Raw genomic sequence first — 144,179 nt, 5'->3', positions numbered from 1 at the left:
CACAAAAAGGTTCAAAGCTTTCAAACATGCAAAATCAGAACTTCACCAAAAAACTAAAGATGAAGCTACGAAAGAAGCAAGAAAGCTAGTACCAACCTGGAAAGGGCAGCGAGCTTCAAAGAAACTGAAGATGGAAATCTGGGAACACCTTCTCACAAAGAAACGCGAACAAAGAGCAATGTCGCAGGGAGAAACGTGAAACTCCAGGCGAAAACAGAAGCTCCAGAAACACCAAACCACGCCGCAAGAACAGAAAAAAGGAGAAGCGCGAAACAAAAAAATAGAAGAGCGGAGAGAACGGAGAATAGAAATTATGAAAAGGGCAAAAGAAGAGAAACCATTTCTGGGCTTTCAAAAATCAAAATAAAGAGCCAAAAGGAAACGGGGCAATTAATGCTAAAATTAAGGAAAGCATTAAACCCTCGCACGTTTCCAAAACGCCGATATAAAAGCGCGCGCCTTTAGAGGAAACGTTTTACATTCAAAAGATTCTACAAAAAGAAGAAATCGACAAAATGCTTGAGTTCGGCTTCATCATGAAAGGACCGAAGTCAAAAACTCGACCTCAACAGAAAGACCGAGCTCAAGCAGGGGCACTGTTCATACCCTGGGTCGAGCTGTCCGACCCGGGATGTTCGATAGACAAAGCGACCGACCTCTTCAGGTCAGGACAACCTGACCTCTCCTCAAAGAGCTCGGCCAAGTCACAGGAAAGCCCAAATGAAGGGCCCAAATAGAGGAACGCGCCCCAAATCCAAGGGCAGCCCAAGCCCATAGAGATAAAGGCGGTTCCCTTAAAGATGACCTCACTTAAAGATAAGATAAAGATAAGATAAGATAACTAACTTATCTTATCCGCAGGAGGCCACATCTCACCATTATAAATACACTGGAGCACCCAGGTATAACTCATACTCTGATTCTACTCAATACCTGTTTAATACCCTTGCTAACTTAAGCATCAGAGTCCCTTGCAGGTACCCCCCACCCTTCGGTGACAAAGGATCAACAGCATTCTCAGTTCTACAAGTCGGACACACCAGCTCCGGCTGCTATATACCTGCCGGACACGTCGGCTCTGACCAGCACAGAAGATCTCGACCGAGATCGACCTATAGTTTCAGGTAACCCTCGGAACACCTGCCATTGAAGAAATCACTCACAAGCAAAGAGAGCAGTAGTACCAGAGTTAATTCAGAAAGACAAAGCAACTCCAACTCTCAACTCTATCCTTAAAGTATTAGCACCCTATTATAATAATCTCACAAATATTTATCTATCAAACTTCAAATCAAACAACTCCTTCTGATCTGCCTGACTAAGACCTGTAAGACAACCATAGCTTGCTTCAAGCCACAATCCTCGTGGAATCGACCCTAACTTGCTCAGGTAATACTTGGACGACCCAGTGCACTTACTGGTACTGCTGCTGTACGAAATAGTGTGGGTTTTGCGTACACACGCACCAAGTTAATGAGCCTATGTTTGGAACAGGTTGGTCATTCATACTGTTAGAAAACTTTTAAGATTCATTTATAAGAATTGTGAGTTTGGATTTTCTGGATAATTAACTTATTTCTTTTAAAGAGGTTTTGGATTTTCGGGTGGTTAAACCGTTATTTTTTAAAAGATTCATAAGACAACGATAATCACTGAGCTTGAAAAAGAGTTTTGTTATTAAATTTCTTGTTATGAAAATTCTGAAACTCCATGGTGAGATTGTGTGGTTCTCATCCCCGTATAGCTTTATCTTTTCAAGAGACGGATGAAGAGGCTCATGAAGGGTTTTATTGCGTTTCGCTTATTCGATGTTGTTGTTTTAGTTTTTATTTATTTATCCCTCGCCATCAATATTATATTTTGTAAGAGGGATAGGAATTGTATGTGTTGTATGTATATTATATTCATAAGCTACTTATGTAAGAATTTTTGTATATATGCATATGCTTGTTTGTTTTCAAGATATAGTATTTTTCCGGCTTTTCAAAGAAAACAGCGATACAGTTTTGTTTCAAAGGCTTTTATTTTATTATTAAGTATATGAAGTTGCCGTAATACATCTTGCTATTAGAGTGGCGTAGCTGAAAGCGTGACAATCTAATAGTAATGATGTTACATTATGGTATCAGAGCAGTCTTTTCTGTAGACCCTGAGGAATAAACTGACTATGTTTCATTTGCATACTCTGAGCGTCTATCGAGAGTTAGAGCTTTATACACATGATTGTCTATTGATTAATGTTGTTAGTCGATCATTGCATACTTCCTGGTATTAAGTTTGGCCGGCTTAATACTAGTGACTTATGTATATGGAAACGCTAAAGGGTTATCATAGACGAAATACAAATTGTAGGTAACGTGAATCGTGGGTTTTAGAAACATTACGAGTTAATTTCAAGGTTACTCAGTTACTTATCTTGTTCTTTCACGATTTACTTTTAAAATTCCTGTTTGAGATTTCTTTTTTTGAAAAGTAAACTAATTTTTTTCCTAGCTTGTTCTTTTGTTTATATGCATTCTCGGTTGATTTTAACTGCATGTGTCTATTTAAATTCCTTGGACATTTGCCCTGTGTTATTTAAAGTTCCTCTTCTTGACTTGTCTACTTTTGATGTCACCTTGAACTCCTTTGACGCATCAAAGTAATTGTTGGAATCTTTGAGAATTTGTTGTTGTTTGAATTGTCCTTCCTTACGAGTTTTGTATTCTTTTGGATCATTTAAAAACTTGCTTGATGTGACCAGCTTTATAAATCCTGTCTGAATTCTCTTGATTTGAGTTTCTTTCTCAAAATATGAATTGATTTTCTTCTTAGTATATCTCAATATTCTTGAACATTCTCATGAGGTTGTGACTCCAACATATCCTCTCGGAGCATTGTTTTAAACCTTTTAAAGAAGTTTCAGATTATTCTCGTGCAAGGTTGTCCTTAACTTTGCATTCCTTTGCTTGAACTCATTTTGGCGTGATACATTATTCCTTGTGGCCTCTTTCTGAATGTTCTTGTTTCGGATTCTTCTCAAAGAAAATTTTGATTCAATTTTTCTCTTACTTGATTGTATCCAATTTTAATAAAATCATTTCCAATTCAGCACACGCTTTGAAAGCCCCCTTATGTTGTTCAAAACCTGCCTGTTTGTAATGCATCTCCTGTTCCTCTTTAGGCAAAACTTTATCTCAGGTTTTCTTCTCAAAATGAAACTTAATTGCCTCCCAACCAAATTGTAGTTTTTATGCATGTTTTTGTTTGGTTATGCACCTAAATACCTTAAGATATTCGAGAAAAATGTTTTGCTCTCAGCCAAACTAGTTTTCATTTTCAAATGATGCATAATATATTTCAACTTAACTTGTTCTAAAACAATGCAAGATTTATGTTTTTACAATTATTTTATAAATGTTTGTTGCATACTTTTCTTTCGGAACGTTAAATGATTTTCTTAAAGTTTTCATTCTTCATGAACAATGTATTTGAAGGCGTTTCTAATCATACTTTTAAAAATTTGTGAACATTATCATTGGCTTTAGTTATTCTTCTCCTACGATCTCATACTTCTTGACTCGACTTAATTTTGTTTCAAACTGCTGCATTGTTTTTTGCTTATTGTTCTTGTTGAATTTCTTTGATTCGAGATCCTTTCTTAAACTTGTGATTTGATTTTTGTCCCCACATTCTTCATTGCTTGTATATTCTTGTTTTCTGGGGATCTCAGCAGTTCTTCAAATCCTTGTTAGTGCTGTCATTGTCACTTCTCCTTTTTTTTTCTGAGGTCTTATATCCTTTTGAGTAAACTTAAGATTTGTTTTAATGTCACGTGTGACCTTTAGGTCTAGCAAGCAATATGTTAGTTCGTTAGGACACGTTTCGTGGATGCGGAATGTGAAGCTTGCGAGTGCGCGATGTCACAGGATGTTGTGAAGCATTCTTTCATGCGAAAGGATTTTATTTGATGTTAAGCTTGTGACCGGTGATATATTTGCAAAAGTGTGATGTGGTTGAGAACCCTCGGATGAGCTGTTCGATGAAGTGCGATTGAGAATGGTTGAGATAAGTTATGTCGAAGTTAGGAAGTTGAATTTCTGAAGTTGGTGCGAGATCAGTGTGCGAACGTTAATCACGTTTTAATACCAGTCTGTTTTATGATCTTTTACACCAAGCATGTTTTGTAACTTCTGTTTTGGATGACACTTATATCGTTATATCCTTATGCCATATGAAAATCTTGGTATTTGAAAGTGTATGTATATATGCTGTGATCTTTTTGCTTTTTCCTTAAATGTGTTAAAAAGTGAAGTGAGATGAAGTCTCTTTCATTTTGTATCAATTTTTTAGGACAAAAATTTTTATAAGGTGGGTAGGATGTCAAACTCATAATTTTTAAAAATTCTTATTATGAGTCAATTTTAATTTATTTATTCATTAAAGACTTCAATTTTAGAAATTATTTTATTAAAGCTAATTAAATCAAGTTTTGATAATTAAATGAGAACTTTTTTATCTAATTTTACAATCGTTGGATAATTTTCATATTTAAATTATAAAGTTTAGTAATTGTAAAATACAGGAATTTTATATGATTCGATTTAAATAATTGAGATTATAGAATTTAATACTTTAATTTTTTTATAAATAAATAAAATTAATCATATTATCTCTAATTATTGAATTGGAGTACTTATTTAAAAATAATTTGTAAGTTGATGAATAAACACTATTTTTATATATAATTATTATTTGATTAAAATGATTTTCAATTACTCTATTACCCTAATTTTATTAAAATTACTAAACTACCCAAAATTTCAAATTTCATACACAAAACCCTAATTCCCAAATTAAAAGCCATAACCCCTTCTAACCTAACCCTAACAGCCAATGTTTCCTTTTTCTTACCAAACCCAGTAGCATAAAAAATTTTCATGGAAAGAAAGAGAGGAGAGAATGTGAGACGGAGAAGAAGGAGAGGAAAGAAAGGAAGGAGCCGGCCGATGCTGGGTCCGCTGCCACCGTCACGCACCACTGTCGCTGAGAAGCAGTTGCTGTCAAGCCCAAGTCCAAAAGAGAGGGAGAGGCCGTGTCACGAAGGTTAGAACTGAGACGAGAGAGAGAGAGAGAGCCACGAAGGAGGATGGAATCGCGTGTTGCCGCCGTGCCCAGTCGCCGTCTGTGAAGCCATCACCGTCACTGAAGCTCTGGGTCGTCGTCTACTTCTACCACAATAAATTTGGACTGAGGCAACCCTTTAAAAACGTTGCCTATAATAAGGGAAAGTGTTGCCTTTCTGACAAAAAGCAATGCTTTTTGGGGGGTTGGCTATACGGCCATTACCTTTGGTCTAAGGCAATGCTTCTGTGTATTAAAGGGAACCCTTTTTATGGCAACCTTAAAAAAACGTTGCCTTTTCTGCAAATAAAGCAACTCCGCGAAAGGGTTGCCTTCGAGTACCCAAACATAACGCTTTAGATGAGACGTTATGGCAACACTTTTTACGAGTTGTATTTTCTGATACATAAAGCAACACTTGTCCAGAGTTTTTTAAGTTGCCTTTTCATATACCTAAAGCAACACTTGTGCAAGTTTTTTCTAGTTGTTTTTTCATATATCTAAAGCAACACTTGTCTAGATTTTTTTAAGTTTCCTTTTTTATAGACCTAATGCAACACTTATGTAAGTTTATTTGCAGTTGTCTTTTTTTAATACCTAAAGCAATACCTTATTGAGTTTTTCTTAGGTTCTCCTTTTTAATATCTAAAATAATATATTTTTTACCTTTGTTATATTATATGACATTTGAAGGATATATAACACCCACATTTGATTAAGCTAATAATATATATTGAATATATATAAAAGGGTCTTCTAAGTGCCAATTAACATACTTGCTAAGTTACCAAGTCAAATAAATAATAAATATAAGTAAGCAAAATACATATTTTTCTGATGATGAACTTAAACAAAAAAGAAACTAAGTTTTTCGCTTGAAACCAAAAATAATTTGTGCTTCACCATTGTGCTAAGAATTGCCTTTATGTCTTCAGAAAACTTCATCCAACAATAAGAAAGCTGCAATCAAATTTAAATGAACAAAAAAATCATAGTCGAAACATCAACTATACAATAACATGTATACTCAAGTGTTACAACAATTTAGCACACATATCTAATCATGATTTGGTATATGAGTTGATGGAGGAGAATGCCGAGGAACTAAATTTGGATCTTGTGCACTATTTGCAGACGATTGCTTAGATCGCAAGAGAGAAAGCGCTTCATCAACATTCATACCAGGAAAAGTTTGTTGCAACATAAGTTTCACAATATCTTCCAATCCTTGCCATCGTTGCCTATGGTCATCTAATTTAGTTTTTAAAGATGTTACCTTCTCTTCACTTTGTTTTTTGATTTCATCTATTTCTTTATTTTTCTTAAGAGAAGTTTTTGTAACAGTTCTTCCATAACATCGAACTCTTCCTCGATTCTCTTTACCAAAAACTTTTTGAAATGCATTGGTAGGAGTTTCTCCAGCTTCTTGGAGATCATCAAGTTTATCCTATACACACAAATATATGATATGTCTATTTTTAATGATAAAAATTCAATGAAAGAATCCAACAACCTATTGATAACTACTAGGGGCAGCAATCCAAAATAGCCATAAAACAGCCATAAAATAGCAGTCCATGATATCCATAAAACAGGCATAAAATAGTCATAGAACAGCAATTAAATCAGCCATAAGACAACCATGAAATAGCCATAAAACAGCAACCATGATAGTCATACGAGTTATCGCTATCGCTATCAACATCCATGCCGACTACGCTTTCCCCATGATGAATCCATCTCATATAACCATTAACGAATCCAAAGACAATCAAATGGATATAAATTATTTGTCTTTTGTGCCACAAGAAATTACAACACTTTGCACAAGGGCATAAGATTTTCTCTCCTTACGGGTATCCGATGGAGTAAGCAAAGTCTAAGAAGTCATTGACACCATTACTAAACTCAGCTTTATCTCTTGGTAAACTCATCCAATCTTTTTCTAGGTCTTGAAAAAACCTAATTATTCATATATTATTACTACTATTTAACCAAGCATGTAAATAATAATGTTTATGCACATTGAGTATATAAATTCATAAAAAAGGCACATAAAAATATTATTATTAAAATTAAGAAACAATGAAAAAGACACATAAAAGACATTCAACATGAAAAAAAGAATTGCACAAAGGTCATAATATACATATGAAAACATACAAGTATAAGTAAGATAAAAAACTTTTGGAGTCATGGCTCAACAAATTACAATTTTCAAGTCCTAGAATGTCCACTAATATTCCTCAAACTCCTCTGAAGCAATCTTTCTCTATAACAGAGCAAAGTATCAAATTTACATTATTCTCTATGAATTATTTAACTCAATCAAAGTGACAAACAGAAAAATTAAACAAAAAATAAAAATCGAAAGACTTTTTTCTGTATGGATGACTGGTGCACGAAATTGTGATCATCAATGGCGCCATCAACATGATACGCTCAATTGCAATCTCAACTCTTTATCACAACTTCGCACAACTAACCAGCAAGTGCACTGGGTCGTCCAAGTAATAAACCTTACGCGAGTAAGGGTCGATCCCACGGAGATTGTTGGTATGAAGCAAGCTATGGTCATCTTGTAAATCTCAGTCAGGCAGATTCAAATGGTTAAGGGTGGTTTATGAATAAAGCATAAAACAAGGATAGAGATACTTATGTAATTCATTGGTGAGAACTTCAGATAAGCGTATTGATGAGCGGATAATTTGTATGCTTTTTGGCATTGTTTTTAGTATGTTTTTAGTATGATTTAGTTAGTTTTTAGTATATTTTTATTAGTTTTTAATTAAAATTCACTTTTCTGGACTTTACTATGAGTTTGTGTGTTTTTCTGTGATTTCAGGTATTTTCTGGCTGAAATTGAGGGTCCTGAGCAAAAATCTGATCCAGAGACTGAAAAGGACTGCATATGCTGTTGGACTCTGACCTCCCTGCACTCGAAGTGGATTTTCTGGAGCTACAGAAGCCCAATTGGCGCGCTCTCAACGGCATTGGAAAGTAGACATCCTGGGCTTTCCAGCAATATATAATAGTCCATACTTTGCCCAAGATTTGATGGCCCAAACCGGCGCTCAAAGTCACCTACAGAAATTCCAGCGTTAAACGCCGGAACTGGCATAAAATTTGGAGTTAAACGCCCAAACTGGCATGGAAGCTGGCGTTTAACTCCAGAAAAGGTCTCTACACGAAATTCCTTCATTGCTCAGCCCAAGCACACACCAAGTGGGCCCGGAAATGGATTTTTCTGTCATTTACTCATTTCTGTAAACCTTAGGACACTAGTTTACTACTTATAGGATCTTTTGACATTGTATCCGTACCTTATGACCTCATAACATTTTGTACACGTTTCTTTCCACAGTATGAGCCTCTAAACCCCATGGTTGGGGGTGAGGAGCTCTGCTGTGTCTTGATGGATTAATGCAATTACTACTGTTTCTTATTCAATCATGCTTGCTTCGATTCTAAGATAACACTTGTTCGTAATCCGGATGAATGTGATGATCCGTGACAATCATCATCATTCTCAACCATGAACACGTGCTTGACAACCACCTCTGTTCTATCTTAGATTGAGTAGTTATCTCTTGGGTTCTTTAATCGGAATCTTCGTGGTATAGGCAGGACCTGATGGCAGCATTCAAGAGAATCCGGAAGGTCTAAACCTTGTCTGTGGTATTCTGAGTAGGATTCAATGATTGAATGAATGTGACGTGCTTCAAACCTATAACCTACTGGGCGTTAGTGACAGACGCAAAAGAGGGATTCTATTCCGGTAGGGGAGGGAACCAAACCGGTGATTGGCAGTACTGTGACAGAGTGCGTGCATTAGCTTTCACTGCGAGGATGGGAGGTAGCCATTGACAACGGTGAGACCCTACACGAGCTTTCCATGGAAGGAGACTTGCGTGTTTGATGAAGAAGACAGTAGGAAAGCAGAGATTCGGAAGATGGAGCATCTCCAAACCTCAACCTATTCTCCATTACTGCAAAACAAGTAACCATTTCATGATCTTTTGCTTTTCACAATCAATCCTGATAATTTCTGATCTCCTGACTAAGATTTACAAGATAACCATAGCTTGCTTCAAGCCGACAATCTCCGTGGGATCGACCCTTGCTCACGCAAGGTATTACTTGGACGACCCAGTGCACTTGCTGGTTAGTTGTGCGGGATTGCAAAAGTGTTATTGCAATTTCGTGCACCAAGTTTTTGGCGCCGTTGCCGGGGATTGTTCGAGTTTGGACAACTGACGGCTTATCTTGTTGCTTAGATTAGGACTGTTTTCTTTTTGTTGGTTTAGAGTCTTTTAGTTGAGTCTAGTTTTATATTCTAAGTTTGGTGTCAATTGCATGCTTTTGTTTTTCTTTTAAAATTTTCGTTTTTTTTATAATCTTAGTCCCTTTTTGATTCATAAAAATTCTAAGTTTGGTGTCCTCTTTGTGTTTTTCTCTTAAAATTTTCGAAAATTTAGTGTTTGATTCTCCAAAAATTTTAAGTTTGGTGTCTTTTTGTGTTTTTCTCTTTCCTCTTTTTAAAAATCAAATCTTTTTTTTAAAAATTTTTCAATCATATCTTTTTAATTGCTGTTTTCAAAATCTTTTTTTTTTCTAATTGATTCAGTTCTCAATTTGCTTTGATCTCATTTTCCCTTTTGATTTTCGAATTTTTTTAAATTTCTTTTTATTTTATTTTTTTTCGGTTATTTCAAAAAAAAATAAAGATAAACAAAATTTATCTCTTTGCAATCATTCTCATTTCCCTTTTGTCCATTATGGACTTAAGTGGAATTAATCAGTCCAAGAGGACTCTGGGGTCTTATGCTAACCCCATTACAGCTGCATATGGGAGTAGCATCTGTATACCTCCCATCAAAGCAAGCAGCTTTGAGCTAAATCCTCAACTCATTATCATAGTGCAGCAAAATTGCCAGTATTCCGGTCTTCCACAGGAAGAACCTACTGAGTTTCTGGCACAGTTCTTACAAATTGCTGACACAGTACATGATAAAGAGGTAGATCAGGATGTCTACAGACTATTACTGTTTCCATTTGCTGTAAAAGATCAAGCTAAAAGGTGGTTAAATAACCAACCTACAGCAAGCATAAAGACATGGAAACAGTTATCAGACAAATTCCTGAATCATTTTTACCCTCCAAAAAGGATGACACAGCTAAGGCTGGACATCCAAGGCTTTAAACAAGAGGATAATGAATCCCTTTATAATGCCTGGGAGAGGTATAGAGGTATGCTAAGAAAATGTCCCTCTGAAATGTTTTCAGAGTGGGTACAGTTAGACATTTTCTACTATGGGCTTACAGAAAAAGCTCAGATGTCTTTAGACCACTCAGCTGGTGGATCTATACACATGAGAAAGACAATTGAAGAAGCTCAAGAGCTTATAGACACTGTTGCTAGAAACCAATATCTGTACTCTAGCAATGAGTTCTCTCCAGAAGAGGAAGTCATGACAGTAGTCACTGACTCTAATCCTCAAGAACAGATGATGGAGCTTAATCAACAACTACTCCTGATGACTGAACAGTTAGCAGAATTTAAAGAGATGCTCCATGAAACTAAAGTTGCTAATAAAAGCATAGAACTACAGTTGAATCAAGCAAAACAGCAAATATCTAAACAGATAACTGAGGAGTGCCAAGCAGTTCAATTGAGGAGTGGAAAGACCTTGAATAGCACTGCTCAAAAGAGCAAAAAGTCAAACAAGGAACAATTGACAGAGGACAACCAAACCACTGTTCAAAATCCCTCTGAGGACAGTAAGAGCCCAGAGAGGAATATTGGCGTTCAAACGCCAGAAAGGGAAGGAAAGCTGGCGTTAAACGCCCATTCCTTGCCCAGTTCTGGCGTTCAAACGCCAGAAAAGGGGGAAAAGTTGGCGTTAAACGCCCATTTTCCACCCAATTCTGGCGTCCAAACGCCAAGGGAGGATCAGACACCTGAGAGTGCTGACAGTAATCCCCCTAATAAGGCTTCCTCAACCAATTCTGTACGGAATAAACCTGCAGCATCTAAGGTTGAAGAATATCAAGCCAAGATGCCTTATCCTCAAAAACTCCGCAAAGCGGAACAGGATAAGCAATTTGCCCGCTTTGCAGACTATTTAAGGACTCTTGAAATAAAGATTCCTTTTGCAGAGGCACTTGAGCAAATACCTTCTTATGCTAAGTTCATGAAAGAGATCTTAAGTCATAAGAAGGACTGGAGAGAAACTGAAAAAGTGTTTCTCACTGAAGAATGCAGTGCAGTCATTCTAAAAAGCTTACCAGAAAAGCTTCAAGATCCTGGAAGCTTTCTGATACCATGCACATTGGAAGGCACTTACACCAAGATAGCCTTATGTGATCTTGGAGCAAGTATCAATTTAATACCTGCATCCACTATCAGAAAGCTTGGGTTGATTGGAGAAGTCAAACCAACCAGGATATGCCTCCAACTTGCTGATGGCTCCATTAAACACCCATCAGGCATAATAGAGGACATGATTGTCAAGGTTGGGCCATTTGCCTTTCCAACTGACTTTGTGGTGCTGGAAATGGAGGAGCACAAAAGTGCAACTCTCATTCTAGGAAGACCTTTCCTAGCAACTGGACGAACTCTCATTGATGTACAAAAGGGGGAAGTAACCTTGAGAGTCAATGAGGATGAGTTCAAGTTGAATGCTGTAAAAGCTATGCAGCATCCAGACACACCAGAGGACTGCATGGACACTGATATTATTGACTCTCTGGTAGAAGAGATCAATATGGCTGAAAGCCTAGAATCAGAGCTTGAGGACATCTTCAAAGATGCTCAAACTGATCAGGAAGAGCCAGAGGAGGCAAAGGAATTTTCGAAAATTCCTCAGGAGGAGGATAAGCCTCCCAAGCCTGAACTCAAACCACTACCATCATCCCTGAAATATGCATTTCTGGGAGAGGGTGACACTTTTCCAGTGATTATAAGCTCTGCTTTAAATTCACAGGAAGAGGAAGCACTGATTAAAGTGCTAAGGACACACAAGACAGCTCTTGGGTGGTCCATAAGTGATCTTAAGGGCATTAGCCCAGCTAGATGCATGCACAAGATCCTGTTGGAGGATAATGCCAAACCAGTGGTTCAACCACAGAGGAGGCTAAATCCTGCCATGAAAGAGGTGGTGCAGAAAGAGGTCACTAAATTACTGGAGGCTGGGATTATTTATCCTATTTCTGATAGCCCCTGGGTGAGCCCTGTCCAAGTTGTTCCCAAAAAGGGAGGCATGACAGTGGTTCATAATGAAAAAAATGAACTGGTTCCTACAAGGACAGTCACAGGGTGGCGCATGTGTATTGACTACAGAAGACTCAATACAGCCACCAGAAAGGATCATTTTCCTTTACCATTCATAGACCAAATGCTAGAAAGACTAGCTGGTCATGATTACTACTGCTTTTTGGATGGCTACTCAGGCTACAACCAAATTGCAGTAGATCCTCAAGACCAAGAGAAAACAGCATTCACATGCCCTTCTGGCGTGTTTGCCTACAGGAGGATACCTTTTGGTCTGTGCAATGCACCTGCAACCTTTCAGAGGTGCATGCTCTCTATCTTCTCAGATATGGTAGAGAAATTCCTGGAAGTCTTCATGGACGACTTCTCAGTATATGGAGACTCATTCAGCTCCTGTCTTAACCACCTATCACTTGTCCTGAAAAGATGCCAAGAGACTAACCTAGTTTTAAACTGGGAGAAATGTCACTTTATGGTGACTGAAGGAATTGTCCTTGGGCACAAAATTTCAAGCAGGGGAATAGAGGTGGATAAGGCAAAGGTAGAGGTAATTGAAAAATTACCACCACCTACCAATGTTAAGGCAATCAGAAGCTTTCTGGGGCATGCAGGATTCTACAGAAGGTTTATCAAGGATTTTTCGAAAATTGCTAAACCTCTGAGTAACCTGTTAGCTGCTGACACACCATTTGTGTTTGACACACAGTGTCTGCAGGCATTTGAGACCCTGAAAGCTAAGCTGGTCACAGCACCAGTCATCTCTGCACCAGATTGGACATTACCATTTGAACTAATGTGTGATGCCAGTGATCATGCCATTGGTGCAGTGTTGGGACAGAGGCATAACAAACTTCTGCATGTCATTTATTACGCTAGCCGTGTTCTAAATGATGCACAGAAGAATTACACAACCACAGAAAAAGAATTACTTGCAGTGGTCTATGCCATTGACAAGTTTAGATCCTACTTGGTGGGATCAAAGGTGATTGTGTACACTGACCATGCTGCTCTTAAATACTTACTCACAAAGCAGGATTCAAAACCCAGGCTTATCAGATGGGTATTGCTTCTGCAAGAGTTTGATATAGAAATAAGAGACAGAAAAGGGACAGAGAACCAAGTAGCTGATCATCTGTCCAGAATAGAACCGGTAGCTGGGGCGTCCCTCCCTTCTACTGAGATCTCTGAGACTTTCCCAGATGAGCAACTCTTTGCCATTCAGGAAGCTCCATGGTTTACAGATATTGCAAACTATAAAGCTGTGAGGTTCATACCCAAAGAGTACAGTTATGTGCAGAGAAAGAAACTAATTTCAGATGCCAAGTACTACCTTTGGGATGAACCATATCTCTTTAAGAGATGTGCTGACGGAGTGATCCGCAGGTGTGTACCCAGAGAGGAAGCACGAAGGATCCTATGGCACTGCCATGGATCACATTATGGAGGACATTTTGGAAGTGAGCGAACAGCCACTAAAGTTCTCCAGTGCGGCTTCTACTGGCCTACTCTCTATAAAGATTCCCGAGAGTTTGTGCGTAACTGTGACAGTTGCCAAAGAGCTGGTAACCTGCCTCACGGATACGCCATGCCTCAACAAGGAATATTAGAGATAGAATTATTTGATGTATGGGGAATTGATTTCATGGGACCATTCCCACCATCATACTCAAACACTTATATTCTGGTGGCAGTGGACTATGTATCTAAGTGGGTAGAAGCAATTGCTACACCCACTAATGATACCAAAACCGTGCTGAAATTCCTCCAGAAAAACATTTTCAGCAGATTTGGCGTCCCCAGAGTGCTAATCAGTGATGGGGGCACTCATTTTTGCAATAAACAGCTATACTCTGCTATGGTTAGATATGGAATCAGCCATAAAGTGGCAACTCCGTATCATCCACAGACTAATGGGCAAGCTGAAGTCTCTAACAGAGAGCTAAAAAGAATCCTGGAACGGACTGTAATGGCCCGAAGAAAGGATTGGGCAAAGAGCTTGGATGATGCTCTGTGGGCATACAGAACAGCATTCAAGACTCCTATAGGAACCTCTCCATACCAATTGGTGTATGGGAAGGCCTGTCATTTGCCTGTGGAACTGGAACATAAAGCCTACTGGGCAACCAGATTCCTAAACATGGATGCACAGTTAGCTGGTGAGAAAATACTGCTCCAGCTAAATGAGCTAGAGGAGTTCAGACTCAATGCCTTTGAAAATACAAAAATTTATAAGGAAAAGGCAAAGAAGTGGCATGACAAGAGATTGTCAACCAGAGTCTTTGAGCCAGGACAGAAAGTTCTGCTCTTCAACTCCAGGCTCAAATTATTTCCAGGAAAACTCAAATCCCGGTGGAGGGGTCCGTATGTGATTACAGGAGTATCACCATATGGATATGTTGAGTTTCAGGATATTGATTCTGACAAGAAGTTCATTGTTAATGGACAGAGAATCAAGCACTATCTTGAAGGAAATTTTGAGCAAGAATGCTCAAAACTGAGACTTGAGTGATTCTCAGTGAAAGTCCAGCTAAAGACAGTAAAGAAGCGCTTGCTGGGAGGCAACCCAGTCATTAGAAGGTTGTATGAATTGTTTTTACAAAGGCAAGTATCAAAAATGAAGGAATTCACAGAGTTACAGAAGGATTCAGCTCAAAAAGCAGAGAAAATGAGCTTACTGGCGAAAAAACACCAATAAGGGGCATTTTGGGCGTTAAACGCCAGAATGGGCACCATTCTGGGCGTTTAACGCCAGTAATGGTACCATTTTGGGCGTTAAACGCCAGAATGGGCACCATTCTGGGCGTTTAACGCCAGGTGTGCAGCATCCTGGGCGTTTTAGAAAAACGCCCAGTGAGGAAGAATTTCTGGCGTTTAACGCCAGCCAGGGTACCTGGCTGGGCGTTAAACGCCCAATTGGGGCAACAAATGGGCGTTAAACGCCAGAATGGGTGCCATTCTGGGCGTTTAACGCCAGCTTGGTGGGGGGACCACAATTCTGTTTTCAAATCAGATTTTTTCAAACTTTCCTTTTCTCACCCATACTTTTCTACAAAATCACACTTCAATCATTCATCATTCACTTTCAAATCTTCAAAAATCAAAACCTTTTTTTTTAAATTTATTTCAAATCAATTACAAACATTGTTCAAAAATCTCATTTTTTTTTCAATTTCTTCTCATATCTTCTCAAATCTCCTTTCAAATTCCTCTTTTTTTTTCGAAAACTCCCCTCCCCACCTTATAAATACACGTTTGTTCCCCTCTTCCAACCACACCATTCGAATTTTCTCTTCCTCCCCTTCTCTTCTCTCTTCTCTTTTGCTTGAGGACAAGCAAACCTCTAAGTTTGGTGTGCTTTTCCGTGATCACTAAGCCAAGATTCATCAATATCATGGCTCCTAAGGGAAAACAAACCAATTTAAGAGGCAAGAAAGAGAATAATCCAAAGAATCTTTGGAATGAAGAGAAGTTCTTAACCAAAGAACATGAAGACCATTATCATAAAATAATGGGTCTGAGGTCAGTGATCCCGGAAGTTAAATTTGATCTGAAAGAAGATGAATATCCGGGGATCCAAGAGCAAATTCGAAACAGAGGATGGGAAGTTCTAGCCAATCCTGAGACAAAGGTTGGAAGGAACATGGTTCAGGAATTCTACTCAAATCTGTGGCTAACAGATAAGCAGAGAATGACTGGAACTGCTTACCATACCTATAGAACCATGGTCAGAGGGAAAGTTATATACTTCCATCTGGACAAAATAAGAGAAATCTTCAAGTTGCCTCAACTGCAAGATGATCCTGATTCCTTTAATAGGAGGATGGTGAGAGTAGATAAGGGGTTGGATCAAGTTCTAGAGGACATATGCCTCCTTGGAACTAAGTGGATAACCAATTCTAAGGGTGTCCCAAACCAACTCAAGAGGGGAGACCTCAAACCAATTGCAAGAGGTTGGCTAGACTTTATTGGGCGTTCCATATTGCCCACTAGCAACCGTTCTGAGGTCACCATCAAGAGGGCAGTGATGATTCATTGCATTATGCTTGGAAAAGAAGTGGAGGTTCATCACCTGATTGCCTGTGAGATCTACACAATTGCAAATAGGAATTCCACTGTAACCAAATTGGCTTACCCAAGCTTGATCTCCTTGCTCTGTAAAGAGGCTGGGGTGAAGATAGAAGAAGATGAACTCATACCCATAGAACATCCAATCACCAAGAAGACAATGGAAGGAACAAGAGAAGCAAGGGCGTGAAATTCAAGAGATGAAACGCCAAAAGTTCTCCTCTCAAGCTGAGGGAGCATCCACTTCTCAAAATCAAGGTTGTTGAGTCCTAACTCTGTGAAAACCTCTATCATTAGGAGCCTAATTTTTTTCGTTTTTCTTGTTGTGTTTTCTATTTTTAATTTTATCTTATATCTATATTTGAGTCTTGTTCTTAGTTCATAATTAATAAAATTCAAGTTTATGCCTTAAAGCTATGAATGTCCTATGAATCCATCACCTCTCTTAAAAGAAAAATGCTTTAATCACAAAAGAACAAGAAATACAGGGTTTCGAAATCTATCTCTGAAACTAGTTGAATTAGTTTGATGTGGTGACAATACTTTTTGTTTTCTGAATGAATGCTTGAACAGTGCATATGTCTTTTGAATTTGTTGCTTTGAGAATGTTAAAATTGTTGGCTCTTGAAAGAATGAGGAGAAAGAGAACTGTTATTGAGGATCTGAAAAATCATCAAATTGATTCTTGAAGCAAGAAAAAGCAGTGAAAAAAAAATTTTAGAAAAAAAAAAGAGAAAGAAAGAAGAAGAAAAAGAAAGAAATAAAGTTGTGAACCAAAGCAAAAAAGAGTGTGCTTAAGAACCCTGGACACCTCTAATTGGGGACTTTAGCAAAGCTGAGTCACAATCTAAAAAGGTTCACCCAATTATGTGTCTGTGGCATGTATGTATCCGGTGGTAATACTGGAAGACAGAGTGCTTTGGGCCACAGCCAAGACTCATACACTGGCTATGTTCAAGAATCAACATACTTAACTAGGAGAATCAATAACACTATCTGAGTTCTGAGTTCTTATAGATGCTAATCATTCTGAACTTCAAAGGATAGAGTGAGATGCCAAAACTGTTCGGAGGCAAAAAGCTACCAGTCCCGCTCATCTAATTGGAGTTATGTTTCTTTGATATTTTGGAATCTATAGTATGTTCTCTTCTTTTTATCCTATTTTGATTTTCAGTTGCTTGGGGACAAGCAACAATTTAAGTTTGGTGTTGTGATGAGCGGATAATTTGTATGCTTTTTGGCATTGTTTTTAGTATGTTTTTAGTATGATTTAGTTAGTTTTTAGTATATTTTTATTAGTTTTTAATTAAAATTCACTTTTCTGGACTTTACTATGAGTTTGTGTGTTTTTCTGTGATTTCAGGTATTTTCTGGCTGAAATTGAGGGTCCTGAGCAAAAATCTGATCCAGAGACTGAAAAGGACTGCAGATGCTGTTGGACTCTGACCTCCCTGCACTCGAAGTGGATTTTCTGGAGCTACAGAAGCCCAATTGGCGCGCTCTCAACGGCATTGGAAAGTAGACATCCTGGGCTTTCCAGCAATATATAATAGTCCATACTTTGCCCAAGATTTGATGGCCCAAACCGGCGCTCAAAGTCACCTATAGAAATTCCAGCGTTAAACGCCGGAACTGGCATAAAATTTGGAGTTAACGCCCAAACTGGCATGGAAGCTGGCGTTTAACTCCAGAAAAGGTCTCTACACGAAATTCCTTCATTGCTCAGCCCAAGCACACACCAAGTGGGCCCGGAAATGGATTTTTCTGTCATTTACTCATTTCTGTAAACCTTAGGACACTAGTTTACTACTTATAGGATCTTTTGACATTGTATCCGTACCTTATGACCTCATAACATTTTGTACACGTTTCTTTCCACAGTATGAGCCTCTAAACCCCATGGTTGGGGGTGAGGAGCTCTGCTGTGTCTTGATGGATTAATGCAATTACTACTGTTTCTTATTCAATCATGCTTGCTTCGATTCTAAGATAACACTTGTTCTTAATCCGGATGAATGTGATGATCCGTGACAATCATCATCATTCTCAACCATGAACACGTGCTTGACAACCACCTCTGTTCTATCTTAGATTGAGTAGTTATCTCTTGGGTTCTTTAATCGGAATCTTCGTGGTATAGGCAGGACCTGATGGCAGCATTCAAGAGAATCCGGAAGGTCTAAACCTTGTCTGTGGTATTCTGAGTAGGATTCAATGATTGAATGAATGTGACGTGCTTCAAACCTGTAACCTACTGGGCGTTAGTGACAGACGCAAAAGAGGGATTCTATTCCGGTAGGGGAGGGAACCAAACCGGTGATTGGCAGTACTGTGACAGAGTGCGTGCATTAGCTTTCACCGCGAGGATGGGAGGTAGCCATTGACAACGGTGAGACCCTACACGAGCTTGCCATGGAAGGAGACTTGCGTGTTTGATGAAGAAGACAGTAGGAAAGCAGAGATTCGGAAGATGGAGCATCTCCAAACCTCAACCTATTCTCCATTACTGCAAAACAAGTAACCATTTCATGATCTTTTGCTTTTCACAATCAATCCTGATAATTTCTGATCTCCTGACTAAGATTTACAAGATAACCATAGCTTGCTTCAAGCTGACAATCTCCGTGGGATCGACCCTTGCTCACGCAAGGTATTACTTGGACGACCCAGTGCACTTGCTGGTTAGTTGTGCGGGATTGCAAAAGTGTTATTGCAATTTCGTGCACCACGTATGGAGATGCTTTGTCCCTTCCGTCTCTCTGCTTTCCTACTGTCTTCATCCAATCCTTCTTACTCCTTTCCATGGCAAGCTGTATGTTGGGCATCACCGTTGTCAGTGGCTACAGTCCCGTCCTCTCAGTGAAAATGTTCAACGCACCCTGTCACGGCACGGCTAATCATCTGTCGGTTCTCAATCAGGTTGGAATAGAATCCATTGATTCTTTTGCGTCTGTCACTAACGCCCAGCCTTCAGGAGTTTGAAGCTCGTCACAGTCATTCAATCATTGAATCCTACTCAGAATACCACAGACAAGGTTTAGACCTTCTGGATTCTCTTGAATGCCGCCATCAATTCTAGCTTATACCACGAAGATTCTGATTAAGGAATCCAAAAGATAAACATTCAAGCCTTGTTTGCTTGTAGAACGGGAGTGGTTGCCAGGCACGTGTTCATAAGTGAGAATGATGATGAGCGTCACATAATCATCACATTCATCATGTTCTTGGGTACGAATGAATATCTTAGAATAAGAACAAGCTGAATTGAATAGAAGAACAATAGTAATTGCATTAATACTCGAGGTACAGCAGAGCTCCACACCTTAATCTATGGTGTGTAGAAACTCCACCGTTGAAAATACATAAGAACAAAAGTGATCATTGGCTTCGGCCCCAGAGAGGGAACCAGAAAAACCAAGATGAGAATACAATAGTAAAAGGTCCTATATGTAGAGAACTAGTAGCCTAGGGTTTACAGAGATGAGTAAATGACATAAAAATCCACTTCTGGGCCCACTTGGTGTGTGCTTGGGCTGAGCATTGAAGCTTCTATGTGTAGAGACTTTTCTTGGAGTTAAACGCCAGCTTTTGTGCCAGTTTGGGCGTTTAACCCCCATTCTTGTGCCAGTTCCGGCGTTTAACGCCGGGCATTCTTGAGCTGATTTGGAACGCCGGTTTGGGCCATCAAATCTCGAGTAAAGTATGGAATATTATACATTGCTGGAAAGCCCAGGATGTCTACTTTCTAACGCCGTTGAGAGCTCGCCAATTGGGCTTCTGTAGCTCCAGAAAATTCACTTCGAGTGCAGAGAGGTCAGAATCCAACAGCATCTGCAGTCCTTTTCAGTCTCTGAATCAGATTTTTGCTCAGGTCCCTCAATTTCAACCAGAAAATACCTGAAATCACAGAAAAACACACAAACTCATAGTAAAGTCTAGAAAAGTGAATTTTAACTAAAAACTAATAAAAATATACTAAAAACTAACTAAAACATACTAAAAACATACTAAAAACAATGCCAAAAAGCGTATAAATTATCCGCTCATCACAACACCAAACTTAAATTGTTGCTTGTCCCCAAGCAACTGAAAATCAAATAAGATAAAAAGAAGAGAATATGCAATGAATTCCAAAAACATCTATGAAGATCAGTATTAATTAGATGAGCGGGACTTTTAGCTTTTTGCCTCTGAATAGTTTTGGCATCTCACTCTATCCTTTGAAATTCAGAATGATTGGCTTCTATAGGAACTCAGAATCCAGATAGTGTTATTGATTCTCCTAGTTAAGTATGATGATTCTTGAACACAGCTACTTTATGAGTCTTGGCCGTGGCCCAAAGCACTCTGTCTTCCAGTATTACCACCGGATACATACATGCCACAGACACATAATTGGGTGAACCTTTTCAGATTGTGACTCAGCTTTGCTAGAGTCCCTAATTAGAGGTGTCCAGGGTTCTTAAGCACACTCTTTTTGCCTTGGATCACAACTATATTTTTTTTTCTTTTTCTCTTTCTTTTCCTTTTTTTCGTTTTTCTCTCTCTTTTTTTTTTTTTTTGAATATTCACTGCTTTTTCTTGCTTCAAGAATCATTTTTATGATTTTTCAGATCCTCAGTAACATGTCTCCTTTTTCATCATTCTTTCAAGAGCCAACCATTCATGAACAACAAATTCAAAAGACATATGCACTGTTTAAGCATACATTCAGAAAACAAAAGTATTGCCACCACATCAAAATAATTAATCTGTTATAAAATTCAAAATTCATGCAATTCTTCTCTTTTTCAATTAAGAACATTTTTCATTCAAGAAAGGTGATGGATTCATAGGACATTCATAGCTTTAAGGCATAGACACTAAGACACTAATGATCACAAGACACAAACATAGATAAACATAAGCATAAAATTTTAAAAAATAGGAAAATAAAGAACAAGGAAATTAAAGAACGGGTCCACCTTAGTGATGGTGGCTTGTTCTTCCTCTTGAAGATCTTATGGAGTGCTTGAGCTCCTCAATGTCTCTTCCTTGCCTTTGTTGCTCCTCTCTCATGATTCTTTGATCTTCTCTAATTTCATGGAGGAGGATGGAATGTTATTGGTGCTCCACCCTTAGTTGTCCCATGTTGGAACTCAATTCTCCTAGGGAGGTGTTGATTTGCTCCCAATAGTTTTGTGGAGGAAAGTGCATCCCTTGAGGTATCTCAAGGATTTCATGATGAGTGGGATCTCTTGTTTGCTCCATCCTTTTCTTAGTGATGGGCTTGTCCTCATCAATGAGGATGTCTCCCTCTATGTCAATTCCAACTGAATAACAGAGGTGACAAATGAGATGAGGAAAGGCTAACCTTGCCAAGGTAGAGGACTTGTCCGCCACCTTATAAAGTTCTTGGGCTATAACCTCATAAACTTCTACTTCCTCTCCAATCATGATGCTATGAATCATGATGGCCCGGTCTTTAGTAACTTCAGACCGGTTGCTAGTGGGAATGATTGAGCGTTGGATAAACTCCAACCATCCCCTAGCCACGGGCTTGAGGTCATGCCTTCTCAGTTGAACCGGCTTCCCTCTTGAATCTCTCTTCCATTGAGCGCCCTCTTCACAAATGTCTACGAGGACTTGGTCCAACCTTTGATCAAAGTTGACCCTTCTAGTGTAAGGGTGTTCATCTCCTTGCATCATGGGCAAGTTGAATGACAACCTTACATTTTCCGGACTAAAATATAAGCATTTCCCCCGAACCATTGTAAGCCAATTCTTTGGGTTCGGGTTCACACTTTGATCATGGCTCTTGGTGATCTATGCATTGGCATAGAACTCTTGAACCATTAAGATTCCGATTTGTTGAATGGGGTTGGTAAGAACTTCCCAACCTTTTCTTCGGATCTCATGTCGGATCTCCGGATATTCACTCTTTTTGAGTTTGAAAGAGACCTCGGGGATCACCTTCTTCAAGGCCACAACTTCATAGAAGTGGTCTTGATGCACCCTTGTGATGAATCTCTCCATCTCCCATGACTTGGAAGTGGAAGCTTTTGCCTTCCCTTTCCTCTTTCTAGAGGTTTCTCCGGCCTTGGATGCCATAAATGGTTATGGAAAAACAAAAAACAATGCTTTTACCATACCAAACTTAAAAGGTTTGCTTGTCCTTGAGCAAAAGAAGAAAGAAGAGAGTAGAAGAAGAAGAAATAGAGGAGATGGAGATGGCTTTGTGGTTCGGCCAAAGGGGAAGAAGTAGTGTTTAGGTTGTGTGAAAATGAAGGGGTGAAGATGGGTTTATATAGGGGTTGAGAGAGGGGTAGGTTTCGGCTATGGGAGGGTGTGTTTGGGAGGGAAAGTGGTGAAGAGAAAGATGGTATTTGATAGGTGAGGGGTTTTTGGGGAAGAGTGGTTGAGGTGATTGGTGAATGGGTGAAGAAGAAGAGAGAGGGTGGTGGGGTAGGTGGGGATCCTGTGGGGTCCACAGATCCTGAGGTGTCAAGGAAAATTCATCCCTGCACCATGTGGCGAGCAAAAAATGCTCTCTATGCCAATTCTGGCGTTAAACGCCGGGCTGGTGCCCCTTTCTGGCGTTTAACGCCAACTTCTTGCCCTTTCCTGGTGTTTAACGCCAGTCTGGTGCCCCTTTCTGGCGTTAAATGCCCAGAATGGTGCCAGACTGGGCGTTAAACGCCCATTTGCTGCCTTACTGGCGTTTAAACGCCAGCAGGTTCTTCCTCCAGGGTGTGCTGTTTTTCTTTCTATTTTTCATTCTATTTTTGCTTTTTCAATTGATTTTGTGACTTCTCATGAGCATCAACCTACAGAAAACATAAAACAACAAAGGAAAATAGATATTATAACATTGGGTTGCCTCCCAACAAGCACTTCTTTAATGTCAGTAGCTTGACAGTGGGCTCTCATGGAGCCTCACAGATACTCAGAGCAATGTTGGAACCTCCCAACAACAAACTTAGAGTTTGAATGTGGGTGTTCAACACCAAACTTAGAATTTGGTTGTGGCCTCCCAACACCAAACTTAGAGTTTGACTGTGGGGGCGCTGTTTGACTCTGTTTTGAGAGAAGCTCTTCATGCTTCCTCTCCATGGTGACAGAGGGATATCCTTGAGCCTTAAACACAAAGGATTCTTCATTCACTTGAATGATCAATTCTCCTCTGTCCACATCAATCACAGCCTTTGCTGTGGCTAGAAAGGGTCTGCCAAGGATGATGGATTCATCCATGCACTTTCCAGTCTCTAGGACTATGAAATCAGCAGGGATGTAATGGTCTTCAACCTTTACCAAAACATCCTCTACAAGTCCATAAGCTTGTTTTCTTGAATTGTTTTCCATCTCTAGTGAGATTCTTGCAGCTTGCACCTCAAAGATCCCTAGCTTCTCCATTACAGAGAGAGGCATGAGGTTTATACTTGACCCTAAGTCACACAGAGCCTTCTTGAAGGTCATGGTGCCTATGGTACAAGGTATTGAAAACTTTCCAGGGTCCTGTCTCTTTTGAGGTAATTTCTGCCTAGACAAGTCATCTAGTTCTTTGGTGTGCAAAGGAGGTTCATTCTCCCAAGTCTCATTACCAAATAACCTGTCATTTAGCTTCATGATTGCTCCAAGGTATTTAGCAACTTGCTCTTCAGTGACATATTCATCCCCTTCAGAGGAAGAATACTCATCAGAGCTCATGAATGGCAGAAGTAAATCTAATGGAATCTCTATGGTCTCAGTGTGAGCCTCAGATTCCCATGGTTCCTCATTGGGGAACTCATTAGAGGCCAGTGAGCGTCCATTGAGGTCTTCCTCAGTGGCATTCATTGCCTCTTCCTCCTCTCCAAATTCGGCCATGTTGATGGCCTTGCACTCTCTTTTTGGATTTTCTTCTGTATTGCTTGGAAGAGTACTAGGAGGGAGTTCAGTAACTTTCTTACTCAGCTGACCCACTTGTGCCTCCAAGTTCCTAATGGAGGACCTTGTTTCAGCCATGAAACTTTGAGTGGTTTTGATTAGATCAGAGACCATGGTTGCTAAGTCAGAGTGGTTCTGCTTAGAATTCTCTGTCTGTTGCTGAGAAGATGATGGAAAAGGCTTGCCATTGCTAAACCTATTTCTTCCACCATTATTGTTGTTGAAACCTTGTTGAGGTCTCTGTTGATCCTTCCATGAGAGATTTGGATGATTTCTCCATGAAGAATTATAGGTGTTTCCATAGGGTTCTCCCATGTAATTCACCTCTTCCATTGAAGGGTTCTCAGGATCATAAGCTTCTTCTTCAGATGAAGCATCCTTAGTACTGCCTGGTGCAGCTTGCATTCCAGACAGACTTTGAGAAATCATATTGACTTGCTGAGTCAATATTTTGTTCTGAGCCAATATGGCATTCAGAGTATCAATCTCAAGAATTCCTTTCTTCTGATTCGTCCCATTGTTCACAGGATTCCTTTCAGAAGTGTACATGAATTGGTTATTTGCAACCATTTCAATGAGTTCTTGAGCTTCTGTAGGCGTCTTCTTCAGATGAAGAGATTCTCCAGCAAAGCTATCCAATGACATCTTGGACAGTTTAGACAGACCATCATAGAAAATACCTATGATGCTCCATTCAGAAAGCATGTCAGAGGGACACTTTCTGATCAATTGTTTGTATCTTTCCCAAGCTTCATAGAGGGATTCTCCTTCCTTCTGTCTGAAGGTTTAGACTTCCACTCTAAGCTTACTCAATTTTTGAGGTGGAAAGAACTTTGCCAAGAAGGCATTGACTAGCTTTTCCCAAGAGTTTAGGCTTTCTTTAGGTTGTGAGTCCAACCATATTCTAGCTCTGTCTCTTACAGCAAAAGGGAATAGCATAAGTCTGTAGACCTCAGGGTCAACCCCATTAGTCTTGACAGTGTCACAGATTTGCAAGAGTTCAGCTAAAAACTGATGAGGATCTTCCAATGGAAGTCCATGGAACTTGCAATTCTGTTGCATTAGAGAAACTAATTGAGGCTTAAGCTCAAAGTTGTTTGCTCCAATGGCAGGGATAGAGATGCTTCTCCCATAGAAGTCGGGAGTAGGTGCAGTAAAGTCACCCAGCACCTTCCTTGCATTGTTGGCATTGTTGTTGTTTTCGGCTGCCATGGGTTCTTCTTCTTTGAAGATTTCTGTTAGGTCCTCTACAGAGAGTTGTGCCTTAGCTTCTCTTAGCTTTCGCTTCAAGGTCCTTTCAGGTTCAGGGTCAGCCTCAACAAGAATGCTTTTGTCTTTGCTCCTGCTCATATGAAAGAGTAGAGAACAAGAAAATATGGAATCCTCTATGTCACAGTATAGAGATTCCTTAAGGTGTCAGAGGAAAAGAAAAATAGAAGGAAGAAATAGAAGAATTCGAACTTATCAAGAGAGATGGAGTTCGAATTGTTCATTGAGGAATAGTGTTAGTCCATAAATAAAAGGATGTGAGAAGAGGGGAAGAAATTTTCGAAAATTAAGTAAAAGATTTTAAAAACATTTTGAAAAATACTAATTGATTTTCGAAAACTAAGAGTGGAAAAGAAATCAAGTGATTTTTGAAAAAGATTTTGAAATTAGAAATCAAAAAGATATGATTGAAAACTATTTTGAAAAAGATATGATTAAGAAGATATGATTGAAAAGTTATGGTTTTAAAAAGATGTGATTGAGAAGATATGATTTGAAAAACAATTTAAAAAGATTTGATTTTAAAAATTAATGACTTGGCTAACAAGAAAATATATGATTCAAACATCAAACCTTTCTCAACAGAAAAGGCAACATACTTGAAATGTTGAATCAAATCATTAATTGATAGCAAGTATTTTTGAAAATAGAAAGAAATTGATTTTGAAAAAGATTTGATTTTGAAAAATTTTGAAAACTTGAAAAAAAATTTGAATTAAAAACAGAATCTTCCCTCTTGTGCCATCCTGGCGTTAAACGCCCAGAATGGTATCCATTCTGGCGTTTAACGCCCAAAACACTACCCTTTTGGGCATTAAATGCTCAGCGTTTAAACGCCAGTTTTCCTTCCTCACTGGGCGTTTTGAACGCCCAGCTTTTTCTGTATAATCCCTCTGCTGCATGTTCTGAATCTTCAATTCTCTGTATTATTGACTTGAAAAGACACAAATTAAAAATATTTTTGGATTTTTAATAATGAGGAATAATCAAAATGCAACTAAAATCAAATAATAATGCATGCAAGACACCAAACTTAGCAGTTTGTATACTACTGACACTAACAAAATGAGAATGCATATGACAAACAACAAAAATACTCAAGACAAGAGAATTTAAAGATCAGAGCAAAGAAATCATCAAGAACATCTTGAAGATCACTTAAGACACATGAATGAATGCAAGAAGAACATAAACATGCAATTGACACCAAACTTAACATGAGACACTAGACTCAACAAGAAACATACAATATTTTTGGTTTTTATGATTTTGTAATTTTTTTTTGGATTTTTCGAAAATAAAGATATCAAAATTCTTAATGAGAATTCCAGGAATCATGCAATGTTAGTCTAAAGGAATTAGACATGGCTAGCCAAGCTTCAGCAGGACATTACATTCAAGAGCTAAATTGATGAGAATTAATCAGCTTTGGTGATGATAAGAACATCACCTTGAAACACTAGAATTCATTCTTAAGAACTCTGAAGAAAGATACCTAATCTAAGCAACAAGATGAACCGTCAGTTGTCCAAACTCGAAACAATCCCCGGCAACGGCGCCAAAAACTTGGTGCACGAAATTGTGATCATCAATGGCGCCATCAACATGATACGCTCAATTGCAATCTCAACTCTTTATCACAACTTCGCACAACTAACCAGCAAGTGCACTGGGTCATCCAAGTAATAAACCTTACGCGAGTAAGGGTCGATCCCACGAAGATTGTTGGTATGAAGCAAGCTATGGTCATCTTGTAAATCTCAGTCAGGCAGATTCAAATGGTTATGGGTGGTTTATGAATAAAACATAAAGCAAGGATAGAGATACTTATGTAATTCATTGGTGAGAACTTCAGATAAGCGTATGGAGATACTTTGTCCCTTCCGTCTCTCTGCTTTCCTACTGTCTTCATCCAATCCTTCTTACTCCTTTCCATGGCAAGCTGTATGTTGGGCATCACCGTTGCCAGTGGCTACAGTCCCGTCCTCTCAGTGAAAATGTTCAACGCACCCTGTCACGACACGGCTAATCATCTGTCAGTTCTCAATCAGGTTGGAATAGAATCCATTGATTCTTTTGCGTCTGTCACTAACGCCCAGCCTTCAGGAGTTTGAAGCTCGTCACAGTCATTCAATCATTAAATCCTACTCAGAATACCACAGACAAGGTTTAGACCTTCCGGATTCTCTTGAATGCCGCCATCAATTCTAGCTTATACCACAAAGATTCTGATTAAGGAATCCAAGAGATAAACATTCAAGCCTTGTTTGCTTGTAGAACGGGAGTGGTTGTCAGGCACGCGTTCATAAGTGAGAATGATGATGAGCATCACATAATCATCACATTCATCATGTTCTTGGGTACGAATGAATATCTTAGAATAAGAACAAGCTGAATTGAATAGAAGAACAATAGTAATTGCATTAATACTCGAGGTACAGCAGAGCTCCACACCTTAATCTATGGTGTGTAGAAACTCCACCATTGAAAATACATAAGAACAAAAGTGATCATTGGCTTCGGCCCCAGAGAGGGAACCAGAAAAACCAAGATGAGAATACAATAGTAAAAGGTCCTATATGTAGAGAACTAGTAGCCTAGGGTTTACAGAGATGAGTAAATGACATAAAAATCCACTTCCGGGCCCACTTGGTGTGTGCTTGGGCTGAGCATTGAAGCTTCTATGTGTAGAGACTTTTCTTGGAGTTAAACGCCAGCTTTTGTGCCAGTTTGGGCGTTTAACTCCCATTCTTGTGCCAGTTCCGGCGTTTAACGCCGGGCATTCTTGAGCTGATTTGGAATGCCAGTTTGAGCCATTAAATCTCGGGCAAAGTATGGACTATTATACATTGCTGGAAAGCCCAGGATGTCTACTTTCCAACGCCGTTGAGAGCGCGCCAATTGGGCTTCTGTAGCTCCATAAAATCCACTTCGAGTGCAGGAAGGTCAGAATCCAACACCATCTGCAGTCCTTTTCAGTCTCTGAATCAGATTTTTGCTCAGGTCCCTCAATTTCAGCCAGAAAATACATAAAATCACAGAAAAATACATAAACTCATAGTAAAGTCCAGAAAAGTGAATTTTAACTAAAAACTAGTAAAAATATACTAAAAACTAAGTAAAACATACTAAAAACATACTAAAAACAATGCCAAAAAGCGTATAAATTATCCGCTCATCAATGATCCAAAGAGAAGAAAATTTTTTCTGTTATTAATAATCAAACTAAGCATAATATAAAATTTGATCTCTTTTTGGGCTTAGGATATATAATAGGTGAATTTGATTGCTACATGGAAGATAAACATTTCATCAAGTTTATAACGTTAAGAGTTCTCACGCGGATCAGCATTTCATTTTTTCTTTAAAAACCTACCACACCACATTGGTAGCTTAGTTAGGTTTGAGTAACAATTAACCCCACAATTAGTAGTATGTATCACCAATCAGTGCTAGTATGTATCACCAATCAGCACCACACAATTAACCAATTTTTCATACCAAAATTTTAAACTCTATATAATATAAATTTTGCTCATGCACTAGTATTTGTTGGAGGATTCTAAGGCAGGTTATACGGTAAATCCAAACTAATCATAAAAAAAGAAAAGGTCCATTCATCATAAATTAGTTTTGCAATATTTACTACTAATTTATTAATTCTCTCATATACTTTCACCATCACATATTACAAGGTCATATCAATTTCAATATATCTTTTCTAAATTTTCACAATATTTATTTACATAACCAAATTTAATGCTACTAACCTAGCAGCAAGCTATTAACCTAATAAAGCAAAAAATTCATAAATTATTAGTTTCAAATCTCTTTAAGCTCAAACTGGGAAGCTAAAAATTCAGATATTCAATCCCCAAACCCCAAGGTAAAGGCAAACAAATAATCATATCATGGAAAAAATTCATATGGAAGACCTCAAAACAATCTCTTAAGATCAAGACTTAAAACACACTAAATACACTAGACTACTATATTTAACATGATAAAGGAATTAACGTTGCAAAACTAATGTATACATCCAATTTATTAACAATATAAAAGGCAAAAAAATGTGGAAAAATTCAAAGTGCAGAAAAATATGTCCCACATATAATCATAATCAAAATGCAGAAAAATTCAGAAAATCCTAAGAAGCAACAATCAGAACCATGAAAACTTCAGAAAAATTGAAACAAAACCCCTAAAATCAGAATTATTAAGAAGCCCCAAAAATTAAGATTCAATGCATTCAGAAATTTTATTTTCATACTAAAATTCAGAACATTCCCAATCTTGATTCACAATCAATGCATTCAGAAATTTTATTCCAGAGTAAAATTTAGAAGCTTTGTTACCAATAAGCAGAGGAGGAGGAGGGGGTTACAGCTGCGTGTAATGTTGTGAGAGCTTGAGAAGAGGAGAAGGCGAGATAGGGGAAGAAGAGGAAGCAGGAGACCGAGAGGGGTTTCTCGAAGAAGACCGTGTACGTGGATCCAAGACATGAAGAGGAGGAGCCGTAGAGCAGCGTGTGTGGAGAAGATGACCGTGCCGACGCCCGTGGAGGAGAGCAATGCGCATAAGCCCATGGAGGAGAACAACGTGCCGACTACCGTGAAAGGGAGCACCGCGCCATTGTTGTTTGGGGTGGATAGCACTGTGATTGAGAGCTGCGGACATTGTAGAGGAAAGCCGCGATCGGTGGAGGGTGTGTGGCCTTCTGTGGTTCATTTCAAATATTAGGGTTATGGTATAGTGATGAAGTGATGAAGCAAGTGATGAACTGATGAAGCAATTATGTCTTTTCTTTCTTTTTTCTCTAAGTTATTTGATTGGAAAATAATTGGTGAGAATATGATTAAAAGTTTTCCTCTAAAATTTGTAACTGTGAATAATTTTAGGCAACTTTTTATAAATGTTATTTATTCAATATTTTTATAACCTTTATAAAATGTTGTATTTTTAATTAAAAATGTTGTCTTAAATGTTTTATATTGTAATATTTTTTTAGTGTTGTTTTACATATCAAAGAGAACAATTTTTGTGGGTGGCCAAAAATTTTGTTATCTTAGCCTTATTCAAAGCAACTCGTCAAAAATGTTGTCTTTGCTTATCTAAGGCAACTTTTGTTAGATGTTGCTTCGAATAAGGGTTACCTTAGGCAAAAAATGTTGTAGTGTTCGCATAGAGCTTCCATGGGTGTTGCTGTTGAGCTCGCGGGTGAGAGAAAGGGAGTCCATGGGTGAGAGAGGAAGGTGTTCCGCCGCCGTTCGTCACTGCTCAGCCACTGCCGTGCCTTGTCGTCATTGTTAGAGCTGCCACCGCCGTCTATTGAGGGCATTCGTGTCGCCGAAAAAGCTCTTGCCGTCGATGTTCTGGTGAGCTTTACCCCCATTTTTTATTTCTCTTTGTTTGCTTAAGTTGTTCTGTTGCTGTTGTGAGGGTCATCGTTAAAGTGTTTATATTGAATAAAGGTGTTACTTTGAGTTACTTAGTTGCCGCCTTCACTGAAGGTAGCTGCTGCAGCTGCCGTTGGTTCTGTTTGAAGGAATAAAGCTGCTGTGTTGCAGATTGCAATTCAACCAGTCGTCACACCACAACCTCCCCTTTAGTTCAGTTTTCCTTAATTTTGATTATTTGAGGTAGGGGCACTTTTCTTGAATTTATTTTATTTTCAAGAGTTGTTACAAGTCGATAATCATAAGAAAAGTATATTTTTGTGATTTCATACGTCTTATGGACTGAATTGAGTTGCTCTGGATGTTTGTAATTGTTTGTCTGGTGAAATTATTGACTGTTTAGAAAAGTTTTATATTTTAAGTTATTGGTTTTGTTAAATTGGCGTTTACCAAATTAGTTTTGTTGAGATTTGGAAATATTTTATTATGAAAATGAATTAATTTTAGAAAAGATTTAATATTGGAATTGGTTTGGTTTGGAAGAAATTTAACATTGAAATTTAGCTTGATATTTAACCTGATTTGATATCATAATTTGGTTTAAAACAAATTTGAAAAGGATTTGCTATTTGGAAAAAATTGAGAAAGGTTTGAGGAATGTTTGATGGGACTCGAGAAGGGTGGCAGAGACCGAGTTTTAGAGGAGATGTTGCCGAAATTTTTTTCTAAGATTGGAAGTTTCATTTGAAGTGGTTATTTAGAAAGATTTGAATTTTTAAAGATCTTATGATTGAATTTTGAGTTATTAAGAAAATGACTTCGTTTGAGTTTGATTTATTTAGAAAAGAATGAATTATTGATGAACAGAATGGGAAGTGTGATAACGAGGAATGACAAATTAAAATGCCATTTGGCTTGTACAATTGAGACCTTATTGATCCTCTGTACGTAAGATGTGACCGGACACTTTAACTCCTCTGATTCCGCCAAGGGCATGTATATATATATGAATTTGAGCTTCGGATTTTCCCATGGAACATTATTGAGCTTGGAGTTTGACTCCACGGAATATTATTGAGCTTGGAGTTTGTCTCCATGGAATTTACATTTGAGCTTGGAGTTTGACTCCATGGATATTATTATTAAGCTTGGGGATGCGCGTACAGAGGGACTGTCCAATGGTTAGCTACCAGAACATGTTGGTTTGGCTGTATAACCGACAGATGAGCTCACTAGTCATAGGGCAGATATGCATCATATGCATTTGCATGATTTGTTTGAGTTTGAATTTTTGGTTTGCCTAATTACTTAACTGATATTAATTACTATCTGAGCTATTTGCTATAACTGTTATCTATACCTGTGTTTTTCCTGTGTTTGGTTCAGCATAGAGTTTATGAACCTATGTTTGGAACAAGTTGGTCATTCATACTGTTAGGAAATTTTTAAGATTCTTTTATAAGAAAAGTGAGTTTGGATTTTCTGGATAATTAACTGATTTCTTTTAAAGAGGTTTTGGATTTTCAGGTGGTTAAACTGTCAGTTTTTAAAAGATTCATAAGATAACGATAATGACTGAGTTTGAAAAACAGTTTTCTTATTAAATATCCTCTTATGACAATTCTGAAACCCCGTGGTGAGATCGTGTAGTTAGGTTCTCACCCCCTACAGCTTTATCTTTTTACGAGACGGATGAAGAGGCTCACGAAGAGTTTTATTGCGTTTCGCTTATTCGATGTTGTTGTTTTTGTTTTTATTTATTTATCCCTCGCCATCAATATTATATTTTGTAAGAGGGATAGAAATTATATGTGTTGTATGTATACTATATTCATAAGCTACTTATGTAAGAACTTTTGTATATGTTTATGCTTGTATGTTTTCAAGATATAGTATTTTTCCGACTTTTCAAAGAAAACAGCGATACGGTTTCGAGTCAAAGGCTCCTATTTTATTATTAAGTATATGAAGTTGGTGCATGAAATTGCAATCACACTTTTGCAATCCCGCACAACTAACCAGCAAGTGCACTGGGTCGTCCAAGTAATACCTTACGTGAGTAAGGGTCGATCCCACGGAGATTGTCAGCTTGAAGCAAGCTATGGTTATCTTGTAACTCTTAGTCAGGATATCAATAATTATCAGGGTTGATTGTAAAAAGCAAAAAAACATGAAATAAGTACTTATTTTGCAGTAATGGGGAATAGGTTGAGGTTTTGGAGATGCTCTATCTTTTGAACCTCTGCTTTCCTACTGGCTTCTTCTTCAAGCATGCTAGGCTCCTTCCATGGCAAGCTGTATATGGGGTTTCACCGTTGTCAATGGCTACCTCCCATCCTCTCAGTGAAAATGTTCAACGCGCTCTGTCACAGCACGGCTAATCATCTATCGGTTCTCAATCGGGTTGGAATAGAATCCAGTGATTCTTTTGCGTCTGTCACTAACGCCCAGCCCTCAGGAGTTTGAAGCTCGTCACAGTCATTCAATCCTTGAATCCTACTCAGAATACCACAGACAAGGTTTAGACCTTCCAGATTCTCTTGAATGCCGCCATCAATTCTAGCTTATACCACGAAGATTCTGATTAAGGAATCCAAGAGATATCTACTCAATCTAAGGTCGAACGGAGGTGGTTGTCAGGCACACGTTCATAGTTGAGAACGATGATGAGTGTCACGGATCATCACATTCATCAGGTTTAGGAACAAGTGATATCTTAGAATGGAAGCAAGCATGATTGAATGAAAAACAGTAGTAATTGCATTAATCCATCAAGACACAGCAGAGCTCCTCACCCCCAACCATGGGGTTTAGAGACTCATGCCGTAGAAGATACAATGAGAAACGTGTAAAGTGTCATGAGGTCAAGATACAATGTCAGAAGGTCCTATTAATAGTGAACTAGTAACTTAGGGTATACAGAAATGAGTAAATGACGTATAAATCCACTTCCGGGGTCCACTTGGTGTGTGCTTGGGCTGAGAATTGAAGCTTTCATGTGTAGAGACTTTTTCTGGAGTTAAACGCCAGCTTTTATGCCAGTTTGGGCGTTTAACTCCAATTTTTGTGCCAGTTCCGGCGTTAAACGCTGGGAATTCTGAAGCTGATTTGCAACGCCGGTTTGGGCCATCAAATCTCAGGCAAAGTATGGACTATTATACATTGCTGGAAAGCCCAGAATGTCTACTTTCCAACACAATTGAGAGCGCGCCAACGAGGCTTCTGTAGCTCCAGAAAATCCACTTCGAGTGCAGGGAGGTCAGAATCCAACAGCATCTGCAGTCCTTTTCAGCCTCTAAATCAGATTTTTGCTCAGGTCCCTCAATTTCAACCAGAAAATACCTGAAATCACAGAAAAACACACAAACTCATAGTAAAGCCCAGAAAAGTGAATTTTAACTAAAAACTAATGAAAATGTAATAAAAACTAACTAAAATATACTAAAAAGATACTAAAAACAATGCCAAAAAGCGTATAAATTATCCGCTCATCACAACACCAAACTTAAATTGTTGCTTGTCCCCAAGCAACTGAAAATCAAAATAGAATAAAAAGAAGAGAATATACTATAGACTCCAAAATATCAAAGAAACTTAGCTCCAATTAGATGAGCGGGACTAGTAGCTTTTTGCTTCTGAACAGTTTTGGCATCTCACTTTATCCTTTGAAGTTTAGAATGATTGGCATCTATAGGAACTCAGAACTCAGATAGTGTTATTGATTCTCCTAGTTAAGTATGATGATTCTTGAACATAGCTACTTTATGAGTCTTGGCTGTGGCCCAAAGCACTCTGTCTTCCAGTATTACCACTGGATACATACATGCCACAGACACATACTTGGGTGAACCTTTTCAGATTGTGACTCAGCTTTGCTAGAGTCCCCAATTAGAGGTGTCCAGGGTTCTTAACCACACTCTTTTTGCCTTGGATCACAACTTTATTATTATTATTATTATTATTATTATTATTATTATTATTATTATTATTATTATTATTATTATTATTATTATTATTATTATTATTGTATTCACTGCTTTTTCTTGCTTCAAGAATCAATTTGATGATTTTTCAGATCCTCAATAACATTTCTCCTTTTCCATCATTCTTTCAAGAGCCAACAATTTTAACATTCTTAAACAACAAATTCAAAAGACATATGCACTATTCAAGCATTCATTCAGAAAACAAAAAGTATTGTCACCACATCAAACTAATTCAACTTGTTTCAAAGATGAATTCAAAATCCTGTACTTCTTGTTCTTTTGTGATTAAAGCATTTTTCATTTAAGAGAGGTGATGGATTCATAGGACATTCATAGCTTTAAGACATGAACCTTAAATTTTATTAATCATGAATTAAGAACATGACTCAAAATAGATATAAGATAAGACTAATAGTAATAGAAAACAAAATTTAAATAGACTCCTAATGATAGAGGTTATCGCAGAGTTAGGACTCAACAACCTTGATTTTGAGAAGTGGATGCTCCCTCAACTTGTGGGGTATTTGACCCTTCAAGGGAGAGCTTTTGGCGCTTCAACTCCTGTAGCTCACGCCCCTGCTTCTCTTGTTCCTTCAGCAATTTGCAGAGCATGCAGTTTTGATTCTGTTGTTCTTCCTTAATTTGTTCTATAGCTTCTTACAGCTTGGCAACAGATGCTTCTAGATGAGTCCAGTAGTCAATTTCAGGAAGTTCAGGGAGGAACTCCTGTGCCCTCCTTTTGATAGAGTTATCTTGCATTTGTCCTTCCATTGACCTCTTGGTGATTGGGTGCTCAATTGGGATGAATTCATCTACTCCCATCCTCACCCCAGCATCTTTACATAGCAAAGAAATTAAGCTTGGGTAAGCCAGTTTGGCTTCAGTGGAGTTCTTGTTTGCAATTGTATAAATCTCACAAGCAATCAGATGATGAATCTCCACTTCTTTTCCCAGCATAATACAATGAATCATCACTGCTCTCTTGATAGTAACCTCAGAACGGTTACTAGTGGGCAAGATAGAACGCCCTATGAAGTCCAACCAGCCTCTTGCAACTGGTTTGAGATCTCCCCTCTTGAGTTGGTTTGGGACACCTTTTGAATTGGTCATCCACTTGGTTCCAGGGAGGCATATGTCCTCTAGAACTTGATCCAACCCCTTATCTACTCTCACCATTCTCCTATTAAAGGATTCAGGATCATCTTGTAGTTGAGGTAATTTGAAGACCTCTCTTATTTTGTCCAGATGGAAGTAAATAATTCTCCCTCTGACCATGGTTCTGTAGGTATGAAAAGCGGTTCCAGTCATTCTCTGCTTATCTGTCAACCACAGATTTGAGTAGAATTCCTGAACCATATTTCTCCCAACCTTTGTCTTAGGGTTGGTTAGAACTTCCCAACCTCTGTTTCGAATTTGCTCTTGGATCTCCGGATATTCATCTTCTTTCAGATCAAATTTAACTTCCGGGATCACTGACCTTAGACCCATTATTTTGTGGTAATGGTCTGCATGTTCTTTGGTTAAGAACTTCTCTTGACTCCAAAGGTCTTTTGGAGCATTCTCTTTTTTGCCTCTTGAATTGGTTTGTTTTCCTTTGGGGGCCATGATCTTGATGAGCTTTAACTTAGTGATCACGGAAAAACACACCAAACTTAGAGGTTTGCTTGTCCTCAAGCAAAAGAAAGGAAAGAGGAGAGAGAGGAGGAGAGCAAATTCGAATGGTGGGGAAGGGGGTGTGGCCGAACATATATTTATAAGGAAGGGAGAGAGAGTTCGAAAATTTTGAAGGAGATTTGAGAAGATATGGAAAGAAATTGAGAGATATTTGAGTTTTTTGAAGAAGATTTGGAAAGGATTTGAAAGAGATTTGAAGAATGATTTTAATTTTGAAAATTTGAAGGTGAATGATGAAAGTTTGAAATGTATTTATGTAGAAAATTATGGATTAAAACAGGAAAGTTTGAAAAAATTTGAAGTGGAAAGCAAAATCTCTGTCTCCCACCTTTCTGGCGTTAAACGCCCATAATGGTATCCATTCTGGCGTTTAACGCCCAAATGTTGGCCAATTTGGGCGTTTAACGCCCAGCCAGGCACCCTGGCTGGCGTTAAACGCCAGAAACCCCTTCATCACTGGGCATTTTGCTAAACGCCCAGGATGCTGCACACCTGGCGTTAAACGTCCAGAATGGTGCCCATTCTGGCGTTTAACGCCCAAAATGGCACCTTTACTGGCGTTAAACGCCCAGAATGGTGCCCATTCAATGCCCAAAGTACCCCTTACTGGCGTTTTTTTGCCAGCAATCTCCTTTTCTCTGCTTTTTGCACTGAATCCTTCTGTAACTCTGTGAATTCCTTCAATTTTGATGATTGCCCTTTGAGAATATGTATCAAACTTTGATTAAACAAAATAGATAACCTGCTAATGGCTGGGTTACCTCCCAGCAAGCGCTTCTTTAATGTCTTTAGCTGGACCTTCATTGAGAATCATTCAAGCCTCAGTTTTCTGCATTCTTGCTCAAAGTTGCTTTCAAGATAATGCTTGATCCTCTGTCCATTAACAATGAACTTTTTGTCAGAATCAATATCCTGAAGCTCAACATATCCATATGGTGACACTCCTGTAATCACATATGGACCCCTCCACCGGGATTTAAGTTTTCCTGGGAACAATCTGAGCCTAGAGTTGAAGAGCAGAACTTTTTGTCCTGGCTCAAAGACTCTGGATGACAACTTCTTGTCATGCCACTTCTTTGCCTTTTCCTTATAAATTTTTGCATTTTCAAAGGCATTGAGTCTAAATTCATCTAGCTCATTTAGCTGGAGTAATCTTTTTTCACCAGCTAACTTAGCATCCAGGTTTAGGAATCTGGTTGCCCAGTAGGCTTTATGTTCCAGTTCCACGTGCAGATGACAGGCCTTGCCATACACAAGTTGGTATGGAGAGGTTCCTATTGGAGTCTTGAATGCTGTTCTGTATGCCCACAGAGCATCATCCAAGCTCTTTGCCCAATCCTTTCTACGGGCAATTACAGTCCGTTCTAGGATTCTTTTTAGCTCTCTGTTAGAGACTTCAGCTTGCCCATTTGTCTGTGGATGATATGGGGTTGCCACTTTGTGGCTAATTCCATATCGGACCATAGCAGAGTACAACTGTTTGTTGCAGAAATGAGTGCCCCCATCACTGATTAGTACTCTGGGAACACCAAATCTGCTGAAGATGTGTTTCTGGAGGAATTTCAGCACGGTCTTAGTATCATTAGTGGGTGTAGCAATTGCTTCTACCCATTTAGATACGTAGTCCACTGCCACCAGAATGTAAGTGTTTGAGTATGATGGTGGGAATGGACCCATAAAGTCAATACCCCATACATCAAACAGTTCAATCTCTAGGATCCCTTGTTGAGGCATGGCGTATCCATGAGGCAAGTTACCAGCTCTTTGGCAACTGTCACAGTTATGCACAAACTCTCGGGCATCTCTATAGAGAGTGGGCCAGTAGAAGCCACATTTGAGGACCTTAGTGGCTGTTCGCTCACTTCCGAAATGTCCCCCATACTGTGATCCATGGCAATGCCACAGGATCCTTTGTGCTTCCTCTCTGGGTACACATCTGCGGATCATTCCGTCTGCACATCTCTTAAAGAGATATGGCTCATCCCATAGGTAGTACTTGGCATCTGAAATTAATTTCTTTCTTTGCACCCTGTTGTACTCCTGGGGTATGAACCTCACAGCTTTGTAATTTGCAATATCTGCAAACCATGGAGCTTCCTGAATGACAAAAAGTTGCTCATCTAGGAAAGTCTCAGAGATCTCAGTAGAACGGAGGGACGCCCCAGCTACTGGTTCTATTCGGGACAGATGATCAGCTACTTGGTTCTCTGTCCCTTTTCTGTCTCTTATTTCTATATCAAACTCTTGCAGAAGCAACACCCATCTTATGAGCCTGGGTTTTGAATCCTGCTTTGTGAGTAAGTACTTAAGAGCAGCATGGTCAATGTATACAATCACCTTTGATCCCACTAGATAGGATCTAAACTTGTCAATGGCATAGACCACTGCAAGTAACTCTTTTTCTGTGGTTGTGTAATTCTTCTGTGCGTCATTTAGAACACGGCTGGCATAATAAATGACGTGCAGAAGCTTGTTATGCCTCTGTCCCAACACTGCACCAATGGCATGGTCACTGGCATCACACATTAATTCAAATGGTAATGTCCAGTCTGGTGCAGAGATGACTGGTGCTGCGACCAGCTTGGCTTTCAGGGTCTCAAATGCCTGCAGACACTGTGTGTCAAACACAAATGGTGTGTCAGCAGCTAGCAGGTTACTCAGAGGTTTTGCAATTTTTGAAAAATCCTTTATAAACCTTCTGTAGAATCCTGCTTGCCCCAAAAAGCTTCTGATTGCCTTAACATTGGCAGGTGGTGGTAGTTTTTCAATTACCTCTACCTTTGCCTTATCCACCTCTATTCCCTTGCTTGAAATTTTGTGCCCAAGGACAATTCCTTCAGTCACCATAAAGTGACATTTCTCCCAGTTTAAAACCAGGTTAGTCTCTTGGCACCTTTTCAGGACAAGTGCTAGGTGGTTAAGACAGGAGCTGAATGAGTCTCCATATACTGAGATGTCATCCATGAAGACTTAGAGGAATTTCTCCATCATATCAGAGAAGATGGATAGCATGCATCTCTGAAAAGTTGCAGGAGCATTACACATACCAAAAGGCATTCTCCTGTAGGCAAACACGCCAGAAGGGCAAGTGAATGCTGTTTTCTCTTGGTCCTGAGGATCTACTGCAATTTGGTTGTAACCTGAATAGCCATCCAAAAAGCAGTAATAATCATGACCAGCTAGTCTTTCTAGCATTTGGTCTATGAATGGTAAAGGAAAATGATCCTTTCTGGTGGCTGTATTGAGCCTTCTGTAGTCAATACACATACGCCACCCTGTGACTGTTCTTGTAGGAACCAGTTTATTTTTTTCATTATGAAAATGAATTAATTTTAGAAAAGATTTAATATTGGAATTGGTTTGGTTTGGAAGAAATTTAACATTGAAATTTAGCTTGATATTTAACCTGATTTGATATCATAATTTGGTTTAAAACAAATTTGAAAAGGATTTGCTATTTGGAAAAAATTGAGAAAGGTTTGAGGAATGTTTGATGGGACTCGAGAAGGGTGGCAGAGACCGAGTTTTAGAGGAGATGTTGCCGAAATTTTTTTCTAAGATTGGAAGTTTCATTTGAAGTGGTTATTTAGAAAGATTTGAATTTTTAAAGATCTTATGATTGAATTTTGAGTTATTAAGAAAATGACTTCGTTTGAGTTTGATTTATTTAGAAAAGAATGAATTATTGATGAACAGAATGGGAAGTGTGATAACGAGGAATGACAAATTAAAATGCCATTTGGCTTGTACAATTGAGACCTTATTGATCCTCTGTACGTAAGATGTGACCGGACACTTTAACTCCTCTGATTCCGCCAAGGGCATGTATATATATGAATTTGAGCTTCGGATTTTCCCATGGAACATTATTGAGCTTGGAGTTTGACTCCACGGAATATTATTGAGCTTGGAGTTTGTCTCCATGGAATTTACATTTGAGCTTGGAGTTTGACTCCATGGATATTATTATTAAGCTTGGGGATGCGCGTACAGAGGGACTGTCCAATGGTTAGCTACCAGAACATGTTGGTTTGGCTGTATAACCGACAGATGAGCTCACTAGTCATAGGGCAGATATGCATCATATGCATTTGCATGATTTGTTTGAGTTTGAATTTTTGGTTTGCCTAATTACTTAACTGATATTAATTACTATCTGAGCTATTTGCTATAACTGTTATCTATACCTGTGTTTTTCCTGTGTTTGGTTCAGCATAGAGTTTATGAACCTATGTTTGGAACAAGTTGGTCATTCATACTGTTAGGAAATTTTTAAGATTCTTTTATAAGAAAAGTGAGTTTGGATTTTCTGGATAATTAACTGATTTCTTTTAAAGAGGTTTTGGATTTTCAGGTGGTTAAACTGTCAGTTTTTAAAAGATTCATAAGATAACGATAATGACTGAGTTTGAAAAACAGTTTTCTTATTAAATATCCTCTTATGACAATTCTGAAACCCCGTGGTGAGATCGTGTAGTTAGGTTCTCACCCCCTACAGCTTTATCTTTTTACGAGACGGATGAAGAGGCTCACGAAGAGTTTTATTGCGTTTCGCTTATTCGATGTTGTTGTTTTTGTTTTTATTTATTTATCCCTCGCCATCAATATTATATTTTGTAAGAGGGATAGAAATTATATGTGTTGTATGTATACTATATTCATAAGCTACTTATGTAAGAACTTTTGTATATATGTTTATGCTTGTATGTTTTCAAGATATAGTATTTTTCCGACTTTTCAAAGAAAACAGCGATACGGTTTCGAGTCAAAGGCTCCTATTTTATTATTAAGTATATGAAGTTGGTGCATGAAATTGCAATCACACTTTTGCAATCCCGCACAACTAACCAGCAAGTGCACTGGGTCGTCCAAGTAATACCTTACGTGAGTAAGGGTCGATCCCACGGAGATTGTCAGCTTGAAGCAAGCTATGGTTATCTTGTAACTCTTAGTCAGGATATCAATAATTATCAGGGTTGATTGTAAAAAGCAAAAAAACATGAAATAAGTACTTATTTTGCAGTAATGGGGAATAGGTTGAGGTTTTGGAGATGCTCTATCTTTTGAACCTCTGCTTTCCTACTGGCTTCTTCTTCAAGCATGCTAGGCTCCTTCCATGGCAAGCTGTATATGGGGTTTCACCGTTGTCAATGGCTACCTCCCATCCTCTCAGTGAAAATGTTCAACGCGCTCTGTCACAGCACGGCTAATCATCTATCGGTTCTCAATCGGGTTGGAATAGAATCCAGTGATTCTTTTGCGTCTGTCACTAACGCCCAGCCCTCAGGAGTTTGAAGCTCGTCACAGTCATTCAATCCTTGAATCCTACTCAGAATACCACAGACAAGGTTTAGACCTTCCGGATTCTCTTGAATGCCGCCATCAATTCTAGCTTATACCACGAAGATTCTGATTAAGGAATCCAAGAGATATCTACTCAATCTAAGGTCGAACGGAGGTGGTTGTCAGGCACACGTTCATAGTTGAGAACGATGATGAGTGTCACGGATCATCACATTCATCAGGTTTAGGAACAAGTGATATCTTAGAATGGAAGCAAGCATGATTGAATGAAAAACAGTAGTAATTGCATTAATCCATCAAGACACAGCAGAGCTCCTCACCCCCAACCATGGGGTTTAGAGACTCATGCCGTAGAAGATACAATGAGAAACGTGTAAAGTGTCATGAGGTCAAGATACAATGTCAGAAGGTCCTATTAATAGTGAACTAGTAACTTAGGGTATACAGAAATGAGTAAATGACGTATAAATCCACTTCCGGGGTCCACTTGGTGTGTGCTTGGGCTGAGAATTGAAGCTTTCATGTGTAGAGACTTTTTCTGGAGTTAAACGCCAGCTTTTATGCCAGTTTGGGCGTTTAACTCCAATTTTTGTGCCAGTTCCGGCGTTAAACGCTGGGAATTCTGAAGCTGATTTGCAACGCCGGTTTGGGCCATCAAATCTCAGGCAAAGTATGGACTATTATACATTGCTGGAAAGCCCAGAATGTCTACTTTCCAACACAATTGAGAGCGCGCCAACGAGGCTTCTGTAGCTCCAGAAAATCCACTTCGAGTGCAGGGAGGTCAGAATCCAACAGCATCTGCAGTCCTTTTCAGCCTCTAAATCAGATTTTTGCTCAGGTCCCTCAATTTCAACCAGAAAATACCTGAAATCACAGAAAAACACACAAACTCATAGTAAAGCCCAGAAAAGTGAATTTTAACTAAAAACTAATGAAAATGTAATAAAAACTAACTAAAATATACTAAAAAGATACTAAAAACAATGCCAAAAAGCGTATAAATTATCCGCTCATCACAACACCAAACTTAAATTGTTGCTTGTCCCCAAGCAACTGAAAATCAAAATAGAATAAAAAGAAGAGAATATACTATAGACTCCAAAATATCAAAGAAACTTAGCTCCAATTAGATGAGCGGGACTAGTAGCTTTTTGCTTCTGAACAGTTTTGGCATCTCACTTATCCTTTGAAGTTTAGAATGATTGGCATCTATAGGAACTCAGAACTCAGATAGTGTTATTGATTCTCCTAGTTAAGTATGATGATTCTTGAACATAGCTACTTTATGAGTCTTGGCTGTGGCCCAAAGCACTCTGTCTTCCAGTATTACCACTGGATACATACATGCCACAGACACATACTTGGGTGAACCTTTTCAGATTGTGACTCAGCTTTGCTAGAGTCCCCAATTAGAGGTGTCCAGGGTTCTTAACCACACTCTTTTTGCCTTGGATCACAACTTTATTATTATTATTATTATTATTATTATTATTATTATTATTATTATTATTATTATTATTATTATTATTATTATTATTATTATTATTATTATTATTATTATTATTATTATTATTATTGTATTCACTGCTTTTTCTTGCTTCAAGAATCAATTTGATGATTTTTCAGATCCTCAATAACATTTCTCCTTTTCCATCATTCTTTCAAGAGCCAACAATTTTAACATTCTTAAACAACAAATTCAAAAGACATATGCACTATTCAAGCATTCATTCAGAAAACAAAAAGTATTGTCACCACATCAAACTAATTCAACTTGTTTCAAAGATGAATTCAAAATCCTGTACTTCTTGTTCTTTTGTGATTAAAGCATTTTTCATTTAAGAGAGGTGATGGATTCATAGGACATTCATAGCTTTAAGACATGAACCTTAAATTTTATTAATCATGAATTAAGAACATGACTCAAAAATAGATATAAGATAAGACTAATAGTAATAGAAAACAAAAATTTAAATAGACTCCTAATGATAGAGGTTATCGCAGAGTTAGGACTCAACAACCTTGATTTTGAGAAGTGGATGCTCCCTCAACTTGTGGGGTATTTGACCCTTCAAGGGAGAGCTTTTGGCGCTTCAACTCCTGTAGCTCACGCCCCTGCTTCTCTTGTTCCTTCAGCAATTTGCAGAGCATGCAGTTTTGATTCTGTTGTTCTTCCTTAATTTGTTCTATAGCTTCTTACAGCTTGGCAACAGATGCTTCTAGATGAGTCCAGTAGTCAATTTCAGGAAGTTCAGGGAGGAACTCCTGTGCCCTCCTTTTGATAGAGTTATCTTGCATTTGTCCTTCCATTGACCTCTTGGTGATTGGGTGCTCAATTGGGATGAATTCATCTACTCCCATCCTCACCCCAGCATCTTTACATAGCAAAGAAATTAAGCTTGGGTAAGCCAGTTTGGCTTCAGTGGAGTTCTTGTTTGCAATTGTATAAATCTCACAAGCAATCAGATGATGAATCTCCACTTCTTTTCCCAGCATAATACAATGAATCATCACTGCTCTCTTGATAGTAACCTCAGAACGGTTACTAGTGGGCAAGATAGAACGCCCTATGAAGTCCAACCAGCCTCTTGCAACTGGTTTGAGATCTCCCCTCTTGAGTTGGTTTGGGACACCTTTTGAATTGGTCATCCACTTGGTTCCAGGGAGGCATATGTCCTCTAGAACTTGATCCAACCCCTTATCTACTCTCACCATTCTCCTATTAAAGGATTCAGGATCATCTTGTAGTTGAGGTAATTTGAAGACCTCTCTTATTTTGTCCAGATGGAAGTAAATAATTCTCCCTCTGACCATGGTTCTGTAGGTATGAAAAGCGGTTCCAGTCATTCTCTGCTTATCTGTCAACCACAGATTTGAGTAGAATTCCTGAACCATATTTCTCCCAACCTTTGTCTTAGGGTTGGTTAGAACTTCCCAACCTCTGTTTCGAATTTGCTCTTGGATCTCCGGATATTCATCTTCTTTCAGATCAAATTTAACTTCCGGGATCACTGACCTTAGACCCATTATTTTGTGGTAATGGTCTGCATGTTCTTTGGTTAAGAACTTCTCTTGACTCCAAAGGTCTTTTGGAGCATTCTCTTTCTTGCCTCTTGAATTGGTTTGTTTTCCTTTGGGGGCCATGATCTTGATGAGCCTTAACTTAGTGATCACGGAAAAACACACCAAACTTAGAGGTTTGCTTGTCCTCAAGCAAAAGAAAGGAAAGAGAGAGAGGAGGAGAGCAAATTCGAATGGTGGGGAAGGGGGTGTGGCCGAACATATATTTATAAGGAAGGGAGAGAGAGTTCGAAAATTTTGAAGGAGATTTGAGAAGATATGGAAAGAAATTGAGAGATATTTGAGTTTTTTGAAGAAGATTTGGAAAGGATTTGAAAGAGATTTGAAGAATGATTTTAATTTTGAAAATTTGAAGGTGAATGATGAAAGTTTGAAATGTATTTATGTAGAAAATTATGGATTAAAACAGGAAAGTTTGAAAAAATTTGAAGTGGAAAGCAAAATCTCTGTCTCCCACCTTTCTGGCGTTAAACGCCCATAATGGTATCCATTCTGGCGTTTAACGCCCAAATGTTGGCCAATTTGGGCGTTTAACGCCCAGCCAGGCACCCTGGCTGGCGTTAAACGCCAGAAACCCCTTCATCACTGGGCATTTTGCTAAACGCCCAGGATGCTGCACACCTGGCGTTAAACGTCCAGAATGGTGCCCATTCTGGCGTTTAACGCCCAAAATGGCACCTTTACTGGCGTTAAACGCCCAGAATGGTGCCCATTCAATGCCCAAAGTACCCCTTACTGGCGTTTTTTTTGCCAGCAATCTCCTTTTCTCTGCTTTTTGCACTGAATCCTTCTGTAACTCTGTGAATTCCTTCAATTTTGATGATTGCCCTTTGAGAATATGTATCAAACTTTGATTAAACAAAATAGATAACCTGCTAATGGCTGGGTTACCTCCCAGCAAGCGCTTCTTTAATGTCTTTAGCTGGACCTTCATTGAGAATCATTCAAGCCTCAGTTTTCTGCATTCTTGCTCAAAGTTGCTTTCAAGATAATGCTTGATCCTCTGTCCATTAACAATGAACTTTTTGTCAGAATCAATATCCTGAAGCTCAACATATCCATATGGTGACACTCCTGTAATCACATATGGACCCCTCCACCGGGATTTAAGTTTTCCTGGGAACAATCTGAGCCTAGAGTTGAAGAGCAGAACTTTTTGTCCTGGCTCAAAGACTCTGGATGACAACTTCTTGTCATGCCACTTCTTTGCCTTTTCCTTATAAATTTTTGCATTTTCAAAGGCATTGAGTCTAAATTCATCTAGCTCATTTAGCTGGAGTAATCTTTTTTCACCAGCTAACTTAGCATCCAGGTTTAGGAATCTGGTTGCCCAGTAGGCTTTATGTTCCAGTTCCACGTGCAGATGACAGGCCTTGCCATACACAAGTTGGTATGGAGAGGTTCCTATTGGAGTCTTGAATGCTGTTCTGTATGCCCACAGAGCATCATCCAAGCTCTTTGCCCAATCCTTTCTACGGGCAATTACAGTCCGTTCTAGGATTCTTTTTAGCTCTCTGTTAGAGACTTCAGCTTGCCCATTTGTCTGTGGATGATATGGGGTTGCCACTTTGTGGCTAATTCCATATCGGACCATAGCAGAGTACAACTGTTTGTTGCAGAAATGAGTGCCCCCATCACTGATTAGTACTCTGGGAACACCAAATCTGCTGAAGATGTGTTTCTGGAGGAATTTCAGCACGGTCTTAGTATCATTAGTGGGTGTAGCAATTGCTTCTACCCATTTAGATACGTAGTCCACTGCCACCAGAATGTAAGTGTTTGAGTATGATGGTGGGAATGGACCCATAAAGTCAATACCCCATACATCAAACAGTTCAATCTCTAGGATCCCTTGTTGAGGCATGGCGTATCCATGAGGCAAGTTACCAGCTCTTTGGCAACTGTCACAGTTATGCACAAACTCTCGGGCATCTCTATAGAGAGTGGGCCAGTAGAAGCCACATTTGAGGACCTTAGTGGCTGTTCGCTCACTTCCGAAATGTCCCCCATACTGTGATCCATGGCAATGCCACAGGATCCTTTGTGCTTCCTCTCTGGGTACACATCTGCGGATCATTCCGTCTGCACATCTCTTAAAGAGATATGGCTCATCCCATAGGTAGTACTTGGCATCTGAAATTAATTTCTTTCTTTGCACCCTGTTGTACTCCTGGGGTATGAACCTCACAGCTTTGTAATTTGCAATATCTGCAAACCATGGAGCTTCCTGAATGACAAAAAGTTGCTCATCTAGGAAAGTCTCAGAGATCTCAGTAGAACGGAGGGACGCCCCAGCTACTGGTTCTATTCGGGACAGATGATCAGCTACTTGGTTCTCTGTCCCTTTTCTGTCTCTTATTTCTATATCAAACTCTTGCAGAAGCAACACCCATCTTATGAGCCTGGGTTTTGAATCCTGCTTGTGAGTAAGTACTTAAGAGCAGCATGGTCAATGTATACAATCACCTTTGATCCCACTAGATAGGATCTAAACTTGTCAATGGCATAGACCACTGCAAGTAACTCTTTTTCTGTGGTTGTGTAATTCTTCTGTGCGTCATTTAGAACACGGCTGGCATAATAAATGACGTGCAGAAGCTTGTTATGCCTCTGTCCCAACACTGCACCAATGGCATGGTCACTGGCATCACACATTAATTCAAATGGTAATGTCCAGTCTGGTGCAGAGATGACTGGTGCTGCGACCAGCTTGGCTTTCAGGGTCTCAAATGCCTGCAGACACTGTGTGTCAAACACAAATGGTGTGTCAGCAGCTAGCAGGTTACTCAGAGGTTTTGCAATTTTTGAAAAATCCTTTATAAACCTTCTGTAGAATCCTGCTTGCCCCAAAAAGCTTCTGATTGCCTTAACATTGGCAGGTGGTGGTAGTTTTTCAATTACCTCTACCTTTGCCTTATCCACCTCTATTCCCTTGCTTGAAATTTTGTGCCCAAGGACAATTCCTTCAGTCACCATAAAGTGACATTTCTCCCAGTTTAAAACCAGGTTAGTCTCTTGGCACCTTTTCAGGACAAGTGCTAGGTGGTTAAGACAGGAGCTGAATGAGTCTCCATATACTGAGATGTCATCCATGAAGACTTAGAGGAATTTCTCCATCATATCAGAGAAGATGGATAGCATGCATCTCTGAAAAGTTGCAGGAGCATTACACATACCAAAAGGCATTCTCCTGTAGGCAAACACGCCAGAAGGGCAAGTGAATGCTGTTTTCTCTTGGTCCTGAGGATCTACTGCAATTTGGTTGTAACCTGAATAGCCATCCAAAAAGCAGTAATAATCATGACCAGCTAGTCTTTCTAGCATTTGGTCTATGAATGGTAAAGGAAAATGATCCTTTCTGGTGGCTGTATTGAGCCTTCTGTAGTCAATACACATACGCCACCCTGTGACTGTTCTTGTAGGAACCAGTTTATTTTTTTCATTATGAACTACTGTCATACCTCCCTTTTTGGGGACAACTTGGACAGGGCTCACTCAGGGGCTATCAGAAATAGGATAAATAATCCCAGCCTCTAGTAATTTAGTGACCTCTTTCTGCACCACCTCCTTCATGGCTGGATTTAGCCGCCTTTGTGGTTGAACCACTGGTTTGGCATTATCCTCCAATAGGATCTTGTGCATGCATCTTGCTAGGCTAATGCCCTTAAGATCACTTATGGACCACCCAAGAGCTGTCTTGTGTGTCCTTAGCACTTGAATCAGTGCTTCCTTTTCCTGTGGATTTAAAGCAGAGCTTATGATCACTGGAAAAGTGTCACCCTCTCCCAGAAATACATACTTCAGGGATGGTGGTAGTGGTTTGAGCTCAGGTTTGGGAGGCTTATCCTCTTCCTGAGGAATTTTCAAAAATTCTTTTGTTTCCTCTGGTTCCTCCTGATCAGGATGAACATCTTTGAAGATGTCCTCTAGCTCTGATTCTAGACTTTCAGTCATATTGATCTCTTCCACCAAAGAGTCAATAATGTCAGCGCCCATGCAGTCATTTGGTGTGTCTGGATGCTACATAGCTTTTACAACATTCAACTTGAACTCATCCTCATTGACTCTCAGGGTTATTTCCCCTTTTTGTACGTCAATAAGAGTTTGTCCAGTTGCTAGGAAAGGTCTTCCTAGAATGAGAGTTGCACTCTTGTGCTCCTCCATTTCCAGCACTACAAAGTCAGTTGGAAAGGCGAATGGCCCAACCTTGACAATCATGTCCTCAATTATGCCTGATGGATATTTAATGGAGCCATCAGCAAGTTGGAGACATATCCGGGTTGGTTTGACTTCTTCAGTCAACCCAAGCTTTCTGATAGTGGATGCAGGTATTAGATTGATACTTGCTCCAAGGTCACACAGGGCTGTCTTGGTGCAAGCACCTTCTAATGTGCATGGTATCATAAAGCTTCCTGGATCTTGAAGCTTTTCTGGTAAGCTTTTCAGAATGACTACACTGCATTCTTCAGTGAGAAACACTTTTTCAGTTTCTCTCCAATCCTTCTTATGGCTTAAGATCTCTTTCATGAACTTAGCATAAGAAGGTATTTGCTCAAGTGCCTCTGCAAATGGAATCTTTATTTCAAGAGTCCTTAGATAGTCTGCAAAGCGGGCAAATTACTTATCCTGTTCCGCTTGGCGGAGTTTCTGAGGATAAGGCATCTTGGCTTTATATTCCTCAACCTTAGTTGCTGCAGGTTTATTCCTTACAGAGGTGGTTGGAGAAGCCTTTTTAGAGGGGTTACTGTCAGCACTCTCAGGTGTCTGATTCCCCTTTGGCGTTTAAACGCCAGGATTGGGTGAAGAATGGGCGTTTAACGCCAACTTTTCCCCCTTTTCTAGTGTTTGAATGCCAGAACTGGGCAGGGAATGGGCGTTTAACGCCAGCTTTTCCCCCTTTTCTGGCGTTTGAATGCCAAGAGTATTCCTCTCTGGGCTCTTACTGTCCTCAGAGGGATTTTGGACAGTGGTTTGGTTATCCTCTGTCAATTGTTCCTTTATTGGCTTTTTGCTACTTTGAGCAGTGTTATTCAATGTCTTCCCACTCCTCAGTTGAACTGCTTGGCATTCTTCTGTTATCTGTTTAGATAACTGCTGTTTTGCCTGATTCAACTGTGATTCTATGTTCTTGTTAGCAATTTTAGTTTCTTGGAGCATCTCTTTAAATTCTGCTAACGGTTTTATCATCAGGTGTAATTTCTGATTAAGCTCAACCATCTGTTCTTGAGGATTAGAATCAGTGGCTACTGCCATAACTTCTTCTTTTGTAGAGAATTCATTGCTAGAGTACAAATGTTGATTTCTAGCAACAGTATCTATAAGCTCTTGAACTTCTTCAATCGTCTTCCTCATATGTATAGATCCACCAGCTGAGTGGTCTAGAGACATCTGAGCTTTTTCTGTAAGCCCATAGTAGAAGATGTCTAACTGTACCCACTCTGAAAATATTTCAGAGGGGCATTTTCTTAGCATACCTCTATACCTCTCCCAGGCATTATAAAGGGATTCATTATCCTCTTGTTTAAAGCCTTGGATGTCCAGCCTTAACTGTGTCATCCTTTTTGGAGGGTAAAGTTGATTCAGGAATTTGTCTGATAACTGTCTCCATGTTTTTATGCTTGCTGTGGGTTGGTTATTCAACCACCTCTTAGCTTGATCTTTTACAGCAAATGGAAACAGTAATAATTTGTAGACATCCTGATCTACCTCTTTATCACGTACTGTGTCAGCAATTTATAAGAATTGTGCCAGAAACTCAGTAGGTTCTTCCTGTGAAAGACCGGAATACTGGCAATTTTGCTGCACCATGATAATGAGTTGAGGATTTAGCTCAAAGCTGCTTGCTTTAATGGGAGGTATACAGATGCTACTCCCATATGCAGTTGTAATGGGGTTAGCATATGACCCCAGAGTCCTTCTGGACTGTTCAATTCCACTTAGGTCCATGATGGAGAAAGGGAATATGATATGGATTCACAAGTAAAGTATATATTTTTTTTATTTGACCGAAAATAATAAAATAAGACAAATGGAAAATAAAATCAAATTTCGAAAACTAAAAGAAAATAAGATCAAAGCAAATTGAAAACTAAATCAATTAGTTAATTAAAAAGATTTTGGAATTAGCAATTGAAAATATATGATTGGAAATTATTTTGAAAAAGATTTGATTTTTGAAATGAGGAAAGAGAAAAACAACAAAATGACACCAAACGTAACATTTTTAGAAAATCAGACACAAATTTTCGAAAACTTAAAGGAAAACACAAAGAAGACACCAAACTTAGAATTTTTTTTAAAGAACAAGAAAGGACTAAGAACATGCAATTTCGAAAAATTAAAAGAAAACAAAAGCATGCAATTGACACCAAACTTAAAATATGAAACTAAACTCAAATAAAAGACTCTAAACCAACAAAAATAAAACAGTCCTAATCTAAGCAACAAGATAGACCGTCAGTTGTCCAAACTCGAACAATCCCCGGCAACGGCGCAAAAAACTTGGTGCACGAAATTGCAATCACACTTTTGCAATCCCGCACAACTAACCAGCAAGTACACTGGGTCGTCCAAGTAATACCTTACGTGAGTAAGGGTCGATCTCACGGAGATTGTCAGCTTGAAGCAAGCTATGGTTATCTTGTAATTGTTAGTCAGGATATCAACAATTATCAGGGTTGATTGTAAAAAGCAAAAGAACATGAAATAAGTACTTGTTTTGCAGTAATGGGGAATAGGTTGAGGTTTTGGAGATGCTCTATCTTCTGAACCTCTGCTTTCCTACTATCTTCTTCTTCAAGCACGCTAGGCTCCTTCCATGGCAAGCTGTATGTAGGGTTTCACCGTTGTCAATGGCTACCTCCCATCCTCTCAGTGAAAATGTTCAACGCGCTCTGGCATAGCACGGCTAATCATCTGTCGGTTCTCAATCGGGTTGGAATAGAATCCAGTGATTCTTTTGCGTCTGTCACTAACGCCCAGCCCTCAGGAGTTTGAACCTCGTCACAGTCATTCAATCCTTGAATCCTACTCAGAATACCACAGACAAGGTTTAGACCTTCCAGATTCTCTTGAATGCCGCCATCAATTCTAGCTTATACCACGAAGATTCTGATTAAGGAATCCAAGAGATATCTACTCAATCTAAGGTCGAACGGAGGTGGTTGTCAGGCACACGTTCATAGTTGAGAACGATGATGAGTGTCACGGATCATCACATTCATCAGGTTTAGGAACAAGTGATATCTTAGAATGGAAGCAAGCATGATTGAATGAAAAACAGTAGTAATTGCATTAATCCATCAAGACACAGCAGAGCTCCTCACCCCCAACCATGGGGTTTAGAGACTCATGCCGTAGAAGATACAATGAGAAACGTGTAAAGTGTCATGAGGTCAAGATACAATGTCAGAAGGTCCTATTAATAGTGAACTAGTAACCTAGGGTATACAGAAATGAGTAAATGACGTATAAATCCACTTCCGGGGTCCACTTGGTGTGTGCTTGGGCTGAGAATTGAAGCTTTCATGTGTAGAGACTTTTTCTGGAGTTAAACGCAGCTTTTATGCCAGTTTGGGTGTTTAACTCCAATTTTTGTGCCAGTTCCGGCATTAAACGCCGGGAATTCTGAAGCTGATTTGCAACGCCAGTTTGGGCCATCAAATCTCGAGCAAAGTATGAACTATTATACATTGCTGGAAAGCCCAGGATGTCTACTTTTCAACGCAATTGAGAGCGCGCCTGTAGCTCCATAAAATCCACTTCGAGTGTAGGGAGGTCAGAATCCAACAGCATCTGTTGTCCTTTTCAGCCTCTAAATCAGATTTTTGCCCAGGTCCCTCAATTTCAGCCAGAAAATACCTGAAATCACAGAAAAACACACAAACTCATAGTAAAGCCAAGAAAAGTGAATTTTAACTAAAAACTAATGAAAATGTAATAAAAACTAACTAAAATATACTAAAAATATACTAAAAATAATGCCAAAAAGCGTATAAATTATCCGCTCATCAGAAGTCGTCGTAATACTTCTTGCTATCAGAGTGGCGTAGCCGGAAGCGTGACAATCTGATAGTGAGGGTATTACAACCTTCCCTCTATGTTGCTGAAAAAAATAAATCCTAATTAAAATTATAAATGTGAATTACAATTAATAAAAGAAATCATGAATCCTAAAATATTTTCTATGCTACTACTCAAAAAATAAAAATTTCTCTTTAAAAATTTATCACCAGGATCTCATTGTTGAAAAATATTTACACTCATTAAAGTATCAAAATATTTCTCTTTGGAAATTGGCCCAATAACTGAACCACCCTTCAAAAATTGAAGGTTGGCTGAGCTCACCAATTAGAGGCCCAACCCATGAGGAAGGGGCAATACCTTCCCTAATTTTTATTCCTGAAGGTGAAGATTAGAAAGGGACTCATGAGCGGATAATTTATATGCTTTTTGGCATTGTTTTTAGTATGTTTTTAGTATGATCTAGCTAGTTTTTAGTATATTTTTATTAGTTTTTAGTTAAAATTCACTCTTCTGGACTTTACTATGAGTTTGTGTGTTTTTCTGTGATTTCAGGTATTTTCTGGCTGAAATTGAGGGACCTGAGCAAAAATCTGATTCAGAGACTGAAAAGGACTGCAGATGCTGTTGGATTCTGACCTCCCTGCACTCGAAGTGGATTTTCTGGAGCTACAAAAGCCCAATTGGCGCGCTCTCAACGGCGTTGGAAAGTAGACATCCTGGGCTTTCCAGAAATATATGATAGTCCATACTTTGCCCAAGATTTGATGGCCCAAACTGGCGTTCAAAGTCACCTTCAGAATTCCCAGCGTTAAACGCCGGAACTGGCACCAAAGTGGGAGTTAAACGCCCAAACTGGCACAAAAGCTGGCGTTTAACTCCAAGAGAAGTCTCTACATGAAAATGCTTCAATGCTCAGCCCAAGCACACACCAAGTGGGCCCGGAAGTGGATTTTTATGTCATTTACTCATCTTTATAATTCTTAGGCTACTAGTTTTCTATAAGTAGGACCTTTTACTATTGTATTATCATCTTTGGACATCTAGTTCTTAGATCATTGGGAGGCTGGCCTCACGGCCATGCCTAGATCTTGTTCTTATGTATTTTCAACGGTGGAGTTTCTACACACCATAGACTAAGGTGTGGAGCTCTGCTGTACCTCGAGTATTAATGCAATTACTATTGTTCTTCTATTCAATTCCGCTTGTTCTTTGTCCAAGATATTCATTTGCACCCAAGAACATGATGAATGTGATGATTATGTGACGCTCATCATCATTCTCACTTATGAACAAAGTGACTGACAACCACTCTTGTTCTACAAGCAAACGAGGCTCTAATGTTTATCTCTTGGATTTCTTAACCGGAATCTTCGTGGTATAGGCAAGAACTGATGGCGGCATTCAAGAGAATCCGGAAGGTCTAACCTTGTCTGTGGTATTCTGAGTAGGATTCAATGATTGAATGACTGTGACGTGCTTCAAACTCCTAGCAGGCGGGGCGTTAGTGACAGACGCAAAAGAATCAATGGATTCTATTCCGGCCTGAACGAGAACCGACAGATGGATAGCCGTGCCGTGACAGGGTGCGTTGAACATTGCCACTGAGAGGATGGGAGGTAGCCACTGACAACGGTGAAACCCTTGCATAAGCTTGCCATGGAAAGGAGTAGGAAGGATTGGATGAAGACAGTAGGAAAGCAGAGAGACGGAAGGGAAGGCATCTTCATACGCTTATCTGAAGCTCTCACCAATGATATACATAAGTATCTCTATCTTTATCTTTATGTTTCATTCATTATCTATACCCATTTGAGTCTGCCTGACTAAGATTTACAAGGTGACCATAGCTTGCTTCATACCAACAATCTCCGTGGGATCGACCCTTACTCGCGTAAGGTTTATTACTTGGACGACCCAGTGCACTTGCTGGTTAGTTGTGCGAAGTTGTGTTTATGCCATGGTATTGAACACCAAGTTTTTGGATTCATTACCGAGGATTATTTGAGTTGTGAAAAGTATTGTTCACAATTTCGCGCACCAAGTTTTTGGCGCCGTTGCCGGGGATTGTTTTGTGTATGGACAACTGACGGTTCATCTTGTTGCTTAGATTAGGTATTTTTCTTCAGAGTTCTTAAGAATGAATTCTAGTGTTTCAAGGTGATGTTCTTATCATCACCAAAGCTGATTGATTCTCATCAATTTAGCTCTTGAATGCAATGTCCTGCTGAAGCTTGGCTAGCCATGTCTAATTCCTTTAGACTAAAGCTTTAGACTAACATTGCATGATTCCTGGAATTCTCATTAAGAATTTTGATACCTTTATTTTCTTTTCCATATAATTTTCGAAAAAGCACAAAAAAAATTACAAAATCATAAAAACCAAAAATATTTTATGTTTCTTGTTTGAGTCTAGTGTCTCATTTTAAGTTTGGTGTCAATTGCATGCATTCATTCATGTGACTTAAGGATCTTCAAGATGTTATTGATGATTTCTTACTCTAATCTTTAAATTCTCTTGACTTGAGTGTTTTGTGTGTCTCATATGCATTCTCATTAGTGTCAGTAGTATACAAACTGCTAAGTTTGGTGTCTTGCATGCATTGTTATTTGATTTTAGTTGCATTTTGATTATTAAAAAATCCAAAAATATTTTTAATTTGTGTCTTCTCAAGTCAATAATACAAGGAATTGAAGATTCAGAACATACAGCAGAGGAATTGCACAGAAAAAGCTGGGCGTTCAAAACGCCCAGTGAAGAAGGACAGACTGGCGTTTAAACGCCAGCCAGGGTACCTGGTTGGGCGTTTAACGCCCAAAAGGGTATAGTTTTGGGCGTTAAACGCCAGAATGTGCACCATTCTGGGCGTTTAACGCCAGGATGGCACAAGAGGGAAGATTTTGTTTTCAAATCAATTTTTTTTCAAGTTTTCAAAGTTTTTCAAAATCAAATCTTTTTCAAATCATATCATTTCAATCATATCTTTTTAAAACCATAACTTTTCAATCATATCTTTTTAATCACATCTTTTTCAAAGAAGTTTTCAATCAAATCTTTTTTACTTCTAATTTCAAAATCTTTTTCAAAACTCACTTGATTCTTTTTCCACTTTGAGTTTTCGAAAATTATCAATCAATTTTTCAAAATGATTTTAAAAACTTTTTAATTAATTTTCGAAAATTCTCTTCCCCTCTTCCCACATCCTTCTATTTATGGAGTACCACTCCTTCTCAATGCACAATTCAAACTCTATCTGATTAAGTTCGAATTCTTCTACCTCTTTCTTCTATTTTTCTGTTCTTCTGACACCTCAAGGAATCTCTATACTGTGACATAGAGGATTCCATATTTTCTTGTTCTCTTCTCTTTCATATGAGCAGGAGCAGAGACAAAGGCATTCTTGTTGAAGCTGACCCTGAACCTGAAAGGACCTTGAAGCGAAAGCTAAGAGAAGCTAAGGCACAACTCTCCAAGGACCTAACAGAAACCTTCAGAGAAGAAGAAGACATGGCAGCCGAGAACAACAACAATGCAAGGAAGGTGCTGGGTGACTTTACTGCACCTACTCCCGACTTCTATGGGAGAAGCATCTCTATCCCTGCCATTGGAGCAAACAACTTTGAGCTTAAGCCTCAATTAGTTTCTCTAATGCAACAGAATTGCAAGTTCCATGGACTTTCATTGGAAGATCCTCATCAGTTCTTAGCTGAATTCTTGCAAATCTGTGACACTGTCAAGACCAATGGGGTTGACCCTGAGGTCTACAGACTTATGCTATTCCCTTTTGCTGTAAGAGACAGAGCTAGGACATGGTTGGACTCACAACCTAAAGAAAGCCTGGACTCATGGGAAAAGCTAGTCAATGCCTTCTTGGCAAAGTTCTTTCCACCTCAAAAATTGAGTAAGCTTAGAGTGGAAGTCCAAACCTTCAGACAGAAGGATGGAGAATCCCTCTATGAAGCTTGGGAAAGATACAAACAATTGATCAGAAAATGTCCTTCTGACATGCTTTCTGAATGGAGCATCATAGGTATTTTCTATGATGGTCTCTCTGAACTGTCCAAGATGTCTTTGGATAGCTCTGCTGGAGGATCTCTTCATTTGAAGAAGACGCCTACAGAAGCTCAAGAGCTGATTGAAATGGTTGCAAATAACCAATTCATGTACACTTCTGAAAGGAATCCTGTGAACAATGGGACTAATCAGAAGAAAGGAGTTCTTGAGATTGATACTCTGAATGCCATTCTGGCTCAAAACAAGATATTGACTCAACAAGTCAATTTGATTTCTCAAAGTCTGTCTGGAATGCAAAATGCACCAAGCAGTACTAAGGATGCTTCATCTGAAGAAGAAGCCTATGATCCTGAGAACCCTTCAATGGAAGAGGTGAATTACCTAGGAGAACCCTATGGAAACACCTATAATTCTTCATGGAGAAATCACCCAAATCTCTCATGGAAGAATCAAGAGAGACCTCAACAAGGTTTCAACAACAATAATGGTGGAAGAAACAGGTTTAGCAATGGCAAGCCTTTTCCATCATCTTCTCAGCAACAGACAGAGAATTCTAAGCAGAACCCCTCTGACTTAGCAACTATGGTCTCTGATCTAATCAAAACCACTCAAAGTTTCATGACTGAAACAAGGTCCTCCATTAGGAATTTGGAGGCACAAGTGGGTCAGCTGAGCAAGAAAATTACTGAACTCCCTCCTAGTACTCTCCCAAGCAATACAGAAGAAAATCCAAAAGGAGAGTGCAAGGCCATCAACATGGCCGAATTTTGGGAGGAAGAAGAGAAAGTGAACGCCACTGAGGAAGACCTCAATGGGCGTGCACTGACCTCCACTGAGTTCCCCAATGAGGAACCATGGGAATCTGAGGCTCAAAATGAGACAATAGAGATTCCATTGGACTTACTTCTGCCTTTCATGAGCTCTGATGAGTATTCTTCCTCTGAAGAGGATGAGTATGTCACTGAAGAGCAAGTTGCTAAATACCTTGGAGTAATCATGAAACTAAATAACAAGTTATTTGGAAATGAGACTTGGGAGGATGAACCCCCTTTGCTCACCAAAGAATTGGATGACTTGTCTAGGCAGAAATTACCTCAAAAGAGACAAGATCCTGGGAAGTTCTCAATACCTTGTACCATAGGCACCATGACCTTCAACAAGGCTCTGTGTGACTTAGGGTCAAGTGTAAACCTCATGCCTCTCTCTGTAATGGAGAAGCTAGGGATCTTTGAGGTGCAAGCTGCAAGAATCTCATTAGAGATGGCAGACAACTCAAGAAAACAAGCTCACGGACTTGTATATGATGTTTTGGTGAAGATTGAAGACCATTACATCCCTGCTGATTTCATAGTCCTAGAGACTGGGAAGTGCATGGATGAAACCATCATCCTTGGCAGACCCTTCCTAGCCACAGCAAAGGCTGTGATTGATGTTGATAGAGGAGAGTTGATCATTCAAGTGAATGAAGAATCCTTGGTGTTTAAGCCTCAAGGATATCCCTCTGTCACCATGGAGAGGAAGCATGAAGAGCTTCTCTCAAATCAGAGTCAAACAGAGCCCCCACAGTCAAACTCTAAGTTTGGTGTTGGGAGGCCACAACCAAACTCTAAGTTTGGTGTTGAACCCCCACATTCAAACTCTAAGTTTGGTGTTGGGAGGTTCCAACATTGCTCTGATCATTTGTGAGGCTCCATGAGAGCCATCTGTCAAGCTACTGACATTAAAGAAGCGCTTGTTGGGAGGCAACCCAATGTTATATTTTATCCATTTTCTTTTGTTATTTTATGTTTTTTGTAGGTTGATGATCATGAGAAGTAACAAAATCAATTGAAAAAGCAAAAACAGAATGAAAACAGGAAGAAAACAGCACACCCTGGAGGAAGAACCTACTGGCGTTTAAACGCCAGTGAGGCTAGCAGATGGGCGTTTAACGCCCAGTCTGGCACCATTCTGGGCGTTTAACGCCAGAAAGGGGCACCAGACTGGCGTTAAACGCCAGGAAAGGGCAAGAACCTGGCGTTAAACGCCAGAAATGGGCACCAGCCCGGCGTCTAACGCCAGAATTGGCTCAAAACGTGATTTTGCATGCCATTTGGTGCAGGGATGACTTTTCCTTGACACCTCAGGATCTGTGGACCCCACAGGATCCCCACCAACCCCACCACTCTCTCTCTTCTTCCCCAAAAACCCTTCACCTATCAAATCCCTTCTTTCTTTTCACCACTCACATCCATTCTTCATAAAACCCCACCTACCTCACCATTCAAATTCAAACCACTTTCCCACCCAAACCCACCCTCACTTGACCGAACCTTACCCTTCCCCCTCTCCTATATAAACCCATCTTCACTCTTTCATTTTCACACAATCTAAACACCACTTCTCCCCTCTTTGGCCGAACACAAAAGCCATTCCCTTCTTCCTCATTTCTTCTTCTTCTACTCTTTTCTTTCTTCTTTTGCTCGAGGACGAGCAAACCTTTTAAGTTTGGTGTGGTAAAAACATTGCTTTTTGTTTTTCCATAACCATTTATGGCATCCAAGGCCGGAGAAACCTCTAGAAAGAGGAAAGGGAAGGAAAAGCTTCCACCTCCGAGTCATGGGAGATGGAGAGATTCATCTCAAGGGTGCATCAAGACCACTTCTATGAAGTTGTGGCCATGAAGAAGGTGATCCATGAGGGCCCTTTCAAACTCAAAAAGGGTCAACTTTAATCAAAGGTTGGACCAAGTCCTCACAAACATTTGTGAAGAGGGCGCTCAATGGAAGAGAGATTCAAGAGGAAAGCCGGTTCAACTGAGAAGGCATGACCTCAAGCCCATCACTAAGAAGAGGATGGAGCACACAAGAGACCCTACTCATCATGAGATCCCTGAGATACCTCAAGGGATGCACTTTCCTCCATAAAACTATTGGGAGCAACTAAACACCTCCCTAGGAGAATTGAGTTCCAACATGGGACAACTAAGGGTGGAGCATCAAGAACAGTCCATCCTCCTCCATGAAATTAGAGAAGATCAAAGAATCATGAGAGAGGAGCAACAAAGACAAGGAAGAGATATTGAGGAGCTCAAGCACTCCATAAGACCTTCAAGAGGAAGAACAAGCCGCTATCACTAAGGTGGACCCGTTCTTTAATCTCCTTGTTCTTCATTTTTCTGTTTTTCGAAAATTTATGCTTATGTTTGTCCATGTTTGTGTCTTATGATCATTAGTGTCTTAGTGTCTATGCCTTAAAGTTATGAATGTCCTATGAATCCATCACCTTTCTTAAATGAAAACTGTTTTTAATCACAAAAGAACAAGAAGTACAGGATTTCGAATTCATCTTTAAAACTAGCTTAATTAGTTTGATGTGGTGGCAATACTTTTTGTTTTCTGAATGTATGCTTGAACAGTGCATATGTCTTTTGAATTTGTGGTTCATGAATGTTGGCTCTTGAAAGAATGATGAAAAAGGAGACATGTTACTGAGGATCTGAAAAATGATAAAAATGATTCTTGAAGCAAGAAAAAGCAGTGAATACAAAAAAAAAAGAGAGAAGGAGAAAAACATAAAAGAAAAAAAAAGGGGAGAAAGAAAAAGAAAAGAAAAAGAAAGAAATAAAGTTGTGATCCAAGGCAAAAAGAGTGTGCTTAAGAACCCTGGACACCTCTAATTGGGGACTTTAGCAAAGCTGAGTCACAATCTGAAAAGGTTCACCCAATTATGTGTCTGTGGCATGTATGTATCCGGTGGTAATACTGGAAGACAGAGTGCTTTGGGCCACGGCCAAGACTCAATAAGTAGCTGTGTTCAAGAATCATCAAACTTAACTAAGAGAATCAATAACACTATCTGGATTCTGAGTTCCTAAAAGAAGCCAATCATTCTGAATTTCAAAGGATAAAGTGAGATGCCAAAACTGTTCGGAGGCAAAAAGCTACTAGTCCCGCTCATCTAATTTGGAGCTAAGTTTCATTGATAATTTAGAGTCTATAGTATATTCTCTTCTTTTTATCTTATTTGATTTCCAGTTGCTTGAGGACAAGCAACAATTTAAGTTTGGTGTTGTGATGAGCAGATAATTTATACGCTTTTTGGCATTGTTTTTAGTATGTTTTTAGTATGATCTAGCTAGTTTTTAGTATATTTTTATTAGTTTTTAGTTAAAATTCACTCTTCTGGACTTTACTATGAGTTTGTGTGTTTTTCTGTGATTTCAGGTATTTTCTGGCTGAAATTGAGGGACCTGAGCAAAAATCTGATTCAGAGACTGAAAAGGACTGCAGATGCTGTTGGATTCTGACCTCCCTGCACTCGAACTGAATTTTCTGGAGCTACAGAAGTCCAATTGGCGCGCTCTCAATGGCGTTGGAAATTAGACATCCTGGGCTTTCCAGCAATATATGATAGTCCATACTTTGCCCAAGATTTGATGGCCCAAACCGGCGTTCAAAGTCACCTTCAGAATTCCCAGCGTTAAACACCGGAACTGGCACCAAAGTGGGAGTTAAACGCCCAAACTGGCACAAAAGCTGGCGTTTAACTCCAAGAGAAGTCTCTACACGAAAATGCTTCAATGCTCAGCCCAAGCAAACACCAAGTGGGCCCGAAAGTGGATTTTTATGTCATTTACTCATCTTTGTAATTCTTAGGCTACTAGTTTTCTATAAGTAGGACCTTTTACTATTGTATTATCATCTTTGGACATCTAGTTCTTAGATCATTGGGAGGCTGGCCTCACGGCCATGCCTAGACCTTGTTCTTATGTATTTTTAACGGTGGAGTTTCTACACACCATAGACTAAGGTGTGGAGCTCTGCTGTACCTCGAGTATTAATGCAATTACTATTGTTCTTCTATTCAATTCCGCTTGTTCTTTGTCCAAGATATTCATTTGCACCCAAGAACATGATGAATGTGATGATTATGTGACGCTCATCATCATTCTCACTCATGAACAAAGTGACTGACAACCACTCTTGTTCTACAAGCAAACGAGGCTCTAATGTTTATCTCTTGGATTTCTTAACCGGAATCTTCGTGGTATAGGCAAGAACTGATGGCGGCATTCAAGAGAATCCGGAAGGTCTAACCTTGTCTGTGGTATTCTGAGTAGGATTCAATGATTGAATGACTGTGACGTACTTCAAACTCCTAGCAGGCGGGGCGTTAGTGACAGACGCAAAAGAATCAATGGATTCTATTCCGGCCTGAACGAGAACCGACAGATGGATAGCCGTGCCGTGACAGGGTGCGTTGAACATTTCCACTGAGAGGATGGGAGGTAGCCACTGACAACGGTGAAACCCTTGCATAAGCTTGCCATGGAAAGGAGTAGGAAGGATTGGATGAAGACAGTAGGAAAGCAGAGAGACGGAAGGGAAGGCATCTTCATACGCTTATTTGAAGCTCTCACCAATGATATACATAAGTATCTCTATCTTTATCTTTATGTTTCATTCATCATCTATACCCATTTGAGTCTGCCTGACTAAGATTTACAAGGTGACCATAGCTTGCTTCATACCAACAATCTCCGTGGGATCGACCCTTACTCGCGTAAGGTTTATTACTTGGACGACCCAGTGCACTTGCTGGTTAGTTGTGCGAAGTTGTGTTTATGCCATGGTATTAAACACCAAGTTTTTGGATTCATTACCGAGGATTATTTGAGTTGTGAAAAGTATTGTTCACAATTTTGCGCACCAGGGACCACCCACCGCAGCTCCAACCTGCATGCCATCGCCGTCGCGAGCTCATATGGAGGAATCAGCGATCTGCACCGCTCTCGTTACCCCTTCAGTACACCCGGCACCGTCATCCAACTCTCGTCCCTCCTCCGTCTTCCTTTTCGTTGTTCGCTGTGGCGTTATCTCTACCTCTTGCCAAAGCCGTTGCTCGCCATCGTAAGCCGTTGTGGTGCGCGAAATTGTGAACTATACTTTTTCACAACTCTCATAATCCCTGGTAATGGCTCCAAAAACTTGGTGCGCTCAATACCATGGCATTACACAACTTCGCACAACTAACCAGCAAGTGCACTGGGTCGTCCAAGTAATAAACCTTACGTGAGTAAGGGTCGATCCCACGGAGATTGTTAGTATTGAAGCAAGCTATGGTCATCTTGTAAATCTTAGTCAGGCAAACTCAGATATATATGGTGATGAACGAAAATAACATAAAAGATAAAGATAGTGATACTTATGTAATTCATTGGTAGGAACTTCAGATAAGCGCATGAAGATGCCTTCCCTTCCGTCTCTCTGCTTTCCTACTGTCTTCATCCAACCCTTCTTACTCCTTTCCATGGCAAGCTCGTATAGGGTCTCACTGTGTCAGCAGCTACCTCCCATCCTCGCAGTGAAAGCTAATGCACACACTCTGTCACAGTGCTGCCAATCACCGGTGTGGTTCCCTCCCCTACCGGAATAGAATAACTCTTTTGCGTCTGTCACTAACGCCCAGTAGGTTACAGGTTTGAAGCACGTCACAGTCATTCAATCATTGAATCCTACTCAGAATACCACAGACAAGGTTAGACCTTCCGGATTCTCTTGAATGCTGCCATCAGTTCTTGCCTATACCACGAAGACTCTGATCTCACGGAATGGTTGGCTCGTTTGTCAGGCGAGCACTCGGTTGTCAGGCGATCAACCATGCATCGTGCAATCAGGAATCCAAGAGATATTCACCAAGCCTCAAATGCTTGTAGAACAAGAGTGGTTGTCAGTCACTTTGTTCATGAGTGAGAATGGTGATGGGCGTCAATCATCACCTTCATCATGTTGAAGAACAAGTGATATCTTGGATAAAGAACAAGCGGAATTTGAATGAAAGAACAATAGTAATTGCATTAATACTCGAGGTACAGCAGAGCTCCACACCTTAATCTATGGTGTGTAGAAACTCCACCGTTGAAAATACATAAGCATAAGGTCTAGGCATGGCCGAATGGCCAGCCTCCCAATGATATAAGAACTAAAATGTCCAAAGATGATCTAGAGATCTAAAAGTGATCAAAAGATTTCTATACAATAGTAAAAGGTCCTACTTATAAGAAACTAGTAGCCTAGGGTGTACAGAAATGAGTAAATGACATAAAAATCCTCTTCCGGGCCCACTTGGTGTGTGCTTGGGCTGAGCAATGAAGCAATTTCGTGTAGAGACTCTTCTTGGAGTTAAACGCCAGCTTTGGTGCCAGTTTGGGCGTTTAACTCCCATTTGGGTGCCAGTTCCAGCGTTTAACGCTGGGATTTCTTGAGGTGACTTTGAACGCCGGTTTGGGCCATCAAATCTTGGGCAAAGTATGGACTATTATATATTGCTGGAAAGCCCAGGATGTCTACTTTCCAACGCCGTTGAGAGCGCGCCAATTGGGCTTCTGTAGCTCCAGAAAATCCACTTCGAGTGCAGGGAGGTCAGAATCCAACAGCATCTGCAGTCCTTTTGAGTCTCTGGATCAGATTTTTGCTCAGGTCTCTCAATTTCAGCCAGAAAATACCTGAAATCACAGAAAAACACACAAACTCATAGTAAAGTCCAGAAAAGTGAATTTTAACTAAAAACTAATAAAATATACTAAAAACTAACTAGATCATACTAAAAACATACTAAAAACAATGCCAAAAAGTATACAAATTATCCGCTCATCACAACACCAAACTTAAATTGTTGCTTGTCCCCAAGCAACTGAAGATCAAATAAGATAAAAAGAAGAGAATATGCAATGAACTCCAAAAACATCTATGAAGATCAGTATTAATTAGATGAGCGGGGCTTTTACTTTTTGCCTCTGAATAGTTTTGGCATCTCACTCTATCCCTTGTAATTCAGAATGATTGGCTTCTTTAGGAACTTAGAATCCAGATAGTGTTAATGATTCTCCTAGTAAAGTATGATGATTCTTGAACATAGCTATTTATTGAGTCTTGGCTGTGGCCCAAAGCACTCTGTCTTCCAGTATTACCACCGGATACATACATGCCACAGACACATAATTGGGTGAACCTTTTTGGATTGTGACTCAGCTTTGCTAAAGTCCCCAATTAGAGGTGTCCAGGGTTCTTAAGCACACTCTTATTTGCCTTGGATCACAACTTTATTCTTTCTTTTTCTTTCTTTTTCTCTTTCTTTTTTTTTCGTTTTTTTTTTTTTTGAAATGCTTTTTCTTGCTTCAAGAATCATTTTATTGATTTTTCAGATCCTCAGTAACATGTCTCCTTTTTCATCATTCTTTCAAGAGCCAACATTCATGAACCACAAATTCAAAAGACATATGCACTGTTTAAGCATACATTCAGAGAACAAAAATATTGCCACCACATCAAAATAATTAAACTATTATAAAATTCAGAATTCATGCAATTCTTTCAATTAAGCACGTTTTTATTAAGAGAGGTGATGGATTCATAGGACATTCATAACTTTAAGGCATAGACACTAAGACACTAATGATCACAAGACACAAACATGGATAACCATAAGCATTAAAATTCGAAAAACAGAAGAACAATAACAAGGAAATCAAAGAACGGGTCCACCTTAGTGATGGCGGCTCTTTCTTGCTCTTGAAGATCCTATGGAGTGCTTGAGCTCCTCAATGTCTCTTCCTTGTCTTTGTTGCTCCTCCCTCATGATTCTTTGATCTTCTCTAATTTCATGAAGGATGATGGAGTGTTCTTGATGCTCCACCCTCAGTTGTCCCATGTTGGAACTTAGTTCTCCTAGGGAGGTGTTTAGTTGCTCCCAATAGTTTTGTGGAGGAAAATTCATCCCTTGAGGAATCTCAGGGATCTCATGATGAGTGAGATCTCTTGTGTACTCCATCCTTTTCTTGGTGATGGGCTTGTCCTCATCAATGGGAATGTCTCCCTCTATGTCAACTCCAACTGAATAACAGAGGTGGCAAATGAGATGGGGAAAGGCTAACCTTGCCAAGGTGGAGGTCTTGTCCGCCACCTTATAGAGTTCTTGGGCTATAACCTCATGAACCTCTATTTCTTCTCCAATCATGATACTATGGATCATGATGGCCCGGTCTATAGTAACTTCGGACCGGTTGCTAGTGGGGATGATTGAGCGTTGTATGAACTCTAACCATCCTCTAGCCACGGGCTTGAGGTCATGCCTTCTCAATTGAACCGGCTTTCCTCTTGAATCTTGCCTCCATTGTGCGCCCTCTTCACATATGGTTGTGAGGACTTGGTCCAACCTTTGATCAAAGTTGACCCTTCTAGTGTAAGGATGCTCATCTCCTTGCATCATAGGCAAGTTGAACGCCACCCTCACACTCTCCGGACTAAAATCCAAGTATTTCCCCCGAACCATAGTGAGATAATTCTTTGGATTCGGGTTCACACTTTGGTCATGGTTCTTTGTGATCCATGCATTGGCATAGAACTCTTGAACCATCAAGATTCCGACTTGTTGAATGGGATTGGTAAGAACTTCCCAACCTCTTCTTCGGATCTCATGGCGGATCTCCGGATATTCACCCTTTTTGAGTGAAAAGGGGACCTCGGGGATCACCTTCTTCAAGGCCACAACTTCATAGAAGTGGTCTTGATGCACCCTTGAGAGGAATCTATCCATCTCCCATGACTCGGAGGTGGAAGCTTTTGCCTTCCCTTTCCTCTTTTTAGAGGTTTCTCCGGCCTTGGATGCCATAAATGGTTATGGAAAAACGAAAAAGCAACGCTTTTACCACACCAAACTTAAAATGTTTGCTCGTCCTCGAGCAAAAGAAGAAAGAAGAGAGTAGAAGAAGAAGAAATGAGGAAGAGGGAGATGGTGGTGTATTCGGCCAAGAAGGGTAAGAAAGGGTGTTTAGGTTGTGTGAAAATGAAGAGTTGAAGAAGGGTATTTATAGGAGAGAAGGGGGTAAAGGTTCGGCCATTATGGGTGGGTTTGGGAGGGAAAGTGGTTTGAATTTGAAGGGTGAGGTTGGTGGGGTTTTATGAAGGATGGATGTGAGTGGTGAAGAGAAAGATGGGATTTGATAGGTGAGGGGTTTTTGGGGAAGAGGTGTTGAGGTGATTGGTGAATGGGGGAAGAAGAGAGAGAGTGATGGTAGGGTCCTGTGGGGTCCACAGATCCTGTAGTGTCAAGGAAAAGTCATCCCTGCACCAAATGTTGCTCAAAATCACGTTTTGAGCTATTTCTGGCGTTAAACGCCGGGCTGGTGCCCATTCCTGGCGTTTAACGCAGGTTCTTGCCCTTTACTGGCGTTTAACGCCAGTCTGGTGCCCCTTTCTGGCGTTAAACGCCCAGAATGGTGCCAGACTGGGCGTTAAACGCCCAACAGCTAGCATTACTGGCGTTTGAACGCCAGTTTCTTCTCCTCCAGGGTGTGCTGTTTTTCTTCCTGTTTTTCATTCTGTTTTTGCTTTTTTCATTGTTTTTGTGACTTCTTATGATCATCAACCTACAAAAAAGATAAAATAACAAAAGAAAATAATTAATTATAAAACATTGGGTTGCCTCCCAACAAGCGCTTCTTTAATGTCATTAGCTTGACAGAGGGCTCTCATGGAGCCTCAGAAATGCTCAGAACCTTGTTGAAACCTCCCAACACCAAACTTAGAGTTTGAATGTGGGGTTTCAACACCAAACTTAGAGTTTGGTTGTAGCCTCCCAACACCAAACTTAGAGTTTGACTGTGGGGGCTCTGTTTGGCTCTGTTTTGAGAGGAGCTCTTCATGCTTCCTCTCCATGATGATAGAGGGATGTCCTTGGGCCTTAAACACCAAGGATTCTCCATTCACTTGAATGATCATCTCTCCTCTATCAACATCAATCACAGCCTTTGCTGTGGCTAGGAAGGGTCTGCCAAGGATGATGGATTCATCCATGCACTTCCCAGTCTCTAGGACTATGAAATCAGTAGGAATGTACTGGTCTTCAACTTTAACCAGAACATCCTCTACAAGTCCATGGGCTTGTTTTCTTGAGTTGTCTGCCATCTCTAGTGAGATCTTTGCAGCTTGCATCTCAAGGATCCCTAATTTCTCCATTACAGAGAGGGGCATGAGGTTCACACTTGACCCTAAGTCACACAAGGCCTTCTTGAAGGTCATGGTGCCTATGGTACAAGGTATAGAAAACTTCCCAGGATCCTGCCTCTTTTGAGGCAGTTTCTGCCTAGACAAGTCATCCAGTTCTTTGGTGAGCAAGGGAGATTCATCTTCCCAAGTCTCATTTCCAAATAACTTGTCATTTAGCTTCATGATTGCTCCAAGATATTTAGCAACTTGATCTTTAGTGACATACTCATCCTCTTCAGAGGAAGAATACTCATCAGAGCTCATGAAAGGCAGAAGTAAGTCCAATGGAATCTCTATGGTCTCATTTTGAGCCTCAGATTCCCATGGTTCCTCATTGGGGAACTCAGAGGAGGTTGGTGCACGCCCATTGAGGTCTTCCTCAGTGGCGTCCTCCTCCTCTCTTTCCTCTCCATATTCGGCCATGTTGATGGCCTTGCACTCTCCTTTTGGATTTTCTTCTGTATTACTTGGGAGAGTACTAGGAGGGAGTTCAGTAACCTTCTTGCTCAGCTGACCCACTTGTCCTTCCAAATTTCTGATGGAGGACCTTGTTTCATTCATGAAACTTTGAGTGGTCTTTATTAGATCAGAGACCATTATTGCTAAGTCAGAAGTATTCTGCTTAGAACTCTCTGTCTGTTGCTGAGAAGATGATGGAAAAGGCTTGCCATTGCTAAACCTGTTTCTTCCACCATTATTGTTATTGAAACCTTGTTGAGGTCTCTCTTGATTCTTCCATGAGAGATTTGGGTGATTTCTCCATGAAGAATTGTAGGTATTTCCATAGGGTTCTCCTAGGTAATTCACCTCTTCCATGGAAGGGTTCTCAGGATCATAAGCTTCTTCCTCAGATGAAGCATCCTTAGTACTGTTTGGTGCATTTTGCATTCCAGACAGACTTTGAGAAATCAAATTGACTTGTTGAGTCAATATCTTGTTCTGAGCCAATATGGCGTTCAGAGTGTCAATCTCAAGAACTCCTTTCTTCTGACTAGTCCCATTGTTCACAGGATTTCTTTCAGAAGTGTACATGAATTGGTTATTTGCAACCATTTCAATCAATTCTTGAGCTTCTGCAGGCGTCTTCTTCAGATGAAGAGATCCTCCAGCAGAGCTATCCAAGGACATCTTAGATAGTTCAGAGAGACCATCATAGAAAATACCTATGATGCTCCATTCAGAAAGCATGTCTGAAGGACATCTTCTGATTAATTGTTTGTATCTTTCCCAAGCTTCATAGAGGGATTCTCCATCCTTCTGTCTGAAGGTTTGGACTTCCACTCTAAGCTTACTCCATCTTTGTGGTGGAAAGAACTTTGCCAAGAAGGCATTGACTAGCTTTTCCCAAGAGTCCAGGCTTTCTTTAGGTTGAGAATCCAACCATATTCTAGCTCTGTCTCTTACAGCAAAAGGGAATAGCATCAGTCTATAGACCTCAGGGTTAACCCCATTAGTCTTGACTGTGTCACAGATTTGCAAGAATTCAGCTAAAAACTGATGAGGATCTTCCATTGGAAGTCCATGGAACTTGCAATTCTGTTGCATTAGAGAAACTAATTGAGGCTTAAGCTCAAAGTTGTTTGCTCCAATGGCAGGGATAGAGATGCTTCTCCCATAGAAGTCGGGAGTAGGTGCAGTAAAGTCACCCAGCACCTTCCTTGCATTGTTGGCATTGTTGTTGTTTTCGGCTGCCATGGGTTCTTCTTCTTTGAAGAATTCGGTCAGGTCCTCTAAAGAGAGTTGTGCTTTGGCTTCTCTTAGCTTTCTCTTCAAGGTCCTTTCGGGTTCAGGATCAACTTCAACAAGAATGCCTTTGTCTCTGCTCCTGCTCATATGAAAGAGAAGAGAAAAAGAAAATGTGGGATCCTCTATGTCACAGTATAGAGATTCCTTGAAATGTCAGAGGAAAAGAGAAATAGAAAGAAGAAGGAGAAGAAGAATTCGAACTTTAATTGGATAAGGTTCGAATTGTGCATTTAGAAGGAGTGGTACTCCATAAATAGAAGGATGTGAGAAGGAGGGAAGAGAATTTTCGAAAATTCAATCAAAAAGATGTTGATAATTTTCGAAAATTGAAGTTGGAAAAGAAATCAAGTGATTTTTGAAAAAGATTTTGAAATTAGAAATTAAAAAGATTTGATTGAAAACTGATTTGAAAAAGATATGATAAAAAAATATGATTGAAAGGTTATTGTCTTAAAAAGATGTGATTGAGAAGATATGATTTGAAAACCATTTTAAAAGATATGTTTTGAAAATTATTTTAAAAGATTTGATTTGGAAAATTAGTGACTTGCCTAACAAGAAAAGATATGATTCAAACATAAAACCTTCCTTAACAGAAAAGGCAAAAAATGTTCAATCAAATCATTAATTGTTAGTAAGTATCTTTGAAAAAAGGAAAGAAATTGATTTTGAAAACATTTGATTGAAAAGATATGATTTGAAAAAGATTTGGTTTTGAAAAACTTTGAAAACTTGAAAAAAATTGATTTTGAAAACAAAATCTTCCCCCTAGCACCATCCTGGCGTTAAACGCCCAGAATGGTATACATTCTGGCGTTTAACGCCCAAAATGCTACCTTTTTGGGCGTTAAACGCCCAACCAGGTGCCCTGGCTGGCATTTAAACGCCAGTCTGCCTTCTTCACTGGGCATTTTTGAATGCTCAGCTTTTTCTGTATAATTCCTCTGCAGCGTGTTCTGAATCTTCAATCCCTTGTATCATTGACTTGAAAAGACACAAATTAAAAATATTTTTGGATTTTTAATAATTAAAATGCAACAAGAATCAAATAACAATGCATGCAAGACACCAAACTTAGCAGTTTGTATACTACTGACACTAATGAACTGAAAATGCATATGGGACACACAAAATACTCAAGTCAATAGAATTCAAAGATCAGAGCAAGTGAATCATCAAGAACATCTTGAAGATCACTAAGACATATGAATGCATGCAATTGACACCAAACTTAGGATGAGACACTAGACTCAAACAAGAAATATTTTTGAATTTTATGATTTTTTTAAATTTTTAAATTTTTTTGTGTTTTTCGAAAATTAAGTGGAAAAAGAAGGTATCAAAATTCTTAATGAGAATTCCAGGAATCAGTGCAATGCTAGTCTAAGACTCCGGTCCAGGAATTAGACATGGCTTCACAGCCAGCCAAACTTCCAAAGAAAGCTTCGGTCCAAAACACTAGACATGACCAAAGGTCATCCAAGCCTTAGCAAATCACTGCTCCAAAAGCAAGATTGATACGAAATCAACAAGCTCTTGTGGTGATAAGTTGAAACCTCGGTCCAATCAGATTAGACATGGCCTCTCAGCCAGCCAGATTTCAACAAATCATCATGAAACTCTAGAATTCATCTTCAAGAATTTCGAAAAAAAAAAATACCTAATCTAAGCAACAAGATGAACCGTCAGTTGTCCAGCCTGAACAATCCCGGGCAATAACACCAAAAATTTGATGTTGTTGCCGGATCTTGGCACTGATGTTACCAAAGGCTTGCTCAAAACTAGAACAATCCCCGGCAACGGCGCCAAAAACTTGGTGCGCGAAATTGTGAACTATACTTTTTCACAACTCTCATAATCCCTGGTAATGGCTCCAAAAACTTGGTGCGCTCAATACCATGGCATTACACAACTTCGCACAACTAACCAGCAAGTGCACTGGGTCGTCCAAGTAATAAACCTTACGTGAGTAAGGGTCGATCCCACGGAGATTGTTAGTATTGAAGCAAGCTATGGTCATCTTGTAAATCTTAGTCAGGCAAACTCAGATATATATGGTGATGAACGAAAATAACATAAAAGATAAAGATAGTGATACTTATGTAATTCATTGGTAGGAACTTCAGATAAGCGCATGAAGATGCCTTCCCTTCCGTCTCTCTGCTTTCCTACTGTCTTCATCCAACCCTTCTTACTCCTTTCCATGGCAAGCTCGTATAGGGTCTCACTGTTGTCAGCAGCTACCTCCCATCCTCGCAGTGAAAGCTAATGCACACACTCTGTCACAGTGCTGCCAATCACCGGTGTGGTTCCCTCCCCTACCGGAATAGAATAACTCTTTTGCGTCTGTCACTAACGCCCAGTAGGTTACAGGTTTGAAGCACGTCACAGTCATTCAATCATTGAATCCTACTCAGAATACCACAGACAAGGTTAGACCTTCCGGATTCTCTTGAATGCTGCCATCAGTTCTTGCCTATACCACGAAGACTCTGATCTCACGGAATGGTTGGCTCGTTTGTCAGGCGAGCACTCGGTTGTCAGGCGATCAACCATGCATCGTGCAATCAGGAATCCAAGAGATATTCACCAAGCCTCAAATGCTTGTAGAACAAGAGTGGTTGTCAGTCACTTTGTTCATGAGTGAGAATGGTGATGGGCGTCAATCATCACCTTCATCATGTTGAAGAACAAGTGATATCTTGGATAAAGAACAAGCGGAATTTGAATGAAAGAACAATAGTAATTGCATTAATACTCGAGGTACAGCAGAGCTCCACACCTTAATCTATGGTGTGTAGAAACTCCACCGTTGAAAATACATAAGCATAAGGTCTAGGCATGGCCGAATGGCCAGCCTCCCAATGATCTAAGAACTAAAATGTCCAAAGATGATCTAGAGATCTAAAAGTGATCAAAAGATTTCTATACAATAGTAAAAGGTCCTACTTATAAGAAACTAGTAGCCTAGGGTGTACAGAAATGAGTAAATGACATAAAAATCCTCTTCCGGGCCCACTTGGTGTGTGCTTGGGCTGAGCAATGAAGCAATTTCGTGTAGAGACTCTTCTTGGAGTTAAACGCCAGCTTTGGTGCCAGTTTGGGCGTTTAACTCCCATTTGGGTGCCAGTTCCAGCGTTTAACGCTGGGATTTCTTGAGGTGACTTTGAACGCCGGTTTGGGCCATCAAATCTTGGGCAAAGTATGGACTATTATATATTGCTGGAAAGCCCAGGATGTCTACTTTCCAACGCCGTTGAGAGCGCGCCAATTGGGCTTCTGTAGCTCCAGAAAATCCACTTCGAGTGCAGGGAGGTCAGAATCCAACAGCATCTGCAGTCCTTTTGAGTCTCTGGATCAGATTTTTGCTCAGGTCCCTCAATTTCAGCCAGAAAATACCTGAAATCACAGAAAAACACACAAACTCATAGTAAAGTCCAGAAAAGTGAATTTTAACTAAAAACTAATAAAAATATACTAAAAACTAACTAGATCATACTAAAAACATACTAAAAACAATGCCAAAAAGTATACAAATTATCCGCTCATCACGTTGTCATTTCATCCTCTGCCGCGATCCCATGGAAAGATAGCCGCTGTGAGTGATGGTGGATTAGCCACGATCAGAGAGACTCGGCGAAATCCACAAGCTTAGAGATCTCTGCCTCCTACATTGGTTATACTGGCATGGGTACTCACCACTGTTATTGGAGCACCACACTCTTCTCCCTTCCGCTCCACGAAAGCGCTGACTTCGACGCTGCTCCTGGTAACATCATCATCGTGGAATCGCCGCAGATTGCGACCGTTCTTGTAACACCCTACTATATAGAGCTTTACGCTTAAGTCATAAAGTATAGGTGGTGAGATATTACGACCTCTAAAATAAAATATACACACATATAATAGTTGAAAGGATATAATATTCAAGGGGTCTTGAAGGTTGGTTAAGAAAAAATGTAAAAGATAAAAGTGCAACTCTCAAGATAACGTTTACTTGTGTACGAAGAAGGATACGAATATATATATATATATATATATGTGTGTGTGTGTGTGTGTGTGTGTGTGTGTGTGTGTGTGTGTGTGTGTGTGTGTGTGTGTGTGTGTAAGAGTAGAGTGCTAAGGATACATAATAATCAACCTCCAGGCCCAACTTGCAAAGCCAAGGCCAGCCGGAGAATATTTACATAAGTATATACAATCCCAAGTTCCAAAGTGTTCAAAATAAACCTTCGTTCTCCAAAAGCCTCTAAGAGGAAGAAAAGCGAAACATAATAAGGAGAAGTTTATATATATATATATATCAAAACACCCAAAATACAAAGTCCCAACTCAGCTGCGACAGGAACTCCAGATGCCTAACGAGGCGCTTCTCGACCTACATCTGAAAAATGACAACATATGTATGGAATGAGAACTGGAGGTTCTCAACATGGTCAAGGTGCCCACGTACATAAGATATAAGGTCTAGAGACAATCCTAGAATTTTGACACTCAGATTTAAAACTTAAAAATATAAAACGGGAAACCATAAGCATGGTAGTCATCTAAGGTTCTTACTCTTAACTAAACTCTAACTAAAACCCTCGATTCTTTGCCTTCCTCAATCCTCCAAACCCTAGTGGAACCACACAGACAAACAAAGTAGATAAATACAAACATAAGTAGAGTACAGTTATTGTAGGTAGCAAGTATGGCTCGTAAGCATAGTGATTCACAAAGGATAACCCAATTAATGCACAAGCAAACAAAACAAACATATGCATATGATGTATGCTTGTCCTATGGCTGATGATATCATCTATCAGTTATGTAGCCAAACTCAACATGTCTTGGTAGCTAACCTTGGATAGAAACCCCATTGCGGAGCAAGTGGGCCTGAGCCACAGCCCCTTGTTACTACACACTTAACCCAGAGCAAGTGGAATAAACCACTAGTACTGCTACTACCCAGGCGGGTGTTTAAAAGCTCAACCTAGAGTAAGTGGAATAATCTACTACTGCTGCTACTACCCAGGCGTCACAATCACTGACCTGGAGCAAGTGGGGCGAACCACAATCCTTGCTACTGCCCAGGTATCTCAATCACTGATCTAGAGTAAGCAGAACGAACCACAATCCTTGCTACTGCCCAAGTTTCACATTCAAAAATTCATTATCATTTTTGTTATCATTTCAATTCTTTCATATTCATTCAAAATTCCATCATTAAACTCAGTTTTCATAATTCTTCGTCCTCATCTCATACCCAGAGCAAGTGGACAATGCCACTGCCTACTACCCAGGGTTCACATATCATATTCATTTACAAACCATCATTTCTGCACTTCCTCAATCATAATTCATTACTTCAAACTTTTCTTCTCTGTTAAGTTAACTCCTTCTCTAAACTTACCCCTCTCCCTATGATTAGAACTAAGTTTCAGGGTCTTAGAAAGTAAAAATAGAGGTTTAGAAGTTTGAAATAATGTTTAAATAAAAAAACACAATATTGCTGGAAAAAAAGGATCCCACGTATGCAACCATGTTTCCACGAACACAGAAGTGCATTTTTCTCACTCGCGTACGCGACCCTCTGCTCGTGTACGGGAGCCCCCTTGACTCGAATTGATTGCTCGCATCGCATGCGAGTGTCCGCGTATGCGACCCCTTAAGTTCACGTCCTCGCGTATACATGCATGCTTTCGCATACACGGGACATCAAACCCAAATGGAATGCCTGCATCGCGTATGCGAGTTCTGCAGAATGGCTAAAAATTGTTAAGTGCTGCAGAATCCACCTTTACACACCAAACTTTCGACGTGCATAACTTTTTCATTAGAAATAATTTTTAGTCCGTTCTTCAAATGGTGTAAACATCACGGACTCAATTTTCATAAATTTAAAAAGATTTAGGAGTCCGGAAGTCAAGTTATGGCTCGCCGAAGTTCAGCCAAAAATAAGCTTTTCTCAATAAATCTCAAACTTCTATCTTTATCAATTCCTAACTCAATACTAACACTCCAAACGTCTAAACAGCACCAAAACATACCAAACCATTACCTCAACCTTCTCATTCATTCCATTACACATTAATACACAACTTTATCAATTTCTCTCTAATAATTCACATTTAATACAACTTTATACTCCATCAACGAAGTATCATTATTATTCATTAAAATCATGATCTCATTAACCATCCACCACATTTATATCATTAGCCAACATACCAATTATCCACATCCAATCAACATATTTCATTAACTAAAACCATTAAAACCACTAAATATGCACCCATCATATAATTCAACCTATCCTAGGTCGTCTAGCCTAAGTTCACAAGACATTACATATTACATACGAGAAACCAAAATCATACCTTGGCCGATTTCTCCCTGGTGCACGGAATTGTAAATCACACTTTTCACAACTCCATTACAACTAACCAGCAAGTGCACTGGGTCGTCCAAGTAATACCTTACGTGAGTAAGGGTCGATCCCACGGAAATTGCCGGCTTGAAGCAAGCTATAGTTATCCTGTAACTCTTAGTCAGGAGATTAGTGATAAAAATGATTTCGTTTGTAAAAAGTAGAAGAGCATGAAATGAATGATATTTGTTATTCAGTAATGGATAACAGGTTGAGGTTTTAGAGATGCTCTGTCTTCTGAATTTCTGCTTTCCTATTGTCTTCTTCTTCCAAACACGCATGTTCCCTTCCATGGCAAGCTGTATGTTGGTGGATCACCGTTGTCAATGGCTACCATCCATCCTCTCAGTGAAAATGGTCCAAGTACAGTTTCTGTACGGCTAATCATCCGTCGGTTCTCACTTGTGTCGGAATAGGATCTCTCTATCCTTTTGCACGCTGTCACTGCGCCCAACATTCGTGAGTTTGAAGCTCGTCACAGTCATCCCGTCCCAGATCCTACTCGGAATACCACAAACAAGGTTTAGACTTTTCAGATCTCAGGAATGCTGCCAATTGGTTCTAACCTCTACCACGAAGGTTCTGATCTCACGAGTTTGAATGCTCTGTTGTCAGGAGATGCAAGTCAAACTCGTGGATTAGAAACCCAAGAGATACGCACTCAAGCTGTCGCCCAATGACTATGTTGAGCTCAGATAGAACGGAAGTGGTTGTCAAGCACGCGTTCAAAAATTTGAGAATGATGATGAGTGTCACAGATCATCACATTCTTCATATTGAAGTACGAGTGAGTATCTTAGAACAGAAGCAAGCGTGATTGAATAGAAAATAATAGTAATTGTATTAATCCATTGAAACACAGCAGAGCTCCTCGTCCCTACCTATAGGGTTTAGAGACTCATGCTATAGAAGGTACAATATGAGATGTAAAATATCATAAATTCCAAAATGAATCTCTAAAAGTAGTTTTTATACTAAACTAGTAACCTAGGTTTACAGAAAATGAGTAACTAAGTGCAGATAGTGCAGAAATCCACTTCCGGGGTCCACTTGGTGAGTGTTTGGGCTGAGCTTTGAAGCTTTCATGTGCATAGGCCATTCTTGGAGTTAAACGCCAGCTTCGGTGCTAGTTTGGGCATTTAACTTCAGTTTTGGTGCCAGTTCTGGCATTTTACGCCAGAAAAGGGTCTATGGCTGGCGTTTAACGCCAGTTTGGGCCATCATATCTCGGGCAAAGTATGGATTATTATACATTCCAAGATGTATTCTGGAAAGCCCAAGATGTATACTTTCCAACGCAATTGAGAGCGCGCTAATTGGGCTTCTGTAGCTCCAGAAAATTCACTTCGAGTGCAGGAGGGTCAGAATCCAACAGCATTTGCAGTCCTTTCTCAGCCTCTGAATCAAATTTTTGCTCAGGTCCCTCAATTTCAGCCAGAAAATACCTGAAATTACAGAAAAACACACAAACTCATAGTAAAGTTCAGAAATATAATTTTTGCATAAAAACTAATAAAAATATAATAAAAAGTAACTAAAACATACTAAAAACTACCTAAAAACAATGCCAAAAAGCGTATAAATTATCCGCTCATCACTCCCTATGCCAAAGACACCTCAAATGGGAAAAATTACAAGCCTCCACCACCAAATATTCAGCACCCAAAGATCAATCAAGCTTCCAATCTCCTTAAATGTGTTCCAAATTCACGTATACACTGGATACATATTACCACATTCGTATACACAAACTTAATGCTCAACCACAATTAATCAAGGAATTCACTAGGATTAGAGAATTTTTACCTTATACGTGCCTTAATCAAACAAAAGTTTGCTAATTCCTCAAGCTGATTTGACCCTAAAAGATCAAAATAACTAAATATTTCAATACCCAACACATTGGATTTTCAAAATTGGAAAAGAGAGAATCAAAACTGAAAATGTGACTTCATTACCAAATTGATGACTGGGATTTGTAGAGCTCGATGCAGTGGACATAAGGTCGCAAACGGTGCAGCGATCGGAGTTTCGGATTGAAAGTTATGATGAAATGAAAATTTGGAGCCAAGGGTTTTATTCTTCTTCACTCTCATCATGTCTCCCTCATCTTTCTTGATGTTGCTGATTACGAAGGCTTCACTAAGTGTGGAGTGTGTTTTTAATGGTTGGGCTTGGGCCTATTTGGCCCGGTTTGACAGGTTCGGCTCGTTGGCCCAATTTTGGGCCAAAATTTTTTAAATTAGTGTCAAAATTCGTATTTTAATTATATTTTCCATTCTAAACTATAAAATTTAATCTTCTAATTTCTTTAAATAATAATTAATTTATTGGTTAAGTATTTACTAATTTTCAGGAATTTACAGTTCTCATCCCTCCCTATCATGTGGCATCGTCCTTAGTGTTGATTGCGACTATGTGGTGTTGCCTCGCATCATCATTTGTGATGATTGTCCATGGGTTCGGCACCTCCCATGGTAGAAATTGCCGTTCGTCCTCCCCTCCTACATCACGATCTATCCTCAAATCTCCTCTGCGCGCCATCACAGATTCGAACCCAACTTTTAATCTCCTTCAGTCCACACAGTATCGCTACCACCAGGTCCATTTGTAACTTTCTCATTGTTCTTGGTCGTATTTTGTTGGAATTGTATTATAATCGTTTGTTTCTGGAAGTGTTGGATCTGTGGTGGTTGGAAAATCTGGAATTGAAACTTCAAATCTATGTCCTGCTATTGCTAAATTGTTGGGTGATTGATATCTGAATTTAGAGTTTGCTTCTTCTAAATCAATTTTTTGATCTGAAATGTTGTTTGATGCAATATATGATAATACTGGTTGAAAATTTGGCTATTAACGATGCAAGAATGCTAGCTCGAAGGTCAGCCAATCTGCCATTAGATTGCACTATTGCCAAAGCTGGAACCAGGTCAGATCGCGATCGATCAGTCCCTTGGCGACCTCCTAAAAACGTTGAGCCTCTGAAGTTCCTTTGGCATTCCACAACTTCCAAATATAGAATCCACCAATAGTCATTTGCACCATCAAACTTGGAAGAGCATCATGCCAAGAAAGGTGACTTTAATCTGAACCACCATGGGAAGCGGTGATCGCCGCCCGTATGGTGTTGAATGAAAGTACCATTTGATACGATATTGTATCAAGAGATAGAGAGAATTGGATAGAAAACATAGAGAATAGAATAGAACTCATAGAATTAAGACCAAGAGGGAAATTAGAGTTTTCAATTACATCATGCATATTTATACTATTACATCTTATTCCTATTTATAACATAATTTTCTAAGTGAGCTATAGGTCCAATACTAATCCTAACAATCACCCATATATCACTTCTGTTTTCCTTTCAACCATTTATATTTTTTAATATCATTTAGTTGTAATATTATTGAAAATACATAGTATTATTGTGAATCATAAAATATAAAATTAAAAAATTAAATATTAATTTCAACTATTAAAATATTATATTCAAAATTGCATTTCATCTAATAGTTTCATATTTGTATTATAATATTTAAATATAATCTAAAAAGAATAAACAAAAGTGACTATGTAAAAGAACAAAGATAAAGATAATAATATGAAATCAAATAAATAATTTGAATTGAGTATTTTCATAATTTTACTTAAAGTCCAATTTATATATAAATTTTTTATGTGGTAAATATCAAATATGTATCCAAAAGATTTTAGCGCTGATAAAATGGTACCTGACTTTTGTTATTAATAAAATAGTCTTTGCATGAACTTCAAATTTGACAAATGTGTTCTTAAACTCGTCAGAGCATATCTCTGATGAGAATACTGCTGAGTTGGCTATCATATTTTGCTGAGATGGCAGCCTTGTTCATTAATAGACTAAAACTCCTAATCTCCCTCCTTTTGAACCCTAATCTCCCCCTTCCCAAAACTCCACTCAACATGTTCTTTGAGAATAATCATTGATAGACTAAAACTCATCTTCAATCGAATCCCTAAATTCAGCAACCTTTTCTTTATGCTTTTTGAACTACTCATGGTTTTTTCACTGCTTCTCACTCTTGAACTTCTTCCCACACAATAAAACTCCTTCTCACCACCCTTCTTTCCCCTCTTCTGCCTCCTCAAACCATAAATCATCCTCCCCGTCTTCGCTCTTATCCACCTTCGCCCACTCCAGAATACACCTTGTAGAAGCCTCTACCAGAATCGGAGTAGCCGGAGAAGACGATATTGGAAAATCAAAACACCAACCCCTTCTTTTTGGAATCCTAATCTCCCCCTTTTCCAATACACTCTCTCACTTTAAAATGGAGCTCAACATGGTCTGCTCTTTTACCGTTGTCCCCTCGTTTAAACTTATTATCCGCCATTCCTATACCTTTACTACTTTCTCCTCAGCATCACCTCGTTGGTCTGTGCTTTACGGTGGCTTACTTCTCTCCCTACGATTAAGCGTAAGAATAGACACATACAGCAGTGGCATCCCACTCATCGGCCTCGTCTCTGTGCCTCTTGCCGGTAGCTGTGCCTCGTCTCCTCACCGCCAGTGGCTGCTTGCAACTGCTTGCTTTCTCGTCTCCTCTGTTTGTGTTGAAGCTGTCATCTTGGCTCCGTCGTGGCTCGTCTTCTCTGCTTTTACCTCTGCTTCTACGTGCCATGCCTCTTTTGTTTCTGATTCTCTTCTTCTAGCCTTGTTTGACTCTACCTCTTGCTTATGTGGTATATGTGTTGAGCTTTATTTATGTATTTATTTATTATTGAATATGAATCTGTTTGCTTTCCCTTTTAGGTGAGCTTTATTGTCATTAATCTTTTTAAATTGTAAATCAATCTGCAAATTTGGGACAACTCATATGCGTTTGGGGATCTTTCGTTAGATTAGGGTTCAGGTGATTTTTTTCCAAGTTTGAGACAACTCAGAGAGTGCGTTAGGGAGGGGGATTAGGATTCCAAAAAGGGAGAGTTTTGGTGTTTTAATTTTTTAGGTTGGATTGGGTTGTTTAATTAATCCAACTAGGTATATACATTAATAAGACTGCCATATCAACAAAATACGGTGGTCAACTCAAGAATATGTTTGTCAAATTTTAAGTTCTTTCAAGGACTATTTTATTAATAACAAAAGTTGAGTACCATTTTATCAGCGCCAAAATCTTTCGAAAATCAATTTAGTGTTTACTTTATTTTTTATTTTTTATAATTATTAAATTTTAAATTAATTTATATATTTTATAAAATATATATCTATTTTATTCTCACCCAACACACTCGTTTAAATTTAGTTATAATATAATAGATTTAAAATTTTGTGGTAGCCGAGCTCATTACATACTGTCTTTAAATACGATCCTGTATATGGATTAAAATTTATCGAAACATCACCTATATAAATCAATTTTCTCCTTCAAAAATATAATCTATTTAGCTTTTTTTGGTTAATTTTTCTTCATTATGTAAAATTTTTTTTAGGATAAATTAAATTAAAGATTGCATTTAATTTGTTGTTTTTATTTTTTAGTATTTTTATTTTTAAAATTTTATAAAAAATAAATAAAAAAATAAAATTCTATTGTGTATTTTTATTGTTCTATTTTTTTCTTTACAAAAATCTAAAAAAAACTGAAATATCCCAAGATTAAAATGCAAATAGAAGTAAATTAAATTTAGGGTAAAGTACTAAATTGGTCCTCTACGTTTAGCCGTAATCCTGTTTTGGTCCTTAAGGTTTAAAGTGTCATATTTGAATCCAAAAAAATTTATTTAGTTTCAATGTAGTCTCACCGTGAGGTCAAAATTAAATAATTAACGGAATGTCATACATAAAAGCAGTATAAGAACAAGATCAATAATCTTGTGAATAAGCACAAGATCCAGATACAAAAAAATCAACCGTAAATGTATTAATATATTTATTTATCATTCTTTTTAGTTTTATAAAAAATATTTTATTTAAATTGTAAAAAAAATAATAAATAAATATATTGATATATTCACAGCTAATTTTGTACTTCTAGAATTTGTATTTTGTTCTTATACAATTGTCATATAAGACATTTCATTAATTATTTAACCTTAATCTTACCATAGGACTATATTAAAATTAAATAAATTTTTTTTAAATTTAAATAAAACAATGTAAATCTTAAAAACTAAAATATAATTACACCCAAATTTAAAGAACTAATTTAATATTTTACCTTTAAATTTATTTTCTGGTACTTTGATCAGAAACCAAGTTGAACGTTTACCCTCATCACATATAGTCAAAGGAGGGTGGTAGGAGCCACAATCTTATTATTCTTATAGCATTTAAAAAGAAAAGAAAAGAAAAGGAGAGAACCAAATTCACTACGTCTCATTGATTCATTCATTCACTTAACTTCACTCTCTCTCTCTCTCTCTCTCTCTCTCTCTCGCTCTACTACACGAGCAACATGACTCTCGTTGGGGTCTTAGCTTTACAGGGATCTTTCAACGAACACATAGCAGGCAACTTCTCATTTTCCCTCGCTTTTTATTTTTCCCTCACGTTCACTCGCTCTCCTCACTCAAAATAACCAAATACTTCCTAGTTCGTTAGAATCTTAACATAATTTCATATAAGGGTGATTCCGAATGAAAATAGCAAAAAAAAAAAAAACAGCATTTGCAATATGTGCAATTTTGTGACGTTGTTAATTGTGCTTGTTGTTGGTGTGTGGCAGTTCTTAGGAGGTTAGGGGTGAAAGGTGTGGAGATTAGGAAGCCAGAGCAGCTTCAAAATGTTACTTCCCTCATCATACCTGGTGGAGAAAGCACCACCATGGCCAAGCTTGCTGAGTACCATAACCTGGTATGTATCTTGCATGTTTTGTGTTTGTATTTTTAATGCTTTGCAACGGTTTCTTGTTACCCCATTTGGAATTTATGTGTTTTCTGTGCCATACTGACATAAATTTACATAAACTTTGTGCTTGTTGGCCTTGTATTGATTGTTGGTTTCATTGGATTCTTGCTATTAAATGATTTAACTTTAGTTTGAGGTGTCTTGGGGAGAGAAAATGGTTTCTGATTTGATTAACAAGAGGAAAAGAATGCAACGGAAAGTGATTTTTGTAATGTTTGGTGTTGGCTTTGTCCAGCATCGGGAACTTTATTGAGAAGTAAAAGAATTCTGGCTTAGGTGATATAAACGTGATCTAAGAAGGGCATGTTATGTAGAGGCTCCAATTAGGGGAGTGGATCAAATGAAGGATAGTCTTGTTGCTAGAATTAGAGAGCGACACAAGAGAACCTTGGAAGACATTATTGATTTAACTAGAAATGGGCTAAGCACAGATATGAATTATGACAGGACATATGGCGTTGCTATATTCGGGTATTTCTTGATTTTGAATTCGTGTAACTATTTTGTGCTTCCGCACAGAGGAGTGAGAACCATGTTAGATAATTGACGTTGAACTTGGAATGTTTTTATGTCAGTTTCCTTCACTTCGAGAGTTTGTGAAAATGGGAAGGCCTGTTTGGGGAACCTGTGCAGGGCTCATATTCTTGGCTGATAAAGCTACAGGTTGGTTCTTTCTCTCTTTTACTTCTTTCCCTGCTGTAGAAATTTTGGATAGTTTATTGTTTTTTAGTCTTAACCACATAGAGGGTTGTCCTGTAGCTGGAGGTAGAGGGGGACTTAAGAAAACTTTAGAGGACTTTGTGAAAAGAGATTTAAGTATAACTGGTTTAAATACATATATGATTTATGGTAAGACATTTTGACATTGTTTTATTCATGTAACCGATCACACATAGTGAGACAATGCTTAGTTGTTGTTGTTGTATTGTTTTTTGGTTGTAGTTTGCATTCAACCTAAACCATCTGAAAATGAGTACTAAAACTCTTAAATGTAAACATTATTTCAGGACAGAAGACTGGTGGACAACAACTGGTTGGTGGACTTGATTGTACTGTCCATAGAAATTTCTTTGGCAGCCAGGTAATTTATAAAGCCATTGGCAACTACATAGACTTAAATGAAAGGCAATGTTTACTACATCTTTATCTGGAAACGTTGGACATGAAAAATTGTTCTTAATTTTTTTTTTTCTGCTGAATGGCCTGATATTAATGGGCAAACTTTTCAGTTTCTGTGATGGCAACTTATAAGTAAAATTAATGGCTATAAGGAATATTTATCAACTTATATATTTTGGAGGCTTTCAAAACTATCTCCCTCCCTCTTGTGTTCAGGTATTCTCTGTACTCCATTATTGATTGAGGTTTCTTACTTTCAATTTAGCTATTCAGAGTAGACTTTATGTAAGAAAACCTCTCATGTTCTAGAATTGGGAGTGCATTTCTTTTCAATTATAATTAATAACAAGTAGCTTTCATGGGATCTTTGTGTTAGTATTGACTATTGGCAAATACTATGTGATACAGAATTATTTTTCCTAAAAATTTAGAGCACTGAGCTGGATATACAAACTTTGCACTTCATCTTCTTGGTCACTTTTAACCAAAAGGCATAATGATTCAGATTCAAAGCTTTGAAGCCGAGGTTTTAGCACCAGAGGTTGCATCAAAAGAAGGCGGTCCTGAAACTTTTCGTGGAGTTTTCATTCGTGCTCCAGCAATCCTTGAAGCTGGGCCAGAAGTTCAAGTTCTGGCTGATTATCCTGTCCCTTCTAACATATCAACAAGTCCCTATTCCTCTGGTGAAGAGCAAAAGGTTCGTCAGTTACAGATTCATCCAGGCAAAGCTTTCAAGTTCCTGTGTTAGGAATGTGAAAACCAAGGATGAAATCTTTTGTATTATTGATTCTCCTCCTAATTAGTTCTATTGAAGTTTTAAATTATATCTCTAGATAGTAACCATGTTATGACTTAAACTTCATGTCATTAGTCTCTTAAGTATATTATGCCTTTGTTTTCTTTCTAGGCCTATTTCGTCGGAATTAAAATCTTTCAGGTGTTGATATTCCTAAGAAAAATATTCCGTCTTCTTATTCGTAGTCTAATTCGCCTACCTATTTTGATAACAACACTCCTTGCTTATTACTATTGCATTCAACCAATTTTGCAAAATAATGCCTTGCGTTTAAGATTGTTTCCCATTTTCTTTGTGCTTGTGACAGGAGAATGTTGAACAAAGTAAAGTTATAGTTGCTGTCAGACAAGGGAACATACTAGCCACTGCTTTCCATCCTGAATTGACAGCAGATACTCGCTGGTAGATACATATATGTTCTTTTTTTTAAAAAAGAAAATAATCTGTAGGTCCTTATGGTTTAGCTTAAATATTTAATCATGCCTCTAGAGTATAGAATTTTTTTTAGTCAAGTCCCTATATTGAAATTTTTTATTAATAAAATCCCTAGAACAATATTGTTACAAAAATTTCGGTTAAATTGAATAAACTGCTACGTTCAACCTTACAAAGTTAACTAGGAACACATTGAATTATACAAAAGTTAAAAACATTTTGAAATATTAGGTAGTTTCAAAGACTTGATTAAAAAATTTTATGCAATACAGGGATTTGATTAAAAAGTTTTAAATTATAAGGATGAAATGAGTTACATTGTATTGACTTACAGGATCATTAGGCCTTCCTTTTTGAGCCATTAATTTTCAAACTTTTATAGGTATGACATTCTAATTTTCCAACTTTGCAGGCATAGTTATTTCTTAAAGATGGCAAATGAGATTGCAGAGACTTCAAATAGCCAACTCCAACTCCAAGTTAATATAAATTATAGCCAAAAGCAGCTGAATGAACTTCCAATCTTCCAATAGAACAGGCAATGATCAAGCTTATCATGGCAACTATGGATGAATATTTGTTTATTTAGTGATGTGCAATTTCCTTTGAAAATGACGTTGGATAAGTTTTATAGTCATGGGATGTCTAATGATTTTTTTAGGCTGTGAATAGCTAAATAATTAGTCTTTAGTCATTTTTTTTCTTTTTGTTTTTAGACCTATTTGTCTCTTTCTGTACCTCTAAAGGATTCACGAAAACTCTCTTTTTACCAAGTTTTTTTTTTTTTTTTGAATAAAGTGACAAATAAACTTCTGAAAATATACACTTCGAATAGATTAGTCCCTTAAAAAAAAATACTAATAAAGTTTTTCACGATAACAAATATGGACACACTATCTTTAAATTAGTCTTTATGATTAGGATAGAAAGTCTTAATTTGAACCAACTTGTCCACGTTTGTTATTTTGGAGAATTTTATTGGTATTTTTTTTTAAGGATTAATTTGTCTGAACTGTAAATTTTTAGGGGGATTATTTGTCACTTTACTTTTCTTTTGTTATTTTCTTTTATTGGTGGATGTATTGTTAATTTTTAACTTTTTAATTTATTTTTTTATTTTTTTTCATATTGAGTATTGACCATTCATTTACATATATGCGATCACATTTAGAAATGACAACACTATTCAAATTTGCGAGTACCCACCCTATTCCTACCCACTCGGGCAAGTAATTACTTGTCTCGGTGCCGGACGGGATCTTATACCCAATCCTGTCTTACTTTGGTATATATATAATTTTAATATATAATATATGTAAAATAATTAATAATATTGTATCAATTTTTTAGTTTTTATTTTAATTTATGTTATGTATGTGATGATGATTATATAAATTTTAAAATTTTATTTTATTTTTTTAAATTTTAATAATTATAAGAGGCATGTAGAGACAGGGTGGGTTTCATTTTTACCACTTGCATGTAAGAACAAGATAGGTTCTATGCAGGTTTTTGTAAGGTGAAGCAAAATCGAATATGGTAAAAACCCGTCCCTACCTGTCTATTGTTGCCCTTAATCACATCCTAAGACAATGTTAAACAACTTCCAAGTGAAAATATTATAAAATGTCCCAAAGATATAAAAAAATGTGTCTTAAATTTTATAATATTACATTTAGCAGTATTCGTATAAAAATTAGACAAATTCTAGAGTATTTAAGAATACTCTACATGGTTTTAGAATATTTCTAAAGATCCTAGAAGATCTTAGAAAATTCTAGAAGGTCATAGAATATTTTAGAAAAACGTAAATATATATAAAAACACAGAATGATTTATAAGAATCTAGAAGAGTTAAGATAAATATAAAAAGTAAGACATTTGTAATGAAGGTTTTAGACACTTGATCTAGACCTTTGATTAGATTTAATTCTAATCGTCCATTTAGGAGGAAGATGACTATAAATAAAAGTGAGAGTTTTGGTTTAGACTGTGTAAACTATTTATATAAACACTTGTGTAACAAAGTGTTATTTCTACCAGAGTTTTATTTCTCGTGTTCCCTTATATTCTTATCTTGTTAAATATTATGGGTTGGATTGACTTGGTCTTAACTCAAGAGGTTGAGTGAGTTCAAATACATATAGTAGCGTTGGAGTGTATCGAAGGCCTTGACAATTTGGCATTAGAGTAAAGTTTGAGATGGAGCAAATGGTTTGTGAATATGACTTCTAGTGTAACCATGAAGCATGTTAAAACCCAAAGAGAAAGAGATATTATTTCTTTTCAATGAAAAAGTAAGAAGGTGCGTTTTTCAAGTGAACAAAAAGGTAAATACTAACTTCTCAAAAAAGAGAGTTTTTTTTTGTTGGAGAATGTTTTTATTTATTAGGATGTTCACTTCTAAAAGATAGAACATGATAAGAAGATCTTAGAGGCTCATGTGTTGGAAAAATTAGATACTTTTAAGATTGATTTTCTCTTATAATTGTCGGTCGAGATTTCGCCTCTTCAAACCAAACTTGAGTCTCCTCAAATAGGTTCAAGACATTCTCAAATTTCTCTTCTATTTGGCACATGCTTTCTTTGAAAGTATCTAATTCTCCCACTACATGAGCCTCTAAGGTTTTCTTATTATGTTCTATCTTTTGGAAGCGGACATTCATATTTGATAGAACATTTTCTAACAAGAAAACTCTCTCTTCTAAGAAGTTAGAGTCTTTACCTCTTGGCTCAATTGTAAATGCACATTCTTACTTCTCCATTGAGAATGAATAACATCTTTTTCCTTTTAGGTCTTAGCATACTCCATAGTCACACCAAAAGTCATTTCCACAAATCACTTGTGTTTCCTCTCAAACATTACTCTGATATCAAATTGTCACGATGTTGGACACATTCCAATGCAAATAGGTCAGCACTTGGATTCACTCAACCTCTTAAGTTAAGACCAAGTCAACTTAACTCTCAATATTTAACCAAAAAAGCTAAGAACACAAGATAAAGAAAGCTTTATTGAAAATAACACTTTACTAACACAAGTGTTTTTTACAAATGGTTAACACACCCAAATTCTAACCGTTATCTCCTTTTGTAGTCATCCATCTTTTAAATGGATGATTAAAATTAAATCTAATCAATGGTTTAGATTGAATGTCCAGAATCTTAGTTACAATATCTTACTTATTATATTTATCTAAACTCTTCTAGATTCTTCTAAACTACTTGATATTCTTATATACATATTCACGTTCTTTTAGAATATTCTATTACCTTCTAAAATCTTCTAAAACCTTCAAGAGTCTCCTGGGACTTTCCGAAATGTTTTAGAACATTTTGAAACTAAAACATTCGCAAACATTTGTCCAAGGTCGTGACAACCGACAAACAAAGTCATTCCTAATGAAAATAAAAGGATTTTTTTTCTTTGTTCGAAAATGCAAGAGAACAATCCAAAATGGCACATAATGAACACTTAACATATCTACATATTTAGGGTGCGTTTGGTTTGCATTTTTATTTTTAGTGGTTTTTGTTTTCTTAATTTTGTGAAAAAAAAATAAAAAATAGTGAAAATAATAAAATTTTATTTCCTGTTTTCACTTTTTCTTTCATAAAATCTAAAAAATACAAAATACTAAAAGTAAAAACAGAAAATAAAAATACAACCTTAATAATCGACATGAATACTTCTCGTTAGGCTTGAATCGAGGGACTGGCTTATCTCAACAGTTTCAGCCTTTAATGACCTCGCAACTAACCAAAAATAAAATGTACAAACTCAAAAGATTAACTTATCTGATATCAAAATCATTGGTGATGCATTTGGGGAGTTTATTCAGTGATTTATTTTAATTTTACTTAAATACAACTAGCTTTTAAAAACATCAGCCACTTGCTGGTAAAGCATTTAAGATTGACTTGTAACATAAAATATTAACTTAAACGTTCGGACAAGGAAGTCTTATTTTTCTCGCTCGTCTCCTTTTTCATGACAAATTCAAACGAGAACAAAGTTTCGTCCTTTGCGGGTATCACGTAACATTAGGTTTTGCTGATAGCTTATGTGCTCCTATAATAATAATGAGCAATACAAGATATAATTCTATCAGCACAAAATGATCATTTTAGTAAATAGAATCCAAGATCCCAGTTAAGCTCAATAACCACAAAATCCATGTTTTTCTAAGAATTTTGGTCAAAAAGAGAAAGAAAAACTGATTCTAAGGATGTATTGATGAGTTTGCATTTTAGAAAATTTAGTGAAGGGAAGAAAATCATTCTCCTTTTAAATCAAAACTTAACACAAAACACCATAATCCAATTTGACTCGGACCTTTTCTTAAATCCAAGCACTTCATTAAACAACTAGGGAGACAATATGGTAAATTTAGTCTTAAGTTCGTGGTGAACTCGCTACATACAATTAAGCCAATGGTACTGATCCAAAAGACATTCGTATTACTAAGTCCAGAACAGTTAAGGCTACAATGCACAAAGGTGAACTACAGTACAATAACTAACAACACAGGGAAGCTCAAGTAGCTGGTCCAGCATAAACCAAAAGTAGCCTATCTTATGCACAGTCAACATATTAATTATATAGGCCTCCCCTACCAATGAAATATCACATTTCAAGTCTGCACGCCAATTTCAGTCGTCGTCATCGTCATTCTCATCTTCCCCCTCGTCGTCATCGTCATCCTCATCCTCCTCTTGATGGTCCTCCTGGACAGAGAATAAAATGATTCAAAACCACCTTTCAAATTTTGGAGCTTGTAATCTAGTAAAGGATATACAATCCATGCCAACGGTTAATTTAACAAAGACATGTAGAGGCTATTAATAGAAAGGGAAAACTAAACTAGCTTCTCCTGAGGTTTTTGAAATTCATTGTTGCTCCCTTCCTTCCTTGAGATTCAGGTAAGTTAACCCGTTACCTTTGTAAAACGTGGCACTAACATCCTTATAAATATAATTCTAACCTCCCTTAAAAGATGAGAGGTGTGGACCAATAGAGGGGATTTGTAGTAAATTTTACCGAACCTTAATATAATTTTCCCTAATGAAAAAGAATCAAACATATTTCAAAGGCAAGAAACAAGACCATATGTCATTTATCCCTTGCGAGAATTTTCCTTCTCATTTTACATTTCAGAATTAGCAGTATAAGCCAAAGAAGCGAAAGCAACTCTATCGAGATTATTATTTATATTCCAAACCCTTCTAATAAAATTATCCTGCTCCCAATCCTACTTAACGGTTCAGAGAATACAAGCCAGTTAACATGATTAAAATTAAAAGAAAAGGACAAAGGGCATAAAACTACCTCTGCACTGCCTTCTTCCTCGTCATCATGCACTTCAGATTTGGACTTGTCTGATTCCTCATCTCCATCATCTGCTGAACTTGCCTGGAAACATTATAGAAAGTGAAGCATGAAAATAGGACCATTAAAAGCGCACACAGAACAGTAAAAAAATAACGGCATACTCACCTGCTTTTTATTATAAGCATTCATTTGTTTTTCATAATCAGCCTTCCTTTTTTGAGCCTTGGCTTCATAAGTAGCTTTTTCCTTTTCTCCATTCCGATCATAAGTGTTAGAATATTAAACAAAATAAATCCAATATTCAATACAATGATGTCATTACAATAATACGGGTACTTGATATGGTGGATTCAATAGAAGTCGTATTTCTATAGATGACACACCACTACTCACAGAATTACTATTCAAATTATCTCTGAAAGCATCTATAGACATTGCAAATAGTAAACTATTTAACAAGAGTAAGTATTTGCCATTATGTATTGAAAAAGATTGAATCCCTTACAGCTGGACTCATGGACTTCCATTTTTCTCCTCCAGCTTTACCAACCTTCAATCAAAAGAATGCCAAAAAAACTTAGATGCTAATTCAGAAAAGAAACAGCAGCATACAAAATGATGGATTTTAACAAGTAACTTACAGCTGATACAGCCTTCACATGAGGATTTTCTGCCTTGAACGTCTTTCTGAACTCCTCACTATCACAAAGTAGGAGATAAGTCAGATGGTTCTCTAAAGGAGCTATGAGCTACAACTTGAAGTAACAGAGACTCAAAGATTTGGATACAAACAGGAACACAAAGAAAGCACTTGGCGGCCTTTTGGGTTTGTTGGGATCTTTCTTTGCCTTCTTTGACCGTGCGCTACTCTTGTCAGGCTTGGCAGCGGCTTTTCGCTTTCCTACCTTTCTATAAACAACAGAGATATATGTTCCATCACTACACTATTCCTGTAACAGCTGTTTCCACCATGAATTATGCATAATCAGATATTAATGGAGATTTTAAATATAGAAGCAAGTCCCCAGAAAGACCACCCTAATGCACATACACATATATAGAAAGTTATATGAAACATCAAAATACTCCAACAATCCACATTAAACGCGATGGCCACAAGAACTAACCGGTCATCGACAGCCTTCAACACTTCCTTTGGGATCCTCACGGTCCCCTTGCCCTTCGTCATCTTCTAAGTCCTGTACTAAGATGGTCTACAGTCGAAGAGTAAACACTAAACAGAATCAAGAAATACCCAACGAAAAAATTAGCCAAATCCATGGTACAATATGGCTTACAAAGTTTGGTAAATGCATCCAGGAGATGTGTTTGGTTGGGGGATAAAAATGGAACAAAATTTTCACATATAGCTTCGTAATTTTACACGCCAAACTCATTTATGAAAATTTACATCTCACTTTTACCCTCTAACCCACACATACCCTCTCATGGACATGTGTGGTTAGAAGAATATTTTTACATTCTTGAGAATTTTACACCAAAAATATCATTAAAAATACTATTTGTACACTAAGATTTGGTTTGGTAAAGTTTTTACTTTTTAAAAGTAGCTTATAAAAATTAGCTTTTAAAAGATATAGCATCTATGTTGGGTAAATTAAATTAAAAATGACTTTTAATAAACACAAGCAACAAGAAGTGTGTTTGGTAAAATAACATTTAAAATTTTAAAAATACTATAATAGACATTAATGTAAGAATTAAATTTGGATATTAATTAATGTATGAGGTTATATTTATATTAGACTTTTTAATTTTCATAAGCAAAAGCCAACTTCAAAAAGTTCCTCCTTAGGTGCTTTCAAAAATACTCCTTAACTTTTAAAAGCTGCAATTCCAAGGACGAGTTTTTTAATTTACCAAACACAATGAGGTGCTTGTGCTTTTGAAAAGTACATGCACCTCTTCGAAAAGCTTTACTAAGCCTAAAATTAGCCACCCAAATCAGCAATCATATATTTTCATACAAATACATGTGTTAGTTTAGCTCATTTTCAATGTGTATTTTGTATTTCAATATGTATTCTATACTAATGGCTGATTTTAGTGACTAATTTCAGTATATATGTAGCATAGTTGAAAAATCTTATATTGGAGTAATTTTACGAGGTAAGATTCCAGAAATTTGAAAAAATTTCAGGAACCACGTGCCTTCCAAGGGTCATATATGATATATCCACCCTAGCTACCCACCACACACATCAATTTTACATGTAAAGTGTTTGTAGCCACAGCATAATTCATACAAATACAGAGTCAAACAATTTCAGATAGCTTTCCATTTAAAATTCATACATCAGATATCAGGGTAATCATCATGAAAATTAGGTATGGAAATTAACATCAAAAGCGGATAAACATCATATAATTCTGAATTCATATATATCCTAACTCAAAAATATCTCCTTTTCAAGTCCAAAAATACATAATTGTACCAAAAAAGTTGGGAAAATCATCTGATTTTTCGTTTTCTGAAGTCTGAACTACCAAACAGATATTAAGCAAAGAAAAAACAAGAAGAAAAAGGGGCTTACCTCACAAGGACCAAATAGATGAACTTCAACACGCGAAGCAGAACCGAACACACAAGCCGAGAATCAAAGCGAGAAAGGCTAAGAACAAAGGAAGAAGGTAAACAAGTACAACCGAGTAATGACCGGAACAGCCGGTGACGGGCAGAGAGAGACTTGCAAGTTTTAGTAACTTGACATGAGTCTACTCATTTGTGGAACCTGCAATAGCCGGTTGTGAAAGGAGGAAGATATTTATGATGAATGAATATCATTAATTATTGTTGTGACTGCTTTTCCAATATTAGTTTAATAATTTTGTAAGACACGACCAGAGTTTGCAGGCACTTGGCATCAGTGTGAGTGGGGGAATAGAGAATAGGAATCCAAATACTGTGGATCCAATGATCCGTGTGAAGTTATGGGTAATGGGAATTCAATCCAATGATCAATGTGAAGTCCAAGATCATAATAAGAGGGAGAGAAACGACAAAGCCATGCAGTGTGGCGGGTCCATTTGAGTTACTACGTTTACCCATAATAATAAAGGATACTGAGTAAGGATTTGACATATCAAATCAACGTTTACATCCAATTTAGGTAAATAATTTAATTAAGTTATTTTTTAAAAAAATAATTTAAATAATAAATAATTATATTAAAAATAAATTATAAATAAATTATTTTATAGGAATATAATAAAAATAGTAGTATTATAAAAAAAATTATTTTTTTATTTTTATAAATTTTTAAATATTTCTTAAAAATTATAATTTAATTTTAAAAATTACATCAAACATTAATACTACTACTTTTCATAATAAAAACTCAAAAAAAATATTTTAAAATTTTTTAAACGGACCTTAACATAACAAAAATATTTGGAGCCAACTTAGGCTCATAGGTGGTTATAATTTTTTTTCCTATTTTTATTTGTCTTTATTATTTTTTATTAAAACAAATATATAATATAAGATGTAATATATATATATATATATATATATATATATATAATTATGAATATTATATATATAAAATTATAAATATTAAGTTAAATAAGACAATTTTAAATTGTTGTCTTTCTAAAATTATTCTAACCGAATAAATAAGTAAAAATTAAAATAGGTTCTTTTCTTATTTTGTTATATCAAAATTAAAAAGAACATTATAAAGATTAAAGTACAAAGTAATTATTTTATAAAGAACAAAACTCTATTTAAATCTCTGGTTATAAAATAAAGAATTTTGTAACATAACTTAAGAGAAGTATAACATTATTTTTATCTATTATTCATACTTTAATATTTTTATCGGTTAACAAATCAAATAAATGAATAAAAATGTTAAATAATTTGGTATTATTATTATAGAAATAATTGTTTATATTCTATTTACAAAAATAATGTAACAAACAAGAATTAATGTAAAAACCAATATTAAAAGAAGATATCAATAACAAAAAGTTACAAAGTCCAAAAAATAATTATAAATTGAATGAGATGTAACGAAAATCGAGAGAAAACGATGAATTGGAGGAGAGGTCGATGAGAGAAGGAGATGATCGAGGAACTCAAGAAGTGGTCGGCGACAGTAGGAATGACAACACTATCTAAATTTGTGGGTATCTACCTCGTCCCTTCGACTTGGTACGAGGTGGATTTTTGGCGGGACGCGGTCTTTGGCGGGTGGAGTTAGATTTAGGGAATACGCGCCGCAGTATATATATAATTCTAACATACAATATATAATATTCGTAATATATGTAAAACAATTAGTAAAATGATTAATAATGTTGTATTATTTTTAAGTTTTTTTTTTAACAAATGAGCTCAACACAATAAAGTGAAGCGAAAAGAAGAACAAAACCACAAAAAAATAACACCCAATGTAACATAAAATAAAAAGTATCCCCCAATGTCATCTTCGATATTGCCATCAATAACAAAAGTGATCCACACTACTCCACGCTTTATAACTGGTAACTGATCTATGAAAAACTTTTTTACATAAAACAGATCAATGCAAATGGGGTCCTGGGAATGTAAATGGGGTCTTGGGCATGGTACTTTGGCTGTTAGGCATGGCACTTGGTGTCTAGGAGTGTAACGCAGCCTTTGGGCCCTCTCCCAAGGTGTTACACGCTAGTTCTAGGCGTGGTACTCCATGCCTATTTTCGCTGTTTTCCAAGCTGAAAAGGTGAGCGTCATTCGCGGCCCAAACTAAAAGTCCACTATGGACATATGCATATTGTTTCGAAACTCTAGATGCTAGCTTTCCAATGCCACTAGAACTGCCTCATTTGGACCTACCTAGCTTAAGTTATGATCACTTAAGTATGAAGATGTCAGGATTGATAACATTTATAAATTTGCTCCCAGTGACTTGCCTTCCTTCAAGCATGACACGCTAGCTTCATAAAGTGGCACGCTAACCCCTTGTTTCTTCATGGGCATGGCACGCCTTGCTCTAGGAGTTGCACGCCAGCCTCCAAATGTACCAAGGGCATTTCACACCTACACCATAGCGTGGCATGTCCTGCCTTCTTCTTCCAAGGTTGTTTAGGCGTTACATGCCCCCTACTACGCTTGCCTCACTCTCCAATGCAGGGCATTTCACACCCTATGTATGGTGTTGCACGCCCCTGCTCTTGTGTCCAAGGCGTTTCACACCCTCTTCTGGCATGGCACGCCAGCTCCATTTGACTCCAAGGTGTGGCATGCCCTACCTTCTTCTCTCCAAGGTGTTGCACGCCAGCTTCTTGCATGGTTTGCATGGCTTTGATATTCACGTACTTGTTTTGGCTCTTCTTGCAATGCTTGCCTCTTCATTCATCCTCTCTTTGCTACTTGATTTTTATCTCTTTAATCTTGTATTTCTTTGAAAACACTTTAAAAATACTTAGCAGCAAATGACACCAAAAAGTAACGAGATTAGTGAAAGATTGAGTAATTAAACATATGGAAATAAGAGAAAAACATGATAAAAACTACCAAAGATGCGAATGCATCAGTGGTCCACCTCTAAATTTAGTATCCTCAACTATTACTGCGCAATGATATGAGAAACCTCTAAATCCACCTTTCAGTCTAATCTCCGGAAACTCCTCAATCTATTACATACTCAATATAACTCTATCAATACGATTGTAAGATCGGCCTCTGAACCATGTAAACATCTGATCATTCAATGGCAAGTCTACTAACTGCATATCTTGAATCCAAAACTTAAAATCTTTTGCACCTATCCTGACCTTTCCTCTCTTCCACCTGTACTACCTCATTAAAGTCACCTATATAATATACCGAGACCTGACATAAGTCAGCTATATAACTCAATTCCTCCCATACAGCAAGTTTTTCCACTCTAGTATGAGCACCATATACCAAACAAAAAGCACAATTGAACTTAGTTTTTTGTAAAATTCCTTCAACATATAACCATCTCTCACCTTTGTAGCAATTATTCATTCTAAACAGCATATCATCCTACATTAATAACAGACTCCCGGACGCACCTTCTAATCCTACATACTCCCATTCCATAGCATCACTCCCCCAAATGCGTACTACGTCAAACTTAGTCACAACCTACATCGTAGATCCAATCAATCCTAACATGTTCAATTTATTTTTCTATTTCATGTCTTTCACCATACTCAATTTTTTAGCACCGTGTAACCTCTGACATTCTAAGAGCTAAAAATCATTTTAAAATTTTACAACACATTTTTTATAATTTTTGGGTCTGCATCTTCGTGCTTTCTCTTTCTGCTTTGCCAATTTCATTTTTTTTTTACCAATTTCTACATTTTGTGCTTGGAGAATAGCCATTTTTGTCTTCTTCATTATACTGCACCGCTCTTGACTCAACTGCCAATTTCTATGTTCTCCTATTTTCAAGCATTTGATCCTTTCTCTTCCAATGCCTTCTCATCTCTAGTTCTCTATTTTACATCCTCAATATCCACGCCAACCTCTGAGTCAATCTCAACATTTCCATCATCAAATCCTTCATCATCCGAGACCATACAATCTCCATTGATTGCTTTATTTTTACCATCAACAGATCCGACCCTGCAGACTAAGTTATTTTTTTTAGGCTCTGAACAACTCACTTCCAGATTAGTATCAGACCCATCGTCCCTAGAAAAACTGAACCCCTCCTTCACCAACGAAGCAAGGTGATCAGTTTCAGTCTCGAGCTTCTGATGTTGGCACTCCGTCAGATGTGTTTCCTGTCCAGTGGTAGAGAAGACAACGTCGCCGTCGCCATAAACACTCTTCTTGAACGCCGGCTCGTTGGTCTCTCTCATTACTATTATCTTGCACGCCGCCACTTCCTTCTTGCTTCCCATCATGCTTTCCCTGGAGACAACTGCAGAACCCATTATTTGAAATGGAATCAACCCGATCCAGAATCTCGACGCCCAACCCACATGTTGTACTCACTTCTGCATGGTCTGGGCCTTTGGTTAATGTGATGAGGCCCAATTTATTTTCCCTAGTACCGTTGGCACATCCCATATTATTGGGCCAAGCAATGAGTCTATTTGTGTTTATATTTTTTTTGCCTCAAGACCCCTTTGTTCAACTCATTGTTCCACCTCAATAATTCCAACTAACAGTTTTTTCATATTCCACCTTATTCATATCTTTATAACCCACAAAATCTACACTTTCCTCTAAATCTTTCTGATACGTTACCCTATGATTTTTCTTCTGATTTGAATTTCAATTAATCCATTCATTTAAAATATATTCTAGAACTACCAATCTACCCTTATCCGCATCTTCCTCCCTTGGCCTCACCATCACCAACTCAACCGCCAGATCACTGCCCACTATTGTGGAACTATGGATCTTTTACCACTAACAACCAAATTCTCTGGTGCTCTTGTAAGACTCAATTTCACCTTCCTCTTCCAGCTTGCAATCCAATTTGTAACTCTCATTGCCAACCTCTTTTACTAGAACATCGAATCTACTTTTGCCTATTGTGATGTGGATCTACTCGTTGATTATGTCCATAACACAAGTATTAATTTGCACACGTCCCACACTGAATGATATGCATGATTCTGTGGCATCGTCACACCCAATTACTTCTCCCTACTAGCCTCCTTTCATCTTGAATGTCTCCGTTAACCACGTATGCAAAAGAACACCAACACACTTTAGCCACACCTTCGAGTTTCACTTTGCTTCTCCTCTTCCCATCTCCATACACTATAGAAAAATTGCAAAAGGTTGTTCATTTTGAATGTGAAGGCTTCTTCTGCATTCAATAAACTATTAAAAGTCAAAAGTGCTTTGTACGCTCCTAGTTCTCGTACTTGCACAACTTGAAAAAAATTCTTCCCAATCATGGCCTTTAAAGAATTATAATCAATGGCCTTCATCGTATCGTCTACTAAACTCCTTTGTAACCAGCAGTCTAAGTTCTTTTTTGTAATGGGTACTTCTATCTTCTTTGTCCACCCATTGCCATGCGAATCTTCTTCTTTTTTCTCTTTTCTCAGATCTTTCACATTCATCCCTGAATTTCTTTGAGTCTTTCCTTGTTGAGAATGATGCTTTACAATGTTTGGAACGCCATGAAGCTCATGATACCTCTTTATATTCTTTACTTCATTCGTTCGTCGATACTTAACTTCTCCTACGGAAACAACCTTTTCTCACAATCTCATTCTATCCATTTTCGCAATAGTCTTCATAGCTCCACCCTTCGCAGTATATCGTATGAAAGTAAAAATATAAATATTACCATGTTTTATTTTCGTGATAGATATATATCATTTATACGTTCAGTCTAGTTGAACAAGTGGTACAATTTCTTCTTCGATATATCTTCAGAGAGATAATCTACAAAAACAAAGAATGACTCATTTTCCAGACGACAATACTCATCTCGGTTCCAAACCTTAGGATCCTTATTATGCTACCTAGTTCTACTCCCACCCTATTTTTCTTTTTCTCATCTCTTTGTGTTATATTTCTTCGTTCTTCCCTATTCTTTTTTTTCTCTGTTTTTGTTCTCTTTTTTTATTTTCTATTAATAGATGTTGTGGTTTTTCCATCTTTGTTCTATTTTTTAAATGGATCATGTGATTTTGATGTTGAGATCATTTTAGGCATGATTGAATTTGAATGTGTTTTGGTACTTTTGTGTTTGTATTTATTGATGTAATTCTAGAAATATTAAAATTATTTTGTGTTTACGAAAAATTACAATGAGTGTTATAGAGAGAGGGAGAGAGAAGGAGGAAAATGGAGGAGAGAGAGACAAAGAAGCAAGAGAAAATTATTGTTAGTAAAGAATAGGAAAGAATTTGTCATGTCACACTTTTCGTTTGCCACCTCAACGTTTTTCATTAACAAGAATAGGAGAAATTGATGTCTAGTTACTTTTGTCAAATTTTATAATTTTTTAAGAACTATTTTGTGGTTAACATCTTTTAAGGTCCTTTTTATCAGCACTTGAATACTTAGGGTACCGATTTGGTAGTTACTTCAAAAATATAAATTGCGGCTTTTAGAAAAAAATTCCAGTGCTTTTACTTTTACTCATAGTTATCAAAATTAAATCGATAATTAAACCGGTTAAAACATTGGATTACTGGGTCACTAGTTTAATTGTTGGATTACTAGTTGAATAGGTTGATCTAATATAATTAACTAATTGCATAAAATTTTATTATTTTCTTCTAATTATATAACATTTTATTATTTTCTTCTTTATTATAAGTATTTTTATTTTATTTTTATATTAAAATAACTATTATTTTTAAATTTTAATAATTTATTAATTAATTTATACCTATCATATTATTATACACTACAAATATTTGTTGAAAAATAATATTGATAGATATCATATAATCATGAAAGGAAAAGGAAAAGTAAATTGTGATTAATAAAAAATTTTTGTTTATTTTTTAATTTATAAATATTTAATAAAATTTATAGTTAAATAAAAATATATTTAATTTTAAGAATGAGTGAATTTAAAATTAAAATAAATTAAATAAGTATTTACTAAAATGTTTATGTATAGAATATAATTAAAACATATAGTATCTACATAGCCTAATGGTAGTTAGGGGTAGCAAACGGGTTAGCCCGCCCTGTCCCGCCTAGTGAGGTGACCGCAAATTTCTAATCCATCCCACTTAATGACGGATTGGTGGGCCAAGCGGACATCCCCACTGCGCTCGTTTCTGCCACTGCTTGAAGCTTCCGTCCCACTGTTCCTCCGTTGCGCAGCCGCTGTTTCACCGCGTCGGCTCTATTCCACTGGCTCCAGCCCTTCTTTACTCCAATTTTGCTGTGTCAAGCCTTTCGTGCTCCCTCACCTCTGTACTTTAGAAGCTATTTTTTTTACTGTCATTGTTGTTTTAATTGGTTTATGATTATTAATCTGTGATTTTTCTTCTTCAATTATCGTTGTTACTGCGATTTAGGATTGTTGATCATGCTCTTGATTCTGTTATATTGTCGTTGTCCTTTTTTTTATTTTTTTATTTTTACTGATTTTCAGTTCTTGAACTTGTTAAGTTGATAATTTGCTAAATTTTTGGGCTGATGTTGTTTTAATTTGCTAAATTCTTGAGATTCTTGAGATTGAGATTGTCCTTGTTTCTTGTTATTGGGTTGCTTGAATTTTATTCAGGCCTTGTTCTTGTATTTAGACAGATTATAACATTGTGGTTGATGTGATACTTTTAATTTGGATGATATTTTAAAATTTATGTATTCCTAAAAATCGGACTGGATTGTCCGGTTGAACCAATCTGACCGAAACCAGTTCTAATATTGGTTCGGTCTAATGAGAAAAACCATCCATGGAAAAAGCGTTTCAAAACTGCTGAATTGGCCAGTTCCTGGCTGGTCGAACCGATCTAGGTTCCGACTGGTCGAATCGAATCTAGACTCGACCGGTCGAACCGAACCAGGACCCAGCCGGTTACTCTAAATGACACCGTTTGTTATTAAAAAAACCAAAAAAGAAAAAGGGTTCTGAATTGAGAAACCATTCTCTCTAGCATGGTTCTAAAAATCGGACCGAACCGGCTAGTCGAACCGATAACCGCTCAAAGAAAAACCACTAAAAAACCGTCAAACCGGTTGGATCGGACCGGTAACCGGCTGCCCCCCCCCCCCCCCCCCGAACAAAAAAAAAATCATTCATTCATTTAATCATTTGTACTGGAGATTGGAGAACTCTAGCGAAGGAACCCTAGCCCTCCATCGTCGCCGCCGTTCCCAGATCGTCAGCGCCGCCGCCGTCCCCAGGTCGTCAGCACCGCCGTTCCCAGGTCGTCGAACCCTAACCCAGTAACTCGGCTGGTACTCTTCATCTTCGCTGGCTTCTCGGCCCGGAACCCAGGTTAGTGGCTCGTCTTCATCTTCGGTCTTCATCTTCGGTCTTCTTCTTCAATTTTGTTCCATTTTTCTTCAATTCTTCTTCGGTCTTGGTTTGAACTTTGAAGTTTGGTTCTTTAATTCTTCTTCTTCGGTCTTCCGTCTTGGTTTCCAGTTTGGTATTCCCTTGTATAAGTGTATTTGCTGGTGGTTAATGGTGGAAATTTTACAAATTTGCAAATTTGTATGTATGGTTCTGATTGCTTTGTCTTGTATTCACTATACTCTGATTGCTCTGTTAGTCAGTAATACTTACTCTGATGGCTCTGATAGTGTTTTACTGGTTTACCAGTTGCTGATGGCTCCTAATTTGTTTGTTGCAATATTGTTGAATGCTGTAGACTGATGGCTCTTAATTTTTTTTTGTTCAAATTTACTGATGGCTTTGTTTGTAGTTGCTGGTTTTGCTGGGTGAAGGTTTAGTGTTTTGGAATGTTTCATAATGTGCTAATGTTTGTAATTGCTGGCTTTGTTTGTAATTGCTGGGTGAAGGTTTAGTGTTTTGTGGTTATTGGTTGATGTTTTGGTTTAGTGTTCTCTCTTTTCCAGATTTTCCTTTTCCCTGTATTTCTGCATGTTGCTGAATTGGTAATTAATGAATTTGCCTTTTTGCTGTAAATTGGGACTTTACTAGGATTTGTTAAATTTGTTGCTGTAACTTGAATTTGTTGCTGAATTTGTTGCTTCCCGGTCACAGAATCAGAACAGAATGCTCAGTCAGTGCTTGATTGATTGGCTTTGCTCACTGATTGTATTTGATGATAACTTTTAAATTTTAAATTTGCACTGCCTATGTTACTGATTCACTGTTCTTTTAGTGCTTTTTGTTGTTGTTAATCATTGTGATGAGCTTTGTTAAAATTTGCATTGCCTATATTACTGAGTGTTCCTTCAGCGCTTTTTGTTGTTGTTAATCATTGTGATGAACTTTGTTAAAATTTCCCCTGCCTATGTGACTGATTCACGGATTCATCCCCCTCGTCATTATCATTGGCATGAACTCCGAACCAAAACCCCAACTCTCTGGATAAAATTGTAACGAAAGCTGATTGGGACATTTTCTTCTACTTAAGGTATGAATCAGAATGATGAGGCCAAGTTGTGAATACACAAGTCTCAACAGACTATAATATATATTGAGTTTGTGACATTAGAAGGGTGTAATAATAACAATAATGGAGTCATGTTATTTGAATATTGAGGTTTAACATTTAAACTCTCAGCTTGTCATCCTTGTTTGATTCTTCATCTCAGGTAATTGAATCGAATCAACCAGGCCTTCCTTTTCTTTTTCTTTTAGTTGATTCTAAATTTTTCTAATATATGTAGCTATCTGAATCAAGTGGATCAGATTATGTAGTTTTCTTGATTTGGGATATTTTCGGAGACGCATTAGAAGAGCTATTTTATTATTATGTTTGCTATAATAATATTCACATGTTCTGTATGCTTGTGATTGTTTCGGTGTTTACATTTTCTTTCCAAGTCACTTGTGGCTGTTATTTGAGTTAAGGCTTTGTATGTGTGTGAGAATATGTGATAATGTTGAATGCTGTTGCATCTAATAGGAGTTCTTGGAGTACCCTCATCTTTGGTCCTTTATAATTTATTTATTATTTTATTCTAAAACGGTTTTTCCGGTTGAACCACCGATTGGACCGGTTAGACCAATAAACCAATAAACCAATAACTAAAGCGGTTCAATGACCAGTCCGGTTTTCAGAACCTTGCTCTCTGGTCTCCCCTTTCAAGTTCACTGCAGAGCGGCAGAGGTTGTGCCAAAGCTCTTCCCATTCTTCCTTGAAAACCCTAGCTTTCATCGCGCCGCCGGTGGCCTCACCGTCGCTGCCTGGTTCATCGTGGTTGTTCGCCGTTCCTCCTGGTTCATCTTGCTCGAAGGCCCTCCCGTTCGACCAACGCCAACGTCTCCAGGTTCTGCTCTGCCGTCTTCTGTCCGTCGTGTTCATCGCCAGCTCGCCAGCGTTTGTGGCCAGCTCCCCGTCGTTCGTCGCCAGCTCACCAGTGTTTGTCGCCAGCTTCCCGTCGTCCGTCGCTCTCCCGCAAATCTCTGGTCACTGCCCTCGCCGAAGGTAATGCCTCGGATGCTCAGTTAGTGTTCACTGCTTCTTGATAAATTTCAATTCTGTTACTGGCTTACTAGCTTGTTCTTGCTTGTTCTAGGTTGGTTAACTCTGTTATATTGATGATAAATTGATGCTGATAAATTGTTACTACCTTGTTCTTGCTTTTCTTTTCTGTTGTTAAATTTTGTTAAAATTTCTTGGTGATAAATTTTGTGCTCATTGCCTCATTCAGTATTTTTTCTGTTGTTAATCATTATGCTGAGATTGTTAAAAATTGGGTTAAAAACTTTGTTAATCTTTGTTAAAGCATGTTAATTTTTGTGTTAAAAATTAGAAATCATGGATAACAACATCATAGTAAAACAAAAAAATGGGTATTGAAATGAACTCGCAAGTTATGGCAGGTTCTTGATATTGATGTTTTGGTTATTGCAAGTACTGTGTAATGGATTGTCCCTGCTTTGTCAAGTTGAGTTTCTATGAACTACTTATAAACCAAAAAACAAAACAAATGCCTCCTAAAGGAATACTTGTAATTTAATCACAAAATATAACAAATTGTGTATTGAAATAAACTCTAATTATAGTCTTAATGATATTTTAGCAACTATGTTTTACTGTTTTAGCCATCAGAAACTAGGTAATTATCATCTGTCTGTATTAATACCATTGAATACAGAAAAACACAGAAATGATATGTGATTAATCACTATTATGTCAACTTGAAACTTGAAAGTAACTGTGTGTAAAGTTTGAATATTGTTAGTTTTACTTTATTGGTTAAGAAATCACCGTCTAGAATCTTTGGGATTTCATACTTTAAAACTAAACTTGATTAGCCAAACAAAGTGGCAACAAATACACAAAACATGAGCGTATGTATCCTTTGATAGTACATATTGCCATAAGTTGGTGCTTAATACTCTTACTATATCACAAAGCTCTTAAACTTATAATTGAAGAAGTTAACACTTCATTTTTTGTCTGATCTGTGCTCTTAGCTAAAGTAACAATAGACCTTGTTTTAAACTTATAACCAGAAAAGTTAAGATTTTGGTTGATGATATTTTATGTAGATTTGAATGACATTTTAAAGTTTATGTTAGACTATAATTATGTTCTAGTGTGTTTATTTATATTTTATTTATTATTTTATTATGAAACGGTTATTCTGGTTGAACCATGGTTGAACCGGTTGGACCAGTGGACCAGTGACTTGAGCAGTTCGATGACCAGTCCGGTTTTCAGAACTTTGTAATTATGTTTTAGTGTGTTTATTTATATTTTATTTTTTATTTTAATACAAAACGGTTGAACTGGTTGAATCAATAAACCAGTGAATCAGTAGTTAGAGCAGTTCAATGACTGGTTCAGTATTCAGAACCTCGAATTTTACTAAATGTTTATTTGTTACTTTTTACTCTCCTACTTTATATAAATAAGAATGTACAAGGCTTTTTTCGAATCTTATATATACTGTATATCATGCTTTTATTATTTTATGTATTATCTATAAATAATAAATGATGTGTTATAAGAGAGGGTGCTTCTGCTCCCAAACTTAATGGAAAGTCTTACTTAGATGTCTTGAGAATACAGAATGAAGATTAATGTTGATGAAAAATTAAATCATGTGGTCAATATTTGTAGTTAAGAAATGTCATTAATGAATAAGCCTCAGCTAGACCTGTTAGATTCTTTAATTTAATTTGTTTTGTTAAGTAAGTATGTTTTAAAGCACTTTGGATTACTGTTCTAGCTTGATTGTATCAGCAATATATTGGAAAGAGGAAATTACTTTTTGTTCTTGGCTTTATCTTTTCAAAATTCCTTAATTAATTAGGCAAACTAGATGTTATATTATTAGAGTTTGTGGATGTTTAGGGCTTGGTGGGGTCTTAATAAATGAGAAGGCTTATAACATGATGAAGTTTTTATTTACAAATTTTTCATTTCACATATCCACACTCCATTGACAACAGAGAACTAGTTTCATCTGTTTTGCATAAAAGTTTATGTTATTTTTGTTCTTTTATTTTTTCTTAAAAATTGTAACAGCTCTGCACTAAAAAATCATAAAAAGGAAAATTTTGACTGACTAATGCAATTTATTTAAATGAATGTGCTTTTATCCTTTTACATTCCTCTATTCCCCTGTTCTCATTGCTATTTCGGGAAGTTGGTTGCAGATGGTTTTCATACATTTGGCATAACATGCACTTGAACAAATGGGATCAAGCAGCTTTCTGTGGAATTTTACCAAAAAGTTTGTCACATTTGGGATCATTACTGTTACTGTATCTGATCGTTATGTAACAGTGGTTCCAGTTCGGGGTGGCTCTATGTCTCCCACACTTAATCCAAAACCCAGCTCTTCTGCAGGAAACTTCTCTGGTAATATTCTTGCCAAAGGGGGTTCATAAGAAACATGGTATTTTGGGATTGCAGATTTTGTTATTTGACCATTTGGTTATGCTGCAGATGATTATGTCTTGGTTGAGAAGTTTTGCGTTGACAAATACAGATTTTCACATGGAGATGTTGTGGTCTTCAGGTAATACATTTGTTTCACTCTTGAATATATGTTTGCATTTATATGCCATATTTTACATTGGTATATGATGTCTAGAGAAGTTAAACAACATAGTTACGGAAAATAACCACCTTGGACCCTGTGATTGTTTGACTTCACAAAGGATTTTTTCTTGGACTAATGTTGCACTTCTGTTCAAGTTATTGGTAGTGACTGGTGAATGATTATGCTATTATATTCAACTACTAAGATAATTCATGTTTTATTAGAATGTAGATTAGATCTAAGTTGCTTCTTTTGAAATTCTTAATTGGTGATTTTATTTATTTATTTATTTATTTTTTTAAGACTTTAATTAGTGCATCCCAAACCTTTTGTAGCTCTCCATTGAATCACAAGGAGAGACACATAAAGAGAATAGTTGCATTATCTGGTGAATGGTTTGGTAGTCGTCAGAACTATGATGTGTTGAAGGTTCCAGAAGGACATTGTTGGGTTGAGGGAGATAATGCGGCTTTTAGCATGGATTCAAAGTCATTTGGACCTGTAAGGTTCTCTTATCACTTAGTTTAAGGTGTGGTTACTTATATAATATATTGCAAAACTTGACCAGCCAGGCTTCTATTGCCACAAAAAAAGCAATTTATTATCTGTCAATGTCAATTTTGTTGACATCTTTAAAGATAATAGTGTATATGAGCTTTTTTGTTTAATCCAGTAACCTTATGTTCCATGCGTAATGTATTCAATCAAAGTGCTATCCATTGTGGTTTTACAGCTACAGCTGAGCCATCTTACTGATTTATATTTCTCATGAATGCTTGCATACATTAATATATCAGTCGTTTAACAAGACTCCTTTTTTGAGTTTTGTATATTGATTTTCATGTGCATTGATGTTGAGATAGATAATAAGGGTACCATGCTGTTAGCCTTGACCGAAAATTTTTATTGATTTGGATTTTCATTGTTGTAGACTTTGTCTGTGTTCTTTTCCTTTTATTTTTGGTCATTATCACACACACACACACAAGGGGGAGAGGGGAAAGGATCGATTCCGAGAATCGAACCAGGGTGTGGTTGCTCACGAGTCAAGTGAGTTGCCATTGCGCCAAGGCCTCAGACCACGCGTCATCTATGGTTGCAACCTTTTAACATCTTGGTAACATGTAAATTGTGTTTGCAGATTCCCTTGGGCCTCATACGAGGAAGGGTGACCCATGTTGTGTGGCCTCCACAAAGAATAGGCGCCATCCAGAGTCCTCCACGAGAAAGATTATCTTCTTTATAGTTGGATCCTGATGATGCTGTTGCCAGGCCTCCTCAGTGCAGAATTTTGTGAGTAGAATCCTTCCTGGAGTATTCTTTTCTCTTCCCTAATGTTGTTTTAATCGGACACAGAAACCATTCTTTGCTCCATTTGTTTCGCTTTGCGGAGGAGAATTACTATAATTCATTTGTTAATTGGATTATAGTATAACCGTTTAACCCTTCAATCTTTTTATTTTTATTTTTCCCGGAACCGAGCAATTAATCAAAATAGAAATGAGATGCATGATATGTTGCTCGTTTTTTAGCAGAAGAGATTAAGATGGTAATATTCAAAATTGATACTTATAGTCTCCTTGTCCAAAATTTTCTCCTTGCTCTCTTTTTAGAGATGATTTGGGACATGTATTTAATTAATTTAATATCAAATACGTGAATAACGTATATTTTAGAACCTTTGTACTTTTAGTTGGTGAACCAAATAGGCAAATGTTGGATTTCCGATTTTCACAACCTTGCTTTTCACATGGTCAGTTAATTTGAAATGCATTTTATTTATATTTCATTGTCTGTTGGAGCAATAAAACCATAATAATAAAAAAAACTTGAATAACCATAATACCCATTGAAAAAATATTTATAAAGTAAGGAGATTGATAGTGATAAACTGGAAAATTAATCACTATGAGAAAATATAGGTAACTAACTCTATATGCTGTTAACTGGTTAATCTAACAGCTAATTTTTCAAAAAAAAAAATTTTAAAATTTTGAAAACCTAGGATTGTGCTAAGAAAAGAAAATATGCACCTTCCCATTCCAGTTTTTCACACTCCAATTGCTCACACTACGATCTCTCCTTTGAATTTCTTTCGCTGCGATGCTGCACCCTCCCCCTCCAACTCTTCTCATTGCGCCGCCGCGCCTTCCCTGGCGAACTCCTTTCGCCGCACCGGCACGCCCTCCGCACGCAACTCCTCTTGCGGTGACGCCTTTCAATCCTTCAGCGTCCCTCTTCTCTCCTCCAACTTGTATACTATTTATTAGATATATTTAATATTTACCATTTAAATTAAGATTTAGTTAACATGTGTTCGAAAGACACATAATAAGTTTACTATTAGTAAAAAATTTTAAATATTTTTATTCAATGAATGAAAATAAATGTATTAAAAACTTAAATTTTTTATATTTTTAATAAAAAAAATTTTAATTTATAAACTTAATATATGTCTTAAAACATAAGATAAACAAATTTTTTAAATTAATTCAATAACTATAAATACATTCTCATATTTTTATATAAAAATCTCATTCTTTGCAGTGATATTACTTGTGCTATTATTAATAGTACAATTTTGGCGATGTGTTTTGGCTCCCCATATAGTTATAGGGATTAAGTTATCTTCATCAATTAATTTGTATTTAATTGAAAATTAATAATTTTGCATATGTAAATATGTGTATTATATATATATTAATAAGGACTCATAATATTACTATGTGATTATTATATATGGTGCCTTATTATTTTATTATTTTTGTGTTATATATAAATATTTGATTTTGTTACATGAGGAAATTAGTAATAATATAATACCTATTTATTTTATAAAATTTAACTTTATAATAAATTGATTAAATATTATACTACTAAAATAATATTTTTTTGTAAAAATTAATTTATTTTAAAATATAAAAAATATAGTAATATATAATTTATGCGAATATTAGTCGGTCCAAATAGTATATATTTGACTGAATTACATGCTTATATTTACGGTGACTACGTGATTAAAAATAAATCAATACTTATTATTTATACGGATAATAATCGGTCTAAAAAAAGTTTTTTGTTTGACCAAATAATAATCATTGAATCTTATATTTATTTTCTATTTAATTATGCAGCTACTAATCGGCCTAAAAGAATGTTAGTGTTTGACCAATTAATAGAAAATATATACGATAATAAATAGATATAATTCTCAAGTTTTCATGAAAATAATGAGTCAATCTAAAGATAAGTTTATTATTTGACAGAATTTTTTTGAGAATATTTGATAAATCGTACTAAATGAATTTATGTGTACGTAATTTATGCGGGTATAGATTGATACAAAGAAAGTTCTGTACTTAGTCAAATTACATACATATATATGATAATAAATATGTGATAATTATTTAGTTTTATGTGAATAATAAATTTGTCCAAAGTTAATTTTTGTAGAAAAAATACCAATAAATAAATAATATTCTTTTAAATCTTAACTGATTTCATAATAATTTAATATAATGGGATCAAATTTAATTATTTAATAGAGCCAAATAAATATTATTTTTATGTACTACTAAAAAATATTTTAAATTATAATAAGAGCACTTGTCCTCACAAGTTATAAGTTTTCAAGTAAATTTCTCTCTAGATTTAATATATAATGGTTTTTTATTTATTGTAATAATTGCTGAATAAATTATTATTATTATTTATTTAAAATTAAATGAGAATAAAATCAAAGATATTATTTTATATAAAATTTAAAGTTTAATAAATGATATATTCAAATATAAATAATAACTTAAAATTTTTAATTTCTAGCACATCAAAATTATTTCTGTGTGTTTTTTAATTAAAAGAATTATGATTTAGTCTTATTAAAAATATACATAAGACTTTAATAAGGGAAGATAAAAAAAAAAAACTACATTCTTTTTAGTTTTATGCTCTCAAATCTCAATTATATCGGCGAATTCAGGCGCATTTTCGTATATTCAGTTATATTTTTTAATAATTTAACACGAATGGTTATCCGAAGGAACCGTGGAAGTTGTAACATTTTCAACCTTGTTTAAGGGTTATATTCTGAATTGACTCTCTAAGAGTGGCTTGCATAACAAGTTATGTTAGGAACAGTCCGGCGCCTTACACAGAAAAAAGACAGAGAGAAGGGTGACATGTCATGTATGCGTAGAAACAAGGAACGGCAAACTTTTTATTGATTATCATCATCACTCCCACACGCCCCTTCGATTTCATTTCGCGATTCACATTCACATTCTAATTTCCAATTAACAAAACAAACCCACTCCAAATTTCACTTCACAGAACCCATTCCAATTCCATTCATCACATTCACAATGCGCTACCATTCTGTCTTCTCTCACTGATATAACTCTCTATCTTCTTCATCTTTTCTCGGTAATCATTCTCTCATTAACATTATTATTCCCAGCATTTTCACCGAATTGGTATTTTCCCATTTACATGGCATTATTTTATTCTATTTTTAATTTGTCGTACGGTTCTTTTTGGCTTTCTGATTTCCTTTTCTGTGTTTGTGATTTTTCCTTTTCCTTCTTTCTGTGGCTGTGTTTCAAGTTGATAAATTGGTGTTAAGGTAAGGGAGAAGACATGGGAAGGCTATTCTTGGTTAGTCTTGAAGGGAACTTCTATAGCTGCAAGCACTGCCAAACACATTTTGCCCTTGCTCATGATATCATTTCCAAGGTTTATTTTTAATTGTTTATTGTGTTGTTATTATTTTCCTTTTCTTTTTCCTCTCATATGCCTGAATGGCTGAATGTACAATTTGATGATATCTTAATGTGGGTTTTTGTTGGAGAATTATGTGATATAATAATGCCTTTTGTGATGATCGTTTAAAATAGTGGGTATATTTGCTTTTGTGATTACTGTGATTACCATTAATTGTGCAAGAGTGTTGCTAAGGCAGCAAAATCGTTGTCGAGTGTTGAAGGGAGTATCACGACGCTATGGTTGCAAACACAATTTTAACCATCATGCCCTCATTACTGGTTGATCATGATGATGGGAATCTGATTAACCACAGAGGGGCCAAATAGAAGATAGGATCGACATGAAGTGAGAAATTGATGGAGCTTAAGAAGAATTGTTTCTGGAACACATACATATATGAAGCAGTGGCATTTTTAGATAGGATCGTGTTTGGGTTAAACATGTCGATACTAACTTGTGGACTCTACATGATGTTCAACTATTATTGATATTTTGTTTTGGTTGTTAAATGTATAAGATTTTGAATTTCTGTGTACTGCTATATTTTTGGTGTCAAGTCATTCATACCTCCATAGTTATGTTTCACTTTTTCGCATTGACATTCTATTCACTGTAATTGCGTAATTCCTTGGAAAGGTTTTGGACTAGTTACAAATGTGTATGGGAGCACTAAAGTATGGCTTCCTCAATTTTTTTTAAGCCATGTAATTGTAGGCATTGTGGTTCTGTTATATTCACATTGAGTACCTAGTGTTTCTAAGCAAAAATGTTTCTCACCCTGGTGATTCTCTCAATTCAATGACTATATTTTTTTTTAATTCTTGAGACAGATTGTAATGGGCATAGGCATATAGTAGTGGTGTAGAATATGCATATACAGGACATGGCATTATCCCAATAAATAAATAAATCAGAAAGTAAAATGGTCTAATTTGGAGATGAAGTATTTGAAAGATTTGTTCAAATAGAACCGTCTTAACAGACTTAAAAAGATGTTTTTTTTTCCTTATCAAATTTTATAATTAAAATTTCATCCAGATTTAAATATGCCCACTTCTGGTTAGCTCTGCGAAGCCATTTGTGCCTGATGAATTTGTTTGAGAGATCTAAACATAAATGGGTTGACTTTAGAAATAATCCATGACTTGACGCAATGACATCGTTTGATTCATATAGCCAACTCCACCTAGTGAAACAAGACTTTGTTGTTGTTATATGGGTTTTATCTCTAAAATTGGATTCAAATGTCATCAATATTGAGTCTGTTGGGCCATATTATCTTGATTGGTTATATACTTATATATGAACAAAGCAACATAAGATGTACTCACTGGAAACTTGTTGACCACTAAAAGTTGAAAGTTTTCTATTCCTTGATCATGGCACCTGATTGACATCAGGTTGGCTATTTTGACATTGACGTGGTTATGTGTTACTAAATAAATAGAGAATTTTGAGTATGATTACCTTCCCTGTGTTGCATTTTGCATATGCATCTTAATTGTACAGTGCAGGCAATCTAAACTAACCCAATTTTCTTGTTCATTATTTATTTTTTAGTCTTTCCAGTCCAGGCATGGGAAAGCTTATCTCTTTGATAAAGTGTAAGTTTCATTTGATCTTCTCATTACAAAATTAAAATAAGCATCTCTAGTGCCATTGCAGAATTTTTTGATACTGTTGCATAAATATTTAGCTAAATTAACAATAAACATCAGAATAAAAATAATAATTGTCAAATATATAGCCTATTACATATCATGCAATTGAGTAAGTTCACTCTTCTAGGTCTAATACAAATTTTCATATCTATCAACGAGTACATTCCTTTAAAAGTGGTGATTTCACAGAGAATAACTTACACTTTAATGCTTTCAATATCTTGAATGCTTCAGTAATGCACTTGGTACTGGATGAAAAATCATGATGAGTACAAGACTTTGTTGTGTAATAGCATTGAGTAATTGAAATAACTTGTTATTCCATCTTATGACAGTGTAAATGTTACCGTTGGAGAGAAAGAAGAACGAAATCTGATTACTGGAGTGCACACTGTTGTTGACATATTCTGTGTTGCATGTGGATCCATTGTTGGATGGAAATATGTAAGGACCAATTTTTATCGCATGTTGTTCGTGATTTAGTTGTTCAGATGCTGTTGACATTTGCAAATGCCTGTTTATAACATAGACTCATCAGATAACACTACTGCTTTTTGCAAGTTGAAAATCACATTGCCTACTTTTTTCTTTATCAGTTTAGATAACTTATTACTTCTCAAAAAGAACCTTTAAAACATTCAAAGTAAGAACTTCTATTAGTCATTAGTAAGCATTTAAATATAGAATTACTTATTGATATGTTACTTTCTAGAAGTTTCTTTACGAAGGCTTATATAAGTTATTCTTCAAAATAGACTAACTTTCTATCTCATTTCACTTCAGGAGTCTGCTTGTGAGAAATCTCAACAGTATAAAGAAGGAAAGTTTATCCTTGAAAGGTGACTAGTTAGTTAATCTGCATTTATAGCTTTTATGTTTTATCTTTATATTCAGGGTAAATTTCAATAACCTCTCTTGTGCTTAGGCAATGTTACAGATAACATCCGCTCTATTCATAGAAGTGTACACTAAACTCCTTGAAATTTGGGTTATATTGACACTCGGCACCCTTGTAGTGTTTAAAATGTGACACTAACCTCCCTTATAAACATGAGAAGAGGTCAATGTCTGCATGACATATCAAGGGATGCCGGGAGTAGAATTACTTAATTTCAGTGGAGATCAATGTAATTTACCATTTAGTTCATTTGTTTTTCAAACGAGAATAAGTGGCAGTGGGGATCTGGTAATGGTCGGTGGCCAGTATTTTTTAACGAGATTTGCGATTTGTTATTGTGAATAGGTTTAAGGTGTTGGGACCTGATGGCAGCCTCTACATGGAAGCTCCAGAACCAAATGCTGCTGGAAGTGATGTTGATGATGTTTGATTTGCTCATTTAGGATCTAATCTCATTTTGAAACTGTACATTCTCTATGCTTCTTCCTGTTAAAATATGTTATACTTCAGCTATTAGTATACATTTACAATGCACTAAAGGTTACAATAGTTCCCTTATTACAATGCATTAAAGGTTACAATAGTTCCCTTACCCTTAATTCAAAATCAACTAGGCCAAAATGTTGGAATTGTATGAAACTAGTGAACTATTTATATGATTTGATTAATCAGATTCGGTATAGAAAGTAAGCCTTAGTACAAACACTAACGATGTTTTTCCCTTGAAAAGCCAAAGCTTGAAGTTTCCAATTTTGTTGTAATGCATTTATCAAAGAAAAATATTTGAAATATGTTAGCACAACCTTTATATTATATTCGGTTTTGCTAAGACACCAACTTATTTTTAACAAAATATTAGCCAACAAAGTAGTGAATGAGCAAGATTAAGAGAAAGAAAAGGAAAGGATGTTGGTTGTCAATCTTTTTCCGTATTCTATAGTCTCTGGTTTTCATGGAGAGGTAATTTTAATGTCCTGGATTGCTACTATAAATGCTAGTTAATATTAAATAATCACTGTTGGATTACAACAAAAACTAGTAGTAATTTTGTAGATTGACAGCAGAGAGAGGATGGAAGAAAGTTGTGGTTTATCATTTCCATTTCAAACACAAAACTTATTCATCACTAGTTGTCTTTTGTCCTTACACCAAACAATTATGATAATGATTTTTCCCTTTTCCTCTAATGATTTTCTTGGAGAAAATATACGCTTCTAGCGTATTACGATAGTTAGAATTGAGCTCTACATAGTTCATCCATCTTCCTTATTTGTGACATAATGCAAAGCACAGAAGATAAACCCAACGCTAGAAAAAGAATAAAAACGAAACATTGGTTGACAGGACCAAGAGCCATTCTCCCTCCAAGAATGTCCGTAGGTAGTTTCTTTTTAGCATGATGACATGGCCATGTGCAAATAAATAGGGGCACATTTTGTATTTTTGTCATTTTAAGCCGGGGCAAATTCAATAAAAATAAATATACAGTTAACATTACAGATTACATCAAATTTAATTTTGATGTTCTGATAGTGTAAATTATTTTAAATGTATATTTAATTACATAATGACACATCAGTAAAATAATTATATTTTACATTGCAAAAAATACTCTACAACCAAGTGATTTACTCAACCAAGTCCAATTAAGTTGTATAACAGTTTATCATATTCACGCGCGCTTCTTCTTCTTGTTCTGTACACGCGCGCTTCGTCTTCTTTTTCTTCTTCTTCCTGTTCTGTATACTGTTACTTCGTCTTCTTCTTTTTCTCTTTTTTTTTTTCATATTTCTCTTTCATTATCATCGCTGTCGTCACTACCGCCATTGTCGCCACCTCCTCCTCTTCCTCCTCCTCCATCATCATTATCGTTAGAGAGTAAAATAAAAAGAATTATGAAAAAATAAAATAAGAAAAAGATAAAGAAAAAAAGATGAAAAAGAAGAAGTAAGAGTAAGGAGGAAGAAGAGAAAGAGTTTTGAATTATGAATAATTTATCAGAAAAATAACACCAAAATTTCTTAATAATAACATATAGATATCTTGTTTTGACACCGAAATTCCGATGTCTCTTTAAATAAATTTCAATGTTATTTTTATTTCTAGCAAGAATTCAATTCAATAAGTGTGAATCTATTTTCATTTAACTAAATAAGATTGCAATACATACATGTTCATTTAATTTTAATATGAGAAGCAATACTCCTAAAAGATGTAAAAGCAAAAAAAAAAAAGAAAAAAAAAAGAATAAGAAGCAAAAAAAAAAAAAATACAGCATTACAAAAGAAATTTTTGTGTTTTGTAATAAAATTTCAATGTTAAAATTATAAAATTTTGGTGCTATTTTTGTTTATGGCAAGAATTCAATTAAATAAGTGCAATTCAAAAATTTTCTGTCACAGTAAAAAAATTTCAATTTTATTTTCTGATAAATTTTACATAACTTAAAATTTCTCATCTTCTTCTTCGTTATCATCATCATATTTTTTTTTTGTTTTAATTTTTCATAATTCTTTTGTTTTACCCTTATAATAAGAATAAAAATAAGAAAAAGAAAAAAATCAAACAAAGAAGAAGACATACATAATGCTGCAAAAATCACCAAGAGAAGGAAGAAAAAAAAATACAACAATAAAAAAGCAATAAAAGACTGACGATAACAAGAAAATATATAAAGAAGAAGAAGCACGGAGGAGAAGAAGAAGAGCGCAAAGAAAAAGAAGAACGCGAGGAAGAAATGCGGGATATGAAAAGGTAGCGTGTTTACACGCGCTAATAATAAAGTTGGTTTTTGTTTGGTTTGAACCAATTTGGTTGGATTTGGTTATTAAAAAGGCTTGAATGTAGAGCATCACTATTTACATTGATAGCATAAATGGTCATTCAAAAGAACGGATACGATTCATTGGACGATGTGTAAAAAGTACACTTTCTCGGTGATTAAAATTAAGCTCAATTATATTTATCTTTTTTTTTCTTAATACATTCATTTTATGTAAATACAATACCCTAACTTTTGGTTCCAATAACATGTAAATGAAATTTCAATCTTTAGTTTATATATATGATAAATCTCTAACGGTTTAATTTCTTCTGGTTTTAGACTCCTAAAGAATTAAAACTCAACTATATATTTGTTGTAGCAAACGAATAGAAAAGGATCAAAACTCAAACTATAAAAAGTTACAAAATTTAGATAAAGAAAGAAAAAATTATGAAACTTATAAGTATAATACAACTATCAAGACAAAACTTACAATAATTACATGGAGCCCTTTTTCTTCTTCTTTATAATATAGTGCTTTAATAGATTGTTTTCCATACACTTTTATATTGTTTTATTTGGTGGTTTATTCTCTACAGGTGTTGGTCATATATTTTGGCTTAGGTTCTTTCATAAACTTTAATGTGCGCTTGAGGCTTTGGCGTCGTGTCTAAATTTTAAATTTGATTGAGATTCAGTAGTGAATAAAAACTTTTGAAAAATATTGTGTGCAAATAAAAATGACAATGAGTAAAGTAGGATAGAGTTTAGGTTCAATTCTAATTCTATTCGTGGGTTAATTTTTCAATAAAACTATTTAACCCTATTTTATTCGCGGATTTATAAAATGTCAACCCTAATCCTACACGGCCTCAATATAAAATCTGATAAATTAATAAAATTAATTAACTAATAAATTAATTATGAGTTAAAGAAATTAAGAAGTAAATTTTATAAGAAGTAAAAGTATTTAAAATACGAATTTAAACACTAATTTTAAATATTTTTTGCCCGAAATTAGGCCAACATGCTAAACTAGTTGAACCGGACTCAAGGCTCAACATATATAAGCTAAAATCAGCCACTCCTTCTCCTTTCTTCTTTATGATTCACGCTGAGTTGAAGAAGGAACGGAAGAACCTAACTTCCATTTTCCAATTCAATATTCTTTTGTCCATAATTTTTAATTCGGAGCTCCAATCGTCACACTGTTTGTGGCCATGCATTCGTCTCACTGAACTCTTCAAATTTATTTGAACAAAGCGGTAAGGCACTTTATTTTTCTTATCCAATTCCCTCTTTCATTCTATTTTCGCATTTTAGTTATGGGTATTGAGAGATCTTCATGATTTTGATTGTTTAGGTGTAATTTAGTATTGGGTAATCATTAGGTTTCATCCCAATCTTCCGTGGATAAGGTAAGAAAACTCTAACCCATGTAAATTAGTGAATTAGTAAACCCTAGTATTGATTATGATGAAATTGTATGAAATTAGATTGAATACATGTGAATTGAAGTCAAATTGGTGCACTTGAGCGCTTGAATTGGAGCCTTGGTGGCTAGGACTAGCTAAATTGGCAAATTAAATACTTGGAGGCTTGTGGAAAAGAGGTTTTCGGTAGTGTTTGAACTTGGGGAGAAACCAGCCAAAATATGGTTTCGATTTCTTATAGTTAATATATAATGCTGTGTGAAACACAGGCTAGTAACCTTTAAAATAGATTTGAATTATATGAATTGGTTAATTTATGAACGAAAATTGTTGAATTTGGTGTTGAATGTGTAAATTATGAAGTTAGTGGTTTTTGTAAGTAAAATTGTTAATTGAAGTTGATAAAGTAAAATTAGATGTGATGAATAATAATTGTGATGTTATTGAATGATGATGAATTTGATTTTTAATGATGATTGATGGAAAATTTTGGTTGGGATTTGAATGGTGGATTGAATTGGTTTGAAAGTGAGAGTTTAGACTTGGGTTTGAATGGGTTGATAATTTGAAAATGATACTTGTTAGGTGTTGAAGGATTGAATTTGGTATGGTTGTGCTGATATTGATTTGGTTGTGAATAATTTTGGTTTGAATTGTGAGTTTTGGAAAACTAGAGGATTTGTAATTTTTGGTAAAAACTAATTTTTGACCAACTTCGATGGGTTATAACTTGGCTTTCGGACTTCTAAATTTGGTGAAACTTATTTCAAATAAAAATTAGATTCGTGAAGTTTATAACTTTCAAAGAACAGACTGAAATTTTTTTTAACGAAAACGTTATGCGCGTTTGAAGTTTGGTGAAAAAAACTTTTTTTTAGCTTAACATCTTTTTGGAACAAACCCATGTTAATGCGTACGTGGAGGCCATGTGTACATGAGAAACTGGCTCTGTCCAGCACTCATGCATATGCGGAGGGCATGCGTATGCGAAAAGGGCAAGTTTTGAACTCTCGCATATGCGGCGTATGGCTTGCGTATGTGAGCAAACCTTCCGCCACGAATGGTTGCGTACATGGAGGTGTCTCGCGTACGTGACTATGAAAAATTTAACAATACATGCGTATGCAGAAGGCATGCATACGCATGACATGCATCCTATTTTGCAGAAAATGTATTTATGTGTTTTAAAACATTTTTCTAGCGTTCTAAACCTCTGTAAACACTATTTAAGATTTTTCTAGCTAGTGATTAGGTTTTGGGATGAGCGAGAGAGTATTGAGTGAAATAAAAAGGGTATTTTTGGTTATGAATTTAGAGCCGATGACTTAGGACTATAGAGTATTGTGGGTGGATTAGCTAGAATGTTTTGTGGAATGTATTTGGTGGATTAAAGAAGACATATCGGAGTATAGTGGAGATAAGTTTAAAGAAGCATATTTTGATTATGAAAATATATTTTGATTATAAAAAACTAATTTGGGCATGATTGTTTCATCTTGAGAACTCTTTCTCGAAAGTACAACCCCTGTGAGATGGTGGAAGGTCAAGATCCCCTTCTTTGCTCCTCCTAGTATTGTAAAATCACCTCCAGCGAGATAGTGGGGGGTTAGGATCCCCTCCTTTTGAGTGTGTGGCCCAATTGCACTCTATAGGGAGAGGGACGTGGGACTTGTGTTGAGAGAAGCTGGGAATGTGTGTCAAGAAGGAAGGCACGTCGGGCTTGTGACTTTGGCCGTTAGGCGTGCAAGATCACATGAGGGGGATGCCGCCATGCCGGACTTGCTTGTGCAGCTATTAGGTGTCCATGTTGGGCTGAGGACGACTGCCAGACGTTTTTGTTTGAATGCTTGGGCATTCATTTTGGGCCCGGTTGAACTGTCCTTGAATCGTATATGTGTTTTCTTGTCAAAAAGCTTCAGTTCTTGCTTATTTTGAGACAATAACTCTTGAAAACACAAAAACACTAACCGAACTCCAAATACTTGATTATTTATAAAATTTCATTAGAAAACATAAGAAATTTGATTAAAACCTAAAAAAAATAAATGAAAAAGAACCCTAAAAAATTACTTAAGATGACGTATCCTCAGAAGTGCTCGCAAGGTGGTCGCAAAACTCTCGTATGATAACCTAATTGAACTCAATACTGAAAAATTAGAAAAGTTGTCAAATACCTGGCAATTTATAAACCTAACAAGCCTTTTGCAGCCTAAGATCCGTAGTTCATCTACCCAACTTTTTTCTTGAAGAGTCTGAATGATTTCTAATAAACTGTTAGTAAAAAATGGCATGTAAGGTTAACAACCATAGTTTTAATATTATTAGTTAATAAAATGAAGTAGCATAGTAAAAAGTTAAATGAAGTAAAAACTAACACTAGTTGACCCTGCTTCTTAATAAAAAAGAAAATAACATAAAAAAAGTGTTCTTTACCTCTTTTTGAATTCATAATTCAAAATGAAGTAACCCCGACCCTCCCCTTCTCCCTCTCCCCCCCCCAAAAGAGAAACTAACTAAATAAAAAGAACCACTCATACCAATTAATCAATGGGATATATGAGTTAAAATTGTATAAAAATTTACGCCTGCTCCTTATACGACAATAACAATTTCTTATGTATACACAAGACAACAGTCACTGAAACCGATTCAACAATTAACAAAACTCCTGCATATTCATATTCATATTTATAAACTAATTCAGAAAACCAATTCAACATATGAATTCAACCACTGCCATTTATTTTTAATCAGCTTATGAACCAATCAACAATAAAATTCACATCAATAACATCAAGGAATCAATCTTAAAAAAACTAAAAAAAATAAAATAAATTATCACCTGTTATTCTAGAGGCAGAATGTGGACGACGAGCAGCACTTCAAGTAGCAAGGGAGGGACGGAAGCGCGGCACGACGAGACGCGAGCAGTGGAGCACACCAGACGTTGGGTGCAGTGATGGCAGACGAGCAGAATACGAGGCAGAAGGTGATGAACACGCGAGGGACGACGAGCATGCAATGGACGCCGAGTGGAGAAGACGCAGTGAGATAGGACCGTGCAATGGATCTTGTGGGAGCTCAACAAAGAACTTAGGGATAGGGCTATGTGAGTGTGGGGCAAAATGACAGTTTTTTTTTGGAATTTTTGAAATATGGAGATGTCCTCAATTAGGTCTCCTACTCTAATGGTGAGAATATTTATTTTTTTAATAGAATATTCTGTTATTTCAAACGTTTTTTTCACGGTAAGGACTAAATTGAAAAAAATTATATGGTACAGAAACTCAATTAAAAAGAAAAAAAAGTATATATACTTAATTAAAAATTCGATAAAACTATAGAAATCTGCAGAATAATCAAACTTTTTTTTACTTTAAAGTATTGATTTTTAAGCATTTGTCTAAAAAATATATAAAAAAAATATACTTGACAAAATCACTAAAATGAGAAAATAAAAAAATTTCATTTCCATAATTGGATTGTTCATTTAAGGAAAATAAAAGAAGGAAAATTCATCGATTTATTATGGGTGGGGGTAACCGGGGCCTGGCGGTGTTGATGTGGGTGGGGGGTCAGGGGCGCAATGGTGGATCAGCAGTTAAGCCACCAATCATAAATGCTAAATATTTTGTTCCCAAAGTTTAATCGCCCTCAGAAGTGGGACCCGCACGAATCAGATAGGAGCGTCTTTCCTCCAATCCAAATTTTGAACCGCACGATACACGAGGCCCCATCATCTCTCACTTAATTACAGCCGTTCGATTTTACCCTTTCCTACATCTCGAGGAATCCAACAGCCCACGTTTCATGTTTGAGTGTTTGACTCATCACCCTTTTGGAAATATGCCAATGCCAATTGCTAACTCCTAATTGCACCTCTGCCTTTAAATTTCATCATCAAACATTAACTATGGAAATTGAATGATTCTATTTTATGTTTGTTTGATAATCAAATTAAATTAATGGATGCAATTTGTTTACTGAAATTTTGTTTGGCCATTTCATTGGTTGGTGCTGCATGTGATGTTGTGCAGGTGTATGAATGCTGAGAATGTTTTTCTACATTTAATAATGTAAGAATAATATGGCTGATTTGTTTTTTAATTTCTTTTTCATGTACTACCAATTAAATTAGGATTTTTTTTATGAAAAGAATTAAATTAGAGCATTTCTAACAATAATGTTTAAAAAAATTTACAAATGAAAATTATTTAAGTTTTCAATTTAATTCCTCAACTAATATCTTTAAAGTATTAATTAATTAAATAAACCAATTTAGTAATTAATTTATTAAGTTTTTTAGGTTTAATTTAGATTACTTGTTAATGATTTTATTAATATAAAACTTAACAATTGTTAAATTCTTTGAACATTTTAATGTTCATTTTCTTAACAGATTTTTTTTTTTTTAATTTTGCCAAGGAGTGCTTAAAGAATTAAGTCACCTATGTTAGAAAATATTACTATTTTTATACTATATATATATTTAATCGGATAGATTGAATAATTTCCAATCTTAAGCATTAGATAATATATTCTCACACACCACACATTTATACACATATTTAAATGTTCTATCTATTTTTTGGCCACCATCAAGATTCAAATTTACGTGCTAACATATTAAGAAACACCATATATAACCGCTCAATCAAAATCTCAATTGCATAAATATTTTAACATCTTAATAAATTAACTAAATCCTTGTAAGAAAAAAAGATAATGGACCATATGGTGCTCCCATTTTCACCTTTTTTGATCATGGTGAATTGGCAAATCCGAGCACCTAAAAAGGGAATAGAGCTATTAAATCTAGTACTATATGCATTCGAGTTTGAGAGTTACATGGTCAAAAGTGGAAGAATATGATGGGTGATTTGCGTCATGATTGAGCTCATTTGAAATTTATACCGTAAATGCAAACAGGGACAAGAAATAAATGCGATGGAGAGTTTCATACCAAAAGCGTGACCGAGGCTTTTTATATGCATTATTTCCATATCATTATTATTTTTAGGCATAATTTTGTGTTGCAATTCAAAGTTCTTTAAATAGTTATCTTATTCAAAGTTTGAACTTGGATATTTATTTTTCTTTTCTAGATATGTCCTATCTACCATCACAAAGAATTCTTGAAGGTGAGAATTCTAGATATGTCCTATCTACCTCAATTTATTAAGAATTTTGAACATTTCAAGTACTTATATTTCATATTATTTAGGATATCATACTATCTTTTCAAGTATCTATATCTCTATTAATTAATTTACAGTATTGTGTACTAAATAAACATTTAAGGTGAGAGGAGTAAAAGGTAAATTTAACCTAAATACTTAAAATATTTTTAAAGTTCTAATATTTTTTAATATATATATATATATATGAGGAGTGCTATGGGTCAGTAATATTTGTGATTTGTTGTCATCGAGTAGTTATTAATGATGTTTTTAATGGTATGAGATTTCATCCGATGGTGTGGGATTACTCACTTTTTTTTATGGTTACATGCTGACCAAAATTTAATAAAATTGCTGGCCTCTAGACTTATATATATAGAGAGAGAAAGAGAGAGAAAGAGAGATAAAAACTATAAAAAAATTATATATACACAAAAATTAACTATTAAATCAATTATTATGTATTTTTATATAAATATATATAGTTTAATTTATTTTTAATATATATATATATATATGTATATATTTATATATATATTTAAGGTAAAATACTTAGATCATCCAATTGCATACAAAAATTACTAACATCACCCAAAGTAAGAAATGATTAGTGGATCACCTAAAGATTTTTTCTATGTAAATCGAATTAGGTAGAATAGATTTATTAGGGCAGCTTTAACTACATATAATTCGAATCAGGTTAGGTAGATTTAGCACACTATTTTGAAATCTATAGTAATTTGAATTAGCCTGTTTTGAATTAGTCTATGATTTTGTGCCTATAGTAGTTTAAAATAGGTGGTTTCGATTTACCCAATAATATATCTAACCAATCTAATTCAATTTATATAAGACCCTCTGCTCACACTAAGTCTAATTCACCTATTTCGATTTACATAGAGCCTGATTCTATATAATTTGAATCCATTTCATTCGAATTACATTTTACCAACCTATACCCCACCAATCCAGAGAAAGCAATGCTGCCTAGCATAATGAAAGACGACCCAAATCGGATTTACCGCTTAGATGGAATCGCACATATCGCTGGTAGTGTGTACGCTGATATTAGTACCATGAAACGTTTTATTTTATGTAAGAAAAACCCTATGTGTTAGTTTTGATTATATCAGTTAGATCTTGTTTATCAACATGATTAAAAGGTGTAAACTTGTAGTAGTAGTTAGAAGTTTGATTTAGTGGTCACAATGTGTTAGAAGTCATTTACTGATATTAAACTGTTTAGAAGGTGAATATTATAATTGATAGAATCTGTAAATCTCGATGAGGGATAATATAATTAGCTAGAAAGATAGTAGAGTGTTAAAGTATACTAATAAAAAATAGATGTTGGATAAGAGATTCTAAGGATTTAATAGAAGTATATGGTTAAAGTAATAAGACAATTAAAAAATATCCGCTTTAAATAAGTTATTTTTTGTAAAATTTTGGGATTATAAGAGTATTTTTTTGATGTCATGCAGCCCATTGCTGCATATCGAGTATGAGGAGGCAGACGGTATGCCGTTAGATGATAGGATCATGCCATATGTCCAGATGGCTCGGCTGGCCCATCTCACGAGGCTCAATGATCACTGGTTCAAGTTGGATGAGCCGTTAGTCAGTGAATTTGTGAGAGATGGTGTCCAGAGACTCATACCTTTTATCTGCCGTTCGGTGAGTGCACAGTTACATTACAGAATGTGGCCTACCAGCTAGGGCTCCCAATCGACGGTCACTATGTCAGTGGATGTTTGACAGGCTTCGAGACATACATCGAGGGAGGACGGCCGGTGTGGGCGTGGTTTCAAGAGTTGTTGGGTGTGATGCCGCCACCTGACTGCATCGACAAGTTTACTGTGAAGTGCACTTTGATGCAGCAGACCTTCAGTCACCTTCCAGAGGGGGTAGGCGAGGAGACAGTCCGGAGGTACACCAGAGCGTACATTATGATGCTACTATCGACGTAGATCTTCGACAACAAGTTCGGTACTCGTATGCATATCAGATGGCTTTCATACGTGGTGAGGTTAGAGGACATGGATAGTTATAGTTGGGGATTTACCGCTCTGTCTTGGTTATACAGGTGCCTATGCCGTGTAGCCATCAAGAATGCGGTTAAGTTGGTAGGACCTCTAAAGCTCCTCCAATTAGAACCTCCTCATTTAGAGACCACATCTACAAGCTTTGTCAACAGCTCAGGGGTCCTCACCTCCGAAAATTGCCGATGACAATGGAACAACACTTCTAAATCTTCATCATTGCCTATGACAAACGAATCATACTTCACATCATCCCGCAAAATCGAGATCAGAATTCTGTAAAATAATTTCTCTATCCGTTTCAAGCCTTGTAGACCCAATTTTTGGATTATATTATCCTTAAACTCGGTGAAACTCGTCGAAACTCTAATGAAAATGCTAAGTGGATCCTTATCCGTAAACTTAATTCCAGAACGCATTTTTTTTCTTAATCGACCCTCTATAGTGCACCAAAACAAAAAATCTCTTATCACTAGCCATTGTGAGGCTCACTATGATGGAGAACTCACATTCCACAACTATTTATACACATTTGTTCTCTTCTAAATCGAATTACTCTGTCTCTATTTAAATATGTTGCTAAAACAATAGCAAATCTACTTGACCTAATTCGATTTATGTGTTTTGATCTCTAACAAGATAAATCGGAATAGCCTAATTCGATTTACTTGGAGTCAAACCACCCATGCATAAATCTGAGTAGCTTATTTCAATTTACTTGATTCATCTGTAAATCTAATTCGATTTATATGCGGTCTAATAATTCTACTTAGTTTAATTTAATTTATAGTAAAAATTGTAAATCAAATTATTATAATTCGATATATATAAATAAGACTTTTAGGTGATCCAGATACCATTTCTTGCTTTAGATAATATTAGTAATATTTGGCTCCCTTTTAATTTATTCAAATATTTTACCCCATATTTTATATTATTAATAGGCAATTTGATGGTTGATTTTTTTTTTGTGTATAGCTCTCACGATTCTAAAAATTATATAAATATACCTTGTAATAGGAAAGAGAAAAAAATTTCTACCCGAATAGGGGGCAACTTCATTAAACTTAAAACATGTGGAGCAACTCTAATGCCAATTCAAATTCCAATATTATAGATTTAGGAAGATTAAGAGAAACCCATTTCGAATTTCTTAATGTAATAAATAATAATGTCAGCAGAACAATTAAATAAACCGCATAAATTGAATTCAAATCTAGTCTAGTGTTGTTTTTTTATCTTTGGTCTATGTCTTCCATTTTCAAACATCTGAATGCCAAACAGTCAACTACGGACAAAGTTGCACGCAGCAATAACCACCACCACCGCAGCTTCCAACATTGTCATAGCAAACATAAGATCAAAATCTTCGAGCACATTCAAAGCACAACACACCAATCTACCTTGTACATGTGATCTGATTGATTGATTGATTGATTGATTCACCTCTCTCTCTTGCTGAGTTTCTTAGCTTATTGGAACTTTGAAGGCAACTTGTGTTGACACCATATCCATTCATTCTTAGATCCTTGTGATACCCTTTTGGCTCATCGTTCTGATTGAAAGAGTTCAACTTTGGAACTTGGTGCTTGAGGGGATAATCAAAGGTGTGATCTTCTGAGTTCTTGTTTTTAACATCAGAAGAGGCTTCTAGAAGCTGAGGTGATGGTGATGAAGGAGAGAGATGAGGAACTTGCCTTGTTCCTTGAGATGAGGAGGAAGGAGAAGGAGAATGAGAAGAACAACCTGCTCTTTCTCCAAGACTCTGAGGAACTTGATTTGTCCAATTTGGGTATGTTTCTTTTTCTTTTATCTTTTTCTTCACGCCCCTTTTCTTTTTTCATGGTGCTTTATTATGTGAGCTTATGCTGTTGTTCACTGCAGAATCCAATAGAGAGAACTCTACCATTCCTAAGATCGTATCTTCAGTGCCTCCTAGGAAGACTGGGGTTGAAGAGTTCTTGAATTCGGAGAATGATAAGTCTGATTATGATTGGTAAATTGGGTCTTTTAAACTTTTTGTTAATTGTTTAATTTGAGTCATACTCTTATGAGAGTATCTAGATCTTGTAGATTACTATAATTGGATTCAAAAGGGAATTTTAATTAAACCTTAATTTTCTTGTGGGCCACTATTTTTATAGCTGATCTGGTGTGGAACTGATAGTAAATCAAAATGGTGTGCTAGTTTAGTTGAAAGTAGTTAAAATAATGAGATGAGAAGTATATAAAAATTGCAGATAATTATTTCTTAAGTTGGCTTTTAGAATGATAAAAGTGTATGATTGTTTTCTTCTTTTTGTTTTTGTTTTTGAGCAGTCCCCACTTGAGATATCTTTTTATGCTTTGAACCTTAATTGTCTTTGTTCTTATCATTATTCAAGCATGATGAATGGCTCATACATTGTTAAGGAAAGTTAACTGCTTTTGTCTACATGAAAATATATGATTGGGAGTTGGTATAACTTGAAATTTCCGATTTCTAATTTTAACATCAAAGTTGATTCTGGTACCTTTTCTGATCCTCCAAAAGAATTAAGTTAGCATCAAGCTTTAGTTTTCAAATATACTCCTTCAAAATATTCATATTGTTGCTGATTTCAAATTGAAACCTTAAGAAGTGGAAAAACAATTGTATTCTCTTTGTGTGCAACACACCAAGTTGCTTCTTATGTAAATTTGGACTTCTCTGCTATGCTGAAATTGTCTAAACTGAATAATATAATCACATATGACTCATTCATATTTTCTGGATTTTTGTTGCATTATAAGCTTTGTCCATTGCAATTGCATCCATCGTTCTGACGAGAAGTTTGTTCTGTTTTAGGCTTCTTTCGCCGCCAGATGCTCCTCTTTTTCCAACTCTTGAAAAGGAACCACATATATCAGTAAAGAGCGAAGCAGAGATTCATAAAACTCGTCCAACGGCATTAAAGCCAAGGGTGTGTATGAACAATTTAATCTATCTAAATTTGTGTATGCTGCAAAACCATAACAATTGGTTGGATGCACTAACCTCAAATTCAATTGACAAGTTATCTTTTAAAATTCCACCTATGAATATTTGAGACATTCTGTTTTCTTTCTCTAGTTGATTTGATATGTGCAACTTTCTTGTTATTATCATGTTACAGGTTTCTAATATCCAAGTAGAACCTAGTTCAAGAACCAAGTCCAATATAGTCACTAAGAATAATGTAACAATGCCAGGGCATGGTTCTTCCACCACTAGTAACAAAAAGCCTTCCTCATCTGGGCCTCCATCCTCGGCTTCCTCGAGGTCTTCAACGCCCTCTAGAAGGTCAACATTACCTTCTACTACTAAAACCTCTAGGCCTTCCACACCTTCCTCCAGGCCCACCTTAACATCTGCAAAGCCTGCAGCTCCATCACTGAGATCATCCACGCCTACTACCCGATCCACTTCCAGGGCCTCAACACCTACTTCAAGATCTTCTTCGACAGCTCCTAAGGCTTCTCAAAGATCAGCAACACCTAATCTTAGATCATCAACCCCATCAAGGACACTTGGTGTGTCTGCTCCTCCGACTAGGCCTTCTTCTGCTTCAAAAGCACGCCCTGCAGCTGCAAAGAATCCAGCTCAATCGCGTGGTATCTCACCATCAGTTAAGTCTAGACCTTGGGAGCCTTCACAAATGCCTGGATTTTCTCATGATGCTCCTCCGAATTTGAAAACATCGTTGCCTGAAAGGCCGGCTTCAGTCACGAGGAGTAGGCCTGGAGCACCTAGCTCCAGACCACCATCATCTTCTGGCGAGGCTACCAGCAATGAAAAGCCTAGAAGGCAGTCAAGCGCGCCGTCCAAGGGGCGGCCTTCAACTGGGTCTGCCTATAGTGGTCAGAGCTCCTTGCATGCTTTGAGTAGAGCTCGTTTCACTGATGGCGACGAAGATAGCCCGGTTGTCATTGGGACAAAAATGGTTGAAAGAGTTGTGAACATGAGAAAATTGGCACCTCCTAAGAATGTTGATCATCACTCTGCCAACAACAATTCTAATGGAAAATCTTCCTCTGGTAGCTCTGGATTTGGAACTACACTCTCAAAGAAATCTTTGGATATGGCAATGAGGCACATGGTATGTTCATAACTTTATGCATTCTGTTTCATATGTGTCGTTGAAATAACTGCCTTGAAGTAAATTAGTACATTGAGAGTTTTTGCTGTAAAAAATTAACTTAAGCAGAAACGTTAAATAGGATCTTGAAGGTTGTGATTTTCATAGCCGGGAACTTCACGATTAGTTTCTCTCTCTTTCCCCTTTCAGATATTCATCATGATGGAAGTTTTTCTCGTCGGTTAGAGAGAAATTGAAAAATGTCGTTATCAATGGGCATAGAGAGGACAATCTCTATAGGTGTCTTTTCTTTTAATTACAATTAGACAAGAGTAGAAGTTTATATTATAATAAATTTCCAACATTTGCCACTCTCTAGAAGTAACTCACTCCTACATGTGTTGCTAAAATACACGAGTAAATAAGATTACTTGAGTTATGTCTGTTTCATATTAGGCAAGGCAGTTACCAAGTTATCTCCGGTTTCTTTTCTTTTTTGGCAGGATATAAGACGAAGTTTTCAGGGAAATATACGGCCACACGTGACAAACATTCCAGCCTCTTCCATGTACAGCGTGAGATCCGGTGGTTCCTTGAAGAGCAAGGCAGCTGGTGTTTCTGATTCTCCCCTTGCCACAAGCAGCACAGCGAGCTCTGAACCGATATCTTGTGACGGAAGCGAGGTTGAAGAGAGCAATATTGGAAGCTAGAGGTGAAATTCGCCAAGTGCTCTTGCCATTTTATTTTCTTTGCTGTAGAACAAGCGCCAGCGCATTTTGTGGAATCATGTTCCTGGCAAAATGTACTAATGGTTGAGCCTCTCTTCTCTGTGGCACGAGGATTGTTTGTACAAGACATTTTACTTCAAAGTTTAAATTGATGAGCTCGTTCAATTGTTTTATTGAACACTAAATCTGCTGAAAGGTTCACAATTGGAATCTAAAACAGGTTTAGGCTTAAATAAGTGCAACAGATCAAATTTACTTGAAAATGGTTTCTTTGATTTTTAACAAAATAATATCTCTTGTTTTCAAGATTTTGTAAAAACAAAAGTTGAAATCATTAATCTGTTTTTATTATGCTTTCCTAAATCTTGTAAAAGTAAGAAACATTAAGAAGAAATCAAGAGATTATAACAGAAAGAAAGCAAATCCTAAAGTTTCTTATGGCTGGTTTCTGTCTTTGAAGGTTTTTCTTTTTAAGTTTTAACAGACTTAACTGTTTAGTCTTGCCTTTTATGTAAAAAAAAAGAGATGAATGATTATTGATATTTCATCTAATGAGGTTTTATTTTGTTGGATTTCAAATCATGTAACTATAGTATATTGGATTTCAATTCACGTAATATAATAAAACATATAAATAATAATTGATATTTTATCATTATTAAATAATAAATTAGAATAAAAAATAACATTAAAAAGGATTAAAAATATTTATTGTTAGAATTTGTGCACATTCACAGATTAAAAAAACTAAAGAATAGATCGACATGAGTATAAATATTTTAGACTTATTATCCAATTATATTGCAAGAGTATCCGTATTGTATGTTTTAGACGTGTCTGTACTTCCTAGAGTTTACCACAATTAGTAAATATTGTAAAAGCTAATTGATATGATCATTTGATAAAGACAAATCTCATATATAGGTATAGTTTTAACTAATGCTAAAAGCAAGGATATTGTAATTGTTTTTTTGGACACAGTGAAATGTTTTCAGAATTTGTTCTCTGCATTTAGTAAGAGCTTTTTATATTAAAATTGAGAAAGTATGACGAGCCAATATATTTAATATACAATGTGTATAATAAAAATAAAAAAATTAAAATGATATAATAATTAACTTAATTAATTTTTAATAATTAGTAATTTTGAATTTAAATATTAGGGTCAGTATTTTTTAACATTAACCCTATTCTAATTCTCTCTCAGCGCTATTCTTTTTTTTCTTTTCTCTCAACGCAGACGTTTTCTCTTCCTCCCTCGCATTGCCATCATCCACCGCACCAAGTCCTCTCGTGTCGCCCTCTTCAATCGCGCCTCAGCGGGCGCGTCCTCCCTCATGTCGCCCTCCACCATGCTGCCACGACACCGGCCATCGTTAGTGTGGCCGTTGAAGTTCGCCACCCCATGTTGCCCGACGGTCTCCCCCTGCTCACGCACCAGACTTGTTGCGATCCTGCTCCCCCGATTGACGTCCACCAACATGGTAATCTCTTCTTTGTAGTGCTGTTTCAATTTTTATGTTTCTCATATCATTAATTTTTTAAGTTTGAATAAAAGTGTGTTGGATATTTTGTGTGTGTTTTTTTCTATGTTTTGGAGTTTCTTTCTCATAAAGGTTGGATGTTTAATTTACTCATATTGAATTTTTTTTCATGGATAAAACTTACAGAAACTATTATTTTGTAACTTTTAGAAGACCAAAGCTTTTGAAATGATATTGAAGAAGAACCAAGGTCTTTGGGTCCTCTTGGTCTCCAACAAGTATCGAATCAAAATTGTTTGCTTATTTTGTGGATGAATATTCATTGATGAAGTGATTAACTAATCATTAAAATACCTATTGCAAACTGAACAGAAATTGATGTTTTATATAAGCACCTTAATTCTGGGAAATATGCGAGGTACACTGCTGAACAGGTTGAAGCTCTTGAAAGGGTCTATGTTGAGTGTCCAAAACCAAGTTTTCTCAGGAGGCAACAACTGATCCGAGAGTGCCCCTTCATTCTAACATTGAACCAAAGCAAATCAAGGTTTGGTTCCAGAATAGAAGGTTTGCCTCAAACTTTTAATTTAAACATCTCACTTTTTTTTGGTTGATTGTGGGGTGTTGTCATCTAACAATCTTAATTTTATTGTATTTTTGGCTTCAAAGATTGCAACTTTTTGGTTATGTGAATTGTGGGGTGTTGTTGAAATGGAATCATAATGGTGCAGGTGTAGGGAGAAGCAGAGAAAAAAAGCTTCGCGGCTTCAAACTGTGAACCAGAAGCTTACAACAATGAATAAGTTGTTGATGGAAGAAAATGATCGGTTGCAGAAACAAGTGTCACAGCTTGTGTGTGAGAATGGTTACATGAGGCAGCAATTGCAAATTGTAAGTATATATGGAACACGTGCCTCTGTGATTAACAATTTTTCACCTACTTTTCAAAAGAAGTTATAACGCTCAAAATGTATTTTTTGATGCACTACTGTATATGTGTCATGGTTTAGATTGAATTAAGTTTTGTTTTTTATATCAACATGTGATGAGAATATAATCAATATATATATAGTATTTTTGTGTTTTGATCTTTTGAAGGGTTATTTAAGTAATTTTTGTCCTTAAACACTGCAGACATCAGCTGCAACTATTGATGTTAGTTGTGATTTGGTGGTTACTACTCCTTATCATTCCATGGTTGAAAATTAGCTGCAATAGAATGAGAACGATTCATTATTGCTGGATGTTCATTTTACTAGATATGCGGATGCTTATTTTTATTTTTAAGTGAATGTTTAGTTAATTGGATTGAATTTTAAGTAGATACAATTTATTCAATCTTAAATTCCTGATGGATGACAAGGTTTTTGGTGACAAATTATTGAAGAATTTCAATCTTAGGTACAAACACATTCCCTTAACTCTGCACATCAAATTTAAGGCTCATAATAGAATGAATGTTATGAGTTGTTGCAGATTGTGTGGATGAAATTGATGCACAACTAGTCTTTGGCTATGCCCTTTACAAAGATGGAAAAAATACCAAACTCTCTTATCTCTTGGAAAAGTTTAGTTCTGATATTTCCGGTAAAAGCTTTCACAATGGCCATTTCATCAAAGAATGCGAGCGAAGGCTTCTTCTCTTCACAAGTACAATTTTCTCATCAAGTTCACAATTTGATTCTTGAATAAATATCTATACATGAAGACATGAAGTTCATATGATCTTGCTTTTGTACTACTATGTTTTTCAGTGCAAAGTTATAACAAGGAACTGTCACATATCTATTAGAAGAAAATGGAATTGTCAAAGGAGTTCACTACAAAACTAAGAGTGGAGAACAGCTTACAGCAAAGGCTCCTCTCACCATAGTTTGTGATAGTTGTTTTCCAACTTAAGACGTTCTCTTTGCAATCCTAAGGTATGAATTCTATTGATGAGCGGATATTTTATACGCTTTTTAGGGGTATTTTCATATAATTTTTAGTAGGATCTAGCTACTTTTTAGTATATTTTTATTAGTTTTTATGCAAAAATTACATTTCTGGACTTTGCTATGAGTTTGTGTGTTTTTCTGTGATTTCATGTATTTTCTGGCTGAAATTGAGAGACCTGAGTAAAAATCTGATTCAGAGGCTGATAAAGAACTGCTGATGCTGTTGGATTCTGACCTCCCTGCACTCAAAATAAAATTTTTGGAGCTACAGAATCCCAAATGGTGCGCTCTCAGTTGCGTTGGAAAGTAGACATCCAAGACTTTCTAGCAATATATAATAATCCATACTTTGCCCGAGTTTAGATGACGCAAACTGGCGTTCAACGCCAGCTTTCTGCCTTATTCTGGCGTTAAACGCTAGAAACAAGTTGCAAGCTAGAGTCAAATGCCAGAAACAAGTTACAAATTGGCGTTCAACTCCAAAGAAGGCCTCTACACGTGAAAGCTTCAATGCTCAGCCCCAACACACACCAAGTGGGTCCCGAAAGTGGATTTCTGCACTATTTATTTTAGTTCACTCATTTTCTAAAAACCTAGGTTACTAGTTGAGTATAAAAACTACTTTTAGAGATTTATTTTGTACCTCATGACATTTTACATATGAATTTGTATCTTTGATGGCATGAGTCTCTAAACCCCATGGTTGAGGTGAGAAGCTCTGCTGTGTCTCGATGAATTAATGCAATTATTTTTGTTTTCTATTCAATCACGCTTGTTTCTATTCTAAGATATTCACTCGCACTTAAACATGATGAATGTGATGATCCGTGACACTCATCACTATTCTTAACCTATGAATGTGTGCCTGACAACCACTTCTGTTCTACCTTAGATTGAGTGTTTATCTCTTGGGTTCCTGGTTCACGAGCTTGACTGCCTCTCCTGACAACAGAGCGTTCAATCCGTGAATCTAGAGTCCTCGTGGTATAAGCTAGAATCAATTGGCAGTGTTCTTGAGATCCAAAAAGTCTAAACCTTGTCTGTGGTATTTTGAGTATGATCTGGGATGGGATGACTGTGAAGAGCTTCAAACTCACGAATGTTGGACGTAGTGACAGACGCAAAAGGATCACTGGGTCCTATTCCAACATTAGTGAGAACCAACAGATGATTAGCCATGTATATGGACCTTTTTCACTGAGAGGATGGCTGGTAGCCATTGACAATGGTTATCCACCAACATACAGCTTGCCATGAAAGGAGACCTGTGTGCGTGAAGAAAAAGATAGTAGGAAAGCAGAACTTTAGAAGATAGAGCATCTCCAAAACCTCAACCTGTTTTCCATTACTGCATAACAAGTATCATTTAATTCATGCTCTTTTACTCTTCGCAATTAAAACTAAGAACCACTATTGATATCCTGACTAAGAATAATAAGATAACCATAGCTTGTTTCAAGCCGGCAATCTCCGTGGGATCGACCCTTACTCACGTAAGGTATTACTTGGACGACCCAGTGCACTTGCTGGTTAGTTGTGCGAAATTACAAAGTGTGATTGTAATTTTCGTGCACCAAATTTTTGGCGCCATTGCCAGGGATTGTTCGAGTTTGAACAACTGACGGTTTATTTTGTTACTTAGATTAGGAAAAATTTGTCTTTTTGGTTTAGAGTCTTTTACTTTCTTTTCAAAAAAAAAATTTCTTCAAAAATATTATTTTTCTTTATTAATTGTTAGTTTCTCATTGAGTCTAGTTGCATGTTTTAAGTTTGGTATCCTTTGTGTTTTTATCATCTAAAAAAATAGTTTTTCTCTGTTCAATCCTTACATTTGTTGAATTTGTCTATGTTCTTAGGAATAGTTGCCCCTTTGAGTCTTTCTTTCTAAAATCTTTTTAAAAAAATAATTTTTCTTTGATTAAATCTTGTGCCAAATTTTAAGTTTGGTGTTCTCTTGTTAATTTTTCTTTAGTTTTCGAAAATTTTATTTTGGTTTTCTAAAAATCTTAAGTTTGGTGTTCTTTCTTTTTGTTCTTGTTGTTCTTGTGAGTCCTCAAAGTGTTCTTGAGTCTTCTTTGTGTCTTGATCTTAAAATTTTTAAGTTTGGTGTGTCTTGGTATTTTCCCTCCAAAATTTTCGAAAACAAGGAGCATTGGATCTAAAAATTTCAAGTCTTTTGTCTTTTATGTGTTTTTCTCTTTCATAATAAAATTCAAAAATAAAAAATATCTTTTCCTTTAATTGCTCATAATTTTTGTATTCATTAGGTTGACTTGGTCAAAATTTTTAAAAATCATATATTTTTCAAAAATTCCTAATCACTTTCTCTCCCCTCATTCTTTTCCAAAAATCCTCATAAAATATTTTTAAATTTTTTTCTATTTTATTTTATTATTTTAATATCCATTTTCTTATTCTTATTATTTCAAAAAAAATTAATAAAAAAATATAATAAAGTAAATAAAATAAATCCACATCATCTCCCTTTCTCCATCATGGACCTAAGTGGAAATAAATAGTCCAGAAGGACTCTAGGGTTATATGCTAACCCCACTACTGCTTCATATGGGAGTAGTACCTGTATACCTTCCATCGGAGTCAGTAGTTTTGAGTTGAATCCTCAACTCATTATCATGGTGCAGCAAAATTGCCAGTATTCCGATCTTCCACAGGAAGAACCTACTGAGTTTCTGGCACAATTCTTACAAATTACTGACACAGTATATGATAAGGAGGTAGATCAGGATGTCTATAAATTATTAATGTTTCCATTTGCTGTAAAAGACCAAGCTAAGAGGTGGTTAAATAACCAACCTAAAGCTAGCATAAGAACATGGAAACAGTTGTCAGACAAATTCCTGAATCAATATTTTCCTCCTAAGAGGATGACATAGCTAAGGTTGGACATCCAAGACTTTAAACAAGAGGATAATGAATCCCTTTACAATGCCTGGGAGAGGTACAGAGAGATGCTAAGGAAATGTCCCTCTGAAATATTTTCAGAATCGGTGCAGTTAGACATCTTCTACTACGGGCTTACAACAAAGGCTCAGATATCTCTAGATCACTCAGCTGGTGGATCTATACACATGAGAAAAATAATTGAAGAGGCTCAAGAGCTCATTGATACAGTTGCTAGAAATCAGCATCTGTACTTAAGTAGTGAGTCCTCTGATGAGCGGATAATTTATACACTTTTTGGCATTGTTTTTATATAGTTTCTAGTATGTTTTATTCACTTTTTAATATATTTTTATTAGTTTTTAAAAAAAATTCACATTTCTAGACTTTATTCTGAGTTTGTGTATTTTTCTGTGATTTCAGATATTTTCTGGATGAAATTGAGGAACCTGAGCAAAAATCTGATTCAGAGGCAAAAGAAGGACTGCTGATGCTGTTGGATTCTGACCTCCCTGCACTCGAAATGGAATTTTTTGAGCTACAAGAGTCCAAATAGAGCACTCTCAATTGCGTTAGAAAGTAGACATCCAGGGCTTTCCAGAAATATATAATAGTTCATACTTTGCCTGAGTTTAGATGATGCAAACGGGCGTTCAACGCCAGCTTTCTGCCCTATTCTGGCGTTAAACGCCAGAAACAAGTTGCAAGCTAGAGTCAAACGCCAGAAACAAGTTACAAACTGGCATTTAACTCTAAGGAAGACCTCTACATGTGAAAGCTTCAATGCTCAGCCCAAGCACACACCAAGTGGGCCCGGAAGTAGATTTCTGCATTATTTACTTATTTCTGTAACCCTAGTAACTAGTTTAGTATAAATAAAACTTTTTACTATTGTATTAGACATCATCTTTGGACGAGCTTTTGGAACATCTTTGATCATTGTTTGTCCTTAGACATTGCGGGCTGGCCTCACGGCCATGCCTACCTTATTTTCACTTATGTATTTTCAACGGTGGAGTTTCTACACACCATAGATTAAGGTGTGGAGCTCTGCTGTTCCTCGAGTATTAATGCAAAGTACTATTGTTCTTCTATTGAATTCATTCTTATTATTATTCTAAGATATTCATTCGCACCCAAGAATATGATGAATGTGATGATTATGTGACACTCATCACCATTCTCATTCATGAACGCGTGATTGACAACCACTTCCGTTCTACATGAAAACAAGCTTGAATGCATATCTCTTGGGTTTCTAATCAACGATTCACATCGACTCCCCTCTGACAATGGGGCATCTGAATCCGAGATCAGAGTCTTCGTGGTATAAGTTAGAATTAATTGGCAGCATTCTTGAGATCCGGAAAGTCTAAACCTTGTCTGTGGTATTCCGAGTAGGATCTGGGATGGGATGACTGTGACGAGCTTCAAACTCTCAACTGTAGGGCATGGTGACAGGCGCAAAAGGATAGTAAATCCTATTCCTACACGATCGAGAACCAACAGCTGATTAGCCATACGATATCTGTGCATGGTATTTTTCATCCGAGACGAGAAATCCGACAGTTGATTAGCCGTACAGAAACCGTAGAGGACCATTTTCACTGAGAGGACGGGAAGTAGCCATTGACAACGGTGACACCCAACATACAGCTTGCCATAGAAAGGAGTATGAAGGATTGGATGAAGGCAGTAGGAAAGCAGGGATTCAGAAGGAATAACGCATCTCCATACGCTTATTTGAAATTCCCACCAATGAATTACATAAGTATCTCTATCTTTATTTTATGTTTTATTTTTCTTTTAATTGTCAAAACTCTATAACCATTTGAATCCACCTGACTGAGATTTATAGGATGACCATAGCTTGCTTCAAGCTGACAATCCCCATGGGATCGACCCTTACTCACGTAAGGTTTATTACTTGGACGACCCAGTGCACTTGCTGGTTATTTGTGCGAAGTTGTGAAAAAGAGTTGAGATTACAATTGTGCGTACCAAGTTGTTGGCGCCATTGAGATCACAATTTCGTGCACCAAGTTTTTGGCGCCGTTGCCGGGGATTGTTCAAGTTTGGACAACTGACGGTTCATTTTGTTGCTCAGATTAGGTAATTTTCTTCTTGTTTTAACTATTATTTTCTTTTCAAAAATTTTTCAAAATTTTTCAAAATTTTTTTCTTTGTTTTCGTTTTTCCAAAATAATTTTTGAAAAATCCAAAAAAAAAATAAAATAAAATCATAAAAACAAAAAAATAATTTTGTGTTTCTTGTTTGAGTCAAGTGTCAATTTTTAAGTTTGATGTCAATTGCATATTTTTAAAATTTGTGCATTTTTCGAAAAAATTCATGCATTGCATTCTTCATGATCTTCAAGTTGTTCTTAATGAGTGTCCTTGTTTGATTTTCATATTTTCTTGTTTTGTGTCTTTTGTTGTTTTTCATATGCATTTTTGAATTCATAGTGTCTAAACATGAAAAGTCTCTAAGTTTGGTGTTTTGCATGTTTTTTTTTCTTGAAAAATTTTCAAAAATAAGTTCTTAATGTTCATAATGATCTTCAAAGTGTTCTTGGTGTTCATCTTGACATTCATAGTGTTCTTGCATGCATCATTGGTTTTGATCCAAAATTTTCATGTTTTGAGTCATTTTAGTTGTTTTTCTCTCTCCTCATTAAAATTCAAAAAAATCAAAAAATATCTTTCCCTTATTTCTCTCATAAATTTTGAAATCTTTGGGTTGACTTAGTCAAAAATTTTTAAAATAAGTTGTTTCTTGTTAGTCAAGTCAAGATTTCAAATTCAAAAATCCTATCTTTTCAAAATCTTTTTCAAAAATCAAATCATTTTAATTTCCTTTTCAAATCTTTTTTAAAAATATCTTTTCAATCATATCTTTTCAAACATATCTTTTTTAAAAATCATATCTTTTTCAAACTTTAATTTCAAAATCTTTTCTAACTTCTTATCTTTTCAAAATTGATTTTCAAATCTTTTTCAACCAACTAATTGATTTTTTTGTTTGTTTTACTATTTCTTATCTTTTTCAAAACCAATTAACTACTTTTCTCTCTCTAATTTTCAAAAATCACCTTCCTCTTTTTCAAAAATCTTTTTATTTAACTAATTGTTTTAACTTTTAATTTTATCCCTTTTCTTAATTTTTGAATTTTAACTAATAACTAAAATAAAAACAAAAATATTTTTCTTTTTTCTTATTTAAAATTCAAATTTTCTTCTCTCTCTCATCTCCTTCTATTTATTTATTTATTTATCTACTAACACTTCTCTTCTACTCATAATTCGAACCCTCTTCTCTTCTCTCTGTGTTCGAATTTTTCCTCTTCTTTTCTTCTTCTCTTCTACTCACAGAAAGGAATCTCTATACTGTGACATAGAAGATTTCTCTTCTTTTCTGTTCTCTTCTTTTTCATATGAGCAGGAGCAAGGACAAGGACATTCTTGTTGAAGCAGATTTTGAACCTGAAAGGACTCTGAAGAAGAAGCTAAGAGAAGCTAAAGCACAACAATCTAGAGAAAATCTTACAGAGAATCTCGAAAAAGAAGGAGACATGGCCGAACCCATCAACAATGCAAGGAAGATGCTTGGTGACTTTACTGCACCAAATTCCAACTTTCATGGAAAAAGCATCTCAATTCCTGCCATTGGAGCAAACAATTTTGAGTTAAAGCCTCAATTAGTTTCTCTGATACAACAGAATTGCAAGTTTCATGGACTTCCATCAGAATATCCTTTTCAGTTCTTAACTGAATTCTTGCATATCTGTGATAATGTTAAGACCAATAGAGTTGATCCTGAGGTCTACAAGCTTATGCTTTTCCCTTTTGCTGTAAGAGACAGAGCTAGAATATGATTGGACTCTCAACCTAAAGATAGCCTGAACTCTTGGGATAAGCTGGTCACGACTTTCTTAGCCAAGTTCTTTCCTCCTCAAAAGCTGAGCAAGCTTAGAGTGGATGTTCAAACCTTCAGGCAGAAAGAAGGTGAATCCCTCTATGAAACTTGGGAAAGATACAAGCAACTGACCAAAAAGTGTCCTTCTGACATACTTTCAGAATGGACCATCCTGGATATATTCTATGATGGTCTATCTGAATTGTCTAAGATGTCATTGGACCATTTTGCAGGTGGATCTATTCACCTAAAGAAAATGCCTGCAGAAGCTCAGAAACTCATTAAAATGGTTGCAAATAACCAGTTCATGTACACTTCTGAAAGGAATCTTGTGAGTAATGGGACGCCTCAAAGGAAGGGAGTTCTTGAAATTGATGCTCTGAGTGCCATATTAGCTCAGAACAAAATGTTGACTCAGCAAGTCAATATAATTTCTCAGAGTTTGAATGGTTTGCAAAATGCATCCAACAGTACTAAAGAAGCATCTTCTGAAGAAGAAGCTTATGATACAGAGAACCCTGCAATGGCAGAGGTGAATTACATGGGTGAAGCCTATGGAAACACCTATAATCCCTCATGGAGAAATCATCCAAATTTCTCATGGAAGGATCAACAAAAGCCTCAACAAGGCTTTAATGATGGTAGAAGAAACATGTTTAGCAATAGCAAGCCTTTTCCATCATCCTCTCAGCAACAGACAGAGAATTCTGAGCAGAGTCCCTCTAGCTTAGCAAACATAGTCTTTGATCTATCTAAGGCCAATCTAAGTTTCATGAATAAAACAAGGTCCTCCATTAGAAATTTGGAGGCACAAGTGGGCCAGCTGAGTAAAAGAGTCACTGAAACTCCTCCTAGCACTCTCCCAAGCAATACAGAAGCGAACCCAAAAAGAGAGTGCAAGGCCGTAACTTTACTTGGTGTGGCTGAATGCACAGACGAGGAGGAGAAGGACGTGAATCCGAGTGAGGAAGATCTCATAGGACATCCTCTGCACAAAAAGGAGTTCCCATTTGAGGAACCAAAGGAATCTGAGGCTCATATAGAGACCATAGAGATTTCATTGAACCTATTTCTTCCATTCATGAGCTCTGATGAATATTCTTCCTCTGAGGAGGATGAAGATATTTCTGAAGAGCAAGTTGCTAAGTACCTTGGAGCAATCATGAAGCTGAATGCCAAGTTATTTGGTAATGAGACTTGGGTGGATGAACCCCCCTTGCTCACCAATGAACTGAATAACTTGATTAGGCAGACATTACCTTAAAAGAAACAGGATCCTGGTAAATTCTTAATTTCCTGTACCATAGGCACCATGACCTTTGAGAAGGCTCTGTGTGACCTGGGGTCAGGCATAAACTTAATGCCACTCTCTGTAATGGAGAAACTGGGAATCTTTGAGGTACATGCTGCCAAATTCTCATTAGAGATGGCAGATAAATCCATGAAAAAGGCTTATGGACAGGTAAAGGACGTGCTAGTAAGGGTCAAAGGCCTTTACATCCCTGCTGATTTCATAATCCTAGACACTGGGAAGGATGAGGATGAATCCATCATCCTTGGCAGACCCTTCCTAGCCACAGCAAAAGCTGTGATTGATGTGGACAGAGGAGAGTTGATCCTTCAATTGAACGAGGACTACCTTGTGTTTAAAACTCAAGGATCTCCCTCTGTAACCATGGAGAGGAAGCAAGAAAAGCTTCTCTCAATGCAGAGTCAAACAAAGTCCCCACAGTCAAACTCTAAGTTTGGTGTTGGGAGGCCACAACCAAACTCTAAGTTTGGTGTTGAACCCCCACATTCAAACTCTAAGTTTGGTGTTGGGAGGTCCCAACAATGCTCTGAATATCTGTAAGGCTCCATGAGAGCCCACTGTCAAGCTATTGACATTAAAGAAGCGCTTGTTGGGAGGTAACCCAATTTTTATTTATCTCTGTTATTTCTTTTTTTAGGTTGATGATCATGTGGAGTTACAAAAACTACTGCAAAATTATAGAAAAAAATCAAAAACAGCACACCCTGGAGACATATACAAATTTTGTTTTCTCAAATACAAGCCTCTAGGCAAAGCAAAATACAAAAGTGAGAGACATATACAAAATAAATCAAAAGACTAAAAAAGTATCCAGATCCTCCGCTTCTGTCACCAACCAGACAACTCACCGAGGTGAGTTGCGACCTGCATCTGAAAAATACAACAGAAATATGGTATGAGAACCGGAGGTTCTGAGTATGGTAATAGTGCCCAATGATGTAGGATATAAGACACCAGGACGCCGTAGGCAATCCTAGACTTCATATCCATCACAAGATTTCAATTTTAAGGCATAACTAAAACAGTAAAGCATATATATATATATATATATATATATATATATATATTAACATAACTAAACAAGGCACTATATCTTAGGGGATTTTCTAATCTTATCAAACACCGCTGTCCCACAGCCTTCACCAACCGATCCTCCATGCGATCCCATCGCCACCGCCTTCCGAACCTTCTCAATCTCAGTAGAAAACACAAGTATATACAATGCAAGTAAAACACATGTAGGAGCATATAAGGCAAGTAATACAAATAGCAATTAGACATGTTACACAAATAGGCAAACTATTACAAGTCGGCAAAGCATACAAACAAATAGAAAATGCACATGAATGCCTGCCATATTTGCTGTGATATCACATTGTCGGTTCAACTGCCAACCCGACACATTTCCATGGAGATGTCGCCCTTCGGAATCATCATATGGGAACCCCCAAGATATAGTGCTCGGATCACTGTCTAGGATTTTGTGCCTGCACGCTCTATTGATCCGAAGGGATGCGAGCGGAATACTATTGCCTCAGACCTCACATCTCAACGTAAGTGGGATTTAACCACCGTCCTTACGCCGCTGCCGCTACCTCGACAAGCGGGATCCAACCGCCGTCCCTGTCGGGCGCATAACGCCTCATAATCACAAAATAATAGTATAGTGGTATTTCAGAAAACATTTTTTGATACATCAGTGATTCTTCATCACAACCACTGCCAATTCACATTTCCATTACGATCTCAACGGTACCTCAGTGCCCATCTCATACATCAACATTCATCACATACCAACGAACCATCCTCAGAATGCTAGAAACCTAGGCCTCTGTTTTCTAAGTTTCCAAAATAATATCATTTAAAACCCTTAAATCCTTTCTCATGTGTTAAATATCCAAAACTAGGCCCAAGAGTCTTAAAATGGTGTTATAGAAGCTTACAACCTTGTTGGGAAGGTAGAATAGTTGAAAACAAAGGAAAATTTGAGAAACAGGACGTGTGCGTACGCACAGGGGTGTGCGCGCACATGCTTTGGAGGGTTTTAAAACGTGTGCATACGCATAGGGGTGTTCGTACGCACAGTTGCCAAAATTCACAACGCCTGTTCACTCGCACAACCTGTGCCAGTGCCCCCAACAGACTGGCCTTCCCAACATGTGCGTACGCACAGGTTGCAATTTTTCATTAGCTGTGCTAGTGCTGCAAACAGACTGCCTGCCTCTGTGTATGCATACGCACAGGTCTGTGCGTGCGCACAGGTTGAAACTTTCGCAGAGGTGTACGTGTGCACAAGACTGTGTGTGTGCACATATCAGAAATTATAAAATTCTACAACTTTGCAGAATTTCACATTTTTAACACCAACTTTGAATGATCATAACTTCCTCTACAAAATTCCAAAATTTGTAAACTTTATATCAATTTAAAGGATTTTCAATGAACTTTAATTCTAAACAAATTTCAATTAATTTTGAAACTCGAGACAAAAGTTATGATCAGACAAAGTTCACCAAAAACCAACATTTACACAAAATCACAATTTCCACAATTCCTTTGTAAAACACAACCAAAACCAAACCAAACCATTCCAAACTCCAACTCTCATTAAAATCAAC

The 144,179-nt window shown here is 36.9% G+C and overlaps 6 protein-coding genes and 3 non-coding genes across 12 annotated transcripts; 7 read left to right on the top strand and 2 right to left on the bottom strand.

Annotated features, from left to right (window-relative positions):
- Positions 1–25,045: 25,045 nt before the first annotated feature.
- On the top strand, positions 25,046–25,153 carry LOC130977922 (small nucleolar RNA R71). The gene has a single exon (XR_009085592.1). It is a non-coding gene; the product is annotated as a small nucleolar RNA R71 (small nucleolar RNA).
- Positions 25,154–56,985: 31,832 nt separating this feature from the next.
- LOC130978779 (small nucleolar RNA R71) lies at positions 56,986–57,093 on the bottom strand. Its single transcript, XR_009086394.1, has one exon. It is a non-coding gene; the product is annotated as a small nucleolar RNA R71 (small nucleolar RNA).
- Positions 57,094–69,305: 12,212 nt separating this feature from the next.
- LOC130978054 (small nucleolar RNA R71) lies at positions 69,306–69,413 on the top strand. The gene has a single exon (XR_009085718.1). It is a non-coding gene; the product is annotated as a small nucleolar RNA R71 (small nucleolar RNA).
- Positions 69,414–82,603: 13,190 nt separating this feature from the next.
- Positions 82,604–86,649, top strand: LOC130973462 (probable pyridoxal 5'-phosphate synthase subunit PDX2). The gene is made up of 7 exons (XM_057897999.1): positions 82,604–82,776; positions 82,992–83,119; positions 83,749–83,836; positions 84,181–84,254; positions 84,798–84,989; positions 85,396–85,490; positions 85,936–86,649. Exons 1-7 carry the CDS (start codon positions 82,722–82,724, stop codon positions 86,054–86,056), a joined length of 753 nt encoding a protein of 250 aa, XP_057753982.1. The 5' UTR covers positions 82,604–82,721; the 3' UTR covers positions 86,057–86,649.
- A 3,315-nt stretch (positions 86,650–89,964) lies between these two features.
- On the bottom strand, positions 89,965–93,712 carry LOC130976000 (high mobility group B protein 1). Of its 2 annotated transcripts, none has more exons than XM_057900724.1 (8): positions 93,411–93,712; positions 91,983–92,089; positions 91,648–91,764; positions 91,497–91,554; positions 91,361–91,405; positions 91,021–91,101; positions 90,853–90,936; positions 89,965–90,251 (listed from the first exon to the last, which is right to left on the bottom strand). In XM_057900724.1, exons 2-8 carry the CDS (start codon positions 92,042–92,044, stop codon positions 90,177–90,179), a joined length of 522 nt encoding a protein of 173 aa, XP_057756707.1. In that variant the 5' UTR covers positions 92,045–92,089; positions 93,411–93,712; the 3' UTR covers positions 89,965–90,176. The 2 variants fall into 2 exon arrangements, with proteins under 2 accessions (XP_057756707.1, XP_057756706.1); XM_057900723.1 differs by having other exon boundaries at positions 91,983–92,069; positions 93,411–93,685.
- A 7,879-nt stretch (positions 93,713–101,591) lies between these two features.
- Positions 101,592–108,058, top strand: LOC130976150 (uncharacterized). 3 transcript variants are annotated; one of them, XM_057900918.1, is made up of 6 exons: positions 101,592–101,771; positions 103,518–103,896; positions 106,080–106,284; positions 106,372–106,444; positions 106,804–106,969; positions 107,610–108,058. In XM_057900918.1, exons 3-6 carry the CDS (start codon positions 106,119–106,121, stop codon positions 107,712–107,714), a joined length of 510 nt encoding a protein of 169 aa, XP_057756901.1. In that variant the 5' UTR covers positions 101,592–101,771; positions 103,518–103,896; positions 106,080–106,118; the 3' UTR covers positions 107,715–108,058. The 3 variants fall into 3 exon arrangements, with proteins under 3 accessions (XP_057756901.1, XP_057756900.1, XP_057756902.1); XM_057900917.1 differs by having other exon boundaries at positions 101,602–101,771; positions 103,530–103,896; XM_057900919.1 differs by lacking the exon at positions 103,518–103,896 and having other exon boundaries at positions 101,602–101,771.
- LOC130976151 (protein yippee-like) lies at positions 106,950–114,427 on the top strand. The gene is made up of 7 exons (XM_057900920.1): positions 106,950–106,969; positions 107,610–107,761; positions 111,090–111,199; positions 112,790–112,833; positions 113,226–113,334; positions 113,674–113,729; positions 114,134–114,427. Exons 2-7 carry the CDS (start codon positions 107,725–107,727, stop codon positions 114,216–114,218), a joined length of 441 nt encoding a protein of 146 aa, XP_057756903.1. The 5' UTR covers positions 106,950–106,969; positions 107,610–107,724; the 3' UTR covers positions 114,219–114,427.
- Positions 114,428–126,427: 12,000 nt separating this feature from the next.
- Positions 126,428–130,196, top strand: LOC130976490 (cell wall protein DAN4-like). The gene is made up of 5 exons (XM_057901362.1): positions 126,428–126,999; positions 127,092–127,203; positions 128,035–128,149; positions 128,342–129,304; positions 129,787–130,196. The coding sequence occupies exons 1-5, from the start codon at positions 126,873–126,875 to the stop codon at positions 129,991–129,993; spliced, it is 1,524 nt and encodes a 507-aa protein (XP_057757345.1). The 5' UTR covers positions 126,428–126,872; the 3' UTR covers positions 129,994–130,196.
- Positions 130,197–131,723: 1,527 nt separating this feature from the next.
- On the top strand, positions 131,724–132,704 carry LOC130975363 (homeobox-leucine zipper protein REVOLUTA-like). Its single transcript, XM_057900170.1, has 4 exons — positions 131,724–131,745; positions 131,868–132,042; positions 132,227–132,386; positions 132,630–132,704. Exons 1-4 carry the CDS (start codon positions 131,724–131,726, stop codon positions 132,702–132,704), a joined length of 432 nt encoding a protein of 143 aa, XP_057756153.1.
- The last annotated feature ends 11,475 nt before the right edge of the window (positions 132,705–144,179 follow it).

This window comes from Arachis stenosperma, chromosome 4 (genome assembly GCF_014773155.1).
Source record: "Arachis stenosperma cultivar V10309 chromosome 4, arast.V10309.gnm1.PFL2, whole genome shotgun sequence".
In the NCBI taxonomy this organism is placed as follows: domain Eukaryota; kingdom Viridiplantae; phylum Streptophyta; class Magnoliopsida; order Fabales; family Fabaceae; genus Arachis; species Arachis stenosperma.
This window is presented reverse-complemented; position numbering and strand designations above follow the sequence as displayed.

Excerpts from the sequence above, each read along its gene's own strand:
- LOC130973462 (XM_057897999.1), top strand. The coding sequence starts at position 82,722 with ATGACTCTCGTTGGGGTCTTAGCTTTACAGGGATCTTTCAACGAACAC. Across the intron at positions 83,120-83,748 it reads TTGCTGAGTACCATAACCTG|TTTCCTTCACTTCGAGAGTT; the intron begins GTATGTATCTTG and ends TTTTTATGTCAG. Across the intron at positions 84,255-84,797 it reads GAAATTTCTTTGGCAGCCAG|ATTCAAAGCTTTGAAGCCGA; the intron begins GTAATTTATAAA and ends ATAATGATTCAG.
- LOC130976000 (XM_057900724.1), bottom strand. The coding sequence starts at position 92,044 with ATGACGAAGGGCAAGGGGACCGTGAGGATCCCAAAGGAAGTGTTGAAG. Across the intron at positions 91,765-91,982 it reads TTGAAGGCTGTCGATGACCG|AAAGGTAGGAAAGCGAAAAG; the intron begins GTTAGTTCTTGT and ends TGTTGTTTATAG. Across the intron at positions 90,252-90,852 it reads AGGAAGAAGGCAGTGCAGAG|GAGGACCATCAAGAGGAGGA; the intron begins GTAGTTTTATGC and ends TTCTCTGTCCAG.
- LOC130976150 (XM_057900918.1), top strand. The coding sequence starts at position 106,119 with ATGGGATCAAGCAGCTTTCTGTGGAATTTTACCAAAAAGTTTGTCACA. Across the intron at positions 106,445-106,803 it reads GGAGATGTTGTGGTCTTCAG|CTCTCCATTGAATCACAAGG; the intron begins GTAATACATTTG and ends AACCTTTTGTAG. Across the intron at positions 106,970-107,609 it reads ATTCAAAGTCATTTGGACCT|ATTCCCTTGGGCCTCATACG; the intron begins GTAAGGTTCTCT and ends TTGTGTTTGCAG.
- LOC130976151 (XM_057900920.1), top strand. The coding sequence starts at position 107,725 with ATGATGCTGTTGCCAGGCCTCCTCAGTGCAGAATTTT. Across the intron at positions 112,834-113,225 it reads GCTTATCTCTTTGATAAAGT|TGTAAATGTTACCGTTGGAG; the intron begins GTAAGTTTCATT and ends ATCTTATGACAG. Across the intron at positions 113,335-113,673 it reads CCATTGTTGGATGGAAATAT|GAGTCTGCTTGTGAGAAATC; the intron begins GTAAGGACCAAT and ends ATTTCACTTCAG.
- LOC130976490 (XM_057901362.1), top strand. The coding sequence starts at position 126,873 with ATGGTGATGAAGGAGAGAGATGAGGAACTTGCCTTGTTCCTTGAGATG. Across the intron at positions 127,000-127,091 it reads ACTTGATTTGTCCAATTTGG|AATCCAATAGAGAGAACTCT; the intron begins GTATGTTTCTTT and ends TGTTCACTGCAG. Across the intron at positions 129,305-129,786 it reads ATATGGCAATGAGGCACATG|GATATAAGACGAAGTTTTCA; the intron begins GTATGTTCATAA and ends CTTTTTTGGCAG.
- LOC130975363 (XM_057900170.1), top strand. The coding sequence starts at position 131,724 with ATGATATTGAAGAAGAACCAAG. Across the intron at positions 131,746-131,867 it reads GATATTGAAGAAGAACCAAG|AAATTGATGTTTTATATAAG; the intron begins GTCTTTGGGTCC and ends CAAACTGAACAG. Across the intron at positions 132,387-132,629 it reads TGAGGCAGCAATTGCAAATT|ACATCAGCTGCAACTATTGA; the intron begins GTAAGTATATAT and ends TAAACACTGCAG.